The 144179-nt window shown below is 45.5% G+C and overlaps 1 protein-coding gene and 1 non-coding gene across 2 annotated transcripts; one reads left to right on the forward strand and one right to left on the reverse strand.

Moving 5' to 3' along the window:
• Nucleotides 1-403: 403 nt before the first annotated feature.
• On the reverse strand, nt 404-90154 carry MARCHF10 (membrane associated ring-CH-type finger 10). Its single transcript, XM_052658761.1, has 10 exons — nt 90065-90154; nt 76137-76256; nt 48566-48737; nt 32824-32976; nt 25153-26575; nt 20485-20651; nt 17784-17893; nt 10067-10180; nt 3450-3492; nt 404-465 (listed from the first exon to the last, which is right to left on the reverse strand). The coding sequence occupies exons 1-10, from the start codon at nt 90152-90154 to the stop codon at nt 404-406; spliced, it is 2454 nt and encodes an 817-aa protein (XP_052514721.1).
• Nucleotides 18872-18944, forward strand: TRNAG-UCC (transfer RNA glycine (anticodon UCC)). The gene has a single exon. It is a non-coding gene; the product is annotated as a tRNA-Gly (tRNA).
• Nucleotides 90155-144179: the final 54025 nt, after the last annotated feature.

Here is a 144179-nt window from a genome sequence, read left to right on the forward strand (position 1 = left end):
GGGACTGGAATGAGCACAAGACAAAGCTGCGTGAATAACGTCAGTTTACTGATTCCACTCAGGGTGGAGTGAGACCTGAAGGGGTGCCCTCTGCAGAGGGACCCCAGGCCATGGGGCCCACTAGGGCCAATGGGTCCCCTTGGACTTCTGGGTGGAGGGGCAGCAGCTGGGCAGCTGGCGGGGGCTCAGCAAGCCCAGGTCTGGGGCTGAGCGGGTTGCTGTTGCTGTCTGTGGATGCTCGAGCCAGATCCCAAAAAGAGAGTGGCAGAAGGTGAAAAAGATAACTGGGAACATCAGTTTTGGTTTCAGTGGCAAGGAGGAGGAAGGGAGGCTTGTGGGCACAGAGGAAGGGCGGCCAGGAGGAGAGGCTTCTGCCCGGCCAGCTCCAGGGCCAGCTCCCTTGCTAGACAACTCGGCTGTTGCCTTCACAAATGCTGCCGTCACTCCCATCTCCCAGCTCGGAACCTGGAAAGCAAGAGGAAGCTCAGGCTGCGGACTCTGTCGTGGAGGAGGATGGCATCGTTGCCCTTCCTGCCCGGCTCCCCCAAACCCCTGCCCCAGCACCAGTGACCAGACACACAGACAATACACAACAGACACACACACCACACACACACACCATGTGCTACAGTGCCTGGAACAGTGTGAGGAACAGAGGCCCTGCAGTCTTTCAGGGATCAAATTGGACACAGAGGGTCATGTGATGGGGGGGCACAGAGGCAGTGAGAAGCAGTGGAGTCAGAGCGGAAGAGCTGAGGTGGGGTGCTTTCTTTATTCTTGAGAAAGATTCTCAATATTTCTTTTCTCATTGGCTGGAGTGAGCGCTCCCTATTTGGAAGCACATTCTGACTGGTGAAGGGCAAGGGAACAAGAGTAATCGCCTCCCTCCATCCTACCTGGACACTCAGCTTCTTCCTCCACCACAATGCAGCCCCAGCTCCAAGAGCTGCCCACCTTCTCTCACCTTCCTCTTTCCCCAAATCTAGTTGCCTTGACTTGTACATTTGAAGCAGCTGTCCGGGGTGGGGGGGGGGGGGCGGGGAGGGGGCTGTGTGACAATGTGTTAGACCCAGGCACACCCACCCAGGGCCTCTCCCCAGCAGCCCTTACCTCAGTGCCATCTGTGGCATTTTGTGTCCAGCCTCGGGTCCCAGGAGCCCAGGACAGGGTGCCCAGCGGGAAGGTTGGCATGAGCCACAGAGGCTGGCATCTGTGTCACCTGCTGTGCCCTGATGAGTTGCCTTTTCCCTCCCTGTTTACCTGCATGGGGCTAGGGCGGCGGGTCACAGCCGTGACTCAGCTGCGGCAACCCATCTTCACAGAGCGCTGCCAACCAGGTGAGTCCCGCCAGACAGCCGGGACCAGGGAAGCCATGGCCCCAGGGGGGAGGGCGCGAGGCGTGTGGATCCGCCTTCGGCTGCCCTGGCTCTTGTCCTGATCAGAGCTCGGGCGGGAAGCCAGGCCCCGGCGGCGTCTGAGCAGCGAGCCAAGACGGTCCCTCTGCGCGGGGCTGCCCCTGCCGGCGCCTGGGGTGTGCGCGGGGCTGGGACCGGCGGAGAGGGCCTGGACCCGTTTCCAGCGGGGGAAATCTGAGGCCCCCACATTAGGACTCTACCGGGATGGGGTGGATCCTAGAGCTAGTCCCAGCTTCCTGAAGAGAGGCGGTTATGACATGGTGCGGGGCTGGGGGCGGGAACCATCTGCCTCGGTGCAACACAGGAGGCAGGGTTCCCTCGGCGGAGGCGCCTTTTTAAGCACCACCCTGGGGGCGCTCTTCTCCCGTCCTCTAGATATGTCACCCAAACCGGGGGCCCCAGGCCTGGAGCCGCGGTGCCCCTTCCGCATCCCCAAGCCGGGGTGTGGAGGAAAGCTCCATCCTGCTCCGGGCCGCCCCCCGCGGCAGGGCGGCAGCAGGCCCCGCTGGGCACTAGGGGTCGCCCCTGCCCAGCCAGACGCGCCCGGGCGCGCCCGCCGCTGCAGGTTTCCCCGAACCGGGAAGAGCGCGGGCGCCTCCGGGGCGGGGGCCGGGCGGGGCGCGGCGGGGCGCGGCGCCGAGACCCTGCCCGGAGCCTCGGGCCACCGAGCCTTCTCGGCCGACGCGCGGCGGGCCCTCTCTGGACCGAGCCGGGGCGCGCGCGCCCGCACACAAAGGTCTTTCCTAGTCCTCACCGTTCCCTGCCTGCCCTCCCTTCCCGGCGGCCCGAGAGGCAGCAGCTGCTCGGGGTCGGCCCGGGCGACGACGCCGGGGATCGGCCGCCCGCCGAGTGGCCCCGCGACCTTGCGAGGGCGCGAGGGGGCTCTGGGCCCGCACCCGGCTCGGCTGGACCCCCGCGGTGGCGCCCGGGGACTGGGACCCTACGAGTTCCTTTTGTGAAGGGAGAGCCCGGTAGAGCCCTCCCCACTCTGCAAATGATCCGCTGGGTTCTCGGGACTGCGTGCCCTGAATAATAGATGGGGTGCTCTAGGGTCGTCATCTGGGCCCCACCCTGTGCAGCTTTGAGCTGGTTCAGCCTCTGCCGGCGGGTCGGTTGCGGGGGGCAGGGTGTGGGTCCCCAAAGCATTACCATGACCACTGACTGTATCAGGGCCACCAGGCGCCCACCCCAGTGCCTGAATCGGTGTCTCTGGGAGGGGCCCGGGAATCTATATTTTTCTAAGTTCCCCGGGTGATTCTGATGGCAAAGCCTGAGAAATAGCTGTTTTAAACCTTTAAAGGCAGGCAGTTGTGACATTTCTCTCCAGAACAGCCTCTGGGGATGGAACTGTCACTTCTGGCACCTCCTTCCATAGTTCACTGTAACGTTTATCCTCCCAGCTGATGGGATAGTTCTTCCCACATCTGACCACCAGCCTGCCTGCTTTAATTGAGCACGCTTTCTTAAGTCGGGTTTTCTATGGGATAATAAGCCTGCTCTGGAGACAGCTGGCCTGGCTCCTTGGCCCTTTCCCAACACTTGTTTTCCTTGTTCAACTTCTGAATCCGGCAGGCCCACTGGCTCGGGCCGAAGAGTGAGAAAATCCAGTAACTCCAATACTAACTTGTGAATGATGGTGGTGCCTTTATGTAATGGCTACACGGCGCCCTTCCGGGGTTTAGAAGAAATCCCAAGAGACTCCTCTAAGTGCTGGATGCTGGAGAATCCCAGTAAAACGAAAGGAAGGAAACCTGCAGGGGGTCATCCTATGCCTGAGGAAGACTGATCCTCCCTTTGCCCGCCTTTGCTTTCGCTTTCAGCATGAGTTCAAACTCATCTCTTCTGCATCCAGCACACTTGGACTGCCTTGCTGACTGCTGCAACTAGGGTTTCACCAGTTTGTGGGGTTATTTTTGCCTCTGGGGGCAGGGGGTGGTTGTTACTTCCTTCCATAGGATTAGGTTCAACACAGCCACAGAAAGACAGCAAATTGCCAAACACCCTCAACATGGCAGGACTGATCCCCACACCTACTTTCGTTTTCTTCCGGTCTGGGTTGTGGGTAGTTTCTTGACAACTATGGGAAAGAAGACAATGAAGAATGAACGGTTTTTTCCAAAGCAATTGTGAACAGATGTCTAATCCCCTAGTCGCGGGAATATTCTAGGAATCCCTGACATCACCTTAAAGGGGCAGAGAAGGAGGCGTGGAGGTGCGAGGGCAGTGTTGATATTCAGCACCTGTGGGGCGTAGGCGCCTCTTAAAGACAGCGTCAGCGATAGCGCAGGTCACCTTCGCCTGTTTGGGGCGTCTAAATTTGGCAGTGTGAACAGACCTGCGACCTCTCAGCAATTGATCTGAGCAGCAGAACCCCATCCTGACGGTCCAGAGTCACATTTCCAGGCAGTGGGGGTGAAAGCCGTGCTAATTGGCCACTTGCCTCACCACTGGCTTTTAAACAATCGGTTGTATTCTCCACCCGGCAGGAAGCAGCAGGCCCATCAAGGCTCTGGGCTCCCTCTTTGTTCTGACTTTATGGCATTTTATGCCACAATGAGAAACACTGTGTACTCCGTGGGAGGCCATTGTGCGAGGCTGCAAGGATGTGGGCTCTGGGGCAGAGGGGCTTGTGCCCTTCCCCCCCAGGGGGAGGAGGGCCTTTGTGACAGGCTGGGGGACAAAACAAGGGGTGCTGGACACTGTTACTGGGGCAACTGCCTGGCCAGTGTAGCCTCTGGGTCCCTCTCCCCAGAAGGCCGGGGGGAAGGGCAGAAGGTTGGAATTTCTTCTAGAGGAGCAGCCCTGGTTACCTGGTAAAGTATACATCGGGCGATGCTAGCAACGGCCTCCGTGTTCCCCAGGCTGCTAGGACGACCTCATCCTGCCTCTAGATTCTGCGCCCGGAGATGGTGGCTATCTAATGATGGCCACCAGGGGGCGCCAACTTGGTGAGTAGGCAAGCTTTCCCAATAGTTGACCAAGCCTGGGCCTTGCACAATTTTGGGTTGGTTTGGCCTTCTGAGGCAAGGGTTTGCCGTTTTGTAGAGATGGTGTGAATGGCTCCGGAGAGCCTAGGGAAGATCCATGGATCCTCACACACGGATAGGCCAGTGGGATTTCAGGGCGACTTCAACACCCTCCCCCCCACCTTCCAGGTGAAGTGTGAAAGTAGCACCCCTAAGGCAGAAGACAGGTGGGCACTTGTGCCAGGAGGACATCGTGGAAGCCGTGGGCTCCCGCCTATGCTCTGCCTTTTAGTGCATGCACACACACAGGGATTCTTTCTATTTCGTCTAGTTTGGCAAATGAGGCACTTGAGAAGTGTAAGGAAGCTGCCATGGGCAGGCAGGGAGAGCAGTTTCGGGCCCAGGGTCATTTCATTGAGAGGGGATGAAGAGCGTGGCACAGACAAAACCCACACCCAGGAGGAAGCCCAGGTTAGGGAACCCCGGAGGGTGCCGTCCCTGAATACTGGAGTGCGCCACATGGGCGCTGAAAGGGAGAAGGCGGAGGGAAGGCATGTCCTATTAGCTTCACCCTACAGAACAGTCCTATGTCCCCATGAGATTAAAGGGTGAGCCAAGCAGGTCAGGTGAGGCTGGTGGGGCCCCATGTTCTCTGGAGATGCTCTCATTGTGAACAGCTGGAGAGAGAAAAGGCCAGTTTCCTGCTAGGCATCTGCAGAGCATAACAGTCACTGCTCCCTTCAGCCCATACCTCACTCTCCGTGCCCACTTAAATCTGGCCCTCCACCTCCAGTGCTCCCCACGTGGGCCCCCTCACCCTGTCCCAGTGCAGCAGCTGCCCAGCTGGGCTCTTCCCCCTTCAGCCCACCCTCCACATGGCCACTCCCACTCCCTCTCAGAAACAGAGCTCTCCTGACCTGTCAACCCCAGGCTAGAAAGCCTTCCATAGCCTCCCAGAGCTGCACCCAACCCTGTCACATCCTGCTTACTTCCGGCCAGCTCTGGCCACACTCAGTGCCTTGACTTTCCCAGACATGCAAGTCTTTTCCTTCCTGAGCCTTTGTGTTCCCTCCTGCATGGATGCCCTTCCCTCCCCACCAGCACTGGTCCAAGATTCAGCTCCAGCATCACCTCCTCAGCTGATTGGTTGACAGGAGCAATAAAGAAGTGCTTTGCCACCAGACTCCCAAAGCAGTGGGAAGATGGATGGCAAAGAGTACAAGCTAACTGGATTCAGAGCAAAGGCCTCTGAAACGTTGGCTTGTGTCCCTCCTGCCTTGGAGGGTCTGTCCTGCAGAAGGTATGGAAGAAGCAGGGGTGGGGGGTGGGTAAGAACAGTGGCCCCTTCCTGTCCTTTAACTCTGCCTTCTTCCACATCCAGCTCCATCTCCTGAAATAACACAAGGCACTTTTTATTTTTTTGGATACTCTTGGTTACCCATCTGTCTCTTTGGACTCTGAATCCCTTTTAGCAAAGTGTGTCTTGATCATCTTTATATTCCCCAGGATCTAGTTTAGAACCCAAGGGCTTCACCGATGGCTCAGTGGTTAGAGAATCCACTTTAGGAGACATGGGTTCAGCCCCTGAGTCAGGAAGATCCCCTGGAGGAGTAAATGGCAACCCACTCGAGTATTCGTGCCTGGAAAATCCCATGGACAGAGGAGCCTGGGGGTCTACAGTCCATAGGGTCACAAAGAGTTGGACATGACTGAGCAGAGCGAACACAGTTTAGGACCTATCACATGGTAGACATGTAGAAAACCTCTGAATACTCAGATATACCTTGAACTTGAAAGTGTTCCTTTACCTAGAATACTTTTTTCTCCACAAATTTATATTATCACCTTCTCCACATTTCTCCAATTTTTTCAATACTTGCCTCTTGAAGAAGCAAGTATTGTTCACTTTTTCATTGCTTGAGCATCAGGAGGTTACTGAGTGCATAGTATGTACCAGGCATTTTCAAGGCACTGGAGGACCATGGTATACAAAAGAGGTAAGGGTTCCTTGCTCCAACTTGCCAATGACCATATCCTCCCCCTGACCCACTCCTGCAACCCTTAGCAGACCACATCCTTTTCTGGCAGTAATTTAGCAAGTTTGTAACCAGTGCTCTTGGCATCCATAGTGTCTGGGACTTGGTCAGCAGTCAAACATGAATCATTGTGTGTCTAGCTTCAGGAAAAGGATAAATGTAGAAGGTTTGACTTTGCCTTATAAAGGCTCACAGCCTCATTGGGGAGCCAAATTATTCGTTTATAAGATCACTGAAAACCCCAGGAAGCCACTGTCAGGGAAGATCTTGGGTTATTTCACAGCCTCTGGGAATTCATTGGATCTGTTAGTTCTCTTGATCAAGGGCTGCTGCTGCTGCTAAGTCGCTTCACTTGTGTCCGACTCTGTGCGACCCCACACACAGCAGCCCACCAGGCTCTGCCGTCCCTCAGATTCTCGAGGCAGGAACAGTGGAGTGGGTTGCCATCCCTTCTCCAATGCAGAAAAGTGAAAAGTGAAAGTGAAGTCGCTCAGTCATGTCCGACTCGTCGCAGCCCCATGGACTGCAGCCTACCAGGCTCCTCCGTCCATGGGATTTTCCAAGCAAGAGTACGGGAGTGGGTTGCCATTGCCTTCTCTGGATCAAGGGCTACTTTTTGATTATTTCCTGGTTTTCCCTATATGTGAGTCTCACCTTCCCACCTGATTATTAACTCCTCAGAGAAAGGGACATCATGTCTGATAGCCACTTTCCCAGGTCCCCATCTCAGCACCTGATATGCAGGTGTGAATGAGTGATCACCACCATGGACAGACCTTCACCACTGTGTCTTATTGAGACACAACCAGGAGCCTGTTGTGAATGGCTTTTCAGGTTCTGGTCAGTAAAGAAGAGGGAAGGAGGCATTCTTTCCCATCATAGTGCTTCTCTCTTGCTAAACGTCACCCTTAGAATCTTCTGCAAGAAAATACTGAGACTCAAATCCAGAAGAGAATCAATTTGATGAAAGCCACTTGTTATGGCAACCCACTCCAGTATTCTTGCCTGGAGAATCTCATGGACAGAGGAGCCTGGCAGGCCACAGTCCGTGGGGTCACAAAGAGTCAGACAGGCCTGAGCAACTGAGCACATTCACACACCTGTTTTCCTACTTCCATTCGGGTACCTCTTAACTGGTTCTTAGTACTGGTTACTGCTTGGTGGTTTATATGGGTGAGAACTATGGGGCTGGCCAAAAAGTTTGTTTGGGTCTTTCTGCAAGATGGTACAAAAAACTCGAAAGGAATATTGGCCCACCCAATATTTCGGGGGAATCTCAAATTACAAGTAAGCTTGTGATGAGAGAAGTGATGCCCTGTCCTTCCTGCTTCCTTCCCTGCTGGCTCCTGGCTTGCTCCCCATGTTACCTGCTCCTTCTCTGGGATAGTTTTACCAGAACGTTCTCTAGAGTCAATGCTTTAAGGGCGTGGGTTTTTCATCCAGTGGGTTGTGCTGTTTGTTGCCTTCCCGTGTGCAGTGTTATAGTCCCAGAGGCTAATGTCTCTTGCCTTTGTTTGTTGATGGTGTGGCCATCTGTAACCTTTATCGAACCCTGGGTGCTCTGAAGTTCAATGTGCAATAAAAAGTTCATTTAAAAAGATGTGGAATCGTGAAAATAAGGTTACAGAAATGTTAACAAAGGATCATTTCCTGCTTCCTGTTATACTTTTAAAAAAATGTATTTCTCTAAGGAATTTATGTCACCATTAAAACTACGGAAGAGTGAAAGGAAGGACAGGCCTGGGTCAGAGAGAGGGTGAGATGCCTGAGGAGCTATCTTGGCGAAGACCCAGCCTGTTGTCTTAATTGAGAACTTAGGGTCTAAGGGGAGAATGGAAGCCAGAAAGATGCAGAGACAGATCTCAAATTCTTATGATTAATGGTCTGAACCCAACATTTTTAGTGGCGTGCGTGTATGCTCAGTCATGTCCGACTCTGCAATCCCATGGACTGTAGCCCACCAAGCTCCTCTGTCCATGAGATTTCCCAGGCAAGAATACTAGAGTGGGTTGCCATTTCCTCCTCCTAGAAGATCTTTCCGACCCAGGGATCAAACCCACGTCTCCTGCAGCGGCAGGTGGATTCTCTGCCAATGAGCCACCAGGGAAGCCCATTTCTAGCAGGGATGGCTCCGAATGGATTGCCACGGCCTCCAGTGGCGCAGGGACTGGGGCTGTGTAGGAAGCACTTGAAGTCACTGGGTTTCACCTTCAGACGGTGACTGGTGCTGGCAGGTGCCTCTTGTCCACTCGAGGTAGAAAAGTAGAGACAGAGAGACATGGAGAGCCAAGATGGTGAAGAGAGAGAGGTGCGTTGGGACACATAGCAGAGCATCACTAAAGCTGCCTCAGGGTCCCACTGGCGGCTTGTCCACGGCCACACTGGTTTGCTTTCCAGCGGTAACTGTTTTTTTTTTTTTTTTTTTTTTGCCATGTGGCACTGTATGTGGGATCTTAGTTCCTCGACCAGGGATCAAACCTGTATCCCCTGCATTGGAAGCATGGAGTCTTAACCACTGGACCACCAGGGATGTCCCTTCTGAACCCATGAACTCTGTGAACCTATGAATTCAGTCCCTTCTGAATCTGTGGTGACCTTCTGAAGTGAGCAGATGGTCAAATTTTGAGCCTCAGGGGGTGTCCTGGGAACCCCAAACACTAAAAGCATATCAGTGCCTGGCATGGCCTTCAGGTAAGGAAGGCGCCCCTGTCCGGCCAGTGCTCTTCCCTGGCGCGGCCACCGGGGGGCATTTAACAAGGAGGACAGTCCCTTGGGGCTCAGGGTTCTGACTTGATAACGGCCAAGGGTATGTGCACATTCCAGAGGTTGCCCTGTTCTCCCGCATTTTGATCTGAGTAGTGGATCTAGGCTTCTCCTCTGACACCACGCAGTCTCCTAGACGGCCCTGGTTCTTTTATTTAAGGAAGGGCAGCCACAGATGATCATTCCTCGTAAATACGCTGTCACTTCTCTAGTGACAGATGGGACCCCATCAGCACCTTTGTTTCTTGGCATATACACACACACAGATGCTGGGATAACATACCCTGGGAGCCAAAGCAAAATAAACAGCTCCCTTGGCTGGGAGGTTCCTGTTTCTCATGGACCCTCCTTGCTTGGGCAGTGGACATCCACGTGTGATGCACACCCAGCCCCTGCAGCCTTGCTGGCCTTATTTTGGGCACCAAATATCCCTAGAGACCCACTTGCTTATATAACCATTAATGACCATTTAATTACCACTCATATTTAATAGGAAACAATTATGTGACCTGGTGGCTCAGACGGTAAAGAATCTGCCTGCAATGCAAGGGACCCAGGTTCAGTCCCTGGGTCAGGAAGATCCCTTGGAAGAGGGAATGGCTATTCATGCTGGTATTTTTGCCTGGAGAATCCCATGGACAGGGGAGCCTGGTGTGCTACAGTCCCTGGGGTTGCAAACAGTCAGACACGACTGAGCAACTAACACTCACACTTGACCGTCACTTTTCAGCCAGAGGGTCGCTGTGCCTATACCTGGCAGCCATTAGTCTTGGTGCCAGTGATGACAGTGCCGTATCCCACCAGCTGAACACAGACACACATCTACTAAAGCACACAGCAAGGTCAGTGACACTGCTGCTGACGGTCCAGGCAGGGCCCCGCTCACCCTCTCTCTCGTGGCCCGGTTGTGGTTGAGTCTCATGAGTTCTGCAAACCTCTGTTCATAGAGATGGAGCAGCAACACCAGATACAAGCCTGAATTCATCAGCTCATTTTGTACCTACAGGTGAACAAGAAAGCCTTTAAGTTCATCTATAATATTCATGGTCTCAATCACAGGGTGGAGGATACTAGGCCAAGAGGGGACAAGAAATAGGAACGGGAGCCCAAGCCCCAAGGCAAGGCCTGCTCTGGAGGGGGACTGGAGTACAGAACAGAAAGGGACCCGGGGTGGAGGCAGGATAGCCATCCTGGAATCCTCGGCTGCCTCGTGGAGGATGCCTGAAGAAGCTCCTGGCCTGGTCCTGGGCTGTGGACACTCACTGAGTAGTTACCTGCCATGGCCTTGAGCTGAGTGTCAGGAGAACACAGGGCCAAAGGTCTCAGCTCCCTGCTGGGACCCCATTCTGTGATGTGGGAGAGAGTGTGCCTTATTCAAAGACGGCTCCCGTATCAGTGGGATGTGTCAGGGCCACAAAGGACTCGTGAATGGGAAGATGGAGGCTGGTGGCATATGACCTGGGTGACACTGTCTCTGATGGTCCTAAAAGGGTGGGAGGGACTTTGGTAGGTGGCTCTGACAAAGGCCCTGAATGGCAGCACACACATGAGGGGGCAGAGTGTTTGTTGGGCAAAATTCTCTACTCACGAGTATAGCTGGAGCATATGGGGAATGTGTTGGTTTTGAATTTTTTAAGTCTTGTCATGGGCTGGGGAGATGGTACGGTGGGACCATATTAGGCAGAATGGAGGCAACTGGACGTCATGTTATATGTACACGTGCAGCTGCTGGCCACTGAGAAGAGGAGTCAACAGGATGAGACTGTGACTCAGGAAGGCAGACGGGTCTGTTGGAGAGTCTGGGACACAGGTGCCATGGCGGGAATGTTTTTTGTTCCTAGATCCCTCCTTTGCTCAGGGGAAGGGCCTCAGGCCTTAGTTCTCTAAGTTTCTCCCTTCACAACTGGGCTTAGTGATGGTCGCACGTAGGGGCTCCCCAACTCCCCACCTTCCCCAGCTGCCCTATTGTCATCTAAACCCCAGAGAGCATGTGCCTGGTGGGGCCTCAGATGGCACGTGAACCTCAAGGCTTCTGCGCATGCTCTTTCTCACGTGGTCTGTTGGCTTGTTTTCGTGCGTCTGTTTCTTTTGAAAATCTTTATTTAGCTGTGCAGGGTCTCAGTTGCAGCACTCGGAATCTTTGATCTTTTGTTAGGGCATGTGGGATCTTCAGCTGCAGCGTGCAGGAGGTGGGATCTAGTTCCCTAGCAGGGATCGGGGCTGGCCCCCCCGCACTGGGAGCGTGGGGACTCAGCCTCTGCACCACCAGGGAAGCCCCTTTGTGTCTCTGCTGTGAAATCTCCTCTGCCACTTTCCACCTTTCCAAGGCTGTGTCCATGACTTCCTTTACAGCTGTCTCAAGGTCGCCTCCTTGCAGAAATCTTCCCGATTTGTTCCAGGCATTCCTCCCTGAGTCCTAAGCCTTCGTCTTTGCTGTGTATGCTGCGTCGTTCACTGGCTAATGTCTTTGCTTTTTCTCGGTGGGTGGGTGCTGGTGTATTTTTCTCACTGGTGCTGAACACACTGGGAGGTTCCTCTAGGGAAGATCTGACCATCCGAATGACCGTGGCGCCTCTGTCCTCGGCTCCTTTGGCGGTCTGTCTTGCAGAGCCTTGCCCCATGGACCTGCCTCGACCTTCAATAAATTATCAGATTTGTGATGACTCCTCCCCGTCTGCCGCTTTATTCCCCCATCTGTCCTCAGGTCAGATCTCCAGGGTGGGAGGATCAGGGATGGGCCAGACGATGCTCAGGAAACCCCAGGGGACTAGAAGCCCCGGCAGAGGGCACGGCCCTTGACATCACCCTTGGGAAAGGTCGAAACCGTGACTGCTTTCCCAGGAGAACTGAAGCTCGGCCTTGACACAGTAGCATCTCAGTGCCTCCTCCTTCCTTTCCCCCGGGGGCCCGAGGGGCTTCGCAGGTCCGGTGTCCTGTTCCCATCCCCTGGAGGGCAGAGCAGGAAGCCAGCACAGAGCACACCCCTTCCAGGATGGATCGGCTGCCAGAAAAGGTGCTCAAGCTAAACAAAGACCCTTGTGCTCTTCCCTTCTGCATCGGGGCCAGCTCTGAATCTTGGTGACCACTGGCCTCAAGGTCACTGCTTGAGCCCCCTCCTGCCCTACAGACCTGCCTTCAAAGACTCCGGCCAACAGTCCTTAGCGGTTAGCCTATTTTTAGACTTTCTCTTCTGACCTTGGCCTAGAACAGGCAGAGAGATGGCTCGTTTCTCTTTTTTCTGTGTTAAAGGCCTCCTGCCACCATCCCCAGGAGTCAGTGCTTCCTTTGCCATCTGTCTCAGAAGCCACCACCTCTGGGAAGCCTTCCCGGACTACCTACCACACAGACCAAGCCTTGTCCCTTGTTGACTTTTCCAAGTGGGGGGCCTCCCATGAGCTGTCGGTGGCTCTCTCCTGAGTGAGTGCTTCACCAGGAAGCCTTTCTGCTCCCAGACACTCCGATGCATAATGGCAAATCAACCAGCTAGAAAATGGCTTGGAACTATCAGGTTTGTCAAAGCGTGCAGGGAAATCATTTACTTTTTATGACTCCATAAGACCCGGAGGCATGCAGATGGGAAAATATCCACTAATGTTTTCTGCAGATCATTTGAAAAGTCACTTCCAGCAGATTGTGTCTCTTCTCTGGTCTGTGGGAGGGAACCTGTCACTCGGTGCCATAAATCTCGCTGGCCCAGCTCCTTTATGTGTGCCCTTTGCAGAGCCTGTGATGCTGGACAAAAGGGGCTGGGTGGGCCAATCGGCGCAGACATTTCATAGTCAGCTTGGAGTCATCCTTTTTACCCTAAGCCACAAGTGGGAGGCGTTTGTTATCAGAGAGTTCCATCCGTTGTGTTTGGTTGGTAAGGGCAGGATGAGCTAATTTTTGGAGCATTATTTATTGGAGTTGCTCCTGACCTGACCCTCCTTGGCCCATGTGCATCACACTTTGCTGCCCACGTGCAACAGCAGAGATGGGGGTGGGAAGGCACGTGAAGCAGTGGGCAGGAGCTCAGGGGGGGGCACTCCGCCCACCTACCAGATGTTTTTCTTCCTTTTCTCCTGCCCTTTTATTTTGTTCAAATTCATTTCAGCAGAGAGAGTTGTTATGGATGGAAATTCTCAATGTAATCTGCTCGAAGAAAGAGAGCCTGGCTAAGAGTTCTGGCAAGTCTTCAAATATGCTCCAAGGATGCTCCCAGGTGTGAGGGGGATTAGGTGGCTACGTGTGTCCAGGGACATCTGTCCACGGCCGAGAGGGAGCACGATCAGGCCTGTGCTTCCAAGCAATGACAGCCAGAGGCCCCCTGAGCCTGTGTGGCAGGGGCCAGGATGGCAGGGGCACTTCTTCATCACACAGGGAGCCTGGGACCTCAGAATGGGTATCCTGGGACCACCATGCCCTGTGACGTTGGGCAAAGACTTTTAACTGTGCATGGAGAAGGGGACTCCATTTATCAGTGAGGAGAACTGTAGCCTCTGCTCTGCCTCGTTTCCTCAATGTGTGATGACAAAATGAGCTAATACAAGTGGACATGGTATTTCGCAAAACAGAAAAAATCCTGCAAGAGACAAGCACTAAAGCTGGGATTCGGGGCAAGCACCACATATGCCTTGCCTGCCCCTTTGCTCCTAGTGCCCGACCCATGCCTGGAATATGATTGCTCAATAAATACCTGCATGGATCAAAGAATGAGGGGGAAAGTGTGTAATTTTGGGTTAGTGATGACTTTTGACTCTTGTGGTCCCAACTTTAACACATGTCAGAATTACTGAAAGGGCCTTTTAAATGCAGTTCCTGGATACCCCCTTTTCCCAAATGCTGATTCAGTAGGTCTGGATGGGGCCCAAGAACGTGCATTTCTAACAAATTCCCAGATGATGCTGTGGGCCGTGGTTTGGCAACCACCCATCTTTGAGAGCCCCTGCTCTCAGCTAAGGATCAACAGTTGGTAGCCAGTAAGCAGAATCTGGCCTGCAGGATGTGCTCTGGTTGAAAGGAAGGAGGGTAGGAAAGAAGGAAGGATGTGACCACCTTCCGCTGGAGGGAGTGTTCACTGCCTTGCCATAGTAGCCACCGCTCCCAGCGGATGCCACTTGGGAGGTTCTGAGCGGCTGCCAACCTGCCTGGTCTCTATGGCACTTGAGTGTACAATCTCTGGCCTCGGCTTGTCTTAAACATCTTTTCTCATGGTCCGTTTTGGAACCTGGACTGTTCCTTGGAGCTCTACCTGTTGCCATCCAGGAGCTCTTCCTTCCGCTCAGAAACCCAATCAACCAACCCATCAATCAATTGTGAGTCCCACCTCCAGATTCAAGAGCGTGCACACGCACACACACACACACGACGATGTGGAGTTGCTTCACGGGCAACACTGCAGGGAGGTGGGCAGTGGGTGTGGAATGCCTGCTGGGCTTAATTGCCAGGCATCTTTGAGTAAGGGCGGGAGCAAGTTGATGCCAACCCTGGCAGGCCAATCAATGGACTGCCTGATGCCCACAGCCCAAGGTGCTTAGTTCAGGTCCTGGTCTCCCCTCTACCCCCTCCAGCTGCTTTAGCTTCATGAGGCCACTCCCCAGACAGCCTATAGGAGTTCCTAATCTAGCCACCTGGAGCCTGGTAACAAGCCCTGATCCTATGGGGACCACCCAATGTCCAAAAAAAGGAGGGAACATCGGATTTCAGTGCCCTGTTAGAGGTCATGGTTAGCATTCCTGCTGGCCCTACTCAGATGCATTGAACCAAACCAGGGAAACACACACTAATCCAAGCCCCTCAGAGAATACTGACAGTGCTGGCTGGGCACCTACTGGGCAAGCCCATCTGTGGTCAGATGCTAAGTGAGGTATCTTGGAGGGCTTTGTCCTCAAAAGCCTGTGTGTGGAGGGCTCACTCTTTTTCCTCTCTGGTCTTCTCTTGGCTGTGCTGGGTCTTGGTGGGGGCACACAGCATCTCTGATCTTCACTGCAGCATGTGAGATCTAGTTCTCTGACCAGGGACTGAAGCTGGGATTCCCTGCATTGAGAGCACCAAGTCTTAGCTACGACCACCAGGGAAGTCCCTCCTCACTATCTTTATGCTAAAAGACAGTTACTCCCATCTTCATCCAGGGAGAGCTTCTGAACTGATGGAAGTTACACTTCCCTAGTGCCTCCAGTTTAACTCAGACTGTTAGCAAACAGACGCTATTAAATTCACCACCAGCCATCGGAACAGTTGGAACTGCCGTAAAAGTGTGAGCCCTCAGCTGCTTTCCATCCGCAGATAAATATTGCACGTTGGTTCTTGGGACCTTTGTTCTCCCACCAGGGTGGGTCTGTCAATCTAGTTTCTTCCTGTGATTATAATGAAGGGCATTTTCAAAAGGCTTTGATGGCCTGTCAAGCTCTCCTCGAAACTAATTTCAACTCTTTTCTGCTTCCATGTCGTGTAATTAGTGTGCTGGGTATTTTCCATCTTCCCCTCCAGCTCCATTTTTCACCTGCTCTGTGGCCGAAAGGCTGATCTCTATGGATTGCGTTTACTTGGCCCCCTTGTCCTCTGGCTCCCCATTGTGTTCAGCCAATGGGAGGCCCTGGGAGGAGCCCAGAGGGCAGGAGGAGAGAGGCTGGGGTAGTTATCCCACGGTTCCCTCTCTGCGGGGCAGTGGGGTGCCCATGGCAAGCTTTCCCCTACTCACAGCTTGGTGGTGACTCCCTCCTGGAGCCATAAGCCAGGATTTAAAAAGGTGACTGTAGGACTGCCCAAACTCAGGGGACCCATTTTGACTCTGTTGTGCACAAAAAAGGTCTGGATATAGACTAGGGCTTCCCTGGTGGCTCAGCGGTCAAGAATCTACCTGCAGTCCAGGAGACACAGGAGACGCAGGTTATCAGGTTCAATTCCTGGGTCGGGAAGATCTGGAGGAGGGCATGGCAACCCGCTCCAGTGTTCCTGCCTGGAGAATCCTATGGACAGAGGAGCCTGGTGGGCTATGGTCCATAGGGTCTGAGAGAATCAGACGGAACTGAAGCCACTTGGCACGTACACGTTGACGGGCCAGTGATCCAAAAGCCAAAGTGACTCCTCTGAAGAGTGACATTTCAGCTGCTAACGGTGATTTTATGGTTTTTACATTATGTCCTTTACAGTTGTGGTTATTAATCATTTTTTTCCCTAATTGCGTGATGAGGGAGGTCAGTCTTGAATTATAATGGTAACGATGGGCTATTTTCATTTGAGATAAATATCTGTTGACTGCTTATTGGTTGCCAGGCATCGTCCAGATCAGCACTACCCAATAGAAATACAATGTGAGCCACCAATGCAAACAACACACGTAGCCTGAGAATTTCTAGGAGCCACAATAAAGAAGTATAGAAAGAAACTGGTGAAATTATTAATAATTCTAATAATGTATTTTATTTGATCTGATATGTTTTAAATATCATTTATGCTGTAATATGGGCTTCCCTGGTGGCTCAGCCAGTAAAGAATCTGCCTGCAATGCGGGAGATTTGCATTTGATCCCTGGGTCGGGAAGATCCCCTGGGGAAGAGAAGGGCAACCCATTCTAGCATTCTGGCCTGGAGAATCCTATGGACAGAGGACTCTGGCAGGCTGCAGTCTATGGTGTTGCAAAGAGTCAGACACAAATGAGCAACCAACTATTTATTTTAAACTATAATATAAAGTTATTTATGTGATTTTTTTTTTAAAGTGAAAGTGAAGCTGCTCAGTCATGTCCAACTCTTTGTGATCCCATGGACTGTAGTCTACCAGGCTTCTCCATTTATGGGATTTTCACTCTTAGCTTTGGACTGAGCCTTTGAAATTTGGTGTGTAACACCGCACACCTGGACTGGAAGTAACCACTTGTTTGTGAGCTAGCCATGTCTTGTGGCTTCCATTTTGGGCAGCATAGCTCTAAACAGAAGTGTTTGCCTGAAACATGGGCAATGAACTATTATTCTGGGCATAAATCACCTTCCCACCTAAAGTTACCTCTTTCACAGTACAAGAATTGCAATCCAATGGCCCAGGAGAGTTAATTCACGGGATTTTTTTTTTTTTTTTTAAACACACAATAGGGAAATTCCCTGGTTGTCCAGTGCTTAGAACTAATTGCTTTCACTGCCGAGGACACAGGTTCAATCCCTGGTTGGGTGCAGCCAAAAAAAAAAAGCCCAGAGTAAACAAGTAAACGGTAAACGGTGTTTACATGTTTGTAAACCCTGAGCAAAGCTGTTCCTCATTACCCCTCCTCCAAGATTACTTGATATATAAACTGGGGACTATTTCTCCAAGACCCTGATTTTTTTTCTCTTGTGGGTATTCAACTTCAAATTTGGGTGTGGAGCTTGCCAGACTTTTCCTATTTCTGTGTCTCTAGTCAGCTGCTGCAGCTTCCTACTTTGTCCCTGACAGTAGTGGGACCTCAGCAGTGGAACCAAGTCTTCTAATCCTCCAGTGGTCCAATTTGGGAACAGACTTTCTCAGAGAAGCGAGCTGAATTGGGAGCCTTGCACCCCACCTCCACTATTATTCCTGGTATCAGAGAGAGAGTTCCTTCCTGCCGTATACCTCTACCATGTGGACCCAGCATGGGTAGGAGGTTCTCTTACCCGGGACTGCTGGTGCTTCTGGTAGAACTCAGTCACATTGAAATCACCCAGGTCGACCAGTAGGCTTTGCTTACACATCTCACAGGTCTTTACAGCACCAAGATCCGCTCCTTAAAATGAAAGAGTTTTGTTACATGTAACCCTTTTGGTGTTGACATTTTGAGAGCGAATTTGTATGTGTTAGGAATTCTGAGTTTTGGTGGCCTTTTTATAGTGGGTCATCTTCTGTAGAAAATGACCTTGAACCTGAGAGCTGAAATTTCCTTTGTCATTGTTTTCATTATTATGCAAGCTTCCCATGAGTGAAATTCCCGTGACTTTTAAATAACAGGTCTTGCTCTCTGTTTAAATATAAACACAGAGGTTCATAAAATTGGAATTACTACATGGAGGCTGAGAGTCGGTAACACAAATGTTTGCCAGAAGAGTGAACATTGGGCCTATGTTATTGATGTTTTTCCTGGTGGATCTAACACAAGTCCAAGCAAATAAATTAGTAAGGACCAAACGGATGGCAGAAACTATCCTCAATCTATGGCTTAAAAATCTGCCTTGACTTCTGCCCATGTAACTCCCCGATTGAGGAAAGTGAGGGACCCCAGGCCCATGTGTGGGCTGTGGTATAGCAATATCTGGGTCAAACACTTGAGCCTGAACTCAGCCTCATTTGGGAAAAGAAACAGGAGAAGGCTTCCTTTGTTCCTGGTTTGTTGTTGTTGATTTTTTGTTTTGTTTTTTAATATATTTATTTATCTGACTGTGCCAGGTCTTAGTTGTGGCACATGGGATCTACTTCCCTGACCAGGGATTGAACCTGGGCCCCCTTGCATTGGGGAGTACAGAGTCTTAGCCACTGGACCACCAGGGAAGTCCTCCTATTTAGTTTTCTTTTTTAATGTGAATTCTAGATCAGCACATTTCCCCCCCTTTATCCTATTCCTCAGTGCAAAGTGGAAGGTGCAGATCTACGGTGGTTATGTCTAAGCAAATGGGATGCCATCTGTCCTTTCCCCTGGTGTAGGTGCTGCATTTTGGTTAATGATGTACCAGTGTTTGTTTTATGCTTTAGAAAACAGAGGACTGGGAATTCCCTGGTGGTCCAGTGGTTAGGACTCTATGCTTCCAATGTAGAGGGCCCAGGTTTGATCCCTGGTTGGGAAACTAAGGTCCCACAAGCCACCAGGCATGGGCAGAAAAACAAAAAAAGAATACAGAAGACTAATCAGTTACTTGAATTTATTTGGTAAAGATACGGTTTGTACAGTTTTACAACCCAGTTCTACTTTTCCCCAGTGGGGTACAAAGAGGTAGTAAATAATGGAGACTTTCAAAAGACAAGGATGAACACTGATCCCTCATCTGCATTTTGATGACTTGATTTTATTTTTTTAGCAACATTCTGTAATACTTAAGGCTATGGATGATCCCATGTGTCCTCCAGTCTAATCCTGCCTAGCACACCCAGGCCAGAATTGGCATTTACAAGCATTTAGCAGCACTTTCATCACACATCTCATGAGTAATTTTTTCTGTTCTAGATGTTTAATTGGCCCAAATTTCTAGCAAGATAAAGCATCGCACGGCAGGGTCATTAGCTGCTGAGATCCACTTGTTCTTTGCTCTCTGAAGGGCTAGGTTCCCTGCTCACTGTGCAAAGATGCATATAAGCAACTCGGGCTGCGGTTGCTACATATCTATGGAGAAAGGGCCTTGGGGAGAGAAGAGTTAACCGGTTCATCCCGAGTGTTCATTCCCTGATTAAATGGTGTGCTGTGCTTGGTGAGGGGGCCTGGCCACAACCCATGGGGACAGGGTCAAGTTCTAGGTCTCCTGCGTCGTCTAGCACAATGACAACCAAGGAGGACAGCATGGAGGAGAGAAACAGCCTCTGGCTCTAGGGTAAATAGTTTGCAGAGATGGGGACTCTGAAAGACATAGCAGGTCTTTTCAAAGTAAACTCTTCTTTGCATTGGCGTCCCCCCTTTTTTTTTTGTTCAAGTTGCTCTTGTTCATAAATATTTTAAACAAACCTCTTGTTCTCTGCCAAGAAAACTACAGCCGACCTAGTGACGTGGCTATATTTAGGTTATAACCTCCCCAGGGTGTTGAGAACGGGGACTTCACACCCAGTTACAAGCTCTGTTAAAGACAGAGCTGCCGAAATGAGCACAATGGGAATCTCTTTATCTAATGTGGGGCTAGAAAAATTAGACTGGTATGCTTTTCCTTCCCCTGTTCCAGAAAGGCAGCTCAGCTCAGTTTCTGGGTGTCAAACCTCTCCACACCTCCCACCCTCTCTCACAAGTGAAAGGAAGCAGGTCTTGCTGGGGGTCTACCAGCTGTCCTGACTGCTGGGTGCTTGCTGAGGTCCAGCCATGGGCCTGTTGGTAGTTCCCTCCTTCCTAAGAGGTAATCCTAGCATCTCTGCTCAGGCCTCAAGCAGGAGTCGAATTTAATAGCACATTCCAGGATTCATCCCTAAGCCTTGGAAAAAAAAACCAACAAACCAAAACTAACTCATTTCTCTCCCATAATTTGAAAGCAGCGTTAGTCCTGATCCTGTCTGTCATGGGCCTGCCAGCAGGAGCCCTGGGCCAGTGCCCCGCTTTTCCCTGTTGTCGGGCCTCGTGGGTCCCACACAGCGGTGCCTCGTGTTAATTACGTATCGTGGCACGTAAGTCCTTCCGCCTTCCCCACCTACCTGATGTTATTTTCACTTTCAGCCATTTTTTCAGGCACTCCTGATGAACAAACCGCAGGCTTCCCACACAGCCGCACGGCTCCAGGAGAGGGTTGGTGGGGGAACCCCCGGCTATCTGACAGATGCGACACGAGTCTCCCTCCTCCTCGGAATCCTCCTCCAGGAGACTAAAAGGAAAACAAGCACTCGTCACCAGGAGTCTGCACGTCAGCAGTTTCCACAAATACCAGTTCCCACAAATGCTAGTTCCCAGAGCGTCCCTGGGGCCGGGGGAGAGGGGGTGGGGGAGGCGGAGGGAGCCTGGAGGGAGGAAGGTGGAGGGAGCACGATCTCCACAGCTGCGCCTTCCTGGGCCTCACCCACTGCTCCCTGCCACCCTGCCGCATGGTTACTGATAATAAGTGCATGGATTCTTGTCAGGCTTCTTTGCAGTTACCGATGGGGGAGAGCTCACCAGGAGAACCCAGCGCTCCTATCACACAGCTAGAGATTGGGAAAGGACTCCAGAGGGAAACTGAGCCAGAGGCTAGGAGCCCCTCTCCACACCTCGGCCACTGTGGGGTTTAGCTGGTGAGGTGTGTTAGTGAGTGTCGGGGGGAGGTGAGCGTGGGGGGATTTGTGGTCAGTAGGCCTGGGTTTGAGGCTTCCTCGAGTTTGATGACATGCTGCTTAAGCTTCCCAGGTCTCTGTTTCCTCAAGCGTAAAGCCATGAGGATAATCTGACAGCTGCTACCTGCTTACAAGGGCGGTAGGGCAGCCTGGGTGCAGGTGATGGTGATAAGGTGCTTCTGGAGCCTGTCGAGCAGTGGCAGGTGCAGACCACTCAGTAGATGCTGGTTGGGATGAATGATGAACCAGGGAACTTGGACCTGAGCTCACCAGTACCCTTGCCAGTGAATTATGCCGACATTCCAGAATATAAGCTGCTGGTATGTGATGAAGATGGAATTAATGAAAGTGTAAGCAAACATAGTTGTATCTCATAAACAGTAAATCAGGAATAGCTGGTAGATATTTCTGTAGGGAGGCTTTTGAGAAGCCTAAGGCTATTTTTTTGTGCTTTAGAATCTTCATGGGCCTGGGGACTGTCCGGTCAAGGAAAGGAAAATTGGCTGGAGACTAAAATCAACAGAGAGGAAGAAATAGCCATTGCTCTGGACATAGGAGAGTATGCTCAGTTTCTTAAGAGAATTTTCTCCCCAAGAAAGGGAAGTTCAATGAAAAGGAACAGAATTACACTTTCTCGTGATATTCACCAACAAAAGAAGAAAGATGCCATGTTTATCAAAAAAAGACTCCCCCAGATAATCTATAGATTCAATGCAATTCCAATGAAAATCCCAACAAGCTGATGCTTAAATGTTTGTATAGTGAAAGATTCTTATGGAACAAAATGGAGAGGGAGGCTTTGCTCTGATAAATTGATAAAGCTGCAGTCATTGAGATGATGTTCTTCAGGGAAAAACAAAAAGGCCAATAGGACAGAACAGGGAGCCCTGAGACAAACTTACACACTTATGTCATATGACAGATGGGGCTCTGCAGGGGGAAGATCCTGGGTATTCAAAATGCATACCTCACACCACACATTAAATGTCACACTGAAGTCCAAAATTCATTTCACGTTAAGTCCTAAGTATGCAAAGCAAAACTGTAGAGATTTTGGAAAAGAGGAGGAAGAATGTTGCAATGACCCCAGGTTACAAAGCATTTCTTAATTAAGATAGCAAGATACAAATCACAGTCCAAACAGAAGATGGATACAATTGACTGCATTAAAACTAAGAATTCATTTTCCTTAAGAAAACATCAAGAAAGAGGAGATACCAACTCTCAATACAAATTGAGAAAAGATATGTCGAAAATATAACTGTCAAAGGATCAGATTAGTTGCCAGAATATATAACGGGTTCTTTATATATATATGAAGGATTCTTAACATAAAAGAAAAATATTCTAAAAGAAAAATGGGCAGAAGACATAGGTAAGCATTTTATGAAAGAAGCAAATGGCTGTTTAACATTTAAAAGAGTCAAGAGGGACTTCCCTGGTGGTCCAGGAGTTGACTCATCTTGCAGGGGGCACAGGTTCAATCCCTGGTGGGGAAGACCCCCTCTTGGAGGAAGAAATGGCAAGCCACTCCAGTATTATTGTCTGGAGAATCCCATGGACAGAGGAGCCTGGCAGGCTTCAGTCCATGGAGTTGCAAAGAGTCAGACACAACTGAAGCAACTCAGCACGCACTGTGCTAAGTGTAACTATCACTGAGACAGTACACATCGTACACATCATTGTACACATCGTTGAGACAGTACGTTAACTTGCACAGTGGAAGCTGTGCTACTCACCAGCCCAGCAAGCCCACTCTTACATAGATATACCGGAAGACCCTTCACATGTATGCCAGGCGACATTTACAAGACTGATCATGCAGTCCCGTGTACAGAGAACAGTAGAGGATGCAAACGTCCATTGACTTGTGGTATATTTTTAGGACGAAGAAGTCTGCAGTGGTGAAAGCAAATGCATTAAAGCCCGAAAATATCAACCAGGATGCATCTGCCTAATGATAAAGTGGGAAAAGCAAGTCACAGAAGAACGGCTGTTCCATTTCTCTGGAGTTCAAAAATAATAGTAACATTTCTACAGAATTCGAAAATATACACAGTGTGTTGTTTAGGAGTGCATATACTCATATGGTGAAGCCATAAGGCAAAAAACTTCCAATAGCAACAACATAAAAAGCAAAGGAATTATAAATTCAATGCAAGAATGGTTTCTAGGGGCAAACAGTCAGATTTGACTGAGCACCTAACACACACACACACACACACACACACACACACACACACACACACAGATATACGGGGTGTTAGGAGGGAGGAGATGAAGGGAGGACATGAGGAGGTAGGGTGGTTGAGGGGCTCACAAGCTCCAGTGAGTTTCTGTCTGTTGGAAGGTAGTCATACAGATGCCTAGGTTTTGTTCTAATTCTCCAGATGTGTGTGAATGTTATATACTTATTTGTATGTTTCCAACTAGTCAAGGGAAAAGTTTAAAGAGTGTAAGTGGCATTGAGAAATGGGCTTGAAATCTTAAAATAAGGCATATTATAAAATATGACTATGTTTACCAAAAACTGCATTTGTATGAAAAGACCAAAGACTGGAAACAAAGTTTTTCACAATGCTTTTCTCTGGATTATAGGGTTATTGGTGATTTTTCTTTTAAGTTTGTATTTTTAATATTTTCCAAAATGAATGTTTTTCAAATAATTAGAATGGCATAAGGTTTATTATATACAGAAAAAGAGAGTATCTGATGAACACAGTACACAAATAATAGCTGTTTAATGCATTACTACAGCTGGATGTAGATGCATTTTTAACAGAAGTCATTTTTCACCCAAAGGCATTGCTTTGGGATGATGGAAATCCAGACCCCTGACAAGTGGGTTTAAAAATGTGTTTTGGGGTAGGTGAGGATGGATTGGTGCTGAGACCTTTTGGCCCTTTACCCTGGGTCAGTCTTTTGGTAGTTTGATATGAAAAAAAAAAAGTGCCACTAACAAGGAAGTTAACTTCATCCCTGCAGTTGGAGAATAGCTATAGGAGTGTGTGTGCATTCTGTCTTAAGTCTTATCTTTTCCTCCTTTTTGCATTCAAATTCACTGCCATGGAATTTTCTCACTTGCAAATGAATACTAATAAGTTAATGGCCCAGTGAGCCATACTAACACACAAGAAAGAGGGCTTGCCTTCAAAGAACCACTTTCCAGATCAGTAAGCCAACATCAGGGCATGGTAACCCCTAGGAGGAGTGAAATGGTCAAATCCTGACATGATGCTTAATGATGGCTTTAAAAAGTATCATATTTCATAGTTGTGAAATATCCCCAAATCATCTCACAAGAAAGGAGAGATCAAAGAAAAGAGCAATTCAAAAAAGATCTGATTTCTCTTTCTCATGTGTGAGAAACAGCACAGAAAATGGAAGCAGTGGTCACCCCAGCGTGGCCCTTCAGAGAACTGAGGTAACTATGGTAACTGTTTGAGACTGGCCTTGTAGTTTGGAAGATTCAAATTCTCGAACTGTTGGTTGGATTTGCCCAGAGTCCCATGGGGGAGAGCTGGTGAACTTCAAGTGCTGAATGGCTCCTTCTCTGGGGAGACAGCAACCTTTTCGTAAAACTCTCTAATTGCTGGGAGTGAGGGGGTGGGTAAGGGCAAGCCATATGTAACAGTCAGAAACCCTTGGGAGTTCCCTGGCTGTCCAGTGGTTAGGACTTGAGCTTTCACTGCAGGCAGCATGGGTTCAGTCCCTGGTCAGGAAAGTAAGTTACTGCGAGATACGCGATGTAGCCAAAAGACGTTCTATCTGGCAAACTTGCCTTTCGTACAGTTATAGCATGCAAGGAAAAAAAAACACTTTGGGAATACTGAAGACATTGGGCTGGAACACGGGATGTTTCTTTGAAAATATATATATTTAAAAAGCAACAAAATAGACAATTTTCTTGAAAGAAGCAATCATTGAAATGTCAAGGAAGGGCTTACCTGTGACTTAAAATCCCATGAACCTTTTTAGGAAAGCACTGCTTTTTGCCATTCGAGAAATGGAATTTTAAAAACATAGATGCATATTCATATATTTATGAAAACCCCTCACCTTTCTTGTATTTTCTTGAGTTTCTCAGGATCCGTCTTCATTTTAGGGGCTCCCTTGGCATTGGTAAAGCCAGAGAACTCCATTCTGCTCCCATTCTCATTTTGGTTTGGGAACTCAGAGACTGCAAAGAACGTAAAAGGTCTATTTTCTTGCAGAGACTGCGCCATGTGCAAGGGGGCTTGTACATTCATTCCTGATGGGGAGGAGCTGGAAGACTCCATCAAGGACAAGTTGCCCTGAGGATTCGGCAAGAGATCGTCTGTATATAACGGAGCCTCCTGAGACGGGCTTGTTGAAGTAACATCTTCTGCTCCCCTGACATCAAGTTCATGTGTACTATCTACTGGAAGGTAACTGCAATTTTCAGCACCAGCAAGTAGATTCCTGTTCCTAATGGGGGACAGTGGTTGACGATTGTTAAACCTGGAACTTCCCTCCAAGTCTGAACTGGGAACTAAGGTAGATGATGGGGGCAGGTCTGCCAGAGTATCATCTCTCAGAGTGAAATGTGTGACTGATCCAAGCATGTTATGGGACGAATTCACTGATGATCTTGGAGTCGTTGGTCTACCAGCAAGGAAAGAATCAAGAGGGTTACTAGACTCACTTAAATAGGCGTGCCAGTCTCTTTCATAAGCACGGGTTCCAGGCCTCTGTTCCATAGAGATACCATCACGGGATTCATTTGCAGCATTGATGTCCTCCTCCAGGCTGGGTTCGGACTGGGTGTCCCATGAATGAGAGGCCTTTTTCTCACTTTCACAGTCACTGCTGTCTTTCCCTTTAATAGATCCCCCATCAGACACCCCAGGGTCTTGGGACATCCTTTGCCCGGCAGAAGACTGCTCTGTCACCGGCGCCATTGCATTGCTAATTCTTAGGGAGCCATGGCTGGCCTCACTTCTCCTTATAGAATTGGCTCTGCAGTGTGCAGGATTTTCTTCAGAATCTTTATTTTTGGCCTGAGTGGCCAGTGTCCCCAGGAGTCTGCTTCTCTTATGACTGGAAGGGGAATGGGGCGGGTGCATGCCAGCCATCAGAAGCTCTTCCTCCATGTGGATTTCCTCTTCTGTGTCATCATGGTCACCTCCAGGGTTTGAGGATAAAATGGAATAGAAGTCTTCGTCTCTGAACCGAAACATGGTTCTTCTCGGCCCTCCCAGGGCGCTGGCCGCAACTGGTAGCCCCAAGGACTCATCCAACTCTTGGGGACTGTGTGTTCCTTGGAAGGCCTGGGGTAGGGCTGAGTGTGGCGCGCTCTGGGAGCGCGTGCCTGGGTCTCGTTTTCTGGCTCGTTCAGTGGGGGTGTTTTCTATCACCATTACTCCTTGGGAGGATGGGACCAAGTTTCTTCTCTCTCGAATGGGCCTCTTCAGCTTGGGGTCACGTGCCCATGTTGGATGTTCTTGTTGAACTATCGGATCTGCATTGAGAAAAGACAAGCTTAATCATTTTACTGTGAGTGCTCGCGGATGCAGGACCTCTTAATACCGAGTGGGAGAGTCCTGTAAGGCAACCAACAAGCCCTGGAGAGGGAAACGGGCACGGTTAAAGCGGCTGGAGGTACTGAAAGTGTCCAGGAGAGTCAGCCTCAGTAAGTCACTCAGTCACGTCTGACTCTTTGCAATCCCATGGACTGTACGTAGCCCACCAGGCTCCTCTGTCCATGGCCTCAGTTTACCACCTACAAATTCTGTTTTGCATACTTGTGGAGCTCAGGTTGGTCCTGGGGCCGTGGAGTGACCCTGAGGATACAGATCTTTTCTGCAGAAGCTCTGGGAAGACTGTCCAGCCCCCACATCAGTCAGGGCTGATGATGAGTAAAACCTCTCATTCAATATGAATATGATTTTCATATTCATACCTGTATTTGTTGAGAAGGAAGACCAGCACTCCAGGAATGCCTATTACAGAAACTACCAGCACTGTCCCATCCCAATACATTCATACTCCTGCTTCACATGCAGCTTCACAGAACCTTAAGAAATGCATGGTCCACTGTGGCAGATTGGAGGAAGGCTCTAGAAACTGGCGTCCTATTATATTGATGATTGCGGTTACGCTTACTATTCCGTGCCGATAAAAATCATAACTCTCTCATGAAATCACGATCTCCCCTTTTTCACTAGCCCCTCATCAGTTTGTGACCTCTGGCTATCATAGAATTCCTCTCCATTGTCCCCTGAATCGAAAGTATAGGAGATGTAGAAGGAGGAGGGAGGGTGAGTGCCCAAATGGGTGGGATCCTCTGAGGGTGAAATGGTTTGGCCAAAATGTACCTTGTAAAATTAACGAATAAACACAACTTATGAGGGCAGCATGCTAACTGTGCTATATACATTAGGAAGTCCCATAGCTTGCCAAGACCCTATTTCCAGAAAGTGATGGAGCGAACATTTGAATTCAGGTCTGCCTGAGGCTGCAGTTTGTCTCCATAACCACTACCCTGCTTTGCTCCTGAAGAAACAATTTCCTTATGAAAATAAGGATCTACTTCATTCGTCACGTGTGAACTGCTGAGCGCTTTTACCCCCGGAGTGTGGATCGAACACTTCCCCCATTCCACTCACCTGTGTCCCCTCCTGCCGTCAGCCCTCCTTCCGCCCCACCCTCCCCTCCCCTGCTCCCCTCCCTGCTGTCTTGCAGGGTCTGGTGAGGTGCTACTGTCCTTATCCTTCTAAAGCAATTCACCCTGTAGGGTGGCCAGGACTCCACAGCTTTAGGAAGGCCTGGGTGGTAAACAGCTCAGGCAGGCAAAATGCAAATCCTCTGAGTGTGCAGCTTAGCTAAAGGCCAAGCCCATACAGACTCGCTTTAATGGAGCTCCCAGGGAGCACCAGTCCTGGTCCCTCTGTAAGCCTCTTTTTACTGTGAACCGCATGGGACACTCAGGGACGCAGTGAGAATCTTTACTCATTGGCTCTTCTGGAAATCAGTTAAGCTTTCTTATCAGGCTCCTCCTGGGTTTTATAAACCCCAGTAAGAGACGAAGCAGTGATTCTAGGATGCTCTGGGTATGTGGCTGTGGAAACAAAGGAGTGGCGCTGTGTTTCCACCCAGGCTGGGCTGATGGTTTTTTAAAGAAAGAACAAATGCTTCGATGCAGTGATCTGAATTCTCTTGATATATATATCTGTTGTCGTGCTCATGTTCAGTCGAGTCTGACTCCTCATGACCCCTGGACTGTAGCCCACCAGGCTCCTCTGTCCATGGGATTTCCTAGGCAAGAATATTGGAGCGGGTTGCCATTTCCTCCTCCACGGGATCTTCCCAACCCAGGGATCGAACTCACATCTCTTGTGTCTCCTGCATCAGCAGGCAGATTCTTTACCACTATGCCACCATATGTGTGTATGTATAAGTATATATATATATATTACATGTACACACTGCCGTTTTTATTTATTTTTGGCTGCACTGGGTCTTCACTGCTGCATGTGAGCCTTCTCTAGACGTGTCAAGCAGGGGCTGCGCTCTAATTGCGGTGCGTGGGCTTCTCACTGTGGTGGCTTCTCTTGTTGCAGAGCACAGGCTCTAGGGCGCACGGGCTTAGTTGCTCAGTGCCATATGGAGTCTTTCTGGGCCAGGAATCGAACCTGTGTCCTCTGCGTTGGCAAGTGGGTTCTTCCACTGTCCCTCCAGGCAAGTCCATATATATGTCTTTTTGTGTGTATATATATTTTTTTCTTTGAAGAAAAAGGTAGTTTGGAGGATTCAGAAGTATAGTCTTCAGTTGGTTACTTTTCATTTTGAATGTGACTGGAGAAGGAAATGGCAACCCACTCCAGTATTCTTGCCTGGAAAATCCCATGGACAAAGGAGCCTGGCGGGCTACAGTCCATGGGGTAGCAAAGAGTCACAGACATGGACTGAAGTGACTGAGCACAAGGGCCTCAGAGATTAGCTAGCAGGTGCTGAGACCTGAATCTTCTGGTTGTGAACACACAGAGCTGCTCCTGTGCCCTGAGTCTGTTTAGTTCAGGCCCCAGGAGACCCCCCCACCCCCACCCCCAACAGGCTATCAGCTAGCTAGCTAGCTAGATAACAAGAATCAGTTTGAGTGGCTTCTGAAACCCAGAAACTGGAAACAGCAGGAGCCACAGCTTATTTCACGGAAGCCATTGACACCAGCCTCTGGGGCAGGAGGAGTCACAGGGTAAGTGCTGCCCTGCAGCGCGTGCAGATTCCAGAAACGCCAGGGAGTGCGTCTCCACCCTTCCTCACCACCCCAGCTGCCTTCCTCTTTAAAAATTCAGTCCCTGTGTGTGTTTCCCCTAAAGGTGGCAGACTGTGCTATTCTATGTTTATGCTAGTTTAACCCTTTTTCTTGTGTCTATCAAATAGGGAGCAGATTTCATAGCTCCAGGCCTGGGATGACCCCTAGACTGCATGTGTCCAGGGATGCAGTCTTTGCAGATCAGGCCTTGCAGATGCTGCCGAGTCCTCTCTGAGGCCCTGCGTGGGCTCCAGCTGTGAGCGGAATGCCTGCTGTTTCCAGGAGCCCAACTAGGTGCGACTGAATGTTGTAGGAGCAACGAGATGAAACCAGAAAAAGCACCTCTCTGCCCGAAGGCTGTGGCTTTGTTCTAGACTTCTACATGTGCTTGACCAACAGTTTCATCTGTTTTGACAGCCATAAACTTTTAACTGTTTTCCTCTGGTTAATAAAAGTAGTTGATAGAAACCTTGGGAGACACACAAGAGGATGAAGAAGAAGTAAAAATTACCAAGTATCTGAAACTCAGAGGAACATCGCTGCTGCTGCTAAGTCGCTTTAGTCGTGTCCAACTCTGTGCGACCACATAGATAGGGGCCCACTGTCTCTGGGATTCTCCAGGCCAAGAACACTGGAGTGGGTTGCCATTTCCTTCTCCAGTGCATGAAAGTGAAAAGTGAAAGCGAAGTCGCTCAGTCGTGCCGGACTCTTGACGACCCCATGGACTGCAGCCTACCAGGATCCTCCATCCATGGGATTTTCCAGGCAAGAGTACTGGAGTGGGGTGCCATTGCCTTCTCCGAGGAACATCGCTGCTGTTCTGGAATTCAGAGGTGGGTTGCAAACTCAAGACCCCAGGCTACTTTTATTTTGCAGTTGTCTGTGAACCCTAAGTTACTTGCCTTCAGGTGGAGTGTGTCTGGCTGACTGCAAGCATCCGAGCCGTTGTTAGGTACTTCTCCTGCCCTACCCACCTGTTCCCTGAAGACATTTGAATTTACAACCCAGGGCTTGCTTATCTAGAAATACTATTTTTAAAAACAAAATTGGGTATTTGGGTATATACAATTTTATGTCCTGCTTTCTTTCCCTAAACATTTTTATTGTGAGCACTATCTCCTGCCATTAATTATTCTTTAAGAATATGATAATGATTCTACTCTAAGGGTACATTATACAAACCCTTCCCCTGTTGTTGGGTATATAGATTGTTTCCAGATTTTTGCTGCCACAAATCACACCATGATAGACATCCTCGCTCATACCTCCTAGATTGCAGGTCTTATTTTCTTAGAATAGATCCATAGGAGTGGAATCGCAGGCTCTAAAGACGAGGACACAGGTTGCCAAATTCCAACCTGTGGGCCACCAGGTAGGATATGAAAGCATCTCTCCTAACTGTGGTGGTTACTGGGAACGTATGCTGCGGGCTTGGCATAGCACCTGAGTATCTGTACCTGGGAAATGTTAGTCAGTAGTTTCACTATCAGTATTGAGCATTATTTTTTATATAATTTTGTTTATCATATTTGTTTTTTTATATTTGGCTATGTGGGCTTTTGTCTAGTTGGGGTGAGCAGGGGCTGCTCTCTAGTGGGCAGCCTGTGGGCTTCGCTTGTTGCAGAGCACGTGCTCTCGGGGGCACAGGCTTCAGCAATTGTGGCACACTGGCTTAGTAGCTCCGCAGCCTGTGGGATCCTCCTGGATCAGGGATCGCACCCATGTCTTCTGCATTGGCAGGTGAATTTTTCACCACTGAACCACCAGAGACGTCGTTGAGCTTTATTCTTAGCCGATTTGGTAGGCCAAATTTCTCTCTTGTAAATTTACATTTACTACTGAGTGAGCTTGAACTTTTTGCCTGCCTCCCCAGACTTTATTAACCACCTGTATTATTTCTTCTGTGAAATTGTCTGCAGTGCCTCTTCCCCAGTTTTCCGATTAGGTATTCATGTTTTGCTTATTGATTTGTGAGTGCTTGCAATATATTAGCTCTCTGTCACGTTTGCTTTGGATCTCTTGCTGACACAATTCAAACATCTGGCTCCTACTCCAACTTATGCAAACTGCTTTATTGTATTTATTCATTTTTTTTTTGCAAACTACTTTGGAATGTTGGGGGGGAAAAAAAAAGGACCAGAGGCAAGATAAGGAGTCAGGGGTATAATAGAAGATCAGGACAAATTCTCAGTGAATCTCAGCGTAATGGAAGATATCTTCTGGGCACACGTGGAGGATTAGATGAGCCTCGTGGGTCAAGGAATGTTTGATGCATGGGGAACCCCACCTTCCAAACAGCAGTCTAGAGTTCACTGAGAACTGTGGGGGAGATGGCAGGAGAAACTAGCGGTAGTTGAGTGTCCGCTGTATTCAAGTGCTGCCGAGAACAGCACTTCCTTTTGTTATTCTAGCAAAGCGATGAGGTAGCTTTCATTATCCTTATTTTAAAACATGGGCACTGTAACCCAGACTGGCTTCTTGACCACCCCAGGCTGCACTGGGGAAGGAAGGAGGGCTGGAATTAGAAGTGAGGTCTGCCCTTCCTGCCAGGAGGCATTAGATCACTGGGGGCCCGTGGACTTTGAGTTGTTACAGAGTCACATGTGCTCTAATCGCCGCTAACTTCAAGCCATCCGAGTACATGTTCTATATTTACTTGTGTCCACCACAGTACATATCATACTTTTAAGTAAAGTCTCCTGCGTTCAGTGGGTGGTGAGGAAATGTGATGCTCAGTGTCTCCCCCAAGAGGACGAAACAGGTGCTCGGCTGGCAAGGTGAGCTGTCAAGTATCCCTTTCCTTGACTCCCAAGGGGGCTCCTTAGGACCTATTCCTCCTTTCCTTTGCCACCGCAGGAGAGGACAGCGAGGTTAGCAGAGCAGCGTGGCTCGGGCCTTGGGATGAATGCTCAGGACCAAAAGAGGAGGTGTCGGCCAAACCAGTGCTGTGAAATAAAGCCTATATCCACCTCTGTGTTATTTCTTAGATGGTAAGATCTTGACACCTTGGACCAGAAGGGAAAAAATCTCTGGGGGAGGTGAGTTGTCTGCCATCCACAGACCTCTATCCTCCCCTCCTGGGAGGTGGGTGGGGAACTGCGGTGGCGTGAGACATCCTCAGAGCTGGAAACTGCTTCTCTACCCTCCCCTACTTACCCCCAATACCTACCCCCCACCACCAAAATACCCTCTCCAGAAGCCTCACGGTGGGCATCCACTCAAAACCTTACATGGTCTCGCTTATGGAGTAACGGCAGAGAAAATGAAAACTCTCCCCACCCTGCCTTTGCCTGCCAGCCTCCCTCAGAGAAGGAAACTGGATCCAATAGTTTGTTTTTAAAACCTTTTAAGTATTTCATTGTAAGGTACACTCCCTTCACATAAAAAGCACACGGAATTCACCCTGTAACAGCGCAAATCAGTCTCCGAGGTCAGAGATGTATGAGCATCCTTACCTGTTCCCCTGAGGGCAGGTACCCTCCCAGGCTGCTGCAGTTTCTGTCTGCTGCTGTCCCCAGACAATCGTGGACTCCGCGTCTCTGGGCTGACTGTCAGTCTCCCCAGGTTTGGCCTCTTCTTCCTTGATAAAATCTGAGGTGCCTGGGCTGCTGAAAAGTGCAAAATCTTTTCAATAATTTTTTTTATAGGAAAACATCTTCATAGAAAGACTGCTCAGAGGGCCTGTGGTGGGGAAGGTGGTTAAGGGAATTAAAAAAAAAAAAAAACCGGAGGCGAGGGAGAAGCTGGATTTGAAACCTGGTTCTATAACCTTGTAACCATGTGGGCTTGGACAGATCACTTCCGGGAGCCTGTTTTCCCCACCTGTGACATGGGAATAATAATACCTACTTCACAAGGCTGTGATCACCATTCATGAGCACCCCCTGACACCTGCCATGCGGAGTCTGAAGGGGGTCCTTCCTTTTGCTAAGAAGTTTCTAGCTTCCAGTTCATAGATATTGGGATGGGCTTGCTGTTAAAACCTTCAAGAGCCTTTACCTTTGGGACACACAAAGCCCGGCTCCCCATGTCCTCATCTAAACTTGAATCACAGTCTGTTCTGAAACTACATATTCGTATCTCCAGGTTGTTTATTAGCAACTAATATGGTCTTCCAGAAAGATTCCAAGCATCTGGGGACCTTTTTTTTTTTTTTTCTTTTTGCCTGTGTGTTACCCACCACTGGGTGGGGTTGATACATTCCCTGGAAGACAGTAACTGAAGTGCCAATTCTAATTGAGTTCCCGGTAATATATATTTTTAAAGTCACATTTTGAATTAGGTTGCTAATTGGTATGAATAATCTCAAGTTTCCTCTTCACATGTATTCTCAGGGCATGTGAGCTTGGGGAAAGGGTTTTGTTGTTTTCCACGCATCTCTACAAGTTCTCAAGTTCACAGGCAGTTAAAGATTGTGAATTTCTAGATGAAATGCTTCCAGGAGAATTTGCCTGGCTCATCTCCTCTTGGACAGTTCAGAACTTTCACAAATAGCCAGCAGCCAAGGGGGAGGGTGGGTAAAGCTGGGAAGGGTCTCTGAGTTGTATGCGAGAGCACAGCCTTCCTTGGCGCATGAAGACAACTGGATTTATGTCCCACAGTGTAAGTTGTGGTTATGTGGATCTTTTTAAATCAGATTGAGGAAAGGAATGGAAGTTCTCCTTGGCTGCCCGTGAAGCCTGGTTTAAAACAATGATTAGCTACAGCTTACTTTCCCTGACAGGCCCTCGTCGGGGGAACTTGCTAGAAGGGGGAGCTGCCGGTGGTGTGGGTTCCAGCTTAGGGCACGTCGGTGGAGCCCAGAGAGATTGTGGGCATGACCAGAAAGAGAATTCTCCAGAAAATGAGAATACATTCTTTGGAGAGTGTAGGATGATGATTAGACAGGATCTCACTGACTGAGTTGGGAGAGAGGAGGGTTAGAGAGGGATGGAGGGCTTAACAGTAGGGGATCCTGCCCCCCTACCCCAGAAGCTGCGTTCCTCTGGCCCATAGGCTTCTCCCCGTCACTTGAGGCCTTATTCCTCTGCAGCTCTCAGAAGTCATCAACTGCCCCCTGCCTAGCACCTGACAGATGGGTGTGGCTGGGCGGGGAAGCAGCAGGATCATTCTTTATTGAAGAGGAAACAGGAGGACGACCAGGGAAGGGGCAGGCTTGGGGCACAGGCCAAGTCCAGTGGGTATTCAGGACCTGGCTCAAAGGTCCTTTTTATGAGGATTTTACTTTGATTTCCAGCCGAATATTCAGATTTCCTTCACACCCCAGGCAGCAGCCCTCCTGCTCCCCCACCCCATCCACACCCCTATGCCCCCTGTCTCCCAGAGGGCCTTTTTCCTCCAGCCTGCACTAGCTTGCTCCAACCAACAGGTCACTGGAGGTCTGCTTTGGCCAGAACTTTCAGGGTCCTTAGGACCTTTATTATTTAAATATTCCAAGATTGCCTCAGAATTGTGTCTTTTCTCTCCAACTAGACTGTAAGCTCCTTAAGGATGAGGACCCTGTCTTAGCCAGCCTGTGTGTTTTCTCAAACTCTCTTGCAGGACAAGTAATAATCACTTAGTATGGTTTATAGGGCTTGAGAAGATGCATTCAGCTGAAAACTATGGGGAATTCTAAAAGTAGAACCATTTTTTCCCTTGTGCTGAACACCCAAGATAACTTAATATAACAGATTAGTCTGTTTTGTTCAGAAAAGTACTTACTTCAAAGCATTGGCTCTCTTAAGTGATTTCCAGAATGATTTCCATAACCACGTCTCCTCTAATTGAGTTCCCAGCAAACTAAAGTAATAAAACTGAAAAAACTAGAGATTGTTTGACCAGGTCTGGCAGTGAAGAAAATACTGCTGGTAGTGAAGCCAGATTCCTCTGACTTTGGGCAGTTTGTACCTCAGTATCTGCAACTGTAAAATGGGAATATTTGCATCCTGTTGAGTTATTGTGAAGTTTAGCAATAATGTAGGTAAATGGTCTAACTCAGTGTCTGGTGCTTATTAGCTGCTAAAAATGGTAACTGCTGCTTCTGCCATAAACAGTGATAATAATACCACCAATAATAATTGGAAATCTGAAGTCACTCCCCTGAGAGAACCAAATTTGACCAGAAATGTATTATTATGCAGGCTTTATAGGTTGAGAATAACTTATTCAGCACCCTTTATTCCTGTGTAATTCTTGCTGACTCTCTTCTTTAATCCTATTACAAAATTCAAAAGACAAATAGCAACTCTTTTTATTGTAATTTGTTCAGCAAATGCCTTTTCTGTGTAATAATCCAAGGGCTTACAAAGATGAGTAAGACATTTTGGCCTAAAGATTATAATCTAACTTGGCTGCACCACTGACTTCTTCCCTGTGATACCCTTTAGGTTCTATGGAAAGCAAAGTCTTATGAAATACTCCTTATTTTCCATTTGCACCTGCATTTACAAATGAAGTGTCCTAAGCTGCCTGCAGTACAGGAGATCTGGGTTCAATCTGTAGGCTGGGAAGATCCCTGGAGACGGGACTGGCTACCCACTCCAGTATTCTTGCCTGGAAAATTCCATAGACAGAGGAGTCTGGCAGGCTACAGTCCGTGGGATCACAAAGAGCTGGACAGGCTAGCAGCACACAAAGTGCCTAGTTTGTTTGTATCAATACATGGATTCCAGTTGCTAATCACCTTACTCACATCCAAAGTGAACAAAACCTCAGGCCATGGGGGCCTTCCTAAGATGATCTTCATGACAGCATGCTGCTGCTGCTGCTAAGTCACTTCAGTCGTGTTCGACTCTGTGCGACCCCATAGACAGCAGCACACTAGGCTCCTCTGTCCCTGGGATTCTCGAGGCAAGAATACTGGAGTGGGTTGCCGTTTCCTTCACCAATGCATGAAAGTGAAAAGTGAAAGTGAAGTCGCTCAGTCTTGTCCGACTCTTAGCGACCCCATGGACTGTAGCCTACCAGGCTCTTCCGTCCTCGGGATTTTCCAGGCAAGAATATTGGAGTGGGGTGCCATTGCCTTCTCCCATGATAGCATGCTACATATACTAATTTTTAGGAAGACTAAATTATACTGACACTAAAAGGTGAAATATAACTTCCTCTCCAGGTAGTAAGACTGAGCCTTTGCCTTACAGAGGATGGAGCAAGTTGTGTTCAGAAGTTTTGTTGCCAGGCAACCTATCAACCTGAAGTTTGTCACTGAATTTTGGGAAGACTGTGGCTTGCTTTGGGCACCATGAAACCCATTCCTTCTAGTATCTGCACAAAGGGATGCCTCCAGTAGCCAAGAAATCAAACAGCTGTTTACACAGACGGTGTCTGCCTCAATTGTCTGTCTTGACATTGCTGGGACACCAATTGTTGACTGAACAGTTCTTAATTTGACCAGCAAAGGAGAAAAAAAGTAGAAATCTTATATTTATACAAGACCTTGACGACTGGAGATTAGTTCAAGATAGTGGAGAAGGGCGTGCACTCACCTCCTCCTGTGAAAGCACTGAAATCACAACTAACTATTGAACAGTCATTGACCAGAAGATGCTGGAACACACCAAAAAAAGATCAACCATGTCCAAAGTCAAAGGAGAAGCCACACTGAGATGGTAGGAGGGGCGCTGCTGCTGCTGCTGAGTCGATTCAGTCGTGTCCGACTCTGTGCGACCCCATAGACGGCAGCCCACCAGGCTCCCCCGTCCCTGGGATTCTCCAGGCAAGAACACTGGAGTGGGTTGCCATTTCCTTCTCCAATGCATGAAAGTGAAAAGTGAAAGCGAAGCCGCTCAGTCGTGTCTGACCCTTAGCGACTCCATGGGCTGCAGCCTACCAGGCTCTTCCATCCACGGGATTTTCCAGGCAAGAGTACTGGAGTGGGCTGCCATTGCCTTCTCCGAGGAGGGGCGCAATCATGATAAAATCAAGTCCCATACCCACTGGGTGGACGACCCAAAAACTGAGGAACACTAGTATCACAGAAGTTCTCCCACTGTTGTGAAGGTTCTGAGCCCCATGTCAGGCTTTCCAGCCTGGGGATCTAACAGGAAATCCTCAGGGAATCTCTCTGTAAAACTTAGCAGGATTTGATTGCAGGACTTCCACAGGACCAGGGGAAGCAGAGTCTCCACTCTTGGAGGCCACACACAAAATTTTGTGTGCACTAAGACTCGGAGAAGAAGCAGTGTGACCCCACAGGAGACTGAACCATACCTACCTGCTGGTGTTGGAGGGTCTTCTGCAGAGGCACGGATTGGCAGTGGCTCACCACAGGGACAAAGGCACTGGCTGCAGCAGTCATAGGAAGTACCCTTTGGCATGAGCTGTCCTGGAGATCACCATTAGCTCCCCCATATAGCCTGCAGATTCCAGGGATGGGTTGCCTCAGATCAAAAAACTAACAGGGAGGGAACACAGACTTAGCCATCAGCAGACAAGCAGATTAAAGTTTTACTGAGCACAGCCCTGCCCTCCAGAGTAAGACTGAGTTCTACACATCACCAGTTCCTCATATCAGGAAGCTTGCACAAGCCTCTTAGATAGCCTCATCTACCAGAAGCAAGAAGAACTATAATCCTGCAGCCTCTAGAATGAAAATCACAGAAATGGAAAGGCAGAAGATTATGTCCCAGATGAAGGAACAAGATAAAACCCCAGAAAAAACAATAAAGAAGAGACAGGCAACCTTCCAGAAAAAGAATTCAGAATAATGATAATGAAGATGATCTGGGATCTTGGGAAAAATAATGGAGTCAAATATTGAGAAGATGCAAGAAACATTTAATAAAGACCTGGAAGAACTAAGAAGGAAACAAATAGATGAAGAATACACTAGAAGGAATCAGTAGCAGGATAACTGAGGGAAAGACAGAATGGTGGAGGTCAATACTGCACAACAGAATAAAGGAAAAAATGAAATGAAGACAGCCTAAGAGACCTCTGGGATAACATTAGAAACACCAACATTTTCATTATAGGGAATGGCAACCCACTCCAGTGTTCTTGTCTGGAGAATCCCAGGGACAGGAGAGCCTGGTGGGCTGCCGTCTATGGGATCACACAGAGTCGGACATGACTGAAGCGACCTAGCAGCAGCAGCAGCAGCAGCAGCAGCAGCAGAAGGACAAGAGAGAGGGGATCTGAGAAGATATTTGAAGATATAATAGCTGAAAACTTCACTAACATGAGAAAGGAAATAGAACTTCAATCCAGTCCAGGAAACTCAGAGAGTCCCAGGCAGGATAAACTGAAGCAGGAACACACTGAAACACATACTAATCAAATTGACCAAAATTAAAGACAATGATAAGATGCTCAAAGTAACAAGGGACAATGATAAATAACATACAAGGGTTAACCCAGAAGGTTAACAGCTGATTTCTCAGCAGAAACTCTGTAAGCTAGAAGGGAATGGCATGATATATTTAAAGCAATGAAACAGAAGAAACTACAACCAAGAATACTCTACCCAGTGAGGCGCTCATTCAGATTTGACGGAGAAGTCAAAAGCTTTAAAAGTGAATAGAATTCAGCACCTTCAAGTCAACTTTACAACAAGTGCTGAAGAAACTTCTCTAGGCAGGAAACACAAGAGAAGGAAAAGACCTACAAAAACAGCCCCCCGCCCCCACCAAGGCCCCTGACGACTGAGAACCGAGTCCATTTAGTGGCCCATGTTAATTCCACGCACCTGGTCATCCTTTAACTCCTCACATCACTGTGTGAAGTGAAGTGAAGTCGCTCAGTCACGTCCGACTCTGCGATCCCATGGACGGTAGCCTACCAGGCTCCTCCCTCCATGGGATTCTCCAGGCAGGAGTACTGGAGTGGGTTGCCATTTCCTTCTCCAGGAAGGAGACACAGTTCTGGATAGACACATTTCTGGATAGACAAAGTGGAAAAAGAAAGGTGGAGAGAGAAATCCAATTCCTGAACCTGTACCCGTCCCGACTTTAACGCCCAGTGCCTAGGGTTGTGCCTGAGAGATGCCTTTTGAAAAGGTTTTATTGCTTCTTTTGGATCACGGGCAGAATTACAGCTTAACCACAAGAGCCGATGTTGCCCTGGTGGAACAGGCAGCCTTCTGTACAGCCACAAATAATCGGCCGTGTTTGTTTGCTGGTCTGAGTGTGCTGGAAAATGTGTGTTGTCTCACATCCCCAGAGGAGATCTTAATGAAAGCTTAATTATGGACCATAAATGTGTTTTATTTAGGGACCCAGGAGGTGGGATTTTTTTGATTTGGAGAGATGTAGGGCCTAATAAGTAGCCAGGAAAGAAAACATAAACAGTGTCTGAGGCCTTTCATTTGTCCCTCCCCGGTGTGGTCCTGAACCGGCTCTCACACCCAGCGTGGACGTCCCCCTCCCAGGGCCAGCTCCAGGACTACGATCGGACACGGAGGGGCCTGCTGGGTTTCTGGCAGTTATAATCCAAACTGTGCCAGACACAGGTGTGAAGAAATCAAATGAGTCTCGAGAGAGAGAGAGAGACTGAAAGAGGAAGGATGGGATTTTATTGGTCGCTCACTCCTTTAAGTGCTAGGAGAAGGCTAGTGAAGTGGCCGCAGCTGCCTGGTCTTCCTGTGCCCCCGACGCACCACACTGGCCAGCCGTGGGCCCCCCTCTTGTCCACCTGCCCTCCGGAAGCTTGAGGTCTCCCCCCTTCTCTTCGGCTCCACTGTGCTGTGTGCCCTGCCCTGCCGAGGGCCACTTACCACACCAGGTAAATTTTACTGGGCCGGGGGCCGGGCAGGCACAGCACAGGGGTCTCGATGGGCCTGGGGCTGGAGATGGGGAAGTAGCACAGGGTGGCTGGAGACTCGGGCACGGGGCCCGGGAAGGAAGGAGAGGGGCTCAGGAAGGGGGGGAAGCGGGTTGGAGGGAGGGGTGGTGGGGTGTCCTGGCCCGCCGGTGGGGAGGCGGGTGGCAGTAGTGGCAGGAGGAGGCAGCAGTAATTGGTATTGGGCTGCGGGACAGGGGAGAAAGCAAAGACGGAGCAGTAAGGGGAATATTCAACACAGAACAGCGGGTGCTCACTGCTGTCACCTGCACGAAAGAAAAAGAGCGGTCAGGAGGTAACACTTGCCCGGGGGAAAGGACATTCAAAAGGCTGAGAATGAATCAAAACTCAAACATCGTTCTTGAGGGGTGGATGGCATCTCCAAGTGCCTGGCTCCTGCCCAGGAGGCGCCTGGCTCGGGTCTCAGAGTCGCTGAAGAGTTAAGCAGGGCAGTGACATCACCATCACCCCCCTTTCCGGCCACTGGTCTCCGGCGTCCCCGACAGATGCAGGAAAGTTCTTCCCCACTAAGTTCCCATGTGGAAGCTCACGGGCCCTTCTCCTCTCCTACAGCCAGTCTAATTAGCTATTCTGGCAGCAACATATGGTGGTCTGCGGGGTCTCACTTAGGTAAGCCTCTCTCCCCCGATCTTCCAGCTGCCCACCCTGGTTGGGAGGTTGTGGTCATGCCCTAATCTGGCCTTTCTGTTGCAGAGGGGAGGCTTGGGGGAAAAGAGAAAGGAGCAGAGAGATCCTGGTGGGCTCACGGGCAGGGAGAGGGAGCAAGCAGGAAGAAGCAGGTGGACAGGAGGGAGGGGTCCAGGTGAAGTTAATGATTTGTTTGCTAACCTCACACTCAATCTGCCAGCCTTGCTGGAGGCAGAGTATGGGCGCCTGATGGAGTCACGATCCAGAGAGACCCCCCTCAGGCAGGACATATCTCTCTGCTCTGGCGCTCAGCGAGCTGGGTCACCTTGGATTGACGGCTTACCGCCTCAGAACCTGTTTCCTTGCCTGCAAAATGAGAGAGGTGTTCTCTCTAGCCCTGTTCCTGCCAGGGTGGTCCTGAGACCACAGCAGTGTGGCTGTCACCTGGCAGCTGCTTAGAAATGCAGACTTCCTGCCCACTCAAACCTACCGAATCATAACCGGCAGTTTATTGAGGTTCCCAGGTATTTCTGGAGAATTTTAAAGTTTGAGAAGCAAGGCTACAAGACAGTGGACCAAACTTATGATGAGAATCACCTGTAGAGCTTGTTAAAAAACCAGCTTTGCAGCCCCTTCATTGGAGAGACATGCTCTGAGTCAGGACAGGCCCCAGGTGTGTGTGTTTTATTAAGGACCTCCCTCGTGACTCTTAGCAACAGAGGAGTTTGGGAAATGCTGCGGTTGAACTTGGTTCCAAAGCTGAGATGCCACTGTTGGAGCCATTGCCTATAATGGAGGGCTCTAATCCTTAAGCACTTGAAAGTGCTGTAGGAGCTTACCCATCCATTTCCAAAGGCCTCTCTTGGCTCCTGGGTGGCTCCTACTTCTTGGAACCTTTCTCTGTAGTTGTCTTTCCCTTCCTTCCTCAACTGTTCTTGCACCTTCTCTCTCGTTAGTCCATCCACTCTCTCAGGGAAGACAGTCGTGTGGTTTCAGCCACCTCTTACTGCAGGCCCTTGGCTTCCTCCTGGTGGCCAGGAGTCCTCTGCTGAGCAGCAGACCTGGGTAACCAGGGGCTTCCTGGCATCTCTTCAGGATGTTCCTGAAGACAACAGCTACAGAATAAGCCTTGCCTTCTCCATGGTTTCTCAGCCGCCGTTGGCCTAGTTTTCTGGGCCAGCAATCTAAGATCTCTCGGATTCCTCCTTTTTCCTTTTCCCCATTCGTGACCCTCACCAAATTCTGCCAGGTTTACTTCTTTAAACTTTATCCTTCTGGCCCAGACCCTCTCCCTCTGCTTTTGCTCCAGGTCAAGCCCTTTTCAGGTCTCTCTGGGGCCACTGCAGTTGCGGGTAGTCTGGTCTTTTGGCTTCTGTCTGCCCTCACCCTCCTTGCCAACTCCCTTCCCTGGTCCCGGTCAGCTGCTAACAATGCTTATCTGGTAGCGTCCTTTCCCTGCTCAGCCCGCTGCTCCAGCACCTCCAGCATGACATTCAGGGCCCTCGGGAGCCAGGTCCCTGCGTACCTGGAGGGCACCAACTTTACACTTCCTAACTTGTAGCCTGATCCTGACCCAGAGCTTCTCAAACTCAACCTGTGCACACAAGTCTCCCAGAGAGCCTGTTCCATGCGGGAGCCTGTTAAGGCTGGGCTGGGGTTCTTGCATTTTTAACAAGTTCTCGGGTGATGCCCCGGTTCCTTGTCTGGAGATACCGTGAGCCCCTAGCCTCGCTGTAGTTCCTCCATGTCTGTCGGTCTGTCTGTCCGTCTGTCCTCTCTCTCCTCCCTCGTCCTCTCTTCCACACCTTTGTGTCTTCAGCACCTCTGCTGGGTGCACCTTCCTGCTTTAATCTCCTGTGCTCATTCGCTCAGTCCTGTCTGCCTCTTTGCGACCCCACGGACTGTAGGTCGCCAGGCTCCTCTGTCTATGGAACTTTCCAGGCAAGAATACTGGAGTGGGTTTCCCTTTCCTTCTCCAGGGGATCTTCCTGACCCGGGGGTTGAACCTGTGTCTCCTGCACTGGCAGGCATGTTCTTTACCCCTAGCCAGCTGGGAAGCCACCTTCCTCCTCTGGCCCTGGCTAAATCCCCTCCTTCAGGATTTTTTGCCCCACAGGCCCCTCCCAACACATCCTTAGAACTTTCCTTGGCCGGGGTGTGCTGGTGCCCCACCCTCCCACTAGGCTGGGAGCCCTGGAAGGCAGGTCCTGTGTGCTTGATTCTTGTATCCCCAGTATCTGTGTGGTGCCTGGCAGATAAGCAGGCAGTAAGTGAATACCGAGGTGCTGATTGAATGCATGATGGGCAGGAAAACCAAGGCTCCTTGTGCCACGTGCTCTGAGATGGTGGGGAGCAAGTTGAATGTGTTGCTAATATCCCATAGGTCCTGGGGGTCCCATAGACGGATGACTTTATTGATAATCAGAGTTAAACATTTTAAATAATCAACTTATGACCTGTCACATCTCAAAGTAGAATATCTTTGGTTGAGCTATTCTCTTACAGAGAGGCTAACCTGGGAGTGGCCTATGGGGCTGGGAGCAGGCTTCATAAGTAGAGGGGGTCTTTGGGATTAACCTTTACCTAAAGCCCAGTCTATACCCAGGATTTTAGTCCTCACAACTACCTTGTGGTGTTGGTAACCACTCCATTTTACTGATGAGAAAACTGAGATTGCAGAAGTTGCCAGTTTATAGGGTGAAGTAGACCAGAAATCTGAACCAGGACCTCAAATTCTGGGCTCTGTGATACCTGCGCCCCTCATTTAGGAGCATGACCATACATGGACTGAGAATTAGGCTTCAGTCTATAAATACAGGAGCATTTGCTATGTCAGTTGTTTTCTAACTTGGGCAGACAGCTTGGAAAGTTGTTGGACGCCGCTGGACTTGCCTGGAAACCCATTCATCACGGCCTCTCAGGGAATCTTCAACAGAACTGACTTGCCAGGTAAGTTATGAAGATTTGGGATTTGCCCTCAAATTTCTCTTCCTGGCTGCTCTTCAAGTGACTATTTCCCAATCCAAAAGAGACCACAGTTGTCTTAGAGGTGTACCTTTTAAAATATGAGTTTGCTGCTTTTTCTTAGTTTCAGACTCCATCATAAGCCCACTCTTAGGCTGACTAGGTCTTGCTACTCCTACAATCTGTATCTGGTAATGACTAACACTGAACTCAATAAGAAGTGAGGAGAATATCAAGACATTTGGCTCTGTTTTAAAGGGCAAGATTTTGGAAGCAGGCTCACCGGACTCCATCCAGATCACTTTTCCTGGCACATAATGAGAGGGACTGTGCCGGGGCTCCGGGTGAGAGGAGAGGGCAGGCGAGGGCTTTTACTTCCTATGAGCCTTGCACTCGGGGTCAGGAGCGTCTTAGGACTCTGGGTGTCAGACCCCCACAGCACAATGGCCTTTGGATGGCTCTACATGTCCTGGAAAGGAGAGGCAGCTCCTGTCCAAGTCAGGATGGGGCTGGGAGGTGTTCTGGGAACAGGCAGGAGTCCAGGAGCCTGTGGCCCCCACAGCTCCGTGCACTCAATGGGCCTGCTGTCTGCTCTGCTTCCCACTGGTTCATACAGGTCGATGGAAGGACTCAGATCCTGGGTACAGACTGGGCCTTTGGTAAAGGTTAATCCCCAAGCCTCCTCCCTCTGCTTCTGAAAGAAGAATATGTTAACTGGGCCAGGCTTATTTCTCACTCCACATCCATGTTCACCTTGATCAAGAAATAGAATTTCTGAATCGATTGCATGTCAGACCCAGCTAAGTCTTGACTCGCTGCCTGAGTTTTTCATGTCTTTTTGGAGGGAAAGCAAATCTCTGGCTTGATGAATGCTTTCTGATTGTTCATCTTTTTCCATTTGGTGTTTTGCTTTAAAAATTTAGGGTGTGGTAAAAATGTCTGTGCCTTTGTTTGTGTTAGGTGTTTAAAAGTACAACTCTGATTTTTGCTAAGGGAGAGAAGACTGAGGAAGGGGGAGGAGTTAACATAAAGACAAAACAAAATTTTCTAGTCCATTCTGCTTATTGAATAAAGCTCTTGTGTGCAGGATACCTTAGTGAAGTGAAAGTGAAAGTCACTCAGTTGTGTTTGAGTCTTTGTGATCCCATGGACTATACCGTCCCTGGAATTCTGCAGGCCAGAATACTGGAGTGGGTAACCTTTCCCTTCTCCAGGGGAGCTTCCCAACCCAGGGATCGAACCCAGGTCTCCCGCCTTGCAGGCAGATTCTTTATCAGCAAGCCACAAGGGAAGCCCAAGAATACTGGAGTGGGTAGCCTATCCCTTCTCTAGGGGATCTTCCCGACCCAGGAATCAAACTGTGGTCTTCTGCATTGCAGGCAGATTCTTTACCAACTGAGCTATCATACATGAGCTATCATATATGAGCTATGGTGCTGGAGGCTGTTCTAATGGTTGAGAATATATTTTATCTTTGAATCCTCATGGCTATGCTAGCAGGTAGGATCTGTTCTGACTCCCAGGCTCTGCCATTTTACAGATGAGGAAACTGAGGCACAGAGAAGTTACTTCTCAGAGGGACACAGCAAATGAGAAACAGGGCCCAGATGCTAATCCAAGCATTTTGTCGCTAAAGCACTTGCCCACAACTGCATGGAGATAGGGGACAAGGAGAATCATAAGCCAACTCATTTAGAAACTGTTCCATGGAATATATGAATTAATTTAAAATGTGTGAATTCCTTCTAACAGAGTGTGAAGTACAATGAAAATCGGAGACCTTCTTGGCTATAAATCTATTAGTAGCGGGTACTGGTGGTTCCTCTCTTGTAAATAGCCGGTTTAGGGGTTCCGGATGATACTTCACATATAAGGGTTATAATGGAATATCACTACATAGGTTTGCATATAAGTCAAGCCACATTCCCCAGCTGAATTATTTTTTCCAGGAAAAGTGTGGCATAACACAGTATGGAATGTTAGCCTATTGAGCAAAGGAATTCCACTGTCTTAATGGAATTAGTTTTGCGTAGAACTCAGGTCTGACATGGCAAGTTTTGGTAACTCGCTGCAATCTTTGGGTGGCCCCCAAAATGCTTTAGAAAATTATTTCCCTACAGAGGTGAAGGAAAGCAGGAGCCTGTGAGTTTAGCCACCGAATTGGATGGAGGTGTCCTAGATACTTTAGGTCCCCACACTTCTTTTGCTACTACAGCAGGGTATTTATCAGAATGTTCTAAGTTGTCACCACCACTGGCCTCAACTTTGCCTGAATAAACTCAGCTTAAGTTATTGCCTTGTCCATGGGCTCTCGTTTCACTGGACTGATAAAGGAATTCAGTGGGTAAGACTACACACGTGAAACGAGTGGATCCCAACACACCAAGACTCTACCTTTAGTTCACCCGATTAACCCAATTTGCTATAGTAACTAACATCAATCAGCAGGGTTTTTATGCTCCCTGGGTGGCTGGGCCACAGTGGTCCTGCTCATGGTTGCATAGAGCTCGGACACAGTCTAGAGCCATAATGTGATAATAAAGCTGCTGTTTTAAAATTTATTTATTGTATTGTTTTTAAGCTGGTGGATTTTTTTTTTTAAATCAAGGTGGTTTTTAAAGGCTTTTACTCCAAGTGCTGCTTGCTTAGTCACTCATAGTGTCCAACTCTTTGCGACCCTTGGGACTGTAGCCCTCCAGGCTCCTCTGTCTGTGGGATTTTTCAGGCAAGAATACTGGATTGGGTTGCCCTTTCTTTCTCCAGGGGATCTTCTGACCCAAGGATCAAACCCATGTCTCCTCCATGGCAGGCAGATTCTCTACCTGCTGAGCCATTGGGAAGTAACATCTCTTATTTGGTGAAATAATTATCCTCCTGCCAACTTGGCTATCTTGTCTATACCTTGGTGCTTTCCAGTCTAGTGATTCCTCAAATTTGAGGTTTTATAGAATGGAAAGTGAGTTAATTTTCCTTTCCTGTAAATGTTGTAAGTTCCATATGGAGTTCGCTCAGTTGGAAGAACATCTGTGTTAATCAGACAAACTAAACGTGGAATGGGCCTAAACTGTCCATTTGAATGATTTATCTCTGCAAAGGACAAAACACAGCATGCAAATGGCTACCCAGTTTTAGCAAAAAGGCTAAAAATTATAACGAGTGACTACAGTTCCATTATTTAAACTTAAATTCAATTTTTAAAAAGACATCCTCAGTTCGATCCATGACAGCATGTATTTGAAATATTTGAGGAGTGATCTTATCTGCCCTATTTCATTCTTAAACAGTTGAATTAAAAACCTAATTCCTACTAAAACACTTCAAAATGAGCAGTTGTTAACTAGGAAGAAACATGAGGTCACTTCTAAGCATGAGATAGGTTTTCCATTCTCAGAGGAGATGTGGGCAAATTTTAAAGTATAGAGCCTAAGACAGTCACAGGCAAGAAGAACATCAGTGAGCAGGTGACCAAACTTCTTCCACACACTTACATTACAATGGGGAAGCCCGCTCACACATCTATTTTCAGCCAGTGGAAAGGCAGGAAGGATGCTCTGGGTTACAGAGCATCAACCAATATCTGTGGTTACAGTGTCAGGAGCGGTAATAGTGTCCACTGCTACTGGTGGGTCTCTCCCCATCACCCTCAGCCAGAACTAGAATTTTTGCTTGCCCCAGGTGGTGGTGAATCCAGAACAGTTGGTGAAGAGACTCTTAATTGGGTGGGGTGTTAACCCATGTTTATCCTTCCTTCACCCATTCATTGTGCCTTTTGCTTTTAAAGCACCAAAGGTAAAAGAAAATTTGGCCAATTAAATAGGAAAAGGAGTTGGGGCTTTGCCTGAAAGGACATCATTTCAGAAGTCAATTGTTTTTCCCCAACTTCATTAAAGCTATAAAATATGCCTAGTTAATCTGAGAGCTGCCATTGTCTAAAAATGCATCCAGACTTAACTGGATGGGTGGTTGCAGAACAGGAGCTATTTAGGATTAGAAAGTCATTGTGCTTTTAAACAAATTGCATGCTGTTTACGAATTTTGGGGCAGTTAATCTGGATCGTTTCCATTCCATTGCAAGCAGAAGACGGCCCTTTCTGCCTGGCTATCCCAACTTCCACGTCAGTTCCCCAGGGGAATCAAGTTTGTCCTACAGATGTTGGCTCTAATGGAGATGAGCCTAAGGGACTCTAAACTTCCGGCTGCATTTATCCCCTCTCTGGATACTATTAAGTCGCTCCTGCTTGAAGCAGAGGACGGGCTTTGCTTCAAAGGCAGCTAAAGAGTGAATTATTTACCAGATTGCACAAAGGGGAGGATTTATCAAGGCCCCCCTCCCTTTTTTCCCCCAGAGAGGACAACCACAGAACTAGAAAACTTTATTACTCTCTTTCTCGGCAGTAAATTATGCCATTCAGATGCATTTGAAAGCTTCCCTTCATGCTCTGTATTGAGTCATAAAACTTGATACCTGGGGCCAAATGCCTTTATCTTCCTGGAAGGGTGACGAAGGTGAAAGGGCAGCCATTCTAAGCCAGTGCCACACAAAGGCAGTGAGTGGGCAGAATGCGTGGGCAGTGGAGACCCTTACTCTGCCTACTTCACACCTCTTCAACCTGATGTTCTCCAAAATGAATCTGATCACTAGCAGAAGATCATCAAACCCTCCAAAACCCGAATGAGCCACATGAAAAACACTGGGCTGTCATCAGAGCACCTATCTGATTGTTGTCCTTGGTGTGATGCTAGACTTAAAAAAGCTTGTGAATTTCAAAATAGAAAACTGTCACTCACCTTTTAGATTTTGTGAATTTCAATAAACCTGCCACTCACCTGGAGGGGGTTTGCTGGGGCCCGCTTTCTCTAATTTCTTGGGAGTCATGGTACTCTTATGTTTCTGCTTGACTGAGGTTTGGTCAATTGCCGGAAGTCTAGAATCGATCTTACAAGCAGAACTTGTGGCAGATAATCTTGGTTCGGCTTGAGCATCCTCATCACCAGAACTCTACCGAAAATGAAAGATCAGATCTGAGTATCAGTGATCAATAGGTCCTCTTTGCTGGGCAGAGGAAAAAGAGACAAGCCAAATGCAGCAACCTCTCAGCAGAGACATCGGAGTGTCCTGCCAGCTCAATGTGCCCTTTTCGCTAGTCAGATTTTCATGGACTGGGTGTAGCAATTTAGAAATAATAACAAAGTTAATGAGTCTATTTGGTATGACATTATGAAAAGAATGAATTCCTGACCCTTAAGTAATTGGATGACCAGTAAACAGCTCATGTTAAAAGCTGCATATGAAAGCATCCATGCATTTAAACTTCTTGATATTTGTTATTTGAACTACTCCAGGGTGGGTGAGGAAGAACCATTTCTTACGTTAATCATATAGTTGACAATGAAAAGGAAATTTAGAGACGTGTGTTGGGACTGAATAAATGAGACCTCATTTAATACTCTGAATTATCGGGTGCAGCAAAGACAGATTAATCTTTTAAGAAAGACTCTACTTGTCAGTCTTCTGCAAAGAAGTCAGTATAAATCTATGCATGGACAAATCATGACTCACGTGGTGTCAGAATATCTTAACACAGCCTTACAGATGCAGTGAAATCTGTCTGCAGTGCAGGAGACCTGGGTTTGACCCCTGGGTTGGGAAGATCCCCTGGAGAAGGGAATGGCTACCCACTCCAGTATTCTTGCCTGAGAATTCCATGGACAGAGGAGCCTGGCGGGCTATAGTCTAAGGGGTGGCAAAAGAATTGGATACGACTGAGCAATTATCATACTTTGCCACACTTAGAGTGAAAACAAAATACATAATTAGGAGAAACTTGGTCTTGAAGGTGATTTAAGTCCTGCCTTACGGTCTTAGGTCCTGGTGTTCATATGATTTGCTAGGTGATGTGCTCCATGGCAAATAAAACCAAAGGACTGCCTCCCCTCCTCCCAGGGAAAGGGTCACTAAATACTCCTGCATTGCACAATGGTCTGTACTGGCAAGTCCTCTGAAAATGTATTCCTCTGTTGACACAGAGTGCTAAATTAATGCCCCCCACGCCTCTCCAGTGGTGGCACTTTGTATTGATCTTGCTCCCTGTTCTCGCTGACAGTCGTGGCATTTTCATTTCAAGCCACCTGACTCAGGAAAATACTCTGAATAGCTTTGAATTATTGGGTGCAATGTAAGACAAACTCAGCTCTCAAAAAAGTCCCCCACCTGTCAGTCTTCTATAGGGAAGTCAGTACAAATCTACAGGTGGACAGATCATTCTTCTCTGGATTATAAATCATGTTTGGTAACTTAGAGCCTGGCGACAGCCTTCCAACAAATAATTATTGTTTCTCTCTGCATTTTCAGAAAACAGACCGCCCTCAGATAAAGGGACGAGAAGAAGGAAAGGACATAATGAGTTGCTTGTTCTCCCTTTTCCCTTGTGAATCTGGAATTTAGTAGAAGTCCTTGATGATGATTCTGAAATGTCAAAGATGAAACATGAGGTCATTTCTGGGCATGAGATAGGCTTCCCATTCTCAGAGAAGGAAATGTGGGCAGATATTAATGATGGTGCCTAAGACGGTCATAGGCAAGAAGAACATCAGTGAGCATGTGACCAAACTTCCACACACTTACATTAGTGAATGGAGAAGCCTGCTCACACATCTATTTTCAGCCAGTGGAAAGGTAGGAAAGATGCTCTGGGCTAAGACAACCAATATCCATGGTTACAGCATCAAGAGCAGTTAATAGTGTCCACTGCTACTGATGGGTCTCTCCCCACCACCCTCAGCCAGAATGAGAATTTTTGCTTGCTCCAGGTGGTGGTGAATCCAGAGGAGTTGGTGAAGAGACTCTTAATTGGGTGGGGTGTTAAGCCATGTTTATCCTTCCTTCACCCTTTCATTTGTACCAAACGTGAAAGAAAGTTTGGCCAATTAAACCATGCCTAAAAGAGTTGGACACAACTTAGCAATTAAGCAACACACAACAAGAAAATTATGTTTGGAATCATGCACTTGCCTTTCAAATACATCTTTCTCTGGTTCCTGGTTCTATCAACCTGACTTCCAGTTGTGAATCCCTCTTTTTTTTTTTTTTTTAAACTTTTTATTTTATGTTGGAATATAGCTGATAGTTTCAGGTGGACAGCAAAGGAACTCAGTCATACATATTACGAGTATGATAATCACTCTTAGGTCCAGAAATTACAGCTGAAAGTGAGTGTTTTGTCAGCTGGAAACTAAATCCACAGTGGAAAGAACTAGAATACTTATAAATGCACTACGGGGTCTTTTCCTGCTTGCTCCATTGACTCATCTTAAGCCAATCACTTCAACATTTTGTGTCCTCATTTGGGTCTTGTCACGTACTCAGCCATTCTCATGCATCCTCTCTCCTGAAAGCCCATTTCATTATCCAAGGAGGGTGAGCCTTGGGTGAAAGAAGTTGTAGTAACTCATTCTGGCAATAAAATGTAATATTAATATATAAGACTCTGTAGCCCAGCATCCTGGGAGTGAATCCTCGCTGTTACACATAGTGACTGTGTGACATAGTGTTAGTTTTAGGTAGTTCATCTCTTTGCCTCTCAGGTTTTCTCATCTGTGAACAATAGTGCCTTCCTTTTGGTGGTTCTGTGAGGATGAAATGAGTTAGGATATGTTTGTTGCACTTAGAACACTGCCAGGCGCTGAGGAAGTGCCGTGTAAGCATTGGCTTTTGAAATTAGCCGTTCATGTTAAGCCGTTTAAACAGTTAACTAGCTAACTACTGAACATTAACTGCTTGCTGTTGAAACCAAAACCATAAGCCCCTCTGAGAAATTCTAGTGGGTTTTCACGTATTTCAAAGAGCAACGGACAGCAAGGTGGGGCAAGTCCTACACTCGACTCTTGATTTCTTCCAAAGGCTGTATAATTTATGATTGTGACATAAGTAGCCAGTTGACATTTATCTAGCCTTAAGAAAAATATAGTACAATTTCCCTTTCAGACAATAAAGCTCTAATGGAAAATATTTAACATTTAAAGATTATCAGATGATAATAATTAAATTATACTGATTTAAAGCTGATTTTAAAACAGTGTCTCCTCCTCTCGCAAGTTTAAAGAGCAATTACAATTTTCATTTCTTCTCCCTTATGTTCCTATGTTGAAATGTCACATGGAGGTGGAGGCAACAGCACATTGCTATTCCTTTAAGAGGAAGAAAACTAGCTCTGTCTTTCAAAATCAAAGCCTGAAACATGAAACACAAACAAACAAAACTGGAAAGCCTAGGCTATATAATACATGTGCAGACATTAGATTCTCTCTTGGTAGTCTGAAAAGAGTCCTAAGAGAGCCATGTTAACTAAAGAAACTATTATTGAAATTAATTTGTAAATAGGGTATTAGGATTTTTGTAATTAACATTTTTCAAAGATTCCCCAGCTTGCTCTTTGGGCATTGTCCATAATAAAGTTGAGATATTACCTTAGAGCTAGAATCTCTCAAAAGTTCAGAAAGGGGCTTCCCTGGTGATCCAGTGGCTAAGATTCCATGCTCCCAATGCTGGGGGCCTGGGTTCAATCCCTGGTCAGAGAACTAGAGCTCACATGCTGCAACTAAGACCCATCACAGCCAAATACATAAATAATACAAAAAAATTTAATCAAACCAATTAAAAAAAAGAAAAAAAGTTCAGAGAAAAACTCATACAGGAAAAAGACGGAATTTACCTTAGGGTATGTATGTGGCGCTGGGCACTGAAGTAGGATTTTGAAACATAATGGTTCTGGTTAGACCTTCTGGAAGGTGGAGACCCAAGAATTGGGAAGTGGGATACATTTCCCCAGGGATGTGAGAGTGACTAGATCTTTAGACAAGGACCTACTGATGTTGAGTCTGAAACGGCAGGGTGACATTGAACAGAGATGATCAGAAGGGCAAGGAGACAGAAGTCGTCAGGAACTGAAAGGATGAAGTCATTTTCCAGCTCTTGCCTGATGGCTCATCTCCAAGACCTAAGGAGCTGGTTCTCAACCGGTATGCCGCCTCCTCCCTCCCTCCCTCCCGTTGCTGAATTCTGACTGGTGTGTGCAAATCCCACTGCAGCCACGTGTAACGTGATGGATGGAAGGCTGAGCTGAGCAGATCTTGTGACCTAGTGTAGAGATCAGGACATGACTTGCTGTGAATGAGAAAACAGGCAAAGAGCAGTGTCAGGCTGGTGCCAGAGAAAGCCAGTGTGCTTGTTACATTTGAAATAAAGCATTCTCATGAGATGGTGAAAGAGAAGGATCAAGGTTGTGAAACTCGACACTCAAACAGTAATGACATGGGAAGGGTGGCCAGGGGACTGTGGGTGCAAACGTGTGCCTTCCGAGTGTTGTCCTCAAAGTCCATGTTCCTACTGTGCCTCAAACACAAAAACTGCCTTTGAAAATTGAGGGCAGCTTGCATAAATATAGCACTGGCCAAGAAGTGCATTCCGGTTTTTCTATTACGTCATACGGGAAACCCCAGATGAACTTTTTGGCCAACCCGATAGCATTCGGGACAGGATGGGTACCTTTATGAATTCAAGAAATACAAAGTTAGCAGGTTCTATGCAGTCTCACAAAGCTGGCTAAATGTTTTCTTTTCTGGGGGCGGGGGGCAGAAAACTGTCAGGGCAGCAATCCCTGGGTTGGGAAGATCCCCTGGAGAAGGAAATAGCAACTCACTTCAGTATTCTTGCCTGGAAGACAGAGGACCCCAGTGGGCTACAGTCCATGGGGTCGTAAGAGTTGGACATGACTTAATAGCTAAACCACCACCAAGGGCAGCAAAGTTCTTCCCATGTGCAGGACGATTTTGAAATTGCTTACCAGGATTGTGAACTTGAACAACAGTAAAGAACAGATTAGTAATTTTGCAGGGGTGGGATTTGGACTTGGGTACCACTCACCTAAATCCCACCGCTTCTTCACCCCGTTTGTGTCTCCCACCTGAAGACATGGCTGCCAGGTGGGGTTGGATGAGATGGGACTCAGCAGGAGAAGCTTTTGGGAGTCAGCTGGGCTGTCATGTACCTGAATTTCATGAGCCGTTGTCTCTACCAACGACAGCTATAGAGAAAATGCTCCTGTCTGCCATCTTTTCTCTGATTCTCATGCTAGCAAGTTGGAATGGGGTTAACGTCTTCATCATCTTTGATCACCTTTGGGGCTGCTGTCTGAAGGAGAGGCATTGTGGGTCTTTAGTAGACCCTGCTTCCTGTTTATGAGACATCCCCCTGGGGAAGGGCCTCTGGCTGAAAGCTTTGCAAGCTACTGAAATGGCAAACATGACCTGTTTTATGACACTTGCTAGTATTTCTTAAACCCAACTGAATCCCTCATGTGCTTCAGAAATCATGGTTGGTTTACATGGGTGGTAACCATACATTTTCATGCTTGGGGGACAAGCAAATGTAGTGTTCTCTGAGATGGAGTTCTGTGTGGTGGGCAGTGAGTGAGGAAGTGGTATGTGGCCAGGAAATTGTTGGATTTAAAAAATTTGAACACTCCAGTATAGTGTTGTGTAGCACACTGAGACTGCCCTCTGTGAGAGGAGCATCTGAAGAACGTAAAAGATGGCCTTTAAGTGGAGGTCATCCATGAAAATACCTCCTACTCGAAACAATAAGTCATAAAACATCTAATTGAAAGGCATCATATGTACCTACTGTGTCTTCAGCCCCCACATACAAGTAAGGCGCTTGCAGTGTGGGCGTGCTCAGTCATGTCCAGCTCTTTGCAACTCCACGGACTGCCAGGCTCTTCAGCCCATGGGATCTCCCAGGCAAGAACACTGGAGTAGGTTGCCATTTCCTCCTCCAGGGGATCTTCCCAACGCAGGGACTGAACCTGCATCTCTTCCATCTCTTGCATTGGCAGGTGGGTTCTTTCCCACTGCTCCATTTGGGAAGCCCGTGCTTGCAATGGGAGAGGCGCAATACTAGCCATACTAGCAAAACTATGTTTAGTTAAGTATAAATTGGGTGGTACCGATTCTAAATTTCAGAGGCATTCACAGCAAAAAAAGAAAGAAAACGAGAAGTGAAGGGATGCTTCATGGAGGAGGTGGTATTTTCTAGGTGGTATTTGCTATGAAAGACTGATAGGAACTGGCTTTGGCTGGAATCAGCACAGAAGCCAAGGTGTGGATGGAGTGACACACGAGGTGTGATTCTCAGTGAGGCACGTGGCCAGAACGGAGGGCGTGGGGAAGAGAGGTAAGAAATATAGCTGGCTGGCACAGTCCCCCACACATCGTGGGGGTCTCTGAGATTCAAGCAAAGGATGGAGAATCAATGCATTGGAGAATAGGGTCCAAGTGAAGGTTTCTGAGTTGAAAGCTGTCATTTTAATGTGGTATTTGTGGTATTTAAGATTAGCTTGTATGTTTCTTTCAGGGAGAAAAAAATGAAGCATCCAGCCAATTTGCCAGTGAAATGATGTTTTTGTAGTTTCAATGGCTTATTTTCATAAAATGTAAGTCTTTTCTTTATTGCAAGAAAAATGCATGTTCATAATGGAAAACTAAAGACAAAGAGAGAAATTTTAAAGCATTCAAAGCTCCATTAACCTTGGAATAAAAACTGCAAATCGCTTGGTCTGTGTTGTTTCAGAGCCCTTTTTAATGACTCTGTTGGAGACTGCTAGCTTTCCACTGAAATCCCTGCTCGAGCGATGAGAGCCACAGCTGGGATGTGCCGCCCACCCCGAACTCAGTGACTCAGTTTCCCCTGCAACAAGGTGTTGCCCTGGGAGAAAAGGCTCCCTGATGGGGTGGGAGCGGGAGTGATGTGTGCAGCCTGCTTCAGAGATCATCTCTGGCCCTGCACCTCAGCTGGAAAGGCATGTGTTAAACAGAAACATTACAGGCCTGAATCCCTGTGAATCCTAGTGGAGGAGAGATGCTTTCTGATCTGGTTCAGCCAACCTGGGCCATCATATGTGTAAGAGATAAACCTCTGTCTTGATTGAGTCATCACATTTTTGGTCCCTTTGTTATAGCAGCTAACATTACCCTACACATATGTTTATGTATCCGCATAAATGTTTCTTTTCACAGAAATAGAATTGAACCATACTTTACATTGTCACTTAACAATACATTGTATCCATAGATACCTTTCTACAATTTTTTCAACCTTATTTTTAAAAATTTCAAATCTATGGAGAAGTTGAAAGAATAATAGAAATAACATCCATTACCCTTCCCCTTGCCAATTTGCTTTCTCTCTCTATATATATATATATAATTAATATATATATTCTTTTTCTAAACAATTTAAAAGTGACTGGACTTCATGATACTCTTACCCCTAAATACTTCAACATGCATCTCCTATCAAAATAGCCATTCTCCTACAAAGCCACAATACTGTTATCCGACCCAAGAGAATTTAATAGCTTCATAACATCACCTAATATGTAGAGCATATTCGAACTGAACTGTCACCAGAGTGCCTGTTTCGATCTACCGTCCAGTGAAGATACGCCAGTTGCATGCACTTGCTATGTCTCTCTAGTTCTCGGCCCTTTTTGCCTTTTCATGATTTTTACTGTTTGAAAAGTCTCAGCCTCATAGAAGGTTGTGTGTTTTGGATTTGCAAGCTTTCTCATAATAAAATTGGGGGTTAATCATTTTGTGTAAGAATATTGCACAGGTGGTGGTATCCATCACCTCAGCACAAAACAACACTGTTTGGTCTCTAGGGTAAGGAGCTGACTGCTAGGTTTCTGACTGTTAGTTTTTTTTTTTAATATTATTTTTTAATATAAAAGTGCATGTTTCCCTTTAGTAATTAGTAGGTAATCTATGGGATGATTCTTTGACACTAAATAGCCTATTAATTACACATTTTATTCAATAATTTTAGCATCTTTTGATGTGCTTTGACTGAATTGATAGTTACATCAAAGTAGCAAAATGATGATTTTCCTATCATTTCTTCTCTAATTATTAGCTGGTATTCTTCTCTAAAGAACTTTCCTTTCCTCCCTTCTTGTTTGTTTACTTGTTTGTGTTTACTTGTTTGTTATCATTGTGGTCTCACGGGCATATTTTATTTAATTATCTCATCACATTTTTTGAGGCTCAAGAAGTGGTGAATGGGAATTCATTCTAGTCTGCTGTTGACTTGAGTCTCTGAGCACTTCTTCGCTTTCTGGTACAGTAAAATTTCATAGCCTAACCTTGTACTTTACCTGGCTCAGACCTAGAATCAGTTGTTTTCCCAGTAAGCTCTAGTTCCTTCTAGTTTAGAAAGCTATTTAGAAATCAATATCTGCTTGCTATGTGCATTTATTGCAAATGGAGGGACAGTGTTCCTAAGTCTTTTCACTGGAATTAATTAGAAATATGTATTTTAAAAATTATAAGCTCATAGAAATATTTAAAGTTAAAATTAAATATTTTATGGGGTTTTCCCTTCCTTTCTTTTATTTTCTCTCTCATATTTAAAATCTGTATTCCTCAGTTATATTAAAACATTTGTTAATTTTTTACTCTGCAATACACATGAAATAATTTCAGAATCACAATACAAATGTTACTCTAACAAACCCACTGAGTAAAGTTTATTCTTTCTTAACAGCTCTCTCTGTCGTTATAATATATTCACATTGTATGGCTCTGTCATAATTATTTCTGTTGGTCATTTAGGTTGCTTCCAACTTCTTCTGTGGTAAATGATGCTATGATGAATATTCTTTTATATTTATGCACATCATCAATTATTTCTTTATTCCTGAAGTGGGAATTTATATTGGTAGATTAACAGTATCACAAAGATTTACAAATTTTTGTTCCCAAACTGTCCTCCAGAAATGATGTATTAATTTACATTTCCAGATGTACATGCCAGATTCTACAAGTATTCTCCAACTACATATTATCTTTTAGAAAGAGTCTTTGTCATCTTGGGAAAATACTATAATTTGTAACTTGTATGTAATTTTAATTTAATTATTGAGTAGGTTCATTTATTTTAGCTCATCTGTTTAGAATCTATATTCGACCTATTTCTAAAAAGGGTCTGAAATGACTTAAAAGCTAAACTGAAAAGAGTGTTAAAAAATGGGAAAAGGCAAAACTAATTTATGGTGAAAACATGCAGAATAGTGGTTGCCTCTGAGAGGGATGGGGCAGGAATTGACTAGGAAGGGGCATGGGATAATGGAAACTCAGTGGGGGGTCAGGTTATATGGTTACAAGCATTTATCAAAACTCATGAAATACTACTCTTAATATCTGTATAAGTCACTGGAGGTAATTTTTACCTCTAAAATTTAAAAATAGGAAAAAAATAGAACAAATCAAATCACAAAAACTGTAAACAAATATTCAACTCTAGCTAACGATGTATGTCGGAGAAGGCAACGGCACCCCACTCCAGCACTCTTGCCTGGAAAATCCCATGGATGGAGGAGCCTGGTGGGCCGCAGTCCATGGGGTCGCTAAGAGTCGGACATGACTGAGCAACTTTACTTTCATGCATTGGAGGAGGAAATGGCAACCCACTCCAGTGTTCTTGCCTGGCGAATCCCAGGGACAGGGGAGCCTGGTGGGCTGCCGTCTACGGGGTCGCACAGAGTCGGACACGACTGAAGCGACTCAGCAGCAGCAGCAGCAGTGATGTATGTATGTGTTTAGTCGTTCAGTCGTGTCTGACTCTTTGTGACCCCATAGACGGCAGCCCACCAGGCTCTTCTGTCCATGGAACTCTCCAGGCAAGAATACTGGAGTGGGTTGCCATTCCCTTCTCCAGAATGACGTATTGGGTTGGCCAAAAAGTTCGTTTGGGTTTTTCCATAACATCTTACGCTGAAGTTTTTTCCAGGGGGAAGTAGGTAGAGTACTGATGTTTGCAACTTACTTTGAAATGCACCAAAACACAAGATGGCTCAATGGATGGATAAGGGGCTAAATACGTGATAAAGCAAGTACAGCAAAGTGTCAACACTGTAGTATCTAGGTGGTGGGGAGGTGGATATTCATAGTACACTTCAGTCAGCTTTTCCGTATGTTTAGAAGCTCTTGGTAAAATGCTGGAGGGAAAGGGAGAGTGGCGCTATAGATGGAGAAGTACAGGTGTTTTCAGGGCAGCTGGGATAAACGAGGTACTTTTGGAAAATGCTGCTGGTCTTCTAATGTATGGTTCATCATAGACATTCGTTTCTTTAGATTAAAAAATCTTGGCCGGGACTTCTTTGGTGGTCCAGTGGTTAAGAATCCACCTTCCAAAGCAGGGGACACAAGTTCAGTCCCTGGTCTGGGCAGATTCCACAGGCCACAGAGCAACTAAGCCCGCACCCTGCAACTACGGAAGTCCGTGAGTATGCCACAATGAAGGATCCCTCACGACGCAACAAAGATCAGTAAGTTAGACCCGACACAGCCAAATAAATAAATAAATATTAAAAAACAACCTTTGTCTTCATAATATCATCAGGTAACAATGAGAGATCAGTGATCAACTCAGTAAAGTCAATTAAGATAAATTTTAAAAGAAATGTCTTATCTTACACTTGGTGCTTTAGGATGAGCATACAGTTACACTAACAGGGACCCTCCGATGGAAAAGGCAACATAGCTACTTATGTTGGGACTATGAGAATAAGGACTCAAAGACTGCCCTTACAGAGCTGACGGGGACTTCCCTGGTGGTCCAGTGGTTATGACTCTACATTTCTACCGCAGGGGTCATGAGTTCGATCCCTGGTTGGTGAACTAAGATCTTACATGCTGTGTGGTGCAGCCAGGAGGGAAAAAATAGAACGAAGGGCCAGGCTGGGAACTTTAGCACTGGGCCTGCTGATGGGCAACCAGAGTGAAGTGGATTACATTGTGAATAGGAAGTGCATCTTATTTTATGCATTTCAAAATATTATTGTGAGAAGAAGAGGCAAAGAAGTCATCATTATTGCCTAAGAAGCCTGTGACAGAAAACCAGGATTTACTCCCAGGTGTAGAGTGAGAAGAGAAGCAAGCCTGGAGGAATCCCAGGACTGGAGAAAGGAGGAGCAGGAGAAGCCAGGAGAGAATCAGGAGACTGTGGCTTCGTAGAAGCTCAGGGACACAGCATTTCAAGGAGTGTGGAGTGGCCAGGTGAGTCAGAGCTGCCGAGAGGTCGCGCACAGTGAGGACCACAGGAGGCCTTCTGCACCACAGACGTGGAAGGCATCTGACCAAGAGCCATTTCTGTGGGACGATGTGCATGGCAGCCAGGTTGGAGTGGGTTGCATTGTGAGTAAGAGGTGGGGAAATGGAGTCAATCAGAGTAAATGATTCTTCTAAGAACCTTGACTGTGAGGGAGAAGAAATAAGTGGAGGGGATGTGGACTCAAGGAAGGTCTGTTCTGCTAAAGTTTTAGACAGGAGAGCTTAGTGTTAGTTGCTCGGTTGTGTCCCACTGTTTGGGATCCGCTGGACTGTAGCCCTCCAGGCTCCTCTGTTCATGGGATTTCCCAGGCAAGAATACTGGAGTGGGTTGCCATTTCCTTCTCCAGAGGATCTTCCTGACCCAGGGATCGAACCCAGGTCTCCCACATTGCAGGCAGATTCTTTACCATCTGAGCCACCAGGGAAGCCCTGAGAACTTAGGTCATGATTAAACACAGATGGGAAGGCTCTAGTACAGAGTTGGGAGGTGCAGGAATGGAAGGGACCACGGATGGAGTGAGGAGAGAGCTAGGAGGTGGGCTCCGGAGCAGAGGTGGAGACATTGATGACTGGATGGCAACGAGGGGAGGGCGGTACAGTTTTCAGCAGCCTGGGTACAGACTCAGAGACCATGGATGAGCAGGATTTTGCCAGAGAGGTATGGAAACAAAACAAAGGGCAAGGCAACGTTAAGAGGGTCAAACACAGAACACAGCCTGCTTGGGAAGGGAAGTTTAGCCCAGAGTGGGCAATAAGAGGGCAAAGGGAGACGAACCAGTGAGCCAGAGGTTCCCCATGGGAAGAAGTGTCACAGTAGAAGTGGTTGAGCAGACGAGCAGGAAGGCTGGTGGTGATCAGTAATTTTTAGAGATGGAGAACTTTATCTGATGATGCCAACTAGGATGTGGTGTTGGGGAGGGTAGCAGAGAGGGATGGAGGGGGACCTTTAAGATGCTTGGGGACCTGAGGAGGCAGGGTGTGGCTGGATCACCCAGGTAGATGCTGAACTCATCTAGGCCAGGGGTCCCCCACCTCTGGACCACAGACCGGTACCTCCTGTCCGATCAGCGGTGGCATCAGGTTAGAAATAAAGTGCACAATAAATGTAATGTGCTTGAATCATCCCCAAACCATCCCCCGCCCCCTGGTCTGTGGAAAAACGGTCTTCCATGAAACCAGTCCCTGGTGCCAAAAAGGTTGGGGACTGCTGATCCACGCTTGCGACTGGAGTTCAGGAGACGGGGTGGAGAGGAAGGGAGCCACGGCCGGTCCTCACTGAAGAGGGGAGAGTGGCCAGGAGACAACAAGGATGACGGCAGGAGGGAATGGTGGAATGAAGCAGCACAAGCCCCAGCGGATGGCGTGTCCACCAGAGCCAGGGGAGCGGTGGTCTGACAGCAGCGTCAGGGAGCAAGAAGGGCGCCCTCCTGCCTCCTGATCCTGAGGAAGGGCTGTTGGGGGGGGATGTGAACACCACCACCCCCTCCGCCAGGGGGCGCTCTGGTGCACATTTCCTGTGCTGCGGGGAGACTGGTCTGCTTACCTGCTCCCCAGTGTGCCTCTCTCTGACTCCGGCTGTCCCTTCCGCCTGTAACCTCTGTGCCTACCTTGGCTCCCCACCCCCCACTCCCAGCTCCCCAGTACCTGCCCGTGTCTTAATATCCAACTGAAAATCAGCATCTCCAGGAAGGTTTCCCAGGTTTCCCTTGCCTTCTTATCACACTCATCAGATACTATCTTGACCTGCAGGCATTCGTGTGATGTCTTATTTTACCAACACTATGAACTACCCGAGGGTGGGAGCGAGGCACAGTTTACTCATCACTATCGCCCCATACCGCCCAACACAGTGTCTTGGACACCAGTGATTTATAATTCTGTAAAAAGAAAGCAATGTAACAGTAAAACAAAAGGAGGTTTTACAGATGAAATGCTATAATTACAAATTATACTTAATGCAGTTATGCCTCTGAATAATCACATCTTGCAACTGAAAATTTTTAAAATTTTGATATCTGAATTTTAATAGGTTTTTAACAAGTTTTTTGGTTTTAAAAAGCAGTTGAAATCTTTTTTTTTTAAGTACGGGATTTTAATAAGAGGTTGCAAATGGAAACACACAGCACTACATAAAATGTGAAAAGAGCCACTTTATTATAATCTTCGCTCATGCAATTTCTGAGCTGCTCAGTCCAATTAACACGGGGAACTCTTGGGGTCAGATGTCAGCAAGGCTTGGTACCGTGGATTTCACTGAGTGGGAATAACCAATTGGTGTTTGTCTGACCTGTCCGCATGGCAGAGTCATCCTGTGGAAGGATTGACCCTAGGCTATCCTGCTTATCTGTTGAAAAGGCAGGATGATGCTCTGGAAGCAGCTGCAATTTAAACTGACAGTTGCCCCATTTTCCTGCCATGCCCTATTTTAAGATTACCTAGTGGAGCTCAGGCAAAGCACAGAAACAAAAAAGAAATGAGGCCCTGCTGGTTCTGCCGGGATGCAGTTATTCGCCCGTGCCATTGCTGCTCTGAAAGGTCTGTGGGTCCTGGCTGTGTCCACAGAGGGGCCTGTGCTCCAGGTCTTCCAATTACTCTGTAATCTGATCACAACCTTCACATGAAATGTTCCCTTGGTATCTCTAATTTTCTTGAAGAGATCTCTAGTCTTTCCCATTTTATTGTTTACCTCTATTTCTTTGCATTGATCACTGAGGAAGGCTTTCTTATCTCTCCTTGCTATTCTTTGGAACTAGGTGGCAAGAATACACAGAAGAACTATACAAAAAAGATCTTCATGACCCAGATAACCATGATGGTGTGATCACTCACCTAGAGACAGACATCCTGGAATGCGAAGTCAAGTGGGCCTTAGGAAGCATCACTATGAACAAAGCTAGTGGAGGCGATAGAATTCCAGTTGAGCTATTTCAAATCCTAAAAGATGATGCTGTGAAAGTGCTGCATTCAATATGCCAGCAAATTTGGAAAACTCAGCCACAGGACTGGGAAAGTTCAATTTTCATTCGAATCCCAAAGAAAAGCAGTGCCAAAGAATGTTCAAACTACTGCACAATTACACTCATCTCACACACTAGCAAAGTAATGCTCAAAATTCTCCAAGCCAGGCTTCAACAGTGTAAGAACCATGAAATTCCAGATGTACAAGCTGGATTTAGAAAAGGCAGAGGAACCAGAAATCAAATTGCCAACATCTGTTGGATCATCAAAAAAGCAAGAGAGTTCCAGAAAAATGTCTACTTCTGCTTTATTGACTATGCCAAAGCCTTTGACTGTGTGGACCACAACAAACTGTGGAAAATTCTTAAGAGATAGGAATAGCAGACCACCTGACCTGCCTCTTGAGAAACCTGTATGCAGGTCAGGAAGCAACAGTTAGAACTGGACATGGAACAACAGACTGGTTCCAAATTGGGAAAGGAGTACGTCAAGGCTGTATATTGTCACCCTGCTATTCAGCCTATATGCAGAGTACATCATGCAAAATGCCAGGCTGGATGAAGCACAAGCTGGAATCAAGATTGTTGGGAGAAATATCAGTAACCTCAGATATGCAGATGACACCACCCTGGTGGCAGAAAGCAAGGAAGTACTAAAGAACCTCTTGATGAAAGTGAAAGAGGAGAGTCAAAAAGTTGGTTTAAAACTCAACATTCAGAAAACTAAGATCATGGCATCCAGTCCCATCACTTCATGGCAAATAGATGGGGAAACAATGGAAACAGTGACGGACTTTATTTTTTGGGCTCCTAAATCACTGCAGATGGTGACTGCAGCCATGAAATTAAAAGACGTTCGCTCTTTGGGAGAAAAGTTATGACCAACCTAGAAGCTTATTAAAAAGCAGAGACATTACTTTGTCAACAAAGGTCCATCTAGTCAAAGCTATGGTTTTTCCAGTGGTCATGGATGTGAGAGTTGGACTATGAAGAAAGCTGAGTGCTGAAGAATTGATGCTTTTGAACTGTGGTGTTGGAGAAGACACTTGAGAGTCCCTTGGACTGCAAGGAAATCCATCCTAAAGGAAATCAGTCCTGAATATTCATTGGAAGGACTGATGGTAAAGCTGAAACTCCGATACTTCGGCCACCTGATGAGAAAAACTGACTCATTTGAAAAGACCCTGATGCTGGGAAAGATTGAAGGCAGGAGGAGAAGGGGAAGACAGAGAATAAGATGGTTGGATGGCATCACCGACTCAATGGACATGAGTTTGAGTAAGCTCCAGGAGTTGGTGATGGACAGGGAAGCCTGGCGTGCTACAGTCTATTGAGTTGCAAAGAGTCAGAGATGACTGAGTGATTGAACTGAACTGATCTCAAAGAAAGCCTCTGGTTCAGCCTGGTGAGTTACCTGGTGAAATGTTCAATTACACCAAGATGATCTCATAAAATATGAGTGAGTCCTGGGTCAGCTTTGGGCTAGTCTGAGTTTCCTCTGTCCACAGAGAACTGCTTGTGTGTTTGTGTGTGTGTGTGTGTGTGTCAGTAGGAAAGAAAGATGCTTTCATCTGAAAAGCCGGCTGTCTGAGGCAATGGTGGACTCATGTCCAGAGGTCAGCTCCAAAGATTCTGCTCAGTCGTGAGTTGTTTTTTTTTTTTTTTAACTTTTAAATTTTGTATCGGAATATAGCTGATTAACAGTGTAGGGGTAGTTTCAGGTGCACAGCAAAGGGACTCAGCCACACACATACTAGTATCCATTCTCCCCCAAGGGGCTTCCCAGGTGGCTCAGCAGTAAAGAATCGGCCTGCCAATGCAGGAGATTTGGGTTTCATCCCTGGGTTGGGAAGACCCCCTGGAGAAGGGCATGGCAACCCACTCTAGTACTCTTGCCTGGCTCAGCCCATGGACAGAGGAGCCTGGTGGGCTACAGTCCTTGGGGTCACAAAGAGTCAGACACGACTGAGCGCACGGAGCCAGCAGCAGCACTCTCCCCCAAACCTCCCTCCCATCCTGGCTGCCCCATAACACTGAGCAGACTTCCCTGTGCTGAACGGTAGGAGAGAGCTTCTTCTGTCTCTATATTCTTGCCCACCTGGTATTAAAGGAACCCACCGAGAGCTTTAAAGCTGCCACCTGTCCCTTGGCGGAGTGGTGAGCCAGGCTCTCTGTAGCTGGTTAGTCTGGTCATCAGCAGTGAGGTTGTTTCCAGATGGCTGATGGCAGTTTCAATCTTCAGAGCCAGACTGGCCCTTGTTCACTGCCTGTCTCACCAAACCACCCTCCTCTGGATGATTTCAAGCCAGGCTGGGGATTGCTCACCACCCTGGTAACAGTACCCGCTTTCTTCTCTTGCTCAGGGGAGGGGTCCTGCTCCGGCTGCATCACTATGACTTCAACATGAGCATATTCCTAAAATGGTCTTGCGACTGTCAGCCTTCAAGCATTCATGGAGTGCTTAGCATGTGGTGTGCACTGGAAATGGAGTAACCATGAGGGCCTGCTCCTGAGTGACCCCCAGCCTGAGGAGGAGACAGACACATGTCCTAAGGTGGGCTTGAGCCTGGAGAGTGGTATGGGGACACAGTGAAGGAACGAAAACAAAACCACTGGACCTCCCAGTAGCTGCTCGGAAGCTCTTCCCAAAGGAGGTGCTTGCAGAGTTGAGAGTCAGGCCACCAGTGGCCTTGAGGGCCATCAGGGCCATCAAACACTTTGCTAAGGTGTTTGAACTTGATCCCAAGACAATGGGGAACCTCTAGAGAACTTTTTAAAAAAAACATTTATTTATTTAGCTGCACTGGGTCTTAGTAGCAGCACATGGGACCTTTAGTTGCGGCATGTAGGACCTAGTTCCCTGACCAGGGATGGAACCTGGGCCCCCTGCATTGGGAGCTCAGAGTCTTAGCCACTGGCCCACCAGGGAAGTCCCCACTAAAGAACTTTTAATAGCAGAGTGACACAATCTAATTTGCTTTTAGAAGGATCATTCTTACTGCTGCCTAGGACACTGGCCAGAAGGGTTGAGGTGAAGGTGAAATGACCAGGAAAATGGCTCCTACAATAATCCAGGCAAAAAGAAAAAAGGAGGACAGAGCTGTGTAAAGGGAGGTGCTGGTGGACAGATCTCAAGACAGAGGAAGGTAAGACAATCCAGCTCTGGTGTCTGACAGCTGTCAGATGTGAGAAGGAGAGGGAGGAGGAGTCTAAGGGTCTCCAGAATTCTCCTGGGCCGAAAGAAGTTCAGGCAAAACAAACTCAAGCGAAGATTCTCACAGGTGTGCACCCGGCAAACCGTGGGCTGCGCATTCCATCGCCCTGACGTCCATGTCGGGTTCCAGAGGCGGGGCGGAGGTGTGTTGTCACTCAGGGGCACCTGGAGGGCGCGGAATCTGTGCTAGAGTCAAGGGGGCAGCAGAACAACACCTGGCCAGGTGTTAGGGATGACTCACAGCCTCCCAGGGTGGGGCAGTTGGAACCAGTGTGTGTGTGTGTGTGTGTGACCTGCCTCAGCCACACACAGCCCCCAGGGCCAGAAGGATGGGAGGCCCAGCCCAAGGGGAGTCTGGCAACACACAAGTAGAAGTTGGAGAAAATCAAAAGAATGAGTCACAGAACACATATGCCATGTGCTAAGCTGGCTGCTTCCGTGACACCCCCAAGGGTGTTGGTAGGTTGACACTGACAGATTAATGGAGAAGAAACAACTCCCTGAGAGCCGTTTGAAAGAGGAGAGGCTCAAGGTTTTCACAGGCAGGAGAGGCTGAAGAGAAAGGTAGTGAAAGGAGGCATGCAAATATACCCAGGCCGGAGGAAAACCCAAATGCAAAGCAAGCCAGCTGACTCATCATCCGAGAGCGAACGTTTGCAAGGAGCTGTCACGGGCAAAGCACTGTAGTTTGGATTATGCAGGGCTGATTTCTGGGAAACACAACTCTTTCCTGGCCCATGAGATCTTGTCTTATCTTTTGGACTTGACTGTAATCTGGAGCACTTTCGTAGTGGTTCAGTGGTAAAGAACCCGCCTGCAGTGCGGGAGACACAGATTTGAACCTTGGATTGGGAAGATCCCCTGGAGAAGGAAATGGGAACCCACTGCAGTGTTTTTGCCTGGAAATCCCACAGACAGAGGAGCTGGGCAGGCTATAGTCCATGGGGTCAGACACAGTTTAGCAACTAAACAACAACATAATCTGGAGGTGCTGTTCCATAGGATTTCTGCAAGTGGCTACTGAACCTGGAACTTCATTCACAATTTTATTTTAATTAATTTATATAGTCTCTTGTGGCTTATGTCCACTGTATTAAATGGCACAGTTTTATGTTTTTGCTGCCTTCATGTATGAACCCACATTCTGACTTTTTAAGCCACTGCAGATTACTCGAAGAGGCTTTACTTTTCATTTCAACCTCTCAAGTTTGTGTGGATGATCATGAACAAAACAATTAAAAATGTTTGTGTTGGGGAGCCGCCTCCACACTTGAGTCTACCTTGCCTTCTGGAAGGCTCAGGTGATCTCGCGGAGGTAAACATCCTGCTGAGCCAGGCCTGGGGCAGAGCCAGCTGCTGCTGGAGTCAGGTTCACTGCCGCCCTCCAGTGTCACGTTGGGTCCTTGTGACGTGGGATCTAGACATCGAGCTGCTCAGTTGCTGATGCTGGAAGGACGATAATCCTATTCCTGTTAGCGACGGGTGCTCTTGAAAAGCTGAGGGCTGGTCACCTTCTTAGCCGATACTGTAAATACTGTACTCTGTGTGTCCTCAATCCTTGACGTTTGTGCTTTTGGAAATTCCCAGCTGGCACAGATACAGGGTCTTAGAAGACGAGAAGGGTCCATGATGACTTTCTCCATTGAAGGTTCCTGTCCCCCGGTCAGTTTCACCATTTCTGTGGGGAGGTCAGGGCTCCTGACCCTTCTCTGTGAAGTCTTGAGAGGGCAAAATATCCTGGTGTCCCTGTCATCACAGCAGGCTCCTCTGGGCCATCAGTGTCCTGGGGACACTCTTTCCTGTTTATACTGAGAGACTGCTTTGCTTTATATATATATATATATATATTTTTTTTTTTTTTGACGTGGATCATTTTAAAAGTCTTTATTGAATTTGTTACAATATTGTTTCTGTTTTATGGCTTGGCTTTTTGGTGGCAAGAAATGAGGAATCTTAGCTCCGCTTCCAGGGACTCAACCTGCACTCCCTTTATGGAAGCACAGTCTTAACCACTGGACCACCACAAAAGTCCGTGCTTTGCCCTTTAATCTGCTAAATCATCCAAGGTCTCATTGGTTCTGTGGAGCTGCTATTTATTTCCCTGTTAAATTCTAATTTGATTAAACAGCTCAGATGGTTGTAGGTAACTTTGCAAAGGGTCTAAAATTAAGTTGCTTCATTAGGTTGGCTTTTAGACATGTTGCCTGGGACCAGGCTGAGGGGAAAGAAGGCACTCTAGAAGCCTCAGGAGCTGCTCCTCCATAGATAAGTGTTGGAGCATCATTTGCAGAAATAGCTGGACACCAAGGCAATTTATAATGAATCTAATGTTAGTATGACACTTGAGAGGCTCACTCATTCTTACAGTGATCCCATGAGATAATAGCATAATAATGAGGATCTCCTTGATGGGAAATTGAAGTACTTAGAAGTAAAGTGCTTTGTCTGAATTTGCACTGTAATGAGGGGCAGAGCTGGCCCTTGATGGTAAGTGTTCTTTGTACTGCGTCACGTCACTAACTTAAATGTATTTAGGAGGAGCCACTTTATTTATTTAATTTTTTGGTAATTTTTAAAACCTGAAGTGTAGTTGATTTACAGCGTTGCATTAATTTAGGCTGCACCGCAAAGCGATTCAGTTATGCACGTACAGACCTTCTCTTTTATATTCTTTTCCATTATGGTTTATCACAGTATATTGAATATAGTTCACTGTTTTATACAGCAAGACCTTGTTGTTTATCCCTTCTATATATAATGGCTTACAGCTGCTAACCCCAACCTCCCCCTCCGTCCCTCCCCCAAACCTCTTCCCGCTGGCAACCGTAAGTCTGTTCTTTATGTGCGGGAGTCTGTTTCTGTTTCATAGATAAATTCATTTGTGTCATTTTAGATCCCACATATAAATGATATCATATGGTATTTGTCTTTCTCTTTCTGACTTTATTTAGTATGACAGTCTCTAATTGTATCCATGTTACTGCAAGGGGCACTATTTTATTCTTTTAATGGCTGAGTAGTATTCCATCGTATATATGTACCACATCATTTTTATCCATCCATCTGTCAGTGGATATTTAGGTTATTTCCATATTGTGGCTGTTGTGAATAGTGCTGCTATGAGCATAGGTGTGCATGTGTATTTTTGAACTACAATTTTGTCTGGATAAATGCCCAGGAGTGGGATTGCTGGATCATATGGTTATTCTATTTTTAGTTTTCTAGGGAACCTCCATGCTATTTTCCATAGTGGCTACACCAACTTCCATTCCCACCCACAGTGTAAAAGGGTTCCCTTTTCTAGAAGGTGCTGCTTTAAAGACCACCTCAGCACAGGCTTGCCGATGATTGCTTTATCTTGGATTTAGATTGAACACTGTCTCTGCATAACCAGTGGTTAAAGCCTCAGGAGTAAGGAGGTTAGGCCATAAGGGAAGGGCTGCCATGTTAACTGCGTATTTGGGGATCTGACCACCCCCCCAGGCAGGTACTTGGAAATGATTTCTTGATAGTGTAGCTATCACTTCATGGCAAATGCCTCACTTATTCCAGGCCCATCAGCATTCTGATGGCCTGAGAGTGGGTTTAGGAATGAACAAGTAACGGAAATTGTAATACAAGTGTCAAAATGAGGTGGTGGCATGCCTTACCTCATGACTGTACAGTTGGAAAAATTTCCACGGATTAAGCCATCCACTCTCACACAACCTACTGAATCGGGGAATGAACTTGCCTTCTCCAGTCAGAGGTAAATCCTCCCCTCGATTTTTCAGCCATAGCCATCTACACAAAGATATTACTCAGGGGAGTGTTCTCCTAAGGAAGAGAGCTTGGATTGGGTTTACGCTACCTCATTGGACTGTGTCTTTCTCCTGCCCCTTTCTTTGCTTTTTTTTTTCTAACAATATTTGTTACATTCTTCTTCTCTTTAAAAAATATTTGTTATATTCTTATTAAAAATAATTGTATTTCTTTATTTTTGGCTCTGCTGGGTCTCTGTTGCTGCTCGGGCTTTTCTCCAGGTGTGGCGAGCGGGGGCTACGCTTCACTGCAGTGCACGGTCTTCTCATTGTGGTGGCTTCTCTCCTTGTGGATAACAGGCTCTAGGCATGTGTACCACTAGCTGCAGCTCCGGGGGCTCTAGAGCTCAGGCTCAACAGCTGTGGCGCACGGGCTTAGCTGCTTTGCAGCACGTGGAATCTTCCCGGATCAGGGATTGAACCCGCATCTCCTGCATTGGCAGGTGGATTCTTTACCACTGAGCCATCAGGGAAGCCGGCTTCATCTGTATTTATAGCCGCTCCCCATGGGCCTGCATGACCGCCTGAACTCCGCCTCCTGTCAGATCAGCAGCGGCATTAGACTCTCATGGGAGCATGAACCCTATGGTGAAATGCACATGCGGGGATCTAGGTTGTGTGGAGAAGGAAATGGCAACCCACTCCAGTGTTCTTGCCTAGAGAATCCTGTGGACAGAAGAGCCTGCTGGGCTGCTGTCCATAGGGTCGCACAGAGTTGGACATGACTGAAGCGACTTAGCATGCATGCATGCATTGGAGAAGGCAATGGCACCCCACTCCAGTATTCTTGCCTGGAGAATCCCAGGGACAGAGGAGCCTGGTGGACTGCCGTCTATGGGGTCTCACAGAGTTGGACACGACTGAAGCGATTTAGCAGCAGCAGCAGGAGGTTGTACGGTCCTGATCAGAATCTAATGCCTGATGGCCTGAGGTGGAGCTGAGGTGGTGATGCTAGCTACTGTTGGGGAAAGGCTGCAAATACCGATTATTATTAGCAGAGAGGTTTGACTGCACAGAGACCATAGTAAATCCCACCGATTCTGCATTATGGTGAGTTGTATAATCATTTCATTGTACATCATAATATAATAATAGAAATAAAGTGCATAATAAATGTAATATGCTTGACTCATCCCCCCAAACCATCCCCTTCCCCCGAGTCTGTGGAAAAACTGTCTTCCACAAAACTGGTGTCTGGTGCCAGAAAGGTTGAGGACTGCTAACATAAGGGTTCTCTGGCTTCACTTGTACCAGGCAGAAGTCAAAAGATGGAGTGAGGAGTGATTAGCATTATGAGCACACAAGCCAGATGGCTGTTGAGAAGGATGCCTTGAGTTATATCTCCCCTCCCCTTGCCCTGCCTGCACTTTTGTATCCAGAGGCAAACCCCTCCAAGATCCTGCAAGGAATGTCTCTAATACAGGGAGTGAAGCAGAGGTGAAATTCACTGTGGAAAACTCGAATTTCGTCACTTTTTTTTTTTAACCTTGTAAATCAACCCTTTAGTTTTCCTTTAATTAAATATTACTTTGTAGGATAAAATATTCCCACATTTATTGCCAATCCAATGTTTTGTGATTAATGACTTAGAGAATCTATCTTGGTACTTAAGTCCTTACGTGTGTGTGCTCAGTCATGTCCAACTCTTTGCGACCCCATGGACTGTAGCCCACCAGGCTCCCCTGTCCGTGGAATTCTCCAGGCAAGAAATACTGAAGTGGGTTGCCATTTCCTTCTTCACGTAAGTCCTTAGCTTATTAATAAATAGGGTTTAAATAGGGTTATGACTGCCCTCATTATTTATAATATGGATAAATTCAGTAAAATTGATATAATAATTTTATAGGTTTGTAAGAAATATTAATTGGGTTAATCACTATTATTTTTTCTGATTTAAAAAAATACTTTTTATTTTGTACTGGGGTGTAGCCTATTAACAAATAATGTGATAGCTTCAGGTGAACAGAAAAGGGACTCAGTTATACATATACGTGTATCCATTCCCTTCCAAGTTCAGTTCAGGCGTTCAGTCGTGTCCAACCAGACCTCCCTGTCCATCACCAGCTCCCGGAGTCCACCCAAACCCATGTCCATCGAGTCGGTGATGCCATCCAACCATCTCATCCTCTGTCGTTCCCTTCTCCTCCCGCCTTCAATCTTTCCCAGCATCAGGGTCTTTTCAAATGAGTCAGCTCTTCGCATCAGGTGGTCAAAGTTGGAGTTTCAGCTTCAACATCAGTCCTTCCAGTGAACACCCAGGACTGATCTCCTTTAGAATGGACTGGTTGGATCTCCTCACAGTCCAAGGGACTCTCAAGAGTCTTCTTCATCACCACAGTTCAAAAGCATCAATTCTTAGGTGCTCAGCTTTCTTTATGGTCCAACTCTCACATCCATACAAGACTACTGGAAAAACCATTGCCTTGACTAGATGGACCTTTGTTGGCAAAGTAATGTCTCTCTTTTCAATATGCTGACTAGGTTGGTCATAACTTTCCTTCCAAGGAGTAAGCGTCTTTTAATTTCGTGGCTGCAATCACCATCTGCAGTGATTTTGGAGCCCGGAAAAATAAAGTCAGCCACTGTTTCCACTGTTTCCCCATCTATTTGCCATGAAGTGATGGGACCGGATGCCATGATTTAAGTTTTCTGAATGTTGAGCTTTAAGCCAACGTTTTCACTCTCCTCTTTCACTTTCATCAAGAGGCTCTTTAGTTCTTCACTTTCTGCCATAAGGGTAGTGTCATCTGCATATCTGAGGTTATTGATATTTCTCCCGGCAGTCTTAATTCCAGCTTGTGCTTCCTTCAGCCCAGCGTTTCTCATGATGTATTCTGCACATATGTTAAATAAGCAGGGTGACAATATACAGCCTTGACATACTCCTTTTCCTATTTGGAACCAGCCTGTTGTTCCATGTCCAGTTCTAAACTCCCCTCCTATACAGGCTGCCACATAATGTTGAGCAGAGTTCCATGTGCTTTACAGTAGGCCCTTGTTGATTATCCATTTTAAATGTAGCAGTGTTTTGTCGCTTTTCCTGATAGAGAAGGTGCAGCCTGGAAGGCACTTATACAACAGTGAAAACTGAAAATGTCAGTTGCGTCTGACTCTTGGCAACCCCATGGACTATAGCCCATCAGGCTCCTCTGTCCATGAAATTCTCCAAGCAGTGGGTAGCCATTGCCTTCTCCAGGATATCTTCCCAACCCAGGGATAGAACCCCAGTCTCCTGCAATGCAGACAGGCCATCAGGGCAGCCCTGGCACTTGTACAATCAATACCCAAGCCCTTGGGACAGCATCATCTGGAAAAAATCGGGAGTATTCAGTCATGTTTTGAGTTCTCTGACATACTGAGGTGCCATGACACAAAGCCAACGTGAAAAATCCTGTCCTTGGGCTTTAGAAATTGCCAGTTTTATGCAGTTCACCACATATTTTTGTCTTTATTTCATAATTACTTTTATATGTACAGCTGAGTCCTTTTTTAGATGTGGTCTGAGTATTTTGCAATGCTGCCTTAAAGCAGCAGTCCCCAATCTTTTTGGCACCAGGGACCAGTTTCGTGGAAGACAATTTTTCCACAAATCAGGGGTAGGGGGATGATTTCAGGATGATTCAAGCACATTACATTTATTGTGCACTGATTTCTATTATTATTACATCAGCTCCACCTCAGATCATCAGGGATTAGATCCTGGAGGTTGGAGATGCCTGCCTTAAAGAATGAGTAATTTTTACAGCATGAAACTTCAAGTCCTAGAATATCCCAAATGCATGAGTGTTGCTGTGCAAAATGGCCAAGACTCTGCACGTGAGACTTTGCATGAAAATAGAAGAAGAACCCAGCTGCCTATTTGTTTAGTAATTCCAGTCTAGGAAGATTGCTACGTGCTACTGTTCGACTGAAATTACGTTACTTTTTTTTTTGTTTTCATCTGTCCTTGATTTTTGTTTCTAAGTGCAAAACTGGGAGAATTTATCGTAATGCTAAAAATGTGTTGTTCTAGCCAAACTAGATTTAAATTTTGGATTAATCTCACTCCCTAAGTTTAATCAGCACCAGGCATTTTATTTAGTCCTTGACTAACAGGAAAAGGTGGGCTTCCCTGGTGGCTCAGTGGAAAAGACTGTGCCCGCCAATGAAGATGTGGGTTTGATCCCAGGTCGGGAAGATCCCCTGGAGTAGGAGATGGCAACCCACACCAGCATTCTTGCCTGGGAAATCCCTTGGACAGAGGAGCCTGATGGGCTACCATCTATGGGATCACAAAAGAGTCAGACACAACTTAACGACTAAACAATAACAACAAACAGGGAAAGATGCAGGCAGCGTGCTCTTCTCAGAGCTGCCAATATTGTGAGGTAGTTTCTTTCACCTTCGGGCTTTAGGGGGAACGTTTTATTGCGCAATCTTATGTTCCTTAATAGGGAGTATGGGTCTCTCCCATAATCATCAGTCACTGATGTTTTGAAGGTGTCCTTTGAACATTAAATAACTGCTATGTGAAGGTCCTAGATTAGGGAAGAAATCCCAACGAGAACTTGATTGATATCAGGTATCCAGGATCTATCTCAGGGATCCACACCACTGATAGAAAAGAGTCCATCCTCCAGAGTATATTTTAGGCATAAAATATTAAATAAGAATTCATAAAAGGCATATTACTCATCTTAAGTCAGTTCTCCATACTAACAACCAGTATTGAATGCAGCCTGCGGTATTCAGTGCTTACATAGGATAAGTAAAACCTTACACAGATAAGATCTTAAACATGAAATATGATCATACATATTTCAGCTCAGTGGTTCAGAGCCACCCTCTCAGGGGTCAGACTGCCTGGAAAGGAATCTGTGTGTGTGTGTGTGTGTGTGTGTGTGTGTGTGTTAGTTGCTGAGTCGTGTCTGACTCTTTGCAACCCCATAGACTAGCTCATCAGGCTCTTCTGTCCATGGAATTCTCCAGGCAAAGATAATGGAGTGGGTTGCCATTTCCTTTTCCAGGGGAAGAAAGATCTTCCTGACCTGAAGATCTAGGGGATCTTCCTGACTCAGGGGTCAAACCCGGGTCTCCTGCATTGCAGGTGGATTCTTTACTGTTTGAGCCACCAGGGCATACTGGCTGTGAAATCTTAGGTAAACTTTCTTAATTTTTCTAAGGCTCAGTTTTCTCATCTATAAAATGAGGCTATAACCTGCAAAGAGATTTATGAGAATTAAATAAATGAATAGGTAAAAGTGCCTAGCATGATACTGGAACATTGTAATCACTCAAGTGATGGTAACTATTACTACTGTTATCATTTTCATATTGCTGTTATGTTGGAGTAGTCTGGTGGCTAAGTCTTGTCCGACTCTTTGCAGCCCCATAGACTGTAGCCCACCAGGCTCCTCTGTCTATGTAATTTTCCCGGCAAGAATACTGGAGTGGGTTGCCATTTCCTTCTGCAGGGGATCTTCCCCACCCAGGGATTGGACCTGGGCCTCCTCCTTTGCAGGCAGATTCCTGATCTTATTTGTTTTAACTTTGTTTATTTATATTTATTTTTGGTTGCACCAGGTCTTTGTTGCCGTACACAGGCTTCTCACTCTCTGCGGTGGGTTCTCTTGTGGGGCATAATCTAGTTGCAGCACGAGGGCTGGGAATTCTGGCACACAGGTTTTGTTGCCCCGAGGCATGTGGAGTCTTCCCACACCAGGGATTGAGCCTGTGCCCCCTGCCTTGGCAACTGGATTCTTTACCACTGGACCACCAGGGAAGTTCCTATATTGGTTGTCTTATTTATTAGTATCATCCAGACAAAAATCCTTGAACAATTTCTAGTTATTACATGATGCAATTATTACTGCATTTTACTCTATTTGAAATAAAATCTATACTAAGCAATGCAATGGGTAAGATCATAAGCCTGCATATGTCTCCATATAGACAGATCAAGTAGCCAGAGATATAGGTATATAGATATGATACTGCACTTTAGAAGGCCCAGTGCTTCCAGCTCTTAAATGGCCACAGCGTTTCTGATTTGGATGGTACCTCTCCACTGTACCCTTTATATATAGGAAAGAAGAGTGAGACTCAACAGGGTAAAGAGGGAGGGTCACACAGCAGAGGAGGAGCAGGCCTGGTAGGGATGGTACCCAGGATGAGAGCTTCTGCCGCTGTCTCTCCCTGCCCTGCCCTTTGAAATTCTTCACAGACACACATACACACACACACCCTCTGCAGCAAAAAGTGTCTCCCAGAGTTCTAAGTACCTGTTTGGAAGATGACCCGCTTGAAAACCGGGATCTCTCAAAATTTGTCTCTTGCCCCCAAAATTGATCTCGTTTCTTCTCATTTGGGTCTCTTTTGTATTCCTGTCGTCTTAGACAAGCCTGCAGAATAAAAACAAAAATGTTCCTTTGGCTTAGGTCTACAACTAGCTCTGATAACTTTACGCTTGGAATGCCTATTATGAGGAACATGCAATACAGACGTCCATCTCTAAGTGTTACCAATACCTCTTATCAGGTGTAAAGATACCCAGGCATCATTTCCTCCTCTCTTTGCCCTAAATGCCAGGTCAAGAATATTAGCTGCTGCCTTCATAAATTCAAACAACAGAGGCATTTTGTCAAGTACTTACCCCAAAGCTGCCTTTTAGAGCTGCCTTCTAGCTCTTCCTAGAACACTGTACTTACTTCTCTTTCTGTTCTCAGCCTCCTTTTTTTTTTTAAAAACTGAAGTATGGTTAATTTACAATGTTATTACACACAATGTTAATTTATACACACATATTCTTTAGATTCTATAGGTTACTACAAGATATTGAATATGGTTCCCTGTGCTATACAACAGGTCCTTGTTGTTTATTTTATATATAGTAGTGTGTATCTGTTAATCCCCAAACTCCTAATTTATCCCTCCCCTCGTTCTTACTATCTTCATTCTACTCATGCTCACCTTCATTGCTCTGTAACCCCTTGGGTCAGATTCCAAGCTACAGGGTAAGAATTCTGTAGATTTCCAGCTACAGGATAAGGATTTTCACACGTGAGAGCTTTAGTACAGGCTGTTCCTTCCACTTGGAATAGCTTTTGCAGCATGCTTTCTTGGCAAACCCTGCTTATCTGCTAAGAACCAGCTCATAGGGCATCTCATCCCTGTGGTTTACCCTGACTCAGGGTATGTTCTTCCCCAGGCCCTGTTAATTGCTCCTGTATACGTACGTGACTTGAATTATGCAACTGTTCCACTATTGTATTTAGTTTTATTTTTTGAGCCTGTTTCTCCTGCTGATTAGCAAGAAATCCTGAGGGTAAAAGACCATGTCTTATCTTTTGAATCCCCCAGCATCTAGCACTTAATGTTAGCTAAATTTCCTTTTTGTTCTGGAGGGAACTATCTATTCCCAAATGCAAAAATAAATAAAACAACCGAAGAATTGTCCCATTTTTTAAAACAAAATTTAGTACCAAAATATTTCTCTTCCAGTATTCAGTTCAGTTCAGTTCAGTCGCTCAGTCGTGTCCGACTCTTTGCGACCCCATGAATCACAGCATGCCAGGCCTCCCTGTCCATCACCATCTCCCGGAGTTCACTCAGACTCACGTCCATTGAGTCCGTGATGCCATCCAGCCATCTCATCCTCAGTCGTCCCCTTCTCCTCCTGCCCCCAATCCCTCCCAGCATCAGCGTCTTTTCCAATGAGTCAACTCTTCGCATGAGGTGGCCAAAGTACTGGAGTTTCAGCCTTAGCATCATTCCTTCCAAAGAAATCCCAGGGCTGATCTCCTTCAGAATGGACTGGTTGGATCTCCTTGCAGTCCAAGGGACTCTCAAGAGTCTTCTCCAACACCACAGTTCAAAAGCATCAATTCTTCGGCGCTCAGCCTTCTTCACAGTCCAACTCTCACATCCATACATGACCACAGGAAAAACCATAGCCTTGACTAGACGGACCTTAGTTGGCAAAGTAATGTCTCTGCTTTTGAATATACTATCTAGGTTGGTCATAACTTTTCTTCCAAGGAGTAAGCATCTTTTAATTTCATGGCTGCAGTCACCATCTGCAGTGATTTTGGAGCCCAAAAAAATAAAGTCTGACACTGTTTCCACTGTTTCCCCATCTATTTCCCATGAAGTGATGGGACTGGATGCCATGATTTTAGTTTTCTGAATGTTGAGCTTTAAGCCAACTTTTTTGCTCTCCAGTGTTAGGACTGAACAAAACCCAAGGCTATTGTGTTATATGGGCATGTCAATGGATTTTTTGTTTTCGAGGTATAGTTGATATACAATGCTGTGTTAGTTTCCGGTGTACAACAAAGTAATTCAGATATATGAATCACTTTTTTCAGATTCTTTTCCCATATAGGTTGTTACAAAATACTGAGTATAGTTCCCTGTATATAGTAGGTACTTGTTGATTATCTATTTTATATGTAGTAGTGTGTTTATATTAATTCCAAACTCCTAATTTATCCTTCCCTCGCTTCCCCTTTGGTAGCCATAAATTTGTTTTCTATGTCTGTGGGTCTATTTCTGTTTTGTATATAAGTTCATTTGTATGAATGATTTCTTCTTTTGTTTTTAACGATTCTACACATGAGCGATATTCATATGATATTTATCTTTATCTGGCTTTTAAATTTTTATTTATTTTTGCATAGTGCTTTGGTGAATCTAAGGACACTCTTCATAACCCAAGGTAACAAAGCCTTTCTCCTATTTTTTTTCCTAAAAGTTTTACAGTTTTACATATAGACCTATAATATATTTGGAATTAACTTTATATATGATACGAAGGGCTTCCCTGGTGGCTCAGTTGGTAAAGAATCTGCTTTCAGCCCAGGAGACCTGGGTTCAATCCCTGGGTCTGGAAGATCTCCTGGAGAAGAAAATGGCAACCCACTCCAGTATTCTTGCCTGGAAAATCCTATGGACAGAGGAACCTGGTGGGCTACAGTCCATGGGGTTGCAAGAGTGAGACACAACTTAGTGACTAAACCACCACCATGATATGAATATGCATGCTAAGTGACTTCAGTCATGTCTGACTCTTTTCAATCCTATGGACTAGCCCAACTAGGCTTCTCTATCCATGGGATTCTCCAGGCAAGAATACTAGAGCAGGTTGCCGTACCCTTCTCCAGGGGACCTTCCGCAACCCAGGGATGGAACGCGCATCTCCTGCATTGGCAGGTGGGTTCTTTACCACTAGTGCCAGCTGGGAAGCCCTATGTGAAGTATGGACCCTGATTTATTTCTCTTCTCTTCTCATCTCTTCCTCCTTCCCTTCCTCTCTTTGCATATGGTTTCCCTTCCAATTGTTTCATCATCACTTTTTAAAAAGAACTTTACTTATTTATTTATTTTTGGTTGTGCTGGGTCTTCATTGCTGTGCTGGCTTTCTCTAGTTGCAGCGAGCGGGGCATACTCTAGTTGCGGTGTGCAGGCTTCTCATTGCGGTGGCTTCTATTGTTGCAGAGCATGGGCTCCAGGGCTCGAGGGCTCCTGGGCTCTAGAGCACAGGCTCAACAGTTGCGGTGCACCGTCTTAGCTGCTCCATGGCATGTGGGATCTTCCCTGATCAGGGATCAAACCCATGAGCCCTGTACTGGCAGGTGGATTCTTTACCACTGAGCTGCCAAGGAAGCCCTCAACTGACATTTTAAATACTGCAATATAGCAAAACTTGTTGCAGAATTTCTATAGGTCCAATAATTGAACTCACCTTAGTCCTGCCAGAGCCAAATTATCCACTGCTACAGTAAAGAAATGCAGCATAAAGACAATCTTATTTCTAAACCAGGCCTGACATCTCCCTTTTCCTGCCTGAGTTAAGAAAGGAAAGATTTCTTCCCCATGTTTTTCCCTCTGTTAGAAAATGCATCACCTTCCTTGAAGGATTTGCCAGAATTTCATGGCCAAGGGGAAAGCCAATATTCTGCCACAAGGTTAAGAGTAGAAATGACCTGATATTAACAAAACATTTACCACTTGGACTTGGGAACAGAGAATCAGTTACACTGTGCTTCAAAACTGATTGGCAAGTGAAGCGCTGGTCTCAGGGTTCATCTACAGCGGCCAGGTGGTACCTGCAGCAAGGTGAATCCTGGATACTTAGGAGAAAGGTGTAATTTTACCCCACCTTGCTTGGAAAGAGAGAACACTCCAAAATGGTGGAATTTTTCCCCTTGTTGTTGTTCAATCTCCAAGTTCTGTCCAACTGTTTGTGACCCCATGAACTGCAGCATGCCAGGCTTCCCTGTCCTTCACTATCTCTAAGAGTATGCTCAAACTCTTGTCCATTGAGTTGGTGATACCATCCAAACATCTCATCCTCTGCCGCCCCTTCTCCTCCTGCCCTCAGTCTTTCCCAGCATCAAGGTCTCTTCCAATGAGTTGGCTCTTTGCATCATGTGGCCTGGAGCTTCAGCATCAGTTCCTTTCAGTGAATATTCAGAGTTGATTTCCTTTAGGATTGACTGATTTGATCTCCTTGTTGTCCAAGGAACTCTCAAGAGTCTTCTCCAGCACCGTAGTTCAAAAGCATCAATTCTTCAGCACTCAGCCTTCCTTACGGTCCAACTCTCACATCCATACATGACTACTGGAAAACCCATAGCTTTGACTATATGGACCTTTGTCAGCAAAGTGATGTCTCTGCTTTTTAATACTGTCTAGGTTTGTTATAGCTTTTCTTCCAAGGAGCAAGCGTCTTTTAATTTCGTGGATGCAGGCACCATCCGCGGTGATTTTGGAGCCCAAGAATATAAAATCTGTCACTGTTTCCACTATTTCCCCATCTACTTGCCATGAAGTGATGGGACTGGGTGCCACGATCTTAGTTTTCTGAATGTTCTGTTTTAAGCCAGCCTTTTCACTCTCTTCTTTCACCCTCATCAAGAGGCTCTTTAGCTCCTCTTTACTTTCTGCCATTTGAATGGTATTTTCTGCTTATTTGAGGTTGTTGATACTTCTCTCAGCAATCTTGATTTCAGCCCTCAGTTTGTTATTTTCAAAAATGATGCCATTATTCAATAGATAGCAAGCCTTTTAAATAATTCTGGACAGTGTTTGTTTTAATGAATAATTTAAATAAGAACACCCTGCCCCTGATACTGAATAGTAACTATAATAAGTTAAACAGACACCAAATGATAGAATTAACCAAGCTAAAACTAAAAAGAGTCAGCTGGAGAGGTCAGGAAAGTCCAACTAAATATGGGCCTCTTTTTGCCTATTTCTTTATGATGAGTGGTGGAGCTCCTGTTGGGGGCAGGGGAGCCCCAGCCTGTAGTATTGTTTCCTGGAGCCTCAGAGGTCTCTGTTACCCTTGTATTAGAGGCTGGGAAAGGAAATGCTGATAGGCTGAAAGTGGAGGAGCCCGTATTAGCAACTGCATGCAGGACCGAGGCAGATTTTGTGGGATGAACAGAATTCTTGTGGGCTGAGTGTTTTTTGAAACTTCTCTCCAAGAATGCATGCGACTCAAATATTTCTTTACTAAAAGGGGAGTAGGAATAGAATGATTTGCAATGTTGAAAAAAAATGTTTTTCCCCTCTAGTTCTCCCCACCCCTCCACCTTCTCTCATAGAGGAGCAGGAGAAGAAACCAGTGGCAAGGTAGGTACTTTCTAATTTTAATCTTGAAACAGCCAAGCAATCTTTCCATGTAAATCAAACATTAGTCCTCTCCAAGTTACAGTTTTGCTGAGAAGGGGACATGGGGACAGAGCTAAGTTCGGACTTCCAGTCCTAGAAGCAGCAAGAATCTAGCCATACCCCCCAGCCCTACCCAGGGAGTACACACAAATGGGTGTACACACAATCTAGCCATACCCCCCAGCCCTACCCAGGGAGTACACACAAATGGGTGTACCCATTTGTACATGTGAATGATTTTTTGTTGTTGTTTTCTGATGTTGATGCGGTTTCTGCTTGGAGGGTCCTGAAGGGATAGGGGCTGAGAAGTGTGAAATCCCCAGGATGGGGAGAAGGAAAAGATTTGTAATTCATCATCACCAGGGGCTCCCCTCACCCTGGGACTTTATTTCTCTTTCAGTTTCATGTGTCTGGAGCTAGAGTGCTATAAATAAGTTTCTGTTCTTGTGGCAAGAACTGGCTGGGTCTTGAAATGGAGGCTCCAGGTAACGCCTTGTTTCTTCTTTCTGGGGAGAACTGGGGCTTCTTCCTTCACTCCCCCTTTGGTGCTCACCCTCTGGACCCCCAAACCCATCCTTCTGACTGTAACACGTGCTGTCAGGTTGCCTTCTGTGCAGAAGCTACCATTGTGGGGCCGGAAAACAAACGTGCCTATGTGCCTGCGGGGGACGACGAGGGTTTTGTGATTCACTGTAACTCAGTATGGGTAAACATGACAGGACCCAGCTCTGCCACTTTCTAGCACTGTGACCTTGGGCAAGCTGACTAACTCCATAGATTCTTGCTTCTCTCATCTTTGGGATGGAGGTGTCTCTGCGCTGCAAGACTGCAGGGAGAGCCTGAGGGACTGTTGGTAAGATGCTTAGCAGAGTGGTTGGCTCACTGTAGCATTCAGTAAAACTCAGCATCATCACCATCTACCACCACCACCATCATCATCACCACTACCATCTTCATCATAGTCTTGATCAACCTCTAATTGTTTCCAATCCCACATCTGGGTGTACTCCTTTTTCTAAAGTCTGCTCTTGCCAAATAAGGTGACTCCAACCTTGGCTGTGGAAGAAGAAAGACTCTTCTTGCAGGCCTGACGTTCATCCTTGTTTTTCTGCCCTAGAAGTAGAGGTCTGCTTGCTAAGCCCGCCCATCCCCTCAGCAGCCAACTGAGGAGCTGCCAAGCCCAGTCATGCAGGCTACCTCTGTAAACCATTTGCTTCAGAATTACAGCTTTCTGAACCCAAAGGGATGCTCAAAGTTTCTTTTGTCCCTTTTATTACCAGCCCCATTCTTCTAGTCATCATTTGGGCTCCTGGTACCTTAGGAAGTCACACACCCCAGGAACTCTTCCAGCTTCACGGTTCTGGTCTAAAAAGCATTGTAGTGATGACCCAACTCTACATCTTCATCAGCAAGGTTATTGTTACTCGAACCCCACAAGCATTTTGAGAAGCAGGACTTGCCACAGCCTTCAGTTGCTTTTAATTGTTCTTATGATCCATCACGGGCTACCCTGGTGGCTCAGTGGTAAAGAATCCACCTGCCAATGCAGAAGACTCCGGTTTGATCCCTGGGTTGGGAAGGTGCCCTGGAGAAGGGGATGGCTACCCACTGCAGTATTCTTGCCTGGAGAATCCCATGGCCAGAGGAGTCTGGTGGGCTCTAGTTCATGGGGTTGCAGAGTCGGACACGACTGAGTGACTCAATAACAACAATGATCCAACATGCCTAACTCAGAGTTTGGGCTTTTAATTATCACTGGGGACATTATCAAAGTTTATCAGTTTTAAGAGGTTGAGAAATCAAAGGTGTGAAAAACAGTTGGATATGCTATTCCCCTCCGGTGAGTTTGTTTGTTTGTTCTATGAAGAGTAGAGGAATGCACATGTCACATATCCCTCCCCATGACTCCTGCAGGAGAAAAAGCTGGATTATCTCTGTTCCCTCAACCCCCCGAGTGAATAGCCCCCAGACTCGTGCCACCTGGCGCAGTGACCCATTACATCCTTAAACAAGTTTATATCATCATATTAGGTTTTGATCTGTACTTGAAAGAATCCAAATGAAAAATAAGCAACATGAAGTGAAACCCGTTTGAACACATTTGATAGAGTCTAGAAAATCATCCTGAAATGCCAGGTGTAATCTTTCTTTCTAGCTTTCAGTGGACGTTAACGGCTACATTTTGCCACAAGCTTCATAAACACATTTGACCAAAAGAAGGGGAAATAAAAAGCTAAACAGCATGAACACCCTTGAAGAAATAGAGCCAAATTCTGAGATGGTGTATAATTACGTACTAGCTACCAGATTCTGAAATAGCATGTAATATGCCAAATAGATGTTTATTTCCTCTTGGTTTTTCAAAAGTGTCCCACCCAACTACTGAGAGGAACAGCATCAGAATAACTCAGGGTAGGTTTAACCTTCCTCTCCTGCTGCTAACAGACAGACCTGTAAAGGCACTGCTAATTTGGGGCATACCAGCCTGAAGAGTATTTTAGGCAGTTGCAGGAATAGTGTGTACAGCAGGTTTCTAAGGGCTTCAATTTGCTCTAGTTCATTAAAGACAAGTCCAGCACAGGAAGGCATATGTGGCAAAGGTCTATGATTTGGGAGTCACATCTGGTTATTAGGCCTTACACTATTGTACACCCTGAAATGGGGAGTCCCTTGCACGTCACTGGGCTCCGAGTAAAAGCTGGGGTTTCCACAAGTAACTGGCCAAGCTCACTGATGCCCCAGGGTTTCAGTGTCTACCCAGTGCAGTCTATCTAAGTAAATTATCTAAATACACACAGGTTGTATATGGACCAAGTTATTGAGGGGGTCATTAAAGTCATGCAACTGATTTTTTTTTTTTCCGATGTGGACCATTTTTAAAGTCTTTATTGAATTTGTTACAGTATTGCTTCTGTTTCATGTTTTGTTTTTTTGTTTGTTTGTTTGTTTTTGCCTGCAAGGCATGTGGGATCTTAGCTCTTCGACCAAGAATTGAACTCGCAGCCCCTCTGTTGGAAGGTGAAGTCTTGACCACTGGACCACCAGGGAAGTCCCATGCAACTGATTCTTAAATCTCTACTTTAAATCTTTTCTGGAAGAAGGCGAGGGACAGAGTCGATAATATAACTCATCACTATTCCCATCAAAGTAGTTTCTGTGGGTTGCTATATACTTAATTCGACACTCCTCAGAACATATTAAGGACAATCAAATTTATTTTTGTAGACCTTGTGGTGAGTGGTTTTGAAAATGCTCAGTGAAGGCAGATTTGACTTTCAGGATTAGTTACAAGTCAGCTGGACCTGTGTCTGATAAACATTGTTGGTGGTCAAGTTCGCTAATGCTGGCTTTCATCAATGACAAGGCATTCAATTCAACACAGGAAAGTGACTCTGTCCTTCCCTGAAGAAGTTGTGGTCCAGTTTGATAGAAAGACATACAAAAGACAATTCCAATACAATTTCATCAACGATGAAAAAGAGGTATGAAAAGGGTGCTTTGGAATTGGAGTGATAGAAATGTTCTAAAATGAGATGATGGTGATGGCAGCAAACTTGGTCAATTTAAACTTAAAACAGGTGAATTTTATGCTATGTAAATTACACTTCAATAAGGTTTTGTTTTGTTTTGAAGAGGGTGCTATGGGAATACGGAGGGTCCCTCTAGTTCTAAGTTAAAACTATGGTCTTCACCACTCTTGCTGAGAGACTAAGGACCAGGGAAGGGAGGTTAGAGAAGTGGTGGCGGATTGGGCTGTTCTTTCTGTGGTTCTTGGGTCTGGGACCTGCCTCTGTGTGAGGGGAAAACGATGGAATTGCACACTCAGTTCTCATTTTCCATACGTTTCCATCTGAAAGGTGGCAAGGCTGCAGGCAGGGAGGCCGGATATGAGGATATTTTAATAAACTTGGAGATAAACCATGGAGGTTGGAACCAGGGCAATGGCCACAGGATGAGAAGGGAGGCACAAGTTCATGAGCTTTTAGGTAAATTCAGCAGAACTTGGTAACTGGCTGGGGTCGGGGTGGGGGGATTGTGAGTGGTGACAAAGAGAAAGGAGTCAAGGAAGGCTTGGGCCACCATCTTCGGAGAAGGGGTACACAGGAGGATGATCGGGGATGGATCACAAAGAATTCACTATGGACATGCTGTATTCAGTGTGCCTTTCCGACTCCCAGGTGGAACCATCCAGCAAGCAGGTGTGTATGGGATTCTGACACTTTGAGAAGACTCGGGATTACAGGTCATGGGTCTATGTGATTGCCATTGTTTAGTCGCTAAGTCATGTCTGACTCTCTTTGCAACCTCATGGACTGTAGCCCTCCAGGCTCCTCTGTCCATGGGATTTCCCAGGCAAGAATACTGGAGTGTTGCCATTTCCTTCTCCAGGAGGATTTCCAGACCCAGGGATCGACCCCATGTCTCCTGCACTGGCAGGCAGGTTCTTTACCACTGAGCCACCTGGCGAGCCCCATCAGTGTATGAGTGGTAGTTAAACACATAGGAAGGGATGAGACGGGCCACAGAAATTGTGAATTAGGAGAAAACTGGGCTGCTGGAAACCTAGGGGAATTAACACGTGATGGGTAGAGAGAAGAATGTGAGTGAAACAGGAGGAAAACTAGGAGAACATGATGTCAGGAAGCCAGAGAAGTAATGTTTCAAGAAAGAAAGAGTAATGGCCCCAAATGCAGATAAAGCTTCAGAAAACAAAGAGTTAAAAGTTATCCACTGATTTTCACTACTGACCTTAGGAGACAGCCAGGCTAACAGGCCAGTAGGTAATGGGATGCACCCGAGGGAGCAGGGAGTGGAGACACAAGTCTAGCTGACTGTTTGGGGACATATGGAGACTAGATAAAGTGCCAGGGTTGTGGCTGGAAAAGGACACATGGTCCACAGACAGCTTTGTTCTTTTGTTCTCAGTGTGAGAGAGAGTTGAACATGTTTGTGGGCTGAGACAGTAAGAAAAGGAGGAATTCCAAGGATGCAGATGAGAGGTCCATGATGGAGACAGGCTGGGAACACAGGAGCATGGACCAAGCTCTCAGGTCTGGCCCCAGCAGTGAGTGTCCTTCACCCCCATGCATCCTGGGATGGAAGGGGAAGAGCTGAGTGGTGTCCCACCTGTCGGCCTCAAGTTTTTTGGTTTCATGTGTGTGTAAAACAGGGAGAGATGGTCCTTGTTGAAAGTATAGGGATAGGAGGTTTGAAAAAAATAAAGTTTAAACCGTGATAATAGAGGGAACTGATGGACAACGAAAATATTGGAGTTATCCTTCATCCCTCTTTCCCTCACTCTTCCTCCCTATCAGCAAGATGTCTGTGCAGCTTCTGTTGATATTTCCTGGGTCAGGCTGCTTCTCACCACCCCCACTGGTCTTGCCTAAATTTTTATCAGTTTCCTTACAAGCTTCTCTGCAGCTTCTCTTGCCCTTTTCAGTCCTTTCCCTACACAACAGCCAGAGTGATCTTTTTCTTTTTTCTAAATTCATTTATTCCTGGCCCCTCTGGGTCTTCATTGTTCCATGCAAGCTTTCTCTAGTTGTGGCGAGTGGGGAGCTGTTCTCTGGTTGTGGTGTGCAGTGTATTCTTTTGTTGTGAAACACAGACTCTAGGCATGTGGGCTCAGTAGTTGTGGCTCAGGGCTCCAGAATGCAAGCTTGACAGCTGTGGTGCGTGGCCTCAGTTACCCTGAGGCCTGCGGGATCCTCCCACACCAGGGATGAAACTGGTGTCTCCCACATTGCAAGGCAGATTTTTAACCACTGGACCATCAGGGAACCCCCCAAAGTGATCTTTTTAAAAAGGTAAATCAGGTCATACCACTCTCCTGCTTTAAACTGTTCAATAATTCTCACTGGGATAAGAGTAAACACCAAAGACCAAGCTTTGTCCTGAGAGACTCGATGTGATCTGGTCCTATCCACACCCTCCCTTCGTGTTTCAGCCAAGCTGACCTTCTTTTGTTTGTACCGTTAGTTCCCACCACAGGGCCTTTGCACCTGCTTCCTTGCTACTCAAGATGCTCTGACCAGCTCTTTCCCATCATTTTACCTCCAGGATCAAATGTTATTTCCTCAAAGAAGATGCTTTGCCTGTGCAAAAGAGCATCACCCCACCCTCTTTACCTCTGTTTTACTGGCCTCATTATATTTATCATATATATTATATTGTCTTACATATTAATTTACTTGTGTGTGTAGCTTGTTTCTCAGTCATCGAATAAGAACTTGGGGAGAGAAGGGACTTTGTTCAGAATGTTGTTGTTTACTCGCTCAGTCATGTCCAACTCTTTTCTGCCTCATGGATTGTAGCCAGCCATGTTCCTCTGTCCACAGGATTTCCCAGGCAAGAATACTGGAGTGGGTTGCCATTTTCTTCTCCAGAGGATCATCCCAACCCAGGGATCGAATCCAAGTCTCCTGCGTTAGCACGTGGACTCTTTACCACTTGAGCCACCAGGGAAGCCCCGTTCAGGACACAGTAGGCACTTAATAATAATTATTATTTATGAAGACAGTGTTGAAAGTGTCCTTATTAACAAGCACAGTGTTGAAAGCCCAAATGAGATTAGAAAATAAAGCTGCAAGTGACTCCAAGCCATGCGGTTGTGCGGTTTTCTTCAGGAGAGACCATCAAATAATAAGATTGATTTTCTTACGTGCCTGTTTTGGAGACAATGTCAAGCAAGTATTTCCAACCTGGGCTCCGTGGCAGAGGCATCTTGGTGGAAAGCAGAGGGCCTCCCAATGTGACCAGTTCGGATGTTTAAGTTCTTATTATCTTATAGAAATCCCCTCAATTCTACAGCCTTGGAGGTGGACTGACAAGTGTAGGAGGCAATTGCTGACTTCATTTCCAGGCCCAGAGCTGAACTGTGTTATACAGGTGAAATCAGGTTACTGAGATCGGTCTGGTTTCCTTGGTGACACGGGAGGTTCAGTTATATTTGAAATTGCTAAGAAGGAGAAAAACCTGATGATGACAGGTCTAGGTTTTCCTTCGGGAAGGAGCACTTTTTGATCCTCAGCTGAAGCTAAGGATGTGTCTCCTTGATTGTTGAGGGGTGACCTCCAGCCAGTGGGCTGAGTGACACTTTCTAACTGCTCCCAGAATCCCACAAGCCAGTCTGGCAGGTTTGTCCCACGCCAGCTCTGGCTAATTACATCATGACTTCTCAGGCTCCCTGTTTTGTTTTTGCATGTAAACACTGTAACTAGGGTGACGAAGAGTTAGCTTGTTGTAGAATGTGTTAACTACCTTTCTTTTGGCTGCAGGACAACGGAAGGGTGTGTTGTTTGATAAATGGTAGGGTGACCCAGTTAACTCCTTAATGTCTTTTTTTTCTTGATTGCTGGTCTATCCAATTTAAGCCCTGATGTCATTTGTTGATAAGGTTTGTGTGCCAAGCCCTGGGCTAAATACTTGAAAAATGGTATTTCATTTCCATGATGGTATAATGCAGGGGTGGGCACTACTATCCCCATTGTACAGATGAGGAAACACACTCTGAGAGGTTAAGTCACTTTTCATTGGTCACACAGCTGTTATGTGTGGGTGTTTGAGATTTTTTTGTTGTTGTTACAGACCATTTTTAAAATCTTTTACTGAATTTGTTACAATATTGCTTCTGTTTTTTAAAAAAATATATGTTTAATTAGAAGATAATTGCTTTACAATGTTGTGGTGGTTTCTGCTGTACAGCCTGAATCAGCCATGCTGCTGCTAAGTCGCTTCAGTCATGTCCGACTCTGTGCGACCACACAGACGGCAGCCCACCAGGCTCTGCCGTCCCTGGGATTCTCCAGGCAAGAATACGGGAGTGGGTTGCCATTTCCTTCTCCAATGCATGAAAGTGAAAAGTGAAAGTGAAGTTGGTCAGTCGTGTCTGACGCTTAGTGACCCCATGGACTGTAGCCTACCAGGCTTCTTGGTCCATGGGCCATTTCCTTCCCCAAATCAGCCATAAGTATACATATATCGCTCCCCACCACCGCCCTCTTGAACCTCGCTCCTACCTCCTCATCCCCATTTCTCTAGGCTGTCCCAGAGCACCAGGTTGAGCTCCCTGTGACCTACAGGCAATTTCCCACCAGCTATCTATTTCACACATGGTAATGTGTATGTTTCCATGCTCCTCTCTCAATTCGTCCCACCCTCTCCTTCCCCGCCTGTGTCTACAAGTCTGTTCTGTATGTCTGCGTCTCATTGCTGCCCTACAAATAGGTTCATCAGTACCATTGTTCTAGATTCCACGTATATGCATTAATATACTGCTTCTGTTTTACATTTTGCTTTTTTTTTTTTTTTTTTGGCTTTGAAGCATGTGGGATCTTAGGTCCCAGAGCAGGGATCAAACCTGCACCCCCTGCATTGGAAGGCGAAGTCTTAACCACTGGACCGCCAGGGAAGTCCCAAGTGTGGGGTTTGGCTTTTGGCAACCTATTACTGCTTCTCATGTACCAGTACTGTTTCCCCACTTCTCTCCTCATGCTGTTGGCGGAGGAGACTTCTCACTGCCTGCTGTTACCTGGTATTCTGAGTCCACCTTGTGCTGCATGTCCCGCAGATATTGAACATCACTGACGAACTTCTGCCTGTCCTTTGCTTCGTGTAACATGATTCTTAATCCCCGACCTGCGTATAGAAGATGAATAAATGCGCTGTGATATAACCCTTTGTTGCTTTGCCATTTGGGGACTTCTCTGGGTATAATTGCTTTTATTCTCTTATTAATCTCACGTCCATTGTTGGAAGGGCACAGATGCTCCTTTCAGACTCAAAGGACTCTTTGTCTGGGTGTTGATGCCCTTACAGCCCTCTTGTTCCAGACATAAATCATGTAGCCACTTTCATCAGCTGGCTTCAGCCAGCCTGTCCTGGTTACTCGGAGGGAGTCAGACCGGCAGAAGCAGTTCGACCACATGACAAAAAAGATCCTAGCTAGATTAGCAATGACCGAAGCTCTGAGCCCCGTGGTCATGTAAACTCATGGACTCTACAATGATCACACCCCTATTCCAATTCAGGCACTTCGCTGGGCATGGGGGTCAGGTGGTCTGCAAGATGACATGGCCCTGGCCTTTGTGTTTCTCAATCTAGAGTGGAAGCCAGCACCAAATATGGTAGTCCCCTAGCCCCTTCAGACTCCACATCACTTTCTCACAAACTGCTCTTCCTCCCAAGTTTTCAGGAGGGAATGTTGGCATCAACCAGTAGGCTGCCCGAGGAAGTAACCTGGGGGGCTTCCTTCACCCTGCCCTCTCTTGGCCCAGCCATATGAAAACCAAGTCCTGATGGTTTTCATCCCTGAGTATCCCTGGGATCCATCATGATTGGAGCACAGGCACTAGTGTGAGACCCTCTGGGCTCAAACCCCAGTCTTGGGACACTGACAGTGGACCCTGATGCTGATAAATGTGACGGAGCGGAAACACGGGGGTCTCTGAGAAACTGTCATTGGAGGAGGGGGAGGCAAGGTTTTCCTTAGGGAAGGACACTGGGTTTGCTAAGGAGTGAGCTGGGCTGGAAATGGGACAGAAAGGATCTGGGACAGAAAGGACAAAAAGTACAGAGGTTTCAGGGCAGGAAGGGGACGGGGCAGCCACGGAAGGGAACTTTAAAAATGTGGGCCCAGCTCACAAGGGGCCTTGGAGGTGGGATTCAGTCATATAAAGCCACTTGAAGGTTCCAATCAGGGGGAGGACATGAGTAGATCTGCATTTTTAAAGTTCCCTTCAGGGGACTCCTTGGTGGTCCGGGGGTTAGGACTCCATGTTCTCACTGCCAGGGGCCTGGATTCAATCGCTGATTGGGGAACTAAGTAAGATCCTATAAGCTGTAGCCAAAACCGAAACAGCAAAAGGTCCGAGACTGGACGGAGGGCGGGGGAGGAGGCAGAGGAAGAGTGGAAGCGGGCAGGCCACTGGGGACATGTTAGAGGAATCCACATAAGATGGTGCCCAGACTTGGGTCAAAACTGGAGGGGAAGAGGAAGAGGAGGAGGAGCTCACAGCTACTGTTTATGGAGCCTCTGGAAGTGCCAAGCGGTGTTTGACACATTTAAACATACTAACTCACGCAATCTTCACGATTGTGGCAAAAATTATATCTCTTTTGCAGACGAGGAAACTGAGGCACAAAGGGATTAAGTATGGTTAGGATTAAGGAAGGTTACAGAACTGGTAAGCCCAAGAGTTAGGGTTTGAACCCAGGGAGTCTCATGCCAGTGGCCACCCCCTAATCATGATGGGTTCAAGGGACACTGAGGAGGGAAAAATCATCAGGTCTTGGTGATAATAAAAATGACACGATAATAAAAAAGATGGAGGTTTAAAGGCAGCAGGCTGCCCAGGTTACTGGCTCAGGCAGCCAGATGGTTGATGCCAATACTCCCTTCAGAAAACTTGGAATGAGGAGCAGGTTTGTGAGAAAATAATGCAGATTTTGAAGGGGCCGGGGACAGCAAATGGAGATGTCAGGTAAGCAGTTAGATATACTGCTCTGGAGCTGATTAGAGAAGTAAAGACTGGAGCATTGCTGGCATTTTGGTAATGGCTGAAGTGGAAGGCAGGATGGGTACTGAAAAGAGAATGATCACCCAGGACAAAATTCTGAGGACCACTGGATTTTAAGAACAGGAAAGGCAGCAGAAGAGAAACTCTGGAAAGAAGCCAGAGAGGCAGGAGAAAAACCGAGAATCAGGTGGGTGCAGTTTCACAGATGCTGAGAAGTGCGTGTTTTAAGGAGGACATTATTAATAACCTCAGTGAGAGCCTTTTAGTGGAGTGATGGGGCTGAGGACAGATTGCACTGAGTTGCGTAAATGTGAGGTGAGGAAGTGCAGACAATGCTTTCAAGAAGTTTGACTCTGACTAGTGTGGTCTAAATTTATGACAAAAACATTGAATTAGTTAATGGCATAGTTCATAGTGAGTCTACTGGCTTTCATTTATAAGGTCATCGGGGTCCCACACTATTTCTACTTAGTGACCAGTGAAGCTTTTTTACTTTATATTTAACTGAGATATAATTGACTATGGGCTTCCTTGGTGGCTCAGTGGTAAGGAACCTGCCTGCCAATGCAGGAGACACACACAGCTTTGATCTCTGGGTTGGGAAGATCCCCTGGAGAAGGAAATGGCAACCCACTCCAGTATTCTTGCCTGGGAAATCCCATGGACAGAGGAGCCTGACATAACTTAGCAACTAAGCAACTACATAATTGACATATAACATCATATTAGTTTCAGGAGTACATTGGTATTTGTATGTATTGTGAAAGGAACACCACCATGAGTCTGCTGCTGCTGCTGCTGCTAAGTCGCTTCAGTCGTATCCGACTCTATGCGACCCCATAGACAGAAGCCCACTAGACTCCCCTGTCCCTGGGATTCTCCAGGCAAGAACACTGGAGTGGGTTGCCATTTCCTTCTCCAATCCATGAAAGTGAAAAGTAAAAGGGAAGTTGCTCAGTCGTGTCCGACTCTTCGCGACCCTATGGACTACAGCCTACCAGGCTCCTCTGTCCATGGAATTTTCCAGGCAAGAGTACTGGAGTGGGGTGCCTTTGCCTTCTCCATGAGTCTAGTTAATATCTATCAGCCCGCATCATTACAATTATTTTTTGTTCTTGTGATGAGACCTTCTAAGATCTAGTCTGTTAGCAATGTTCACATATACTGTGTTATTAACTATAGTTACTATGTTGTACATTGCATCCTTAGTACTTATTTATTCAATAACAGAAAGTATATACTCTTTAGCTCCTTTGCCATTTCACTGTCTCCCTACTCCATGCCTCTGGCAACCACCAGTCTGTTCTCTGTATGCTCCCTGTATCCATGAGTCTGGTGGTTTCATTTTTTAGATTCCACATATGAGAGAGAGATCATGGTATTTTGTATCTCTCTGACTTATTTCACTTAGCCCTCAAGGTCAATCATGTAGTCACAAATGCCAAGGTTTCCTTCTTTTTTATAGATGAATAATATTCCATTGTGTGTGTGTGTGTGTGTGTGTGTGAGAGAGAGAGTATGCGTCCGTGAGTGTGTGCATGCTCAGTCATGTCCAACTCTTTGTGACCCCATGGACAAGCTCCGCCAGGCCCCTCTGTCCATGGAATTTTCCAGGCAAGAATCCTGGAGTGGGTTGCCATTTCCTTCTCCAGGGGACCTTTATAGATACACCACATTTTCTTTATCCATCCATCCACTGATAAGACATTTCAGTTGCTTCCATGTCTAGGTTATTGTAAATAATGCTGCAATGAACATAGGGGTGCATATATTAATACCTTTTTGAGTTAGTGTTTTCATTTCCTTTGGATTAAATACCCAGGACTGAAATTGCTGTGTAAAATGTGGTTCCATTTTTAATTTTTTGGAGGAACCTCCATACTGTTTTCCATAATGGCTGCACCAATTTACATTCCCACGAACAGTGCACACGGGTTTTTCTCATCCTCGCCAACACTTGTCATCAACACTTGTTGTTTCTTTTCTTTTTGATAGAAGCCATTCAAACACATGTGAAGTGATATCTCGTTGTGGTTTTGATTTGCATTTCCCTGATTAGTGATGTTGAACACTTTTTCATGCACCTGTTGGCCACCTGTATGTCTTCTTTGGGAAAAAGTTCATTCAGATCAGCTCATTTTAAAAATCAGGTTTTTTTGTTTATCTGCTATTGAGTTGTATGAGTTCTTTATATATTTTGTATATTAACCCCTTATTAGATAATATGATTTGCAAATATTTTTTCCCATTCTGTGGGTTCACTTTTTCGTTTTGTTGATGGTTTTCTTTGCTGTGCAGAAGCCTTTTAGTTTGATGGAGGCCCGCTTGTTGATTTTTGCTTTTGTTGCCACATTAAAAAAATCCATCGCAAGGACCCATATTGAAGAATTTACTATCTTACTTCTTTTAGGAGTTTTATGGTTTGGGGTCTTATGTTCAAGTTTTTAATCCATTTTGAGTTGATTTTTGTGTGTGGTGTAAGACAGTGGTCCATTTTCCTTCTTTTGCATGTGACTCCAGTTTTCCCAACATTGTTTATTGAAGAGGCTATCTTTTGCCCACAGTACATTCTTGGTTCCTTTGTCATAAATTAATTGACCACATATGCATGGGTTTATTTCAGATTCTCTATTCTGTTCCATTCATCTATATGTCTGTATTTCTTCTGATATCATACTGTTTTCATTACCGTAGCACTGTAATATAGTTTGAAATCAAGATGAGTGAGGCCTCCAGCTTGGTTCTTCTTTCCTACATGTGTTTTTTAAAGACAGCCATGTGACAGATGCTGCTGTAGGCTCTGGGGAAACAGCAAGACAAGACAGACAACATTTTTGAACTCAAGTGTCTACCTTCTATGGCTTTCCTTCCTTGTTTGGTTTATTTTTCCAGTTGTGCAGGTATTGGCAGAATCAGGTTGCCTCTGACTCATGGTGACCCAGTGTCTGGTCTGGTCTCTATGAAATCTTGCAAGATTTATCACTGAGCCCCAAACAATATCATCTAGGAGCTTGTGCTGGTCTGTCCCTTGGGGCATATTTTCTCTCATTTATAGCAAGTTGATCTTTGTGAGTCAGAATCCAAAACTACAATCTGATAGGTAGTTCTACAGATGACACAACAAAGCCTAAATTTTGTCTCTGAGAATTTTAATAGTCATTTATGGAAGTCTAATTTAAGAGACCACTTTTAACTTTTCATATGAATTTGTACCTGCATAGAATAAACTTATGTTCCCACGCTTTTCAGAAAACAATGGTGTTAAAACTGGCAGAAAGATGAATCCCTGCTGCTACTGAAAAGCCTGAAAAGCCTGTCTGAATATTAATCAGGCAGAGAACATAAGGATTCACAATGAAAATATGTTAATGGTCACTAAAACAGTACATCCCAGAGTCCACTTAGATGATACATTTTGGTTACAAAACTAACCTGGAAAAGCCAGCTAATCTCTCCTGGCTTTAATGCTGTGTTATTTTAAGGAGGCTTCTCAGTCAAGAGACATGAAATAATTTTGTCTAAAGAGGTGGGAAATAGCATTATCTGAATTACTCCATGCTAGGTTACCTCTGACTTCACAATCACCTACCAAATAATGGACTTTAAAATTGCCTGCAAGTCTCTTTGTCCTCTCATAAACTCTCTGTGACTGGACTCTACTATAAAATCATTATTTGGAAGCACTGTGGTGCCACATTTAATCTCTTACTTAAATATATCAATACTTTGTGAGATTAAACAAATCCTCTAGGCCCCCAAAAAACAGATTATTAGAGATAGATCAAGGAGATGATGGGTAGGTCACCACAGTTTAGGTGAACATCCTCCACCTTTCTGAAGTGGCACTTGAACTTCATACTGGACTTTGGGTTTGAAAAACTGACCAGGAGGAACCAGAAATGGTAATCACTATATGGAAATACATCCACATGAGATCATGCTTCATGTGTGGATCTCAGCTTTGTGGTCCTACTCAACCAGATGGCCATTTGAAGCCCCAATTTTTTTCTTAGCAAATACAGGCAGGTGGAGGGGAGGAGAGTGATAATAAAATGTGGGCAGGGTACATGTTTCTAAAACAGCATTCTGTATTCTCTGCTGTTTCTCACCTTTGAACTGCTTCTCAATTCAATATCCACTCGTGGTCATGCACACTTAAGTCTCTGGTGATAATGTGCCAGTTTGGGGCTTTAGAAATCCACAGGAGAAGCCATATTAAGTCAGGAGAAGGAGCAGGAAATGAGAAGAGAGGAGGAGGCATGTGGGAGAGGAAGTCCTGCTTGGCTGAAAGCGAGAGTGAACAATTCTTCTTGGCCTCAAAATTCTACACGCCTGTGAAATTTCAGGGAGGAATATTCTAAGAACTTTGTGACATATGCCTTCCTCTCTAGTGTCAATTTCCAGTGAATTCAGACTTAATTTCCCTGACTAAGGAGAAACAAAGTCTGACTGCAGAATATACTTCTTCCCCTGCTCTAAAAAAAAAGATCACATGTGCTGTCTTTCTGTTCTATGGTCACATTTCACAAAAAGGAATTGATGGGAAGGAAGTTCTTTTTATTATTAATTATAATCAAGCCATTTCACTGTTTTCTTATGAGGTTCTCATGTTATGTGTCATCAAAATGAATATGTTGTTTGTTCACTCACAAAGAAAAATGCCAGTGTAAGCCCCTCTTTCAACTCAAGGTTCCTCTGAACCAAAACCTAAATGGTTGAATTTATATTTATACTTGACCATCAGGTTTATGGGCTTCCCTGGTGGCTCAGATAGTGAAGAATCTGCCTGGAATGCAGCAGACCTGGGTTCAATCACTGGGATGGGAAGATCTCCTGGAGGAGGGCATGGCAACCCACTCCAGTATTCTTGCCTGGAGAATCCTCAGGGACAGAGGAGCCTGGCGGGCTACAGTCTATGGGGTCGCAAAGAGTTGGGCAGGACTGAGTGCCTACGCAGAGCACATCAGGTTTATAAATCCCCCTCCTTTCCATAACTCGGTGCTGGGAAGAAGGACTGTAGAGGCTTTATTCATCTCCTTTACACAATTAATTTGTAATAACAAAGATTACAAAATTTGTTAAAATCTAACTTTCAAAAATCTTAAAAATTTGAAAAATCTGTAAAAAAAAAAACTTAATAAAATCTTAACTTACAAAAATATTTTGAGTATAGGCGACAAATATGAGTGATTTAGGCTCACTTTTTCTAACACTCCACTTCTGAGAGAATATTACTATGACCAAAGAAAAAGACGGGGAATTGAGAGAGGCGAGGGTAGGTGGTTTGACTCTTCCATCCAATTTGCCTAGGAGATCAGGGGGCGGGGTTGGGTGCAGTACTATAAACGGCTTATGAGAAAAGTTCTTTGGCGTTGACTTCCCTTTATTAATCAAACCGTGAAAGAGCCGGACGGTCATACACTGACCATCAAGCCCAGAAAAGAGAGACTCAACGTGTAATTGGGAAACTCTGGGGCTGGGCGGGGATGTCACAGGCTGGACCAGCAATTCGATGCTCTCAACAATACCAATAATTTCGCACTGAGGAGCTGGAAGGGCCGTGAACCGCACACCTCTGGAGTCTGTGTGGGAAGTTATGTGGATGCAAGGGGGCCTGCCAGAGTGCAAATACACGATCCCCACACCGTGCCTGAGGTAGAAAAATGCGGGGCGTGTGGCCCGCTGAGAGGGAGTGACCAAGTCCTTAGGATTTAGGCGGGATTCCGCAGCCCCCTCCCCCGCAACCCCGTCCCAGAATCGGAGTCATCTCAAGGAAAAGTGGTCTCCCATCTTTTCCCCCCGCATCCTCGGAGGACCAGGGGCCGCGCGGTCGCGGGGCGGCTGGGCCGGGCCGGCCGTTACCTTGCGGGTCAGTCCTCTGCCCCTGCAAGGGGCTAAAGGGGCCGAGGGGCGGGGCAGGCGGGCCGGCCCAGGGCGGAGGGGCCGCCCATCAATCGCGCGGGGCTGTCCCGACGCTCCTCTTCCTCCTCGCTCTCCCCTGCCCCCTCTACCGGCCCCTCTTCCTCCTCCCCGGTGGCAGCTTTCAGCGGCGGCGGCTGGGCTTACTAGGGGCGGAGGCGGTGGGGGCGGCTGCCTAGCGTCCTCCCGTTTCCTTGGCAACCCGGCCCCTCCCTCCTCTCGCGGCCGTGCGGGCAGGGTGGGGCCGCGGCCGCGGAGGTCCTGAACCCGGACTTGGGCGCCCGGCCGGTTGCCGTGGGAACTAGTCGGGATGCCATCCGAAAGGCCGAGCGGCGATGGCGGCAAGCGAGGAAGAGGTGCTGAAGGAGTCGGATTGGCTTTGTCTTGATGTCCAAAGCCCAGACCTAGATATTGAGGCCTTCGCTCCTGCCCGGATTAGTGCTGAAGAATGAGATTAGAAACCCAGAGGAGAAAGTATTTTTAATCGAATAAAATAATATTAAAGGCAACACAACGGTAAAGTGCAGCTCTGCAGTCTGAGCTGTGCAGGGGATCTCTGAAATATCTGCGCCAACATAAAAAGGAAATAAATGACTAAGGGGGTCACCCCATCAGTGGAAGAGCGGAGACAGGAATCCGGTTTTCTCTTGGTTATCAGTAATCTTGGCTGCTTTTCCCAGGGTAGGAGGCTCTTAGAGGTTTAGACTAGTGCCCACAGATTTGCAAAGAAGGCACCGGAGCCTGTGCTAGATACACCCTCTGCCAGGTTTATTTTTGTCTGTGGTTTTCGTAGGCAAAGATGACTCTCTTCCATTTATTGTGCATAGTTAGACACCTGATAACTTGCCAACTAATGTCAAGTTTGGCATTTTTGATTGGGTAGAGAGTAGGGAAAAGGGAGAACAGAAATACTTGGACTATTCATCAGTGCTCAGAATCCTCAGGTGTCTGGTGGTTTGGGTGTCTTCTCAGTAATCCCCTAAATCCAGTTGACCTCCATGTCTCCTGCAGCATCACACACCCTTCTTTCTTTTCTTCTCACCACCACCCTAGTCTGGGGCTCTGGGACCTTTTAACTAATCTTCCCGGGTGGCTCAGTGGTAAAGAATCCACCTGCCAGTGCAGGAGATGCTGGAGATGTGGGTTCAATCCCTGGGTCAGGAAGATCCCCTGGAGAAGGGAATGGTAACCCACTCCAGTATTCTTGCCTGAAAAATGCCATGGACAGAGAGCCTGGCGGGCTATGGTTCATGTGGTAGTAAAGAGTCAGACACGACTGAGCACCTCAGCATGCAACCTTTTAACTGGATTGTTAGATTAGGGCCTATTAGGGCCTAACTGGATTATTATTAGGGCCTCCTAACCACACCCTGCATCCCTGTCTTCCACACCCTATGCCCACCATTTCCATTGTTCTAAAATCAGCACAGATCCAGTGTCACTGAGCCACTCATTAGGAAGCTCTCAAAATACCTTACTCCCTGGGGAATGAAATCCCTTCCCCAGGGCTTACCTTCTTGCTTTTCCTCATTCAGCACTTCTTCAATCATACTTCCACCAGATGCAACTGTGTGTTACACACTGAACATTACTCCTTGCCTTCACACCAACTCCTAAGGCACATCCTGAGCCTGGCAGAGCCCAGATCAAATGTATAGAGTCAGCCAAAAACTATGTTTGGGTTTTCCATACTCTTATGAAAAATCTGAATGAAACATTTACTTATGTGAAGTCTTCATTTTCAGCACTTTGTCATCCAGCCTTCATTGGCTCTTCAGCAATCCCTAATACCTGTCTATCTCTTGTGACGTTGTTGTTCAGTTGCTCAGTTGTGTCCAACTCTTTGGGACCCCATGGACTGCAGCACACCAGGCTTTCCTGTCCCTCACCATCTCTCAGAGCTTGCTCAAACTCGTGTCCATTGAGTTGGTGATGCCATCTCGTCCTCTCTCATCCGCTTCTCCTTCTGCCTTCAATCTTTCTCAACATCAGAGTCTTTTTCAATGAGTCGGCTCTTCACATTAGGTGGCCAAAGTACTGGAGCTTCAGCTTCAGCATCAGTCTTTCCAATGAATATACAGTGTTGATTCCTTTAGTATTGACTGGTTTGAAAAGCAAGAAGGTAAGCCCTGGGGAAGGGATTTCATTCCCCAGGGAGTAAGGTATTTGGAGAGATTCCTAATGAGTGGCTCAGTGACACTGGATCTGTCCAAAAGACTCTCAAGAGTCTTCTCCAACACCACAGTTCAAAAGCATCAATTTTTCTGTGCTCAGCCTCCTTTATGGTCCAACTCTCATATACATACATGACTAGCTGGAAAAACTATAACTCATAGCTTTGACTATACAAACCTCTGTCAGCAAAGCAATGTCTCTGCTTTTTAATATGCTCTCTAGGTTGGTCATAGCTTTCTTCCAAGGAGCAGTTCAGTTCAGTTCAGTTGCTCAGTTGTGTCCGATTCTTTGCGACCCCATGAATCACAGCACGCCAGGCCTCCCTGTCCATCACCGACTCCCGGAGTTCACTCAGACTCACGTCCATTGAGTCAGTGATGCCACCCAGCCATCTCATCCTCTGTCGTCCCCTTCTCCTCCTGCCCCCAATCCCTCCCAGCATCAGCATCTTTTCCAATGAGTCAACTCTTCGCATGAGGTGGCCAAAGTACTGGAGTTTCAGTTTTAGCATCATTCCTTCCAAAGAAATCCCAGGGCTGATCTCCTTCAGAATGGACTGGTTGGATCTCCTTGCAGTCCAAGGGACTCTCAAGAGTCTTCATATGGTGGTCTTATTCCTAGTTTTTTAAGGAGTCTCCATACCATCTTTCATAGTGGCTGTATCAATTTACATTCCCACTCCTCTTTTCTTTCTGCCACAAAGATGGTGCCATCTGCATATCTGAGTTTATTGATATTTCTCCCAGCAGTCTTGATTCCAGCTTGTGTTTCATCCAGGCTGGTATTTTGCATGATGTACTCTGCATATAAGTTGTAGGGTGTAATATAAATAAATAGGGTGACAATATAGAGCCTTGATGTACTCCTTTCCCAATTTGGAACCAGTCCATTGTTCCATGTCCAGTTCTAATTTTGCTTCTTGACCTGCATACAGGTTTCTCAGGAGGCAGGTAAGGTGGTCTGGTATTCCTGTCTCTCGAAGAATTTTCCATAGTTTGTTGTGATCCACACAGTCAAAGTCTTTAGTGTAGCCAATGAAGCAGAAGTAGTTTTTCTGGAATTTCAGTAGCCCAACCCATATTCTATTCTTGTTGTTAGCTAGCCATTAAGTAATCCTTAATAAAGTATTAACTGATAATTGAAGCATTAACTGAGAAGTAATTAAACTACGACCTCTCCCCACAGTTTGTGCTTTTTGAAAGGAGGTGCTTAAAGATGCAAAAATCTTTAAGACACACTGGATTGAAACTGTAATAGTGACACGATGGGTAGAGAGTTTGTTCTGTTGGAGCTAGGATATCCCCCTCAAATAAAAATGATTTTAATGATTAACAATGGAGGAAGTTGAAATCCAGATGAGATAGTCAAAGAGAAGTGACCTGCCTTAGGACACATGGCAAGTGGCTCAAAAGCAGGGCTTCCCATTCCTGATTCCCTGAGGATAACTACTAGTAAGAAAAGCACCTTGGTACATATTGGACCCTCATTTTTCTTCCAGTTCAACATCTGTATAAAACAATAGTTTCTACCTCAAAAGATTTCTATGGGGATTTGAAAGACAGGCCAAGTGAAACACTTAACATTTTACTTGATATACAGTAAGCACTCAATTGGGCTTCCCCAATGGCTCAGGAGGTAAAGAATCTGCCCGCAATGCAGGAGACACCGAAGACATGGGTTTGATCTCTGCGGGATCGGGAAGATTCCCCCAGAGGAGAAAATGGCAACCCACTCCAGTATTCTTGCCTGAGAAATCCCATGGACAGAGGAGCCTCGAGGGCTACAGTCCATGGGGTTGCAGAGAGTTGGGTATGACTGAGCATTAGCATGTACTTAAGCACTCAATAATCAGTAGCTTTACTTTTTGAGGCATATTTTAAGATTTTATTTAATGCATATGCATGTCAGCCATACATTTTTGAAGATTTGTAAATCTTCAAAAGGTTTGGAGATGTCACTTCATGTCTCAGTTTTAAACTCTTCTACATTTCAAGCATTTATGAAAATTAAGTTCTGTGAAAAGAATCTGGTGCCTTTGCAAGAAGGCAATTAGAGGCCAGCTTGTAAAAACGTTTCTCAAACAACTGCTACAGTGTTTAATGAGTAAACTTGAGCTTTGTTGTTGTTGTTCAGTTACTAGGTCATGTCCGACTCTCTGCAATCCCATGAACTGCAGCATGCCATGCTTCCCTGTCCTTCACTATCTCCCAGAGTTTGCTCATGTAAATTACCAATAAGACTAGTTCTAGCCTTAAAGAGCAAAATGCAAAGAACGTGAAATGTTACATTGAGGAAGAAGCACAATTCCTGGTTGGGGAAAGGATCCTACTCTTCATTGCTCTTTGCATGATGTCCCTGATGGATGATAAATAAATGAAGGGGAAAAACCAACTTAAGTAGATAGTAGATTCAAATGACTGAGATATCTGATGTTTTCAAATAAGCATCAAGAAGTTCTTTAGATTAAGCATTGTGCAAAGGGCAACTTCAAGTATAAAATTTCAGAAGTAGCTTGTGTATTAGGTTTTAGAAATTACATTTTTTGAGGGAAATATTGAACTCAGTGCAAAGGGTAAGCTGTCTAGGGGTGCAGCCTGCTATCTAAGCCCCTGAGGGTTAGGTGCCTCATGAAGACCTGGCCCAGCCTCTTGATCTGGAACAACCCATGCTTTCTTTGTTCACCTAGTATTTTCTCTTCCTAGGAGCGAGTCTAACTAGGTCACTTTGTCACTGTCTAATCAGGAGCTCCCCTGATGGACATAGTGCTTCATGCCAAGTAGCCCTACAAGGAGATGGGCTCCCTCATAAACAATATGGTCATTTTTTACCTTACTGAGACTCATGGGTTTCTGTTTTTCATTGGCTGAGGCCACCCAGGTGATGTTGCCTTCATTGAATGCATAGAAGGTTGTTTACAGATAGAATCTGGGAGGGGCTTTTCTGAGAAGAGGACTGTGGGCACAGTAGTCTTTTAAAGCTTCATGTGTTCTCCTCCAGAACCCCTCTGGGCAGGGGATTCATCTGATTAATTAAAATTTGTTGTTGCTATTCAGTCCCTCAGTCACGTCCAGCTCTTTGCAACCCCATGGACTGCAGCACGCCAGGCTTCCCCGTCCTTCACCATCTCCTGGAGTCTGCTCAGACTCATGCCCATTGAGTCAGTGATCCCATCCAACCATCTCATCCTCTGTTGTCCCCTTCTCCTGCCTTCAATCTTTCCCAGCATCAGAGTCTTTTCAAATGAGTCAGTTCTTCGCATCAGGTGGCCAAAGTATTGGAGCGTCAGCTTCAGCATCAGTCCTTCCAATGAATATTCAGGGTTGATTTCCTTTAGGTTTGACTGGTTTGATCTCTTTGCTGTCCAAGGGACTCTCAAGAGTCTTCTCCAGCTCCACAATTCAAAAGAATCAATTCTTTGGCGCTAAGTATAATTTACAATGTTGTGTTAATTTTAAGTGCACAGCAAAGTGCTTTAGTTATAGATATATATTTTTTCAGATTCTTTTCCATTATAGGTTATTATAAGTTATGGATATAGTTCCCTGTGCTATACAGTAGATCTTTGTTGTTTACCTATTTTACATATAGTAGTATATAGATTTTAATTCCAAACGTCTAATTTATCTCTCCCCCTCTCCCCGTTATCCCCTTGGTAGCCATAACTGGCTAGTAGATTACTGAATATGCCATGGACTGTTGTGACTTTCTGCATTCATCCCATAGAGATATTTGGCCAGACTGTGGATATGGAATGTTACCATCTCTTGATGTCACTCATTAAAAGCAGCCCTTTATCAATGTCGTTAAAATGGCTAGAGAACTTGGTAGGTTGTTTTGAGGTGTATCCTCTGGGCTATGTATGCATTTTTAAAAATTTATTTATTTATTCGGCTGTACTGGGTCTTAGTTGCAGCATGCAATTTCTTTAGTTGTGGTGGGATCTAGTTCCCCAACCAGGGATCGAACTCAGGCCCCAACACTGGGAACACAGAGTCTTAGCTACTGGACCATCAGGGAAGACCTGGGGCCAGGTATACATTTTGGTGGAAGTCACTGAAGATCCAGGATTGAGTTCCTTGGGTTCGTAAGATCAGAAATGTCATTTTAGTTAATTCAGGGCTGATCTTTACAGGAGCTGTGCTGTGTGCTATGCTTAGTTGCTCAGTCGTGTCCGACTCTTTGTGACGCTATGGACTGTAGCCAAGGAGGCTCCTCTGTCCTTTGGGATTCTCCAGGCAAGAATACTGGAGTGGGTTGCCGTGCCTCCTCCAGGGGATCGTCCCCACCCAGGGATCAAACCCAGGTATCCCGCATTGCAGGCAGATTCTTTACCATCTGAGCCACCAGGGAAGAATTATTGGAATCTAATTCCTAATAATTCTACTCAGTGGAGACTAAATGAACTCCACCTGACTGAGCTGTTTAGCCCAGAGACTAAAGCTGGCAGCTGACCATCCATGGTCACATGTCCAAGGTCCTCCCTTTGGTGGAAAGGCATCCCTGGGAGGTCAAATTAAAGACCCAAAGGTGTGTTTGGTGAAGGTTGAATTAGATTAGAGGGAACTGAGTGTCCTCAGGGATATCTTCGGCAGCTGAGGAGGCCCCGTGGAATAACCTTCCTTCCCTCCAGAGAGGTTTCAGTCTGGATAACTGATTTGAACTGTTCAAAGCTTTGGGAGGTTTTTACCCCATCTTTGTTTCAGTTAACTGCCTTTTTGCTCAACTTTTCTGAACCATTTCTCTTCTACTTACACCACTGACTGCATGGCTTGGAGTTGACAAGTCCCAGTTGGCCTTTGCTGTATGATATGTAGTAAACAGGGCTTTCCTGGTGGCTCAGCAGTGAAGGATCTGCCTGCCAATTCAGGAGGCATGGGTTTGATCCCTGGGTCAAGAAGATCCCCTGGAGAAGGAATTGGCAACCCACTCCAGTATTCTTGCCTGGAGAATTCTATGGACAGAAGATCCTGGTGGGCTATAGTCCATGGAGTCACAAAAGAGTCAGACACAACTTAGTGGCTGAACAAAAAGACGTAGTAAACAGCTTTTATTCTTCACACCTTGAGATCCACATAGTTACAGCGGGAAGAGCCCGAGCCTCCTCACTAGCTGGGTGTTAGGATTAATGAAACATCAAGTGCAAAGTTTCTGGTCTTGAACCTGTCCCATGATAATTCTTCAACAAATGGCAGCTGTCATGATTATTCGCATCATGTAAATTTAATTCTCCTTGCTGAGGATATGTCAAGGTACATACATCACACATGAGTTTATAAAACATCTCTAAAATAGTTATTTCTTGAAAATGTTCACCTTATGTTGCTAATATCATGGTGGTTAAGTTTAGATTGATTTTTTTTTTATTCTGAATTTCAGAGAGTGACATTTTATGACCTCATACCTAATTGTGAGGGTATATCCAGTTTGAGACTTGCACTCGTCCATGAACCATCTGAAATTTAGTAATGCTTACTGGGCTTTCATAGGTCAAATATTTGAGATCTGATTCTCTTGCAGGATAAAGTAGACTCTACTGGACACTGGCAAACTCTACAATTTTAAAATTAAAATTTTTAATTTTAAAAAAGCATGTCCTTTGGGGGAATCCCTTAGAATTTCCCTCATTTCCAATTGTAGTGGGTCCGTTGTACTGTTTTACAAAGAGAGGGCAAACTCATTAAAGTTTGTTGGGATAGTTCTCAAAAGTTCAAACAGGCTTTGATTTCTTTATCCATTTTGGAAGCTTCAGACTTTTCAAAAACCCTTCATTATGGCAATTGATGCAGTTGATGTGATTATAAGAACTTTGAGAACAGAAAACATACTGCTTTTCTGAATTTCTGAGAAATTATTGCCAAAGGAAAGAATTTGACTTCTGTCCAGAAAGAATATCTGATTTGTTTGGATTTGGGATAAACTCAAGCCATATATGTTTGGCCAAGAGTTTAATTTGTGGACCGATCACCAAGCTCTAAGCAAGACTCAGGTTTCAGAAAGCTATGACAACATCAGGGATCTCACGTGATTATTAAACATGCTCTGGATAGATGGATATTCAGGCCAAACACAACAACAGAAAATCCTCATCAACAGGGCACTGAGCAACTCCTGGACCTTCAAGAAGTGGATGTTACTTGGTGATGTTTTGTTTGGATAGCAGGAGAGGCAGGGAACAGAGCAACACAGAAGACAGCTCCCTAGAGGGCTGGGGCAGCACCTGGGGGAGCCACCTTTCTAATCACGTGCTTCCTGATCCTGGCAGTCATGGAGATTTTGCCCTCTGCACTCACAAGGAGGTAGCTGGGGATCCCCCAGTGACTGTGCCATGGGCTTCAAGGTGGCTCAGTGGTAAAGAATCCACCTATCAATGCAGGAAACAGGTTCTATCCCTGGGTTGGGAAGCTCCCCTGGAGAAGGAATTGGCAACCCACTCCAATACTCTTGCCTGGGAAATCACATGGACGGAGGAGCCTGGCGGGCTATAGTCTATCGGGTCACAAAAGAGACATGACTGAGTGGCTAAACAGTAACAACACCAGGACCATTCCACACACAGGAGCATTCATCCCTGACGTGGAATCTGTTTCTTCCTTCCTCCGCTGGGTCTTAGGTGTGGCATGTGTGCATGCTAAGGCCCCTCAGTCATGTCCTACTTTGTGCAACCCTATGGACTGCCCTCAAGACTCCTCTGTCCATGGGATTTCCCAGGCAAGAGTACTGAAGTGAGTTGCCATTTCTTCCTCTGCAGGATCTTCCCAATCCAGGGATCGAACCCACATCTCTTACATCTCCCGCATTGGCGGGTGGGTTCCTTACCACTAGCGCCACCTGGGAAGCCCCTTAGTTGTGGTATGTGGGATCTATTAATATTCCCTGACTAGTGATCAAATCTGGGCCCTCTGCATTGGGAGTCTTAGCCACCGGATCACCAGGGTACCCCTGATGTGGAGTATTTCTAATGTCTGCACTTCTCTTCAGGAAGCTTTTATTTTTAAATTTTTTGTCTGTTTAAATTTTTTTTTGTTTGTTTTGCTATGCTGCAGGGCTTATAGGATCTTTGTTCCCAAACCAGGGATTGAACCCAGGCCATGCAGTGAAAGCACCAGGTCCACTGGACAGACAGGGAATTCCCAGTACTCTTTATGATTTGCTTTCTGTTGTTCTAATTGGGGCTTCCTTGGTGGCTCAGAAGGTAAAGAATCTGCCTGCAGTGCAGGAGACCCAGGTTTGATCCCTGGGTCAGGAAGATCCCCTGGAGAAGGGAATGGCTACCCACTCCAGTATTCTTGCCTGGAGAATTCCATGGACAGAGGAGCTTGGAGGGCTACAGTCCATGGGGTCGCAGAGAGTCGGACACGACTGAGTGACTGAGCGCAGCACAGCACAAGCATCAGATCCATGGCTAATTTTTTTCTTTTTAACCCTTTGTGACCCCTCATTGCCTTTGCCCCCACTAAGGACTGACGCTCCCCCCTCCAACTTGGGGGAGGCCCTCTCAGGGTGTCACAGGCAGCAGGAACAGCTTCATGGCCTAGATAGGCGCTAGGTGGGGACAACATGGGGGAGGAAGAGACACTTGAAGTCAAGATGGGGGACTGCTGCTGGTGTTCAAAGCTGTGCATCCCAAACCAGTGAATCTAGAACATTCTGTCGATTCACTTAACAAATCTTTGACTGATAGGTGTCAGGGACAAGTTACATGTAGACAAATCAATAAATACATGCTGATAGATGGTAATTAGCACCAGGACAGGAATAGGGTACGGTGACAGAGGATATTGTGGTGGTGAAGGGGAGAGCAGGAACCTATTTAGACAAAGCAGTCAGATATGGTCTCTGCAGGTGAGATCCGAAGGATGAAGAGGAGCCAGCTCTCAGCGGGCAGAGAAGGGGCGCAGGTGAGACAAACGACATTGGGAGAGTCTTGGGGTAAAAGAGAGTTCATGGGATTCAAGGAGCTGAGAGGAATCCAGCATGACTGGAAAACTTGTGAGGGAAGGCTGGCGAGGTTGCAAGATTTGGTGGTAGATTTTATCCCAAGTACAATGGAAAGCCATGGGTGGGAACTTTCTGGTGGCGCAGTGGTTAAGACTCTGTGCTGTCAGTACAGGGGGCCTGGGTTTGATCCTCGGTCAGGGAACTAGATCCCACATGCTGCAACTAAGGCCCAGAGCAGCCAAAAGACAGAAAGCCATGGGTGGTTTTAAAGCATGTTGCGTGTGCATGTGTGTGTGTGTGTATGTGTGTGCACGTGTCATATCACCTGTGAGGAGGTTCCTCACCAGAACTGGGAGATGGGACGACTTGATCCCTCTTCCAGCCATTAAGGAAACTTCAAAATGTCATTCCAGTACGTTCCTGGCGAGTGGCACTAAGATAAGATGATTAGAGACGAATAATCAAAGCCCTTTCTCCTACTTCCAGGACATGGACAGGACCAGAGGCCCCACATTGCGTAGCATATCCTGGTTTTTAACTTGCAGCCTCTCGTTGCAGGGTGCTTCATTGCACTGTCCCAGTGACGCCTTTCTGCCCCATACTGAGTCCCGCTCCTTTCCCTCCCTGTCTCTTTTTCCCTGTCTCGCTGTCCTTCTCCTCTCCTTCCTCAGCACCCCTCTGCCCTCCTCATCCCATTCGCCCCCGCCACTTCTCCCCCTGCCTTTCTCATTAAGAGTAACTTGCCAAACCGCAGCTCTTAGATTCCGACTTCCCCCAAACATTTCTTGGCTGGTCATCTCAGTCCCTGGTTCTCGCCTCTCTTTCCAGGCTGGAGCCTTCTCTGGCTCCCCGTCACCTCTCCCCTCTCTCAGTCAGCCCAACCCCGAGGTCACTCAGTTTTAAACATGTCAACAGGAAGAAGCGCTCTTGCTCTTACCCTATAAAAAGAATGTGTGAAGAGCTGAACCGTGGTGATATCAGTCCACGGGCACCAAGACCACAGAAGGCAGTTCTTGAAAACCAGACGGGACAGAAGGTATCACTGGGCGGCCTCCCTTCTTGGCTCACAGCACCCTCTGAGTCAGGATAATGAGAGAACATTCTTGAAACATGACTTAACCACGCTTGGTCCTCAAACAAATTCCTGGTTGTGTGTGGAATACGCTCTACCAGCAAGCCCGAGCACAAACGTGGGGCGGGCTTGTCAGCATGCTTCTCAGAGTTGCTACCTTTACAAAGCCACCTTCCGAGCCAGTTAGTGTGTGTTCAGTTTTTAAAACTTAAAAAAAAAAGAAAAATCCAGAGATACAGTGGGGGTTTTTATGCCTGCATTTTCAGAGTTTTGTATTGTGCTGACTGGGTTTCTGTCTGAGCGGGGGGGCGGGGGGGGGGCGGGGGGTACCCTTGACATCACACATTAGCAGGAAAACATTATGGAAAAGTCTTTCAGAGATAGAAAACAAAAAGAAAACAAGATATTGTCCATTTCCAAAATCAAGCAGAGGGAGAGAGAATCCCAACTGGGGTCAGTTTGTCCTTTAATTCACTTATACCTGGAGTGTGTGTGTGTGTGTGTGTGTGTTTAACACAGGCGGCTTATCTGAGTGGATTTTAAGAAATTAATTTAACTGAAAAATAATTAAATTACAAAGAGAGGAAAAAGCGTTTGGTTGGCATCGTACGGGGTCAGAGGCCGTTGCTAATGCAATATTTCATCAATTGGCTCATTGCTATTCTTGCATTGATGTGATTTCATTTCTCAAATAGCTCTTATCGTGGCAGGCTTGCATTTAGGATACATTGTACAGATGCCTTATAATCATTTCAGTGTGTTTACTTAAAATTTTAAAAGCAATTAAGCAATTTAAAATATAGTCATGTATGTGTTTGTGTGTGTGTGTGTACACACATCCACAGAGAAATTTTATAAATGCTCAGACTAGGGTTCTAAGTGAACACTGGGGCAAGTGTTACATTTATACACTGTAGGGCCCTTCATGCATTTCAAAGAGCTTCATGCAGGCGAATGTTAAGCTTGTTTCATACCCATTGAATCTACCATTATCTTCCTTAATACACTGAAGAAGCCAGAGAACAAAGAGTCTCCCTGTGTCCCTTATCCAAGGCCACACAACTGTTACTGGAACCGTGAGCTTCCTGAGTGCCAGTCACTTGCTTGCTGCACATCACAAGTGCTGGAAAACGGTGATGAGTCAGTTTGTTAAAAAGTATAATAATCTACTGGGGAGGGGGTGAGAGAGGGGAGGGTTTTGAGATACTCTCCTTTTTATTTTGATACAAAAGATACCCTGCTTTTTATTTATTTTGATGCAAAACAAGTTATAATAATGGTTTTTCCTCATTAAAAAAAACAAACAACCTACTGAGATTAGGTGTGAAACAGTAACTTGCGTCCACAGGAAAGGGCCAAACAACCTTCTGGCAGCATCTGAATAGATACGTGTGTATCTAGGTGGGGGTATCTTCATGCCCCGACCTGTCCCACGCCTCTGCCCCTTCATCTTTGTTGTAGAATGTTGTGTCCAGAGTTGAGAAAAACAGTTTGATGCAGGGTTTTGGAACCAAGTTCCACCAGCAGGATGATAGACCCTTCTGGGATCCTCCCATCTCGGGAGGCAGGGAGGTGCAGTCATGTATTCATTCATCAAACGCTTATTAAGCACTTAAGTGCCAAGTCCTGGGGACACAGAGGCATAAGACGTAGTCTTTGTGCTTGTGGGGGAGGAAGGAAGGTAAACAAGGATGGAGCAAGCCCTACAATAGAGGAGGGTGTGGGCCTGGGAGACTGGGAGGGGGAGATGGAAAGAGGGAAGGTTCTCACGGTGAGGAATGAAGTGCCTCCAAGCCTTGCTGGAGGCCCCACTCATTACTGCCTGCTGGTGCTCAGTTCCCCTCGGATGGAAGCATTTCTCACAGTGCCAGGCGCTGGCTCCATCTGAGCCAGATGACGTTGGCCGTCAGCTCTCCCCGCCTTCCGTCTCTGTCTGTTTCCTCCCTCCCCCACTTTCTTTTTGCTCCCAGTCTTATCAAATTCTACTCAGGGCAGCCACACATGGCCCATCATTTACCGAATCAAACCGATCTGAAAAGTATTCACATTAAGGTATGAATGACTAATATGGGGGACACCTGGGAACACCTGCATTTACCAGGCTTCAAAGCCTTAAGCTTTGGCTGGCTATGGAAACACCATTTTCCTTAGCGTGCTGGAGTGCTACAGGCACCTCTGAATTCACATAGTCTGGATAGTTGCCTACTCTTTCTGCACTTAGAGCTGGCCTTGTTTCCATTCAGTCTTGTGTTTTTCCCTCCCGGCCCTCTATTGTGGCTGCATGATAAGGCAAGGGTGGGGGCCCGATTACTACTAATCTGAGACGTTTTGGCTGGAAATCCCACAAGACTGTAGAAACAACGGCTTTGAAACGTTTGAGACTCCAGCGATGGAAAACAAAGTGGCTATAAGTAGGACCTTCAGATGCTGCCCCCTCCAAATGCACTCACTCATTTAGTTCGTTCTTCTTTCTTTCTTTTAAAAATTATTTTATTTGGCTGTGCTGTGTCTTGGTTGCGGCACTTAGAACCCCTTAGTTGCAGCATGTGGGATCTAGTTTCCCGACCAGGGCTGGAACCCAGGCCCCCTGCAGGGGGAGTGTAGAATCTTAGTCACTGGACCACCAGGGAAGTCCCTAGTTCATTCTTTATCATTTGCATTTTTCCAGCTTCAGGACAGAACTGGCATAAGTGAGTGCACGAATGAGGAAAACATTGTGGGCTGGTAAATATAGTGAAATTATATTCCTAATGTTGGGTGGGAGGAAAGAGGATGTGACCAGTAACCTCTACATCATTCTCCCTCGAAGCTTTCCACTAGCATTCTCCCAAGGGCTCTACTTGACTGTATAAAAGTGTCCTATTGCCATAGAGTACTGCTTTTGATTTTGTGCACCTCCATCCAGGTGAAGTTGTGTAATTTCAGTCAATTCTATTAAAAATTGTCCCTTTGTCAGCTCTGTACTCTGTGACAACCTAGAGGGGTGGGAGGGGAGGGGGGTGAGAGGGAGGCTCAGGAAGGAGGGGGTGTATGTGTACTGAAAGCTGATTCATATCGTTGTACAGTAGAAACCGACACAAGATTGTAAAGCAATTATTCTCCAATTAAAAAGAAAAATCATCTCCTTGTAGGAGCCTGGGCAGTAAAGACTAGGCATCAAATGTTTTTCAAACTGCAACTTAGTTCAGTCTGAGGAGCTGTCTTCTTTTAAACACTATAAACTTCAACAGAAGTTTCAGAAAGTGGACATGTCTCATTGGAACTATCTAATAGCAATGAAATGGGAGAAAGCCAAAGTAATTTAAAATTCTCTAGTAACCATATTTAGAAAGGTAAAAGTAAACAGGGAAATTTAATTTTAATAATATACATTTAATAATATATATACATATATGTATATATAATTTGCCATGCCCTACGGCATGTGTGATATCAGTTCCGCCACCAGGAATTGAGCCCACACTGCCTGCAAGGGAAGCTTGGAATCTTAACCACTAGACCTCCAGGGAAGTCCCTACTAATATATTTTTTTAAACTCACTATATTAAAATATTATTTCAACATGGGATTAACATAAAAATTATTAATAAGATATTTTACTTTTTAGGTACTAAAGTTACATCATACATTTTTCAACTCCAGCGCATCTCCACTGGGACTTACCACATTCTAGGTGTTTGTGCATAGGGTGTGGCTGGCAGTTACCTTTTAAATCCTGTGACACTCTTAGTATCTTTTTGTTTGTTTTACTGGAGTACTGCTGATTTACAGTGTTGCATCAGTTTCAGGTGTATAGCAAAGTAATTCAGATCTATAGCTCTCTCTCCATCTGTATATTTTTCAGATTCTTTTCCATTATAGGTTATTAGAAGATACTGAAAAAAGTTCCCTGTGCTATACAGCATCCTTGTTGGTTATCTATTTTATATATAGTAGTGTATATCTGTTAATCTCAAATTCCTAATTTATCTCTTCCCACCACCCTCCCACCCCGATTTCCCCATTGGTAACCATAAATTTGTTTTCTATGTCTGTGAGACTGTTTCTGTTTTGGAAATAAGTTCATTTGTATCACTTTTTATGTTGCACATGTGATATCATATGATATTCGTCTTTGACTTCGCGATGATCTGTAAATTCATTCATGTTGCTGCAAATGACAATATTTCATTCTTTTTATGGCTAAGTAATATTCCATCATATATATGTACCACATCTTCTTATCCATTCATCTGCTGATGGGCATTTAGGTTGCTTCTATGTCTTAGCACTATGTAAATAGGGCTGCAATGAATATTGGGGTGCATGTATCATTTTGAATTAAAATTTTCATCTTTTCTGGATATATGCCCAGGTGTGGGATTGCTGGATCATATAGTAGTTTTATTTTTAGTTTTTTAAGGAACCTTCATGGAGGTTAAATTTTGGTATCTTTAAATGGCAGCAATTTAGATACTTTCCCCAGGGTAAAAATATTTACAATGTGAGAATCAGTGGGACTTGAACGAGTGAGGCCTGAATATGGTTGCGGAGAGTTAATTTAAGGGAGTGGGTGTCAGAACTGGGGCTTCTAGTCTGGGCCTCTTTTAGTGACTTATTGAAAAAAATATTTTTAGAGTGTGAAATGTATAGCCTTTACCAGCAATCTGAAATAAAGGAGAAATTAACAGAGCAAATGGCTATTCTCCTGACATCCACTCCTGAAGTGAAGTGTTAGTTGCTCAGCTGTGCCCAACTCTTGGTGACCCCATGGACTGCAGCCCACCAGGCTCCTCTGTCTATGGGATTTTCCAGGCAAGAACACTGGAGTGAGTAGCCATTTCCTTCTCCAGGGGATTTTCCTGACTCAGGGATCAAACCCTGGTCTCCTGCACTGCAGGCAGATTCTTTACCGACTGAGCTATGAGGGAAGCCCTGAAACCACAAAATTGGAGAAGGAACCTTGGAGATCGTATTGATTCACATCTCATCCTGGAAACAATGTCCCACTCCTTCCCTGTCTGTATCTCAGAATCACAGACGGAAATGTTGGGAAAATACTGATTCCTGGACCTCCAGCTCAGAGAATCAGGTTCAGGTGGTCGGGGGTCGGGTGTAGGGCATCAGTACTCTTTATAATCCTCCCAAGTGATTCTAATGTCTGGCCTGGCCTTTGAGTGCAGAAACATCCCCTTCATTTTATAGGTGAAGAAACAGAGCTAATGATTAAGCAACTCACCTCAAGTCCCGCAGGTTGTTAGGGGCAGAGTAGGGTCCAGAACGCAGGAGTTCTCCTCTTGCTTATCTCATACCCAGCGAAACACTTCAGTAATACCTCCATCACACATCTTTTCCCTGCTTGGTCTCAGAATTTCTCTCACTCTGAATTGAGATACATTATCCAGATCAACCTAGATTAGACAGAAATTTTTAGAAAATACTCTGAGCTCTTATTTCCCAGAAAATCTCTAAATCAATGATAACTTTAAAGTGATTCTCAGCTGGGTTGTTGTTGCTCAGCGATCAATTGTGTCCAACTCTTCTGTGACCCCACGGCCTGCAGTCCACCAGGCTCCTCCATTCATGGGATTTCCCAGGCAAGAATACTGGAGTGGGTTGCCATTTCCTTCTCCAGGGGATCTTTCCAACCCAGGGATTGAACCCAAATCTCCTGCATGGGCGGGCAGATCCTTTACCACTGAGCCTCCAGGGAAGTCCTCTCATCTGGGCCAAAGGCCCTGAATGCCTCTCATTTTAGGTTCAGTCAGGATCTGGAAACTTTATACTGAATATTGGGTTTTATTGGAAAGGATAGGGAAGAACCCTGAAGAAGCTAACACCTCAATCTGATCCAGCACATCCTCATTGACTATCAAGCAGGAAGTGCGCATGCGCAGTGGGCTTGGGGGCGGGGTTGGGGGAGGGGGACGCTTGAGCTGGGGCAGGGGTTCGGGGAATGCTTGAGCCCCTAGGTGGAGAACAGCCAAGGCCTGTCTCCTGTCCCTCTGCACCCAGGGCACAGCGACGGAGGTCCTGTGTTGCCAGAACTGCTGATGGTCCAGTTACTCCAGAAGACAGAAATGTAGGTGTTTCTGTTCTTGTGAAATACCCTGATTTGTGAATGTTGGCAAACAATCCAATTTTTAGAAAAACACAGGGTCAAGGAAAGCCCACTCATGAGGTTTCTTCTCCCTAGAAGTGTTCCACGTGCAGACTTTTCGTTAAATCTAAGACTTCTTCATGCTCAATATTGAGTTGTGTGGGGTTTCAAAGTGGCGATCTCATGCCTTCGTGTTTGCTTTTTGCCCTGACTCTGTGAAGCTGATGAAAGCGGGCGGCAGTACCAGAAGGGAAACATGGTAGAGAAGTCATACTGTCACTGAAAGTGGGGTCTGGCTGCTCACCGCCCTGAAGTTAAGATAGAGGCCAGGCTGGGAGAAAATAAAGGTTGCTTTGTTTCTGAGGCCGGCAAGGGGTGGGGGAGCGAGATGGGCGGTGGTGGTGCCTCCTGTAGGCAGGGGGAGGGGGCTCTACGTGGAAACAGCACCCGGTCAGCTCTGACAGTTCTCTTGAAATTGGTCATGCAGTGGTCTGATGAGCGTCATTTTGATTGTTTTAAGTACAGTTAGTCTTCAGTTCCAGGGATGTTTTGTTCCCATTTCCTTGAGGCCAGTTCGGGGAATCTTGGCAGTGTCTGTCATGGCTACAGCCTGGCCATCATGTAGTTAACTTCTTCCACCTGGTTGGGGGTTCAGTATCTATAATAGGGCTCAAAGGACGAGGCTCCGAATATTGTCCTTAGTCCTTGAGGAGGAGCTAAAGGTACCTGACTTGGCTTAATGACTAGCTATTATTTTGTCCTCTTTGACTGCTTTCATTTGCTTCTTTGTTTTCTGGTATCTCTGATTAAACTTATTCTCTGGCTAAAGTTTTTCTGGCTTCCCAGGTGGCTCAGCAGTATAGAATCCTCCTACCAATGCAGGAGATTTCGGTTCAATCCCCTGGAGAAGGAGACGGCAATCCACTCCAGTATTCTTGCCTAGAGAATTCCATGGATAGAGGAGCCTGCACCTTCTCCTTCCCACTTAACCCTCACCCCAGGTCCACAAGTCTGTTTCCGAGTTTCTTTTAAAATTTTACTCATTTTCTCACTGTCCACATTATTTTTTAGCATTTGGCACCTGTGACGTGTCATGCATTTTCAGTATAAAATTGAAAGTGAAGATATTACAGTGCCTAAGTTCTGGCACTATTTATTTTTAACTTTTTTAACATATAACAAATCAAGCTGTTATTAGCATTGCCATGGATAGGCTAGTTGTTCTATATAGGGGTATATAAGGAAAAAATGTTTTCATTTACTGTGAAATGAAATGGAAATTTCCCTCAAAGTCCTGGGGCAACCTCTTTTTAAAATATATAATCTTTTTTAAAAAATCTGATTTTATTTATTTATTTTTTAATTGAAGGATGATTGCTTTACAGAATTTTGTTTTCTGCCAAATATCAACATGAATCAGAAATAGGTATACATGTGTCCCCTCCCTCTTGAACCTCCCTCCTCATCTCACCTGTCCAGGTTGTTACAGAGCCCCTGTTTGAGTTCCCTGAGACAAACAGCAAATTCTGGGGCAACCTCTTAGCCAATGAAATGATAATCCAAATAAAAATTAGAATTACTCTTACCCACATTCTTTATTTCAGTATGGGGAGGGAGGTGGGAGGGGGGTTCAGGATTGGGAACACGTGTACACCCGTGGTGGATTCATGTTGATGTATGACAAAACTAATACAGTATTGTAAAGTAAAAGAAAAAGAAAAAGGCATCCTGGCTAAGTCATCAGTGCAACTTCGAGAGCCCTTGATTCCAAATAATCTAAGGTATTAATAAATGTAAAGCCTTTTTCGTTAACAATGTAAGAATTGATGCTAAATTACCCTTTCATCCAAAGTACATTGTAAAAATAAGTGTAAGTTGTTTGTGAAGCATATTGGACAGGAACGTAAAATATGCATGGCATTTGTGTCTTGGCTATTCTCCCTACACATAACCTTGAATTTCACCATGATTTTTTTTTCATGTAAAAGGCTCAAAATTAGAATCTGTACTTGTGAGTACCTGCTTCAAGTACATTTCTGTGAACAGTTTCCCCTGTCCTCAGATAAACAGAGATGGGTAACTGTTTCTGACAAAAGCTGTAGGGAACAAGATTAAACAAGAATTAGAGCGATTATATTTTCTTATCTAAAACCTTCAAGTCTTTGGAAAACTGCTTGGTTTCTATTTTGAGTCACGCTGCCCACATATCTTAACAACAGAATTTTTGCATAGTTTTGCTCTTCCTCTTTTTCTCTCTGTTTGGGTGTATTTATTATTTCATATGTGATGATGCAAAGCTCATTAAAAGGTCCATTTATATTCTTGTTGTCTGCATGGGGATCTAGCCATTTCTCTCTTACTGTTTATAGAACCCACACTGTAATATTCAGATTTGCTGGCAATGGGCCCTTTCTAACACCGTATACATTCCATTCCCCTCTGTGACTCTATTTATGGGAGCTCCTGTGATTTATCCAAGACTAATAAAGACAGTGTAAAATGATGGTCTGTGGATTTATCCATCCGTGGAATTTTAGCACTTTCAGAAGGAGGTTTGTCTTATGTTCTTTTCTTCCCCCCAATTTAATTAAAACAACAACCAAAAAAAAAGCCTCCGTCCAAGTGAGTGACAGTTGGCAGATCCACATTATTCAGCTGGAGGGACTCCAGCGTTTCTGATGCTTGGAGATGGACAAGTAATTACCTCCTGTCTGTGACTATTTTCTACCAGGCTAAGCCCAATGTTTATTGTAAACTATCTGCCATTAAAAGCTGTAATAGCAAGCCTTATGTTCCCACACCATAAATTTGACTGCACTGTTTTTTTATTTACCTTCGTGTTTTATTACATTCTTTGAAATGTTTCATTCTAAAGAAAGATAACAGAAGAATGAAAATTGAACAAATTCCAAATTCATGCTTGAAAAAGAGATATGCTTGGCATGCATGTATATATATACATATTTTTGCCTGTGTCTGGATAGCCCTGATGGCCACTTTCTGGATATTGGCAGCTTCAATGTAACTATTAGATGCAGTTGCTATTAGTCCATCACTTGTTCAATGGTCCAGAAAACAGCCTAAAAATTAAAGTTCAACCAGACCGTATAGGCCCAGAGCATCAGCTCCCAAACTTTTTATTCTCAGGACCCGTTTATACTCTTAAACTGTTTTTGAAGACCCCAATGAGGTTTTGTTTGTATGGATTATATCTATCAATGTTTATTGTATAAGAAATGTGAACAGAGACCATTTAAACATATTTTTTAATAAGGATATGTATTTGTTTTAAAATAACTTAAAAATCTGTTACATGTAACATTAATAACATTTCAAAAGAAAAATTGCTATTTTCTTTAAAAAAAATAATGTAGTGCAAAGAGAAGGATTGTTTTTAGATTTTGTGTGATTTAATAGAAAAAAGACTCTCATATCTGCTACTTCATTCAACTTGTTGTGATATTAATATGTTGCTTTGGTTAAAGTATGTGAAAAAAAATCTGGCCCTACTCATATAGGTAGTTGGCAAAGAGTATTTTAACAGCCTTTTCAAATAATCATGAATATTCTTCTTTGACTACCAAACCCAGACTCCACAGGTAGTAGTAGCTTCTTAAAGGTTAGTTGCAATGAGGAATTGGAAATCCTATTAGTGGACATTTATTTCTTTAAAAACTAACAGACTTTTAGAGCAGTTTTAGCTTTACAAAAAATTGAGCAAGTTGTACAGAACTTCCATAAACTTTCCCCCTCTCAGTTTCTTCTATTATTTACATTAGTGTGGTATGTTTGTTAAAATTGATGAACCAGGGGATTTCCCTGGCTGTCCAGTGGTTAAGACTTCACCTTCCAGCATAGGGGTGTGATCCCTGATCAGGGAGCAAGGCTCCTACATGTCTAAGAAACCAAAACATAAAACAGAAGCAATATTGAAACAAATTCAGTAAAGACTTTAATAATAGTCCACATACTTTGGCCACCTGATGTGAAGGGCCAACTCATTGGAAAAGATCCTGATGCAAAAGATTGAGGGCAGAAGGAGAAGGGGGTGACAGAGGATGAGACGGTTGGGTGGTATTGCCAACTCAATGGACATGAGTTTGAGCACACTCTGGGAGATAGTGAAGGACGGGGAAGCCTGGTGTGCTACAGTCTATGGAGTCGCAAAGAGCTGGACATGATTTAACAGCTGAAAAACAACATAAAAAAATTGATGAGCCAATATTGGTACATTATAATTAGCTAGGGAGGCCTGGCGTGCTGAGATTCATGGGGTCACAAAGAGTTGGACACGACTGAGCAACTGAACTGATAGCTTACAACAGAGTTCAGTCTTTGTGGCATACAGTTCTATGGGTTCTGATATATGCATGTCATGTGTCCACCATGACAGTGTCATACAAAATAGTTTCACTGACCTAAAAACCATGTTCTCCACCTACTTACCCCTTGTCTTCTTCCCCCAGACTCTGGTAACCATTGATCTATTTATGACCTCTATATTATCACCTTTTCCAGAATATCTTACAGTTGGAGTGATATCATATATACCCCTTTCAGACTGCCTTCTTTCACTAAAGCAATATGCATTTGGTATTCCTTTATGCCTTTTCATGCCTTGATAGCTCATTTCTTTTTGTAGCTGGGTAAAATTCCATTGATCAGTGTATTACAGTTTGTTACACATTCAGCTTTTGAGGACATCTTGGGTGCTTTCAGTTTTGGGAAGTTATAACAAAGCTACTGTAAACATCTGTGTGTGAGTTTTTGCAACTCAGTTTGGGTAGATGGTGAGGAATGTGATAGCTGGGTGCTCTGGTGATTGTGGTTAGTTGCTAAGTCATGTCCAACTCTTGTGACCCCGTGGACTATAGCCTGCCAGGCTCCTCTGTCCATGAGATTTCCCAAGCAAAAAGACTGGAGTGGGTTGCCATTCCCTTCTCCAGGGTATCTTCCCAACCCAGGAATCGAACCCGGCTCTCTTTCCTTGCAGGCGAGCTCTTGCATTGCAGACAGATTCTTTACCAAATGAGCCACCAAGGTTCTCTGGTAAGACTGTTTATTTAAGGTTTGTAAGAAACTGCCAGACTATTTTCCAAAGTGGTTATACCATTTTGCATTCCTAGCAGCAGTGAATGAGTTTTCCCATTGTTCTATATCCCTGCCAACATTAGGTATTATCAGTTGTTGTCTTTTTTTTTTTAATTTTAGCCATCTAATAGGTATACAGTAGTATGTCATTGTTTTGCTTTGCTAATGGCGTCTGCTGCTGAGCATCTTTCCATGTGTTCATTGCTATCTGTGTATTTTCTTTGAGTTGTCTGTTGAGATCTTTTACTCACTTTTTTAAATTGGGTTGTTTATTATTGTTGAGTTTTAAGAGTTCTTTGTATATTTTGGATACTACTCTTTAATCAAATATGCATTTTGTAAATATTTTCTCCCAGTCGCTTGTCTTTCTTTTCTCTAAAATCAGTGGACCTTTTATACTGGTACAGTTTGGTGCCACTGTCTTGATTTATACTAAGACACCAGCAATTTCACCCACCAGGGAAAAGGCACATAGCATCTTAATAATCTCTATAATTATAAAGATAGTTTTAATTTTGTGAGCACCCTAGGAAGGGTCTCACAGATCCCTGGGGCCCGCAGACTACATTTTGAGAGCCACTGGCCTACAGCAAACAAGTACAACCCATACTATTTAGTTCAAGCTTTGGAAAGACTAAATAGAAATCTGTTTCCCAAATGTGAAATGTTCACTTCATTTTCTGCAAAAGTGATTTAGAAAGCACAAAAGAAATCTTATGTGCTGAAGCCAGTGTTCTAATCCATTGGGCAGAGTCAATTTTGTTTAGATTTGTTTTTTTCTCCTAGTGGCTCTTGGCAGGATATCATTCTTATTTTTCAAGAAATATACTGTGTGTATGTATAAATGTATTACCTAAAGTCTGTAAGCCAATGAATGTCTCTTTAATAACCAAAAAACTGATAGATGATGCCCAGTAATGGGCTTATAATGTATTTGTATACATAGACAGTATATGGTGTTCTCAACTTTTTCCTTTCTTTTCTCACGCCTCCGCTCATGTATAAGCATAGAAATGGGGAAAGAACTCTAGTTTTGCCACCAGCAGACCTGGATTTGAATCTTGGCTACGTAATCTTATTTAACTTCTCGGAGTCTTTTGTTCTCCATCTGTAAAAGGGAAATGATATCATTGCCAAGGCTGTGAAGATTATATTGAGTTGGCCAAAAAGTTCATTCAGGTTTTTCCATTACAAGAAAACCCAAACCAACTGTTTGGCCAACCCAATATAAGACAGTATATATAAAGCCTCTAGAACCTCAGAGGTATCACTCAAATAACCAACATCATCATCAAAAGTCATCCCTTCCATTTTTAACAGATTCACAGTCTATGATTTTCTGGCTCAAATATGCCTTAGTGTGAGTTTTCTGGAGAAAATACTAATGAGACTTAGTGTATCTCTCCAGGAATATTGTTTTTACAGGGACCAAAACCAGAGAAATAAATCCACTGTTGTCAACCCCCAGCAGGAGGACTAAATATGGGAATGACTATGAGAAGCAGCCAGAATAGAACGTAAGGATGGAACCAGAGGTGTGATGAGGTAGCTGAGACCTGTTCCAAAGGCAAAGGTCTAGTAGTGGTCAAAAGTTAAGGATGGCACAGGGAACTCAGCTCAGTGCTCTGTAGTAATCTAAAGGGGTGGAATGGGAGGGCAGGAAGGAGGTTTAAGAGGGAGGGCGGATATGTATACTTGTGGCTGATCTATGATGTTGTCCAGCAGAAACTAACACAACATTGTAAAGCAATCATATTCCAAAAAAAAGTTAAGGGTGGGACTTCCCTGGGCGTCCAGTGGTTAAGAATCCACCTTGCAATGCAGGGGACACAGATTTGATCCCTTATCTGGGAAATAAGATCCCACATACTGCTGGGCAACTAAGGCCTCAGGCTGCAACTACTAAGCCCGCAAGGCACAGCAAAGATCATGTGTAATGCAACTAGACACAACTAAGCAAACAAACTGTGTGTGTGCGCGCGCGTGCATGTGTGTGTGTGCATGCGCGTGCATGTGTGTGTGTGCGCGCGTGTGTGTGCGTGCGCGCACGCACTCAGTCGTGTCCGACTATTTGCGACCTTATGGACTGGAGCCCACCAGGCTCCTCTGTCCATGGAGTTTTCCAGGCAAGAATACTGGAGTGGGTTGCTATTTCCTTCTCCAGAGGATCTTCTTGACCCAAGGACTGAAGCCATGTCTCTTGCATCTGCTGCGTTGGCAGACAGATTCTTTGCCACTAGCACCACCTGGGGAACCCCAAATGAAGTTAGGGGTGAAGGCAAATCATGGGGTGTGTTCTAGAAACAGAGGAGGGGGAAAATCAGTAGGGAGCCATGAGGGGCATGTCAAGGGGATGCACATACCCACACAGAATCCCCACGGGCAAGGTTTATTGCATCTCCCTTTGTCTACAAACACCTCAGTGCTGCTTCTGGCAAGCATGACAGATCAAGAAACAGCTGAACAAGGGAGTATTTTTAGGACAGAGGAGACCTTGACACCCTGGAAATTCAGAGTCTGGGTTCTGAAGCTGTGCTTCCTGTGCTTTGAATCCTGGCTCCTCTGTCTGCTCTTGTGCGACTGAGGGCAATCACATAAGGCCGCCCTGCTTCCATCGTCTCATCTGTAAAAATGGAGTAGGTGTTGTTATTAGGACATTGCTTCATGCGAAGCGTCCAGAACAGCACCTGACATGAGGTAATGGCTCAACACACCCCAGCTGTTGTCACTTGTCTGCCATCCATGTTGCTCACTCCTCTGACCAGCACTGGGTGCAGCTGTGTGAAATTTCTCTGTGTTTATCTGCGGGCTCCCCGGTGGCTCAGCGGGAAAGAACCTGCCTGCCAATGCAGGAGATGCAGGTTCGGTGCCTGGGTTGGGAAGATCCCCTGGCAATCCACTCCAGTATTCGTGCCTGGGAAATCCTATGCACAGAGGAGCCTGGCAGGCAGTCCCCAGCCTTTTTGGCACCAGGACCAGTTTCGTGGAAGACAGTTTTTCCATGGACCAGGGTTGGGGTGGGGAGATGGTTTCAGGATGACTCGAGCACATTACGTTTATAGTGTCTTTTATTTCTATTCTAATGTCACTGCTGATCTGACAGCAGGTATCAGCCCTTGGCCCAGAGGTTGGGGACCCCTGAGCTGTGATGCTATTGGTGGTGTGATGCATTTCACATTAGGCTCCCATCTCTGTTTCCGGGTTCATGCAGGGCCAGCGTACCAGTAAACATACCCACAGCGTGATGTTATTTATGGGGACTCCAGACCCTCCACCAATGACTGCAGCTTCAGGCCATTGAGTTTTAAAAGCTTTTCACTCTGAGTGATTTTTATTGTGTTATTCTTTTCAGATACAAAGTGTGATCATTGTAGGAAACTTAGAACATAAGGAAATGTAAATCACCCATAATCCCATTGGGAGTTAATGTTGGGATTTTTTTTAAATATTTATTGAGTAGCGTTAACTTTACAATGTTGTTTTAGTGTCTGCTGTACAGCAAAGTGAATCCGCTGTTTATTTACATATATCCCCTCCTTTTTGGACTTCCTTCCCATTAATGTTGGGATTTTGTTTTCACGAATTTCCTTCTAATCATGTTTGCCATACGGAGAAAGTTAAGGTCTCTCAATCATAAAGTGCAAATACTGATGCAGAAGGTATAAATCAAGTCTTTATCAATTAATAAGCTATTTTTAAAAATGAAGTATCATTGCTTTACAGCGTTGTGTTAGTGTCTGATGTATGATGAAGTAAGTCCGCTGTATGGATACATATATCCCTCCCTCTTGGACCTCCCTCCCACCTCGCCTGAGAAGTGCATTTTCAGTTGGATCAGTTCTAACTGTTGAGGTTTTTAAGTGATGAGAATCTCTGATGCATTTAGGTGCACACCAGGTAGGGAATGAGGCAGTTCAGTCACAATGCAGTTATTCATTCAATGAACATTTGTTACTTACCTGCTATGTGGCTTGGCACTACTGGGCCCTGGTAATAGAGAAATGAGAAGCAAGCAGCCAGCCAACTAAACAGTCGACTCCATTGTTTACTGCAGTGTTGTTTTCAGTAGGAAAAAATGACATTTATTACCAATGCTAAGTGTTCATCAGTAAGTTATGGCACAGCCTTCCAACAGAGTTGTAAAAAGGTTAAAGTAACAGGGAAGGTGGAGTAGATATACTTCTCCCTGTTCTTTCCACTAGGTAAACCCGAAAGCCCTGGACATTATATAGAAAATGAAAGAAGACTCTGAAATGTGGAGAAAAGGCAGAGTGGCGAGGGATGTCAGGACCTGAGGAACAGCATGGCTCTCTCTCGGATTTTTTTGCCTCATATACCTCAAACCTGCAGCTGAAGAAGCCTGCAACCTGGAAATGCCAACAGGAGCAGACAAGAAAACCCAGACAGTAGCCTGCTGTCTCTTCCCAAAGGATTGAAAAAGGAGCAGCCTAGGAAGACAGAAGACTTTTCAACAATGCTATGGGCTGTATTCAGATGTTGAAAGCCTAACCCGCAATGTGTTAATATTTGGAGATGAGGTCTTTGGGAGATAATTAGGGTTAGATGAAGTCATGAAGGTGGGGCCCTTGTGATGGGATTAGTGGTTTTATAAGAGGTATGAGTGAGAGATCACTTGTTTTCTGCCATGTGAGGACAGAGTAAGAGATGACAACACAGGGAGAGAGCCCTCATGAGATATTGACCTTGTTGTCCTTTGACCTTAGACTTTCAGCCTCCAGAACTGTGGGAAAATAAATTTTTGTTAAGTCACCCAGGCTATGGTATATCTTTTGTTATAACAGCCCAAGCCCAAGCTTCCCAGGTGGTGCTGGTAGGAAAGAACCCACCTGCCAATGCAGGAGATGGAAGAGATGCAGGTTCAATCCCTGGATTAAGAAGATCCCGTGGAGGAAGGCACGGCAACCCACTCTAGTATTCTTGCCTGGAACAACCCCATGGACACAGGAGCCTGGTGGGCTACAGTGCATAGAGTTGGACACGACTGAAGTGACTTAGAACCCAAGCAGATTAAAACAGAGTTTGGTACTGAGAAGTGGGATGCTGCTGTAGCAACTACTTGTATATGCAGAAGCAGCTTTGGAACTGGGTAATGGGTAAAGCCTGGAGAAGGGCATGGCAACCCACTCCAGTACACTCACCTGGAAAATCCCATGGACAGAGGGGCCTGGTGGGCTATAGTCCATAGGGTCATACAGAGTTGGACATGACTGAAGTGACTTAGCATGCATGCATGCATGCAACGGGTAAAGGCTGGAAGAGTTTTGAGGTGCATGCTAGAAATATAGATGTTAAAAGTTATTTTGGTGAGGGACTTCCCTGGATGTCCAGTGGTTAGGACTCTGCACTCTCACTGCTGAGGGCTCAGGTTCAATCCCTAGTCAGGGAACTAAAATCCCACAACCACGTGGTGTGGCCTAAAAACAACAACAAAAGAAGTGATTTTGATGAGATCTTGGACAGAAATGAGAAACAGGAGTTTGAACATTGGAGGAAAGGTGATCCTCATTATAAGTTGGCAAAGAACTTAGCTGAAATGTGTTCTAGTGTTTTGGGAATGGTAGAATTGTGAACGATAAAATTAGATACTTTGCTGAGATTTCCAGAAGAAACCACTGAAAGAGAAGTTTGGTTCCTCCTTAATACTTCGAGTAAAATGTGGAAGAGGAGAGATGAATTGAAAAAGGAATTAAGAAAAGGGAACCAGAACTTGAAGATTCAGAAAATTTTCAACCTATCCATATTGTTAAAAAACAATGAGACAGAGGACTTCACAGGTGGTCAAGTGGTTAAGAATCCACCTTCCAATACAGGGGACACAGATTCAATCCCTGTTTGGGGAATTAAAATCCCACAAGCTGCAGGGCAACTAAACCCATGCACCACAACTAGAGAGTCCATACATGGAAATGAACAGAGGCCAGAAATAGAGATGGGATTCTACCAGCAAAGACCCAGCCGATTTGAATTAAAGGGGTCATAAAGAAAAGAGGTGAAACGAAGGAAGGCGCAGAAGTGGAATTGCTGTCTTGGAGGATCCAGGAGGCAGAGCATGGAACCAGAGATGATTCTCAAGCCTTAAAATCCAGTGGAATTTGGCTTGCTAGGTTTTAGCTTTGCTTGAGACCCATCACCCTTTCCTTCTTTCCTGTTTCTCTCCTTTGGAATGGAAATAATCTATCCCAAGCCTTTGAGCATCTACAAAACACCTTTAACAGTTAAGATTATACCTGATGGGGAAAGAGTGAAGCTTTTCCTCTAAGACTGAGGCCAGCCAAGGAGGTCCACCATCACCATTCTTATTGAACATAGTGCTGGAAGGTCGAATCAGTATAAAAAAGAAAGAATATGAAATGCATATAAGTTGAGAAGGAAGGAATGCAGAGTTTCCTATTTGCAGATGACATGACCACATAAAAAATCCCAGAGAATCTGCCTCCCCCACCCAACAAAAAACAACTAAACCAACCAACCAAAACCCTTGTGGAACTAAGTGAGCTCAAGGTTGTGTAATATAAGATCAAAATCCAAAAATCAATTATATTTCTGTATACTACCAATGAACATGTGGATACAAAAATTAAAAATACTATACTATAAACAGTCATTCCCCCAAAAATGCCGAGGTGTAAATTTAACAAAACAAGAATAGGACTTGTATGTTGTAAATTCTACAATATAAGGAAAGATATCAAAGAATATCTAAATAAATGGAGAGATATTCCTTTTTCATGAATTGGAAGACTCAACATAGTAAAGATATCAATTCTGCCCAGACGGATATAAAATTTTAATTCCTATCAAAATTCCAGCAAGACTTTTTATAGATATTGACAAGAATTTTCTAAGCTTCATAGGGAAAATCAAAACAAAAGCTAAAACAATTTTGAAAAAGAATAAACTGGAAGTAGTCAGTCTGCTGGGCTCTCTTGGTGGCTCAGTGGTGAGGAATCCACCTGCCAATTCAAGAGACGAGGATTGGGTCCCTGGGCTGAGAAGATCCCCTGGAGAAGGAAATGGCAAACCACCGCAGTATTCTTTCCTGGGAGATCCCATGGAGAGGAGCCTCATGGGCTACAGTCCATGGGGTCACAAAAGAGTTGAACATGACTTAGTGACTAAACAAGTCAGTCTACTCGATTTCAAGACTTACGCTGTAGCTGTAGTCATTACAGCTGCATAGTATTGGCAAAGAGACACTTTAGCCATATTAATGGAACAAAAAATCTAGAAACAGGCTCACATGAATATGCCCAAATGATTTTTGACAAATATGTAAAACCAATTCAAAGGAGGCAAACCTCAAAAAATGGTGCTGAAGCAATTAGATATCTATAGGCAAAAACAAATGAAAAAAAAAAACTCATTTGCTACAAAAAAGAAAACTCAAAAAGGGTCATAAACTTAACTATGAAATGTAAAACTGTAAGACAATTAGAAAAAAAAATAGAAAATCTTTGCAACCTAGATCTAGGAAACGTCTTAGACCTGACACCAAAATAATAATGTCCATAAAGAGAAAAACTGATCAATGAGACTTCATCAAATTGAAATTTTTGTTCTGCAAAAGATTCTGTGAAGACAAGAAAAAAAGCTCTGGAAATATTTGCAAGCCACATATATGATACTCAGAATATCTAGAATATGTAAAGAATTTTCAAAACTCAGCAATAAAATAGGTAAAAATCCAATTAGAAGATGGCCAAAAGGCATGAAGATGCTATTAAAGATGGCTAAAAACACATGAAAAGACGTTCAATATTATTTGTCGTTGTTCAGTCGCCTAAGAGTGTCTGACTCTGTGCAACGCCATGGACTGCAACATGCCAGACCTCTCTGTCCCTCATCATTTCCCAAAGTTTGCCCAAGTTCATGTCCATTGCATCAGTGATGCCATCCAGCCATCTCATCCTCTGATGCCCTCTTCTCCTTCTGCCCACATTTTTTTCCCAGCATCAGAGACTTTCCAAAGAGTTGGCTGTTCACATCAGGTGACCAAAATACTACAGCTTCAGCTTCAGTATCAGTCCTTCCAATGAGTATTTAGGGTTGGTTTCCCTTAAGATTGACTGGTTTGATCTCCTTGCTGTCTAAGGGATTCTCAAGAGTCTTCTTCAGCACCACAGTTGGAACGCATCAATTCTTTGGCGCTCTGCCTTCTTTATGGTCCAGCTATCACAACTGTACGTGACCACTGGGAAGACCATAGCCCTAATTATATGGACCTTTGTCAGCAGAGTAATGTCTCTGCTTTTCAACACACTGTCTACGTTTGTCATTGCTTTCCTGCCAAGAAGCAATCGTCATCTGATTTCATGGCTGCAGTCACCATCTGCAGTGATTTTAGAGCCCAAGAAGAGGAAATCTGTCACTACTTCCACATTTTCCCCTTCTATTTGCCAGTAATGGGGCCGGATGCTATGATCTTAGGTTTTTTAAGATTTAGTTTTAAGCCAGCTCTTTCACTCTCCTCCTTCACCCTCATCAAGAGGCTCTTTAGTTCTTCTTTGCTTTTGCCATTAGAGTGATATCATCCACATATCTGAGGTTGTTTATGTTTCTCCCACTTGTCTTGATTCCAGCTTATAACTCATCCAGCCTGGCATTTCTCATGATGTGCTCAGTGTATAGGTTCAATAGACAGAGTGACAGCAGACAGCCCTGTCGTACTCCTTTCTCAGTCCTGAACCAGTCAGTTGTTCCATACAGGGTTTTAATTGTTGCTTCTTGACCTGCCTACAGGTTTCTTAGGAGACAGGTAAGATGATGTCTGGTATTCCTATCTCTTTAAGACTTTTCCACAGTTTGTTATGATCCACACAGTCAAAAGCTTTAGCACAGTTAATGAAACAGAAGTAGATGTTTTTCTGGCATTCACTTGCTTTCTCTATGACTCACCAGATGTTGATAATTTAATCTCTGGTTCCTCTGCTTTTTCTAAACCCAGCTTGGATGTCTGGAAGTTCTTGGTTCATATAATGCTGAAGCCTAGCATGCAATATTTTAAGTATGATCTTACTAGCATGAGAGATGAGTGCAATTGTCTGATGGTTTGAACATTCTTTAGTACTACCCTTCTTGGGGACTGGGATGAGGACTGACCTTTTCCAGTCCTGTGACCACTGCTGGGTCTCCCAAATTTGCTGACATATTGAGTGCAGCACTTTGACAGCATCATCCTTTAGGGTTTTGAGTAGCTCTACTGGAATTCCATTGCATCCACTAGCTTTATTGACAGCAGTGCTTCCTAAGGCTCACTTAACTTCACACCCCAGAATGGCTCTGGGTGACAGACCACACCATCATAGTTATCTGGTTCATTAAGATCTTTTTTGTACAATTCTTCTATGTGTTCTTTCCATCTCTTCTGAGTTGACTGGGTCTCTGCCGTTTCTGTCCTTTATTGTGCTCATCTTTGGGCGAAATGTTCCCTTGATATTTCCAATTTTCCTGAAGAGATCTCTCGTCTTTCCCCTTCTGTTTTTTTCCTCTAGTTTTATGCGCTGTTTTGAAGAAGGCCTTCTTGCCTCTTTTTGCTGTTCTTTGGAACTCTGCGTTTAGTTGGACGTAACTTTACCTTTCGCCCTTGCTTTTCACTTCTCTTTCTTCAGCTATTTGTAAAGCCTCCTCAGATAACCACTTTGCCATCTTTTCTTTTTCTTTGGGATGGTTTTGTTCACTGTCTCCTGTACAATATTTTGGACCTCTGTCCCTAGTTCTTCAGGCATACTGTTTACTGTATTTAATCCCTTGAATCTATTCATCACCTTAAGTTGTACCTGGCTGACCTAGTGGTTTTTCCCCACTTTCTTTAGTTTAAGCCTGAATTTTGCTATGAGAGGCTGATGATCTGAGCCACAGTCAGCTCCAGGTCTTGTTTTTGCTGACTGTATACAGCTTCTCCATCTTCAGTACAAAGAATGTAATCAATTTGATTTCAGTATTGACCGTTTGGTGATGTCCATGTGTAAAGTCATCTCTTGTGTTGTTGAAAATGCGTGTTTGATATGACCAGTGCGTTCTCTTGGTAGAATTCAATTAGTCTCTTCCCAGCTTTATTTTGTTCTCCAAGGCCAAACTTGCCTGTTACTCCAGGTATCTCTTGACTTCCTACTTTTGCATTCCAATCCCCAATGAATAGAACATCTTTTATTGGTGTTAGTTCTAGGAGGTCTTCTAGGTCTTCGTAGAACTGATCAGCTTTTTTGGCATTGGTAGGAGAGGCATAGACTTGAATTTCTGTGATGTTGAATGGCATGTCTTGAAAACAAACTGAGATCGTTCTGTCATTTTTGAGGTTGTACCCAAGTACTGCATTTTGGACTCTTGTTGATTATGAGGGCTACTCCATTTCTTCTATAGGACCCTTGCCCAGAGTAGTAGATATAATGGTCTTCTGAATTAAATTCGCCCATTCCTGCCCATGTCCATTTTAGTTCACTGATTCCTAGGATGTTGAAGTTTATTCTTGCCATCTCCTGCTTGACCACGTCCAATTTTCCTTGATTCACGGACCTAACATTCCAGGTGCCTGTGCAATACTGCTCTCTGCAGCACTGGATTTTACTTCCATCACCAGACACATCCACAGTGGAGCATCGTTTCCGTTTTGACCCAGCTGCTTCATTCTTTCTGGGGCTATTATTAGTGGTCTTCCACTCTTCCCCAGTAGCATATTGGAAACCTTCTGAGCTGGGGGACATCTTTCAGTGGCACATCTTTTCATCTTTTTATACAGTTCATGAGGTTCTCATGGCAAGTATACTGGGGTGGTTTGCCATTTCCTCCTCCCTATTTGCCATTAGAGAAATCCAAACTGAAACCACAGTGAGATACTGCTACTTGCCTGTCAGAAAAGCTAAAATAAGAAATAACTACAATATCAAATGCCAGCAGTGATGCAGAGAAACTGGCTCACTCATATACTGCTGGCATGACGTTAAAATGGTACAGCCACTCTGGAAGACAGTTCAACAATGTCTTAAACTAAACACATAATGACCAGGCAACCCAGAAATTACAATCTTGGACATTTGTTTCAGAAAAATGAAAACATATATTCAGTTCACATAAAAACCTATACACAAATGTTAATTGCAGCTTTATCCATAGTAGCCCCAGACTATAAACAGCCTAGATGTCTTTCAACAGGTGAGTGGTTAAATGGTGGTCCATCCAAAATAATATTCAACAATGTAAATGAATGAATTATTCACACAACCTTTTCATGTCTCTTCAGAGAATTATGCCAAATGAATAAAGGCAATCCCAAGAGATTATATACTATGTGATTCCATTTACAAGACACTCTTTGGTTGGTAGGTTTGGGTTCTTTTTGGTTGTTTTTAATAAATTTATTTCTAATTTGAGGATAATTGTTTTACAATATTGTGTTAGTTTCTGCCATACATCAACATGGATCAGCCATAGGTATACATATGTTCCCTCCCTCCCTCCTCCTACCCCATCCCACTCTTCTACGTTGTTACAGAGCACCGGGTTTGAGCTCCCTGCATGCATGACACTCTCGAAATGATAAAATTATAGAAATAGATTAGCAGTTGCCAGGGGTTAGTAGTACATCAAGGCTGTATATTGTCACCCTGCTTATTTAACTTATATGAAGAGTACATCATGCGAAATGCCGGGCTAGATGAAGCACAAGCTGGAATCAAGATTGGCAGGAGAAATATCAATACCCTCAGGTACGCAGATGACACCACCCTTATGGCAGAAAGCGAGGAAGAACTAAAGATCCTCTTGATGAAAGTGAAAGAGGAGAGTGAAAAAGCTGGCTTAAAACTTAACATTCAAAAATTAAGATCATGGCATCTGGTCCCATCACTTCATGGCAAATAGATGGGGAGACAATGGAAATGGTGATGGACTTTATTTTGGGGGGCTCCGAAATCACTGCAGATGGTGACTGCAGCCATGAAATTAAAAGACGCTTGCTCCTTGGAAGAAAAGCTATGACCAACCTAAACAGCATATTAAAAAGCAGAGATATTACTTTGCTGACAAAAGTCTGTCCTGTCAAAGCTATGGTTTTCCCAGTAGTCATGTATAGATGTGAGAAGTGGACTATAAAGAAAGCTGAGCACTGTAGAATTGATGCTTTTGAACTGTGGTGTTGGAGAAGACTCTTGAGAGTCCCTTGGACTGCAGGGAGATCAAACCAGTCAATCCTAAAGGAAATCAGTCCTGAGTGTTCATTGGAAGGACTGATGCTGAAGCTGAAACTCCAATACTTTGGCCACCTGATGCGAAGAACTAATGAGATGGTTGGATGGCATCACCAATTCGATGGACATGAGTTTGAGCAAGCTCCTGGGAGTTGGTGATGGACAGGGAGGCCTGGCATGCTGCAGTCCATGGGGTTGAAAAGAGTCAGGCACGACTGTGCAACTGAACTGAACTGAAGAGTTAAGGAGTGGATGGGGTGGAAGAGAAGTGGGTGTACTTATAAAAAGGCAGCCTGGGAACTCTTGGTGGAGAAGGAAATGTTCTGAATCGTGATTGTATCAGCATCAATATTCTGGCTGATAGTCCTACAGTTTCGTAAGACTTACCATTGGGGGAAACTTGGTAAAGGATATACAGGACTTCTCTGAGTTATTTCTTACAACTGCATGTGAATCTGCAGTGATCTCAAAATAAGACATTTAATTAAGAGAGTCAGGTAATATTTTTGCCACTTGAGATATGACAAGTGTCCTATCCAAGTCCATCAAACCCTACTTGAAGCCCCCTCAGGATAACTGCTCAGCTTCAGTGATTTTCTCTGTCTAGAGCATTCCATTTAGTTCTTCCTGCAACCCTATGACGTGCCATCAACCCCAGCTCTCTGATGAGGAAGCTGAGGTCAGTGAGGTCCCCTGACCCACCCCAGACCACACATGTACAAACCCAGTATTCTCAGACTCTAAAGCCCATGCTGTAAAGCACCCTCAAGATGCAAAAGATCACATTTTAATTCAAGTGGGGAAAAGGGTGGAGAAGAGAAATAAAATGCCTCAGGCTTTCAGAGAACTCAAATCAGATAGGAGCAAGTCCAGTGATAGATCTCCACCCACCCATCCTACTTTGATGGCCCTGCCCAAAAGCCACTCCCTCCAGGAGGCCTTTCTGGAATTTCCAACCCGGGAACATCTTGCCCCCTCCTCTGAGACTCCCAGAATCTCTGGTTCAGTGCCTTCCCCATGGCTTCCCAGTCAGCCTCAAGGAGATGTGTCTATTGGAGATGACAACTTTCTGTATCTGTGGAAAGCATGCATCTTATATGGCAATGCTAGAGTCCAGAGGAGCCAGGTGCAGCACAGGGGAGTGGGCATAGCAAGGTGAATCCTCCCAGATAGAAGCTCAAGATTGTGGGTCCATGACTTCCCTGGTGGTCTAGTGGCTAAGACTTCACACTCCCAATACAGGGGACTCAGGTTTGAACCCTGGTTAGGGAACTAGAATTCCACATGCCACAACTAAGAGCTCGCGTGCTGCAACTGAGCCCAGCATAGCCAAATACATAAATATTAAAAAAAAAAAAAAAAAAAGACTGTAGGTCCCCAGAACTATGGTTTCTCATCCCCAGAGCTGAAGAGTGGAGGGTAGGGAGAGGAGAGTAGAGAGGTTTTTAGGGGCCAACTACATACTCGAATCACCTGGAGAGAAGGTGGGTTTAAAAATACTGACCTAGCGTCACTCTTCAGTTCAGTTCAGTCGCTCAGTCGTGTCCAACTCTTTGCGACGCCATGAATCACAGCACGCCAGACCTCCCTGTCCATCACCAACTCCCGGAGTTCACTCAGATTCACGTCCATCGAGTCGGTGATGCCCTCCAGCCATCTCATCCTCTGTCATCCCCTTCTCCTCCTGCCCCCAATCCCTCCCAGCATCAGAGTCTTTTCCAATGAGTCAACTCTTCGCATGAGGTGGCCAAAGTACTGGAGTTTAAGCTTTAGCATCATTCCTTCCAAAGAAATCCCAGGGCTGATCTCCTTCAGAATGGTACCGGGGTCCAGCCCCGGTGGATCCAGGGTGATTTGAAGGGGAGACGGAGTAGGTGAGGAAAAAAACTTATTTATTAATATAAGATTAGGAAGAAATAGTATAGTAGGAAAATTAAGTGGAGAAAAGATGCTGAATAACTTGGTTTATGGGGAAAACCAATAAAATCTCAGGACAAGAGATTTGCACCATCTACATTAGGCCACCGGCACCCACTTGAATATCGAAGGGTGCCCCACCTTAGGCTCCCTTTCACGTGGGTCTTAGCAGCCAGGGAAAGTAAGTAAACTTGGTGAGCCTCCCTGCTCCAGATGGGAATTCAGCTGAAAAAAGGAGAGAAAAGAATGACATGGGGAAGCCCAGCATTGGTGCAAGACTCTAAAAACTTTATTTTTCAAAATCAGCTTATATACCCCAAGTTGTACATAAAGAAATAGTGGAATATGCAGAGTTATGCAGGGGCAGCAGTCCTGACCCTCATTGAGACAAACAAGGCTTTCTTTTTGCATACCCTCCCGTATACAAATGTCTCAGGTGGTTTACATTATCTTCTGGCCAAGAGGCCTGTTAACATTTTTATGGCTCTTTTCCTGGATGATTGTCTATCAACCAGAAAACTCCTTTTCCCTAGAAGAGATTTTTCTTTACTCTGCATCACCCTCAAAGTACTAAATAAAGTTGCATTCCTGTAGAACAAAGGTGCAGTGGGTTATAACAAAGAAAGTACTTAACTCAAAGATCTAATGTTGCTAATGCCAGGTCTACTACCTGTTTTTCTATATACCAACTATCTCTACAAATAAAAGATATGAAAATTTGGCAGCAAGTATTGGCTCAACAAATGAAACCTTTAATCAGTCCTATTCTAAAGATTTTGACTCCTCGGAAGCCCCTACATTCCTAGGATGTTTTAAGCTTCCTGTGCCTCCCGCAGTCAGGAGGCCTCCAACAATCACCTGCTCAGCTGTACGAGTCCTGCAGGCAGGCTAGAAAGCCATCAGAGGGGTTTTTGGATTGAAACACTCGTATTATGCCCAGGAGATTTATTATCTAAAAGCTCTAATTTTTTCCAGAGAACGGTGGTAGGGGAACAGCCCCCTGTTAATGACAGAAGAGTAGGTGGAAAGCATAACACAGTAAAGCAGGCAGACTCTGGTCTTGGGGGGTGGATGCTCAGGAAATTCCAGGGGGAACCCCTGAAACCTGATCACATCCTTGTGTTTTGTCAGGCTTCCTTCCGCATGACCTTGTCACGGGCGGGATTCCTCACGCTGGCCCCCGGCATCAGATTGGTTGGATCTTCTTGCAGTCTAAGGGACTCTCAAGAGTCTTCTCCAACACCACAGTTCAAATGCATCAATTCTTCGGCACTCACCCTTCTTCACAGTCCAACTCTCACATCCATATATGACCACAGGAAAAACCATAGCCTTGGCTAGATGGACCTTAGTGGGCAAAGTAATGTCTCTGCTTTTGAATATACTATCTAGGTTGGTCATAACTTTTCTTCCAAGGAGTAAACGTCTTTTAATTTCATGGCTGTAGTCACCATCTGCAGTGATTTTGGAGCCCAAAAAAATAAAAGTCTGACACTGTTTCCACATCTATTTCCCATGAAGTGATGGGACCAGATGCCATGATCTTCGTTTTCTGAATGTTGAGCTTTAAGCCAAGTTTCTCTTAGAGATATGGAATTCAGCTTATCTATAGCGGTACTCTTGCCTGGAAAATCCCATGGATGGAGGAGCCTGGTGGGCTGCAGTCCATGGGATCGCTGAGGGTCCGACACGACTGAATGACTTCACTTTCACTTTTCACTTTCATGCACTGGAGAAGGAAATGGCAACCCACTCCAGTGTTCTTGCCTGGAGAATCCCAGGGACAGGGGAGCCTGGTGGGCTGCCGTCTATGGGGTCGCACAGAGTCAGACACGACTGAAGCGATTTAGCAGCAACGTAGCAACTGTACCCTTGTGCTTCCACCATCGTGGATGGTGGGGGCTGGCCCGCAGGCTCTGAGTCTACTATCTAGTAGCTCCCATACCTGACCTGTATGAAATCATGGCTATATTACCATCAACAAGAAAGTCATTGCTTAGAGGGGCTTCCCTGGTGGTCCAGTGGCTAAGACTTTGTGCTTCCCCTGCAGGGGATGCAGTTTCAATCCCAGGTCAGGGAACTAAGATCCCACATGCCGAGCAGTGTGGCCAGAAAAAAAGTCATTGCTTAGAGATACATACTGAAGGATTTACAGATGGGACATCTTACAAAGAGCAATGAATTCCATGCTGACAGATTTGGTTTCTATCTTGAAGGCAAAGGGCCTCTATTGGAAGAAGTTAAGTGGAGGTAGCTATAAGATCAGATTTGTAATCTTGGAAGACCATTGGGATTTATCCCAGTGAAGACAAATCCTTGTCCTTTATGAATCACAGATTGCATTCTGTTGTCACATCTCTTTAGCTACTCTAAACCTGAAATGCTTCCTCAGTGCTTTCATTGTCTCTCATGAACTTGACTCTTTTGAAGGATCTGTTACTGTTCCAGGATTTCTCCGGAGCTGGGTTTGTGAATATCGCAACGATATTCACATTATGCATTTAGACAGAAATACCCCAGAAGTAATGCTGTGTCCTTCTTAGTGCCTGATATCAGATGATGTGCACGTTAACTGTGCTGCTAATTTACATCACCCGGTTAGGGTGGTGTCTCAAGAATTTTCATTAGAAAGTTCTTATTTTTCCTTTTGTAATTTGTAAATTCCCTCTCTCTTTTGGAGAGAGATATTGAGACAATTGCGAATAAGCTGTTATTTCTCAAGCGTCTGCTGCTGCTGCTCCTGTTAAGTTACTTCAGTCGTGTCCGACTCTGTGTGACCCCACAGACGGCAGCCCACCAGGCTCCCCCGTCCCTGGGATTCTCCAGGCAAGAACACTGGAGTGGGTTGCCATCTCCTTCTCCAATGCGTGAAAGTGAAAAGTGAAAGCAAAGTCGTTCAGTCGTGTCCGACTCTTTGCAACCCCATGGGCTGCAGCCTACCAGGCTCCTCCGTCCATGGGATTCTCCAGGCAAGAGTACTGGAGTGGGGTGCCACTGCCTTCTCCTTCTCAAGTGTCTGCCCTTTAGTAAAAACCAATGATTCTTGCTTGCATCAGTTATTACTCTGATGGTTGCCAAGTGGCAGTTTTCTCCTTTCATCATTTGATCCATACTTACAGGTTAGTTTTCTTCTGTAAGGCAGAAATTTCGCTTCTCCTCCATTTATTTATTTAAATAGACACATGCAGACAGATTCATGTATTCTTATTTAATGAATCCCTTGACTTTTTTTTAAAACAACTCTCAAGAACAGTTTGTTGTTTTGTCTTTTTTTGTCTCTTTTCCACCTTTTGGTGTTTTTCCTATTGAAATACAGTTGAGTTACAATATTGTGTTAGTTTCAGGTATACAGTTATACACACACATATATTCTTTTTCAGATTCTTTTCTCTTATAAGTTATTATGAAATATTGATTATAGTTCCCTGTGCTATATAGTAGGTCCTTGTTGATTATCTGTTTTAAATATAGTAGTGTGATACATGGTAATCCCAAATGCCTAATTTATCCCTCCCCATCTTTCCCCTTTGGTAACCATAAATTTGTTTTCTATGTCTTTGGGTCTATTTTTGTTTTCAGTTCAGTTCAGTTGCTCAATCATATCCGACTCTTTGCGACCCCATGAACTACAGCACGCCAGGCCTCCCTGTCCATCACCAACTCCCGGAGTCCACCCAAACCCATGTCCATTGAGTCAGTGATGCCATCCAACCATCTCATCCTCTGTCATCCCCTTCTCCTCCTGCCCTCACTTTTGTTTTATATACAAGTTAATTTGTATCTTTTTTTTTTTTTAGATTCCACATATAAGCAATAGCATATGATATTTGTCTTTCTCATCTGACTTACTTCCTTTAGTATGATTATCTCTGGGTCCATCCATGTTGCCGCAGATGGCAATATTTCATTCTTTTTCTGTGGCTGAGTAATATTCCTTTGTGTGTGTGTGTGTGTGTGTGTGTGTGTGTGTGTACACTACATCTTCTTTATCCATTAATCTGTCAGTGGACTTTAGGCTGCTTCCATGTCTAGGCTTTTGCAAACAGTGCTGCAGTGAACATTGGGGTGCGTGTGTCTCTGTCAATTATGGTTTTCTCTGGATGTATGCCCAGGAATGGGATTGTAGGGTCATATGGTAGCTCTGTTTTTAGTTTTTTAAGGAATCTCCATAGTGCTCGTCATAGTGTCTGCATCAATTTACATTCCTACCAACAGTGTAGGAGAGAATCCCTCGACTTTCAGGCCTTCTGCATCATGTGTTAGGTATTTCTCTTGTAAACAGCACATGGCTAGACGTTTTTTTTTCCGCACACTGACTTTATAACCTTTAAGCAGTGAGTTTTATTCTTCCTTTATGTGAGTTGTGAAAATAGTGTACATGGATTTATTTCTGTAAAATGATGTAGAGCTGCACATACTGATGTAGGAAAATGTCTAAAATGTAGTTTTTAGGGAAAAAGCAAATTGCAGAAAAGTATGTACAGTTTGAGACCATCTGTTGGGGGAAAACATATTTGTATGTATATTTCCATAGTCATGAACATTTCTGGAAGGTTAGACAAGAAGGAAGTTAACATTGGTTACTTCTAAGTAGCTGGACTGGATGTGGGGCATGGGGTCTATTCATAGTTCAATATATTAGTTAAATTTTAGCTTTGTGATCAGGTGTTCTTTCTTTCTTTTTTTAAAAAGATATTTATCTGGCTGCTCCAGCTCTTAGCTGCAGATCTTCACTGTGGCATGCAGGATCTTGTTTAGTGTGTGTGTGTTTGTTTAGGTTGCAGCATGTGGAATCTTCGTTGTGGCATGTGGGCTCTAGCTCCATGACCAGCGATCAAACCCAGGCCTCCTGCACTGGGGGGCATCTTAGCCACTGGACCACCAGGTAAGTCCCTTTTCTTTCCTTTTTTTAAAAAACAACTTTATTTGTTTGTTTACTGGGTGACCCCGTGGCATGTGGGATCTTAATTCCCTGCCCAGGGATCAAACCTGTGGCCCCTTCAATGGGAGTGCAGAGTCTTAACCACTGGACCATCAGGGAAGTCCCTTTTTTAATTAAAAGGCCCACTGTTTGCCCACTAGAAGCTCACAACATAGGAGAGTGACTGAGCAACACTTCCCTGTGAATTTTGGAGGCAGTTAGAGGAAAGCCCTGGTGGAGTGCTGTAAGAGCCAGGCCAGATGAGGGGCAGGGGAGGCCCCTGCAACATCTGAGTGCAGTTCTGAAGTGGGGCGTCTTGGCTTCCTGGAAAGATTGTAGGCACTGGAATCAAGCAGGCCTGATCTGAGTTCCTGTTTAGCTACTCATTAGCTGCACACCTTTCACCAAATTCTGCAGGTCTCAGGGGATCATTGGAAGGATTAGAAATCATAAAATGTGCATCCAACACCAAAATAGTGCCTATGTCAACATTTCATATACTTTTGAAGAGCGCATAGGTGTTAAGCAAGGGAAAAGCGTGCTCAAGAGGGAAAGGCCATCATCCAGAGGGATAGCATGTGGTTTACCAGGCCCAAGTGCTGGCCTGGGGGAGTTGGGGGTGACACAGGGACAGCTTAGGAAGAGCCTTAAATTCTATGCCAAGGAGTCTGATTTGTATTTTGAGGGCAAGGGACAGATACCGAAGGGTATTTTTTTGGCTGCGCTGGGTCTTAGTTGTCACATGTGGGATCTCTTAGTTCCAGCATGTGGGATCTAGTTCCCTGATTAGGGATGGAACCTGGACCCCTTGCATTGGAAGCATGAAGTCTTAGCCCCTGGACCACCAGGGCAGTCCCTGTTGAAGGATTTTAAGTAGTAATGGTTCTAAGACCAGATTTGTAATTTCAAAAGGTTATTGGCAACAGATTGAGGGGAGAGGGGCTGAAAATCCACTGAGGTTGCTGCAGTAATCCAGAAGGTAGATGGAGACATGAACAAAAGTGCCTGGCTATGAGGGAGGCAGACTCAGGAAGACCTTATCACTTACTGGACGCAAGACACAACTTTGTCTTAAGCATGGTCTATGTGGTGGTGCCTGCAGGTAGACAGGTGGAAGAGTAGATCTGGAGGAAAGAAGAGTCTAGCTTTAGGCATATTGAGTTTAGGTGTCTCTGGTACATATAATCACTGGATGTGTGAGGCCAGAACTCAGAAGGGAAAGTCTGTGCTGGAATTAAACCCTACTCTGTTAGTACAAGAGAGGATGGATAGCCTGAAAGGCAATGATTATTCTGAGTAAGGATCAAGCATAACAGGGTAATGACTTGGGCACAATTACTTGGTCTTAAGGTTATTTTTTTTTAACCGTACTTAAAAAAACATTTGTTTGGCTGCACCGGGTCTCAGTGTGGCATGCAAACCCTTGGCTGTGGCATGTGGGGTATAGTTCCCTGACCAGGGATCAGACCTGGGTCCCCTGCATTGGGAATGCAGAGTCTTAGCTACTGGATCACCAGGGAAGTCCTGGTCTTAAGGTTTTAAATAGAGGTTGATTAAAAGTGTCAGTATCAACAACCATCAAGGCCTAAGGGAGTATGAGAGGCTTAATGATGACACCAGGAGGCTAGTGCTAGTAAAATAACCAAATAATATTAGATGTCTCCAGCAAAAGCCTCAATTGTTTGTGCTTCCAAGGGGAGCTATTAATACGACAAGTGTTGAAACACCTTTGGCAAGTGGTAGACTTCACTTGAATCTGACAATTACGTTATTTCTTCAGATTAGAGATCTAAAGATATGGATTGGAGAGTAGCTGATAAAGCCTATTAAATTAGATGAATTCTAAGCAAAACATTTGAAAGCCTATGTCCAAAACTTTGAGTGTGGTTCACTGTGGTTCATCAAACCAGTGAATCCTAAAGGAAATCAACTCTGAATATTCACTGGAAGGACTGATGCTGAAGCTCCAATGTTTTGGACACCTGATGCAAAGAGCCAACTCATTGGAAAAGACCCTGATGCTGGGAAAGATTGAGGGAAGGAGAAGTGGGTGACAGAGAAAGAGATAGTTGGATGGCATCACCAACTCAATGGACACGAATTTGAGCAAACTCTGGGAGATGGTGAAGGACAGGGAAGCCTAGCATGCGGCAGTCCACGGAGTGACAAAGAGTTAGACGTGACTTATGACTGAGCAACACTGTGATTCATAGCAACATCCATGCGAGTGTAACTAGGAAAGATCAGAGTTGCATTAAATAAAAATAAGAATTCCGGGATATTGGCTTCACAGCAGGCACCCTGTGTAACTGATAGGGTAACCTAAGGTTGTTGCTGTGAGGGAGCCCTCCCATGGGTGCTTTCAACCTGGGTCCCTAAATGAGGGTCTTCACGGTTGACAGAGCCCTATGGATGGTTTGCAGTGTATTATGTGAATGTGTATAAGTGTACATTTTCTGGGAAGAGAGGCCTCCAAACCACTATTATAGAAATTAATCCTTTTCTTTCTCTGACATCCCTCTTCTTTTATTGATTTCCTATTATTTTCTCTTTTGTCCATGCCTGGGGCTTAACAGACCACAAAAGGAATCTGCTTACCCCACGGTCTAGCCCGGTTTATCCACATGTGGTTGAAATGACTGCTGACTCTTGGTCTAGAACAGCTATTTCAAGCATCCCACCTTGTTTTCTATAAAAATATATACTAGAACCTCCTCTGAATTATTTTGTTTTATCTAACAAAATCTTGCATGGAGACCAGTTTAGAAAACTGATTTTTTAAAAAAAAAGCTCTGTATCTACCCAAGTAGGGAACTCTGGTCCCACCCACCAGGCCATCCCATAGATGTATATGTGAGGTATATTTTAAAACCACTGGTGTTATGAGAATCTAGAAAAAAATGGTATAGATGTACCTATTTGCAGGGCAGGAATAGAGATGCAGACAGAGAGGGAACCTGTGGACACAGTGGGGAAAGGGGAGGGTGGGATGAATTAGGAGAGAACCACTGACACACACACACACACACGCATGCACGCATGCACACACCCCACCATGGGTAAAATAGATAGCTAGTGGGAAGCTGCTGTGTAACCCAGGGAGCTCAGCTTAGTGCTCTGTGATGATCTAGAGGGGTGGGATAGGGGACTGGGAGGGAGGGGATATATGTATATTTATAGCTGATTCACTTTGTTGTACAGCAGAAACTGACACAACATTGTACAACAATTATACGCCAATAAAAAATAAAACCACCAGGGTAAATCAGGGTATTGGGGTGGAGATCAACTCTATCAGAGTCCCTATAGGGAAGCAGCATCGCCCATGGTGCCAAGGAGCACAAGATAAGAATATTTCTGATCTGCTAGGCTTAAAAGATTATCCCGATGAGGGTGGCTCTTAAGGACGGAAAGGAAGCCAGCCCTGGCCTGTCCTGGTTAGTTGAGCTGTTGAGGGTAATGTGAGTGAAACTGATGTTGCAAGCCTGATATCTTCATCAGTTCGATCAGCTCAATTTCATGCCTACAAGGCACACCCCAGGTTGCGGCTAAATTTCTCTGCAGAGAGTGGGATATTTGTAAGAGCCTTTGAGTAGGAGAGTTTAGAGGGCTACATGCAAATCCATCTTTAATCTGGAAAAAAAAAACCAAACACAACACTTAACTCTTTTACTGCCCTGGACTTTGGTGCCCACATTGTAAACCTAGCTCCTGTGCTTCCCCATCCAGGTTTTAAAATTTTTTCTGTCTTTATTTATTCATTCATTTTTGACTGTGCTGGGGCTTTGCTGCTGGGCACAGGCTTTCACTAGTTGTGACGCGCCAGGGCTACTATCTAGTTTCGGAGCTTGGGCTTCTCACTGCAGTGGCTTCTCTCGTTGCGGAGCACAGGCTGTATGTAGGGCGTGTGGGCTCAGGAGTTGCAGCACATGGGCTTAATTGCCCTTCAGCACGCAGGATCTTCCCAAGGACTGAACCCACACCCTCTGTATTGGCAGGCAGCTTCTTGACCACTGGACCACCAGGGAAATCCCCACATCCAGTTCTTTGATGGAGTCCATTACACCTTGAGCATGGTTTTCTGACTATCTGGGCTCAACTCTGAAGCTGCCTTCATTGAATGCTTTTATCCCCCTCCCTCCTCTATCCAGATATTTTTTTTTCAAGGTATATTTATTTGGCTGTACTGTGTCTTAGTTGCAACAGGTGAGTTCCTTAGTTGCGACACACAAACTCTTAGTTGGAGCATGTAACATCACCAGAGATTGAACCTGGGCCCCCTACGTTGAGAGCACAGAGTCTTAACCACTGTGCTGCCAGGGATTTTATCCCTTGCCTAACTTGCCCTCGTTCCCTGCCACAGCCTCTCCCCATTTCCTCCCTGTAGGAGGCCATCGCTTTATTCCAGTGATGACACCGCTGCCCAGCGATTTCTTTGTAACTCTTCTCTTAAAGCCCGTGTCATGTTATTTTTAAATATCTTCAGTGACTATATTTCAGGGATTGATGTTTCAAATGGCCAGACATTATTCAAGTTCATGCACCACAGCAAAGACTGGGACTGCTCTTTGGGTCACCAAAGTAACAAGATTTTATTTTTCTCTCATAATTTGCAATCTGGGCTCCAAAAGATATTCCGCTGGACTCTAACTGTGAGGACAGGGGCTGTGTTTGTTCTGCTCATCACTTTATGCTCAGCTTGGAAGACTGCAGGTGCTTCAATAATATTTGCTGAGTGAATGAGTAGGACTTCCAAAACTGTCCGGAGCAGAAGCAGCATCCTTTGAACAAGTACATGATCTCTCATGACGTC

This window comes from Budorcas taxicolor, chromosome 19, assembly GCF_023091745.1.
Source record: "Budorcas taxicolor isolate Tak-1 chromosome 19, Takin1.1, whole genome shotgun sequence".
NCBI lineage: Eukaryota > Metazoa > Chordata > Mammalia > Artiodactyla > Bovidae > Budorcas > Budorcas taxicolor.

What these genes read in the sequence shown, in the direction of transcription:
- MARCHF10 (XM_052658761.1), bottom strand. Translation starts at nt 90,154, where the DNA reads ATGTTACACGAAGCAAAGGACAGGCAGAAGTTCGTCAGTGATGTTCAA. An exon ending in CCCCAGCAAACCCCCTCCAG is followed by an intron (nt 32,977 to 48,565) that starts GTGAGTGGCAGG and finishes TGCACTTTTCAG; the next exon opens with CAGCCCAGGCACCTCAGATT. An exon ending in ACCGGGCCACGAGAGAGAGG is followed by an intron (nt 3,493 to 10,066) that starts GTGAGCGGGGCC and finishes TCTTTCCCATAG; the next exon opens with TTGTCAAGAAACTACCCACA.